Source organism: Pseudophryne corroboree, chromosome 11 (assembly GCF_028390025.1).
Source record: "Pseudophryne corroboree isolate aPseCor3 chromosome 11, aPseCor3.hap2, whole genome shotgun sequence".
NCBI lineage: Eukaryota > Metazoa > Chordata > Amphibia > Anura > Myobatrachidae > Pseudophryne > Pseudophryne corroboree.
The window spans coordinates 167,627,891-167,760,414 of NC_086454.1; the positions used below are offsets into that span (position 1 = coordinate 167,627,891).

The 132,524-nt window shown below is 33.2% G+C and overlaps 31 non-coding genes across 31 annotated transcripts; 29 read left to right on the forward strand and 2 right to left on the reverse strand.

Annotated features, from left to right (window-relative positions):
* Positions 1 to 2,123: 2,123 nt before the first annotated feature.
* Positions 2,124 to 2,197, reverse strand: TRNAV-AAC (transfer RNA valine (anticodon AAC)). The gene has a single exon. It is a non-coding gene; the product is annotated as a tRNA-Val (tRNA).
* A 3,245-nt stretch (positions 2,198 to 5,442) lies between these two features.
* TRNAV-AAC (transfer RNA valine (anticodon AAC)) lies at positions 5,443 to 5,516 on the reverse strand. The gene has a single exon. It is a non-coding gene; the product is annotated as a tRNA-Val (tRNA).
* Positions 5,517 to 33,603: 28,087 nt separating this feature from the next.
* TRNAQ-CUG (transfer RNA glutamine (anticodon CUG)) lies at positions 33,604 to 33,675 on the forward strand. Its single transcript has one exon. It is a non-coding gene; the product is annotated as a tRNA-Gln (tRNA).
* Positions 33,676 to 39,253: 5,578 nt separating this feature from the next.
* Positions 39,254 to 39,325, forward strand: TRNAQ-CUG (transfer RNA glutamine (anticodon CUG)). The gene has a single exon. It is a non-coding gene; the product is annotated as a tRNA-Gln (tRNA).
* A 1,839-nt stretch (positions 39,326 to 41,164) lies between these two features.
* TRNAQ-CUG (transfer RNA glutamine (anticodon CUG)) lies at positions 41,165 to 41,236 on the forward strand. Its single transcript has one exon. It is a non-coding gene; the product is annotated as a tRNA-Gln (tRNA).
* A 1,816-nt stretch (positions 41,237 to 43,052) lies between these two features.
* TRNAQ-CUG (transfer RNA glutamine (anticodon CUG)) lies at positions 43,053 to 43,124 on the forward strand. The gene has a single exon. It is a non-coding gene; the product is annotated as a tRNA-Gln (tRNA).
* A 3,727-nt stretch (positions 43,125 to 46,851) lies between these two features.
* On the forward strand, positions 46,852 to 46,923 carry TRNAQ-CUG (transfer RNA glutamine (anticodon CUG)). The gene has a single exon. It is a non-coding gene; the product is annotated as a tRNA-Gln (tRNA).
* A 1,816-nt stretch (positions 46,924 to 48,739) lies between these two features.
* TRNAQ-CUG (transfer RNA glutamine (anticodon CUG)) lies at positions 48,740 to 48,811 on the forward strand. The gene has a single exon. It is a non-coding gene; the product is annotated as a tRNA-Gln (tRNA).
* Positions 48,812 to 54,412: 5,601 nt separating this feature from the next.
* On the forward strand, positions 54,413 to 54,484 carry TRNAQ-CUG (transfer RNA glutamine (anticodon CUG)). The gene has a single exon. It is a non-coding gene; the product is annotated as a tRNA-Gln (tRNA).
* Positions 54,485 to 56,300: 1,816 nt separating this feature from the next.
* On the forward strand, positions 56,301 to 56,372 carry TRNAQ-CUG (transfer RNA glutamine (anticodon CUG)). Its single transcript has one exon. It is a non-coding gene; the product is annotated as a tRNA-Gln (tRNA).
* A 1,814-nt stretch (positions 56,373 to 58,186) lies between these two features.
* TRNAQ-CUG (transfer RNA glutamine (anticodon CUG)) lies at positions 58,187 to 58,258 on the forward strand. Its single transcript has one exon. It is a non-coding gene; the product is annotated as a tRNA-Gln (tRNA).
* A 1,815-nt stretch (positions 58,259 to 60,073) lies between these two features.
* Positions 60,074 to 60,145, forward strand: TRNAQ-CUG (transfer RNA glutamine (anticodon CUG)). Its single transcript has one exon. It is a non-coding gene; the product is annotated as a tRNA-Gln (tRNA).
* Positions 60,146 to 62,871: 2,726 nt separating this feature from the next.
* TRNAQ-CUG (transfer RNA glutamine (anticodon CUG)) lies at positions 62,872 to 62,943 on the forward strand. Its single transcript has one exon. It is a non-coding gene; the product is annotated as a tRNA-Gln (tRNA).
* Positions 62,944 to 64,757: 1,814 nt separating this feature from the next.
* On the forward strand, positions 64,758 to 64,829 carry TRNAQ-CUG (transfer RNA glutamine (anticodon CUG)). The gene has a single exon. It is a non-coding gene; the product is annotated as a tRNA-Gln (tRNA).
* Positions 64,830 to 66,490: 1,661 nt separating this feature from the next.
* Positions 66,491 to 66,562, forward strand: TRNAQ-CUG (transfer RNA glutamine (anticodon CUG)). Its single transcript has one exon. It is a non-coding gene; the product is annotated as a tRNA-Gln (tRNA).
* Positions 66,563 to 68,383: 1,821 nt separating this feature from the next.
* Positions 68,384 to 68,455, forward strand: TRNAQ-CUG (transfer RNA glutamine (anticodon CUG)). Its single transcript has one exon. It is a non-coding gene; the product is annotated as a tRNA-Gln (tRNA).
* Positions 68,456 to 70,116: 1,661 nt separating this feature from the next.
* On the forward strand, positions 70,117 to 70,188 carry TRNAQ-CUG (transfer RNA glutamine (anticodon CUG)). Its single transcript has one exon. It is a non-coding gene; the product is annotated as a tRNA-Gln (tRNA).
* Positions 70,189 to 72,004: 1,816 nt separating this feature from the next.
* On the forward strand, positions 72,005 to 72,076 carry TRNAQ-CUG (transfer RNA glutamine (anticodon CUG)). The gene has a single exon. It is a non-coding gene; the product is annotated as a tRNA-Gln (tRNA).
* Positions 72,077 to 73,889: 1,813 nt separating this feature from the next.
* Positions 73,890 to 73,961, forward strand: TRNAQ-CUG (transfer RNA glutamine (anticodon CUG)). Its single transcript has one exon. It is a non-coding gene; the product is annotated as a tRNA-Gln (tRNA).
* Positions 73,962 to 75,776: 1,815 nt separating this feature from the next.
* TRNAQ-CUG (transfer RNA glutamine (anticodon CUG)) lies at positions 75,777 to 75,848 on the forward strand. Its single transcript has one exon. It is a non-coding gene; the product is annotated as a tRNA-Gln (tRNA).
* Positions 75,849 to 78,480: 2,632 nt separating this feature from the next.
* TRNAQ-CUG (transfer RNA glutamine (anticodon CUG)) lies at positions 78,481 to 78,552 on the forward strand. Its single transcript has one exon. It is a non-coding gene; the product is annotated as a tRNA-Gln (tRNA).
* An 11,076-nt stretch (positions 78,553 to 89,628) lies between these two features.
* Positions 89,629 to 89,700, forward strand: TRNAQ-CUG (transfer RNA glutamine (anticodon CUG)). The gene has a single exon. It is a non-coding gene; the product is annotated as a tRNA-Gln (tRNA).
* Positions 89,701 to 92,426: 2,726 nt separating this feature from the next.
* Positions 92,427 to 92,498, forward strand: TRNAQ-CUG (transfer RNA glutamine (anticodon CUG)). Its single transcript has one exon. It is a non-coding gene; the product is annotated as a tRNA-Gln (tRNA).
* Positions 92,499 to 94,312: 1,814 nt separating this feature from the next.
* TRNAQ-CUG (transfer RNA glutamine (anticodon CUG)) lies at positions 94,313 to 94,384 on the forward strand. Its single transcript has one exon. It is a non-coding gene; the product is annotated as a tRNA-Gln (tRNA).
* A 1,661-nt stretch (positions 94,385 to 96,045) lies between these two features.
* TRNAQ-CUG (transfer RNA glutamine (anticodon CUG)) lies at positions 96,046 to 96,117 on the forward strand. Its single transcript has one exon. It is a non-coding gene; the product is annotated as a tRNA-Gln (tRNA).
* Positions 96,118 to 97,938: 1,821 nt separating this feature from the next.
* Positions 97,939 to 98,010, forward strand: TRNAQ-CUG (transfer RNA glutamine (anticodon CUG)). Its single transcript has one exon. It is a non-coding gene; the product is annotated as a tRNA-Gln (tRNA).
* A 1,661-nt stretch (positions 98,011 to 99,671) lies between these two features.
* Positions 99,672 to 99,743, forward strand: TRNAQ-CUG (transfer RNA glutamine (anticodon CUG)). The gene has a single exon. It is a non-coding gene; the product is annotated as a tRNA-Gln (tRNA).
* Positions 99,744 to 101,559: 1,816 nt separating this feature from the next.
* TRNAQ-CUG (transfer RNA glutamine (anticodon CUG)) lies at positions 101,560 to 101,631 on the forward strand. Its single transcript has one exon. It is a non-coding gene; the product is annotated as a tRNA-Gln (tRNA).
* Positions 101,632 to 103,444: 1,813 nt separating this feature from the next.
* On the forward strand, positions 103,445 to 103,516 carry TRNAQ-CUG (transfer RNA glutamine (anticodon CUG)). Its single transcript has one exon. It is a non-coding gene; the product is annotated as a tRNA-Gln (tRNA).
* A 1,815-nt stretch (positions 103,517 to 105,331) lies between these two features.
* On the forward strand, positions 105,332 to 105,403 carry TRNAQ-CUG (transfer RNA glutamine (anticodon CUG)). The gene has a single exon. It is a non-coding gene; the product is annotated as a tRNA-Gln (tRNA).
* Positions 105,404 to 108,035: 2,632 nt separating this feature from the next.
* TRNAQ-CUG (transfer RNA glutamine (anticodon CUG)) lies at positions 108,036 to 108,107 on the forward strand. The gene has a single exon. It is a non-coding gene; the product is annotated as a tRNA-Gln (tRNA).
* Positions 108,108 to 132,524: the final 24,417 nt, after the last annotated feature.

The window sequence follows — 132,524 nt, forward strand, 5'->3', positions numbered from 1 at the left end:
CATCTTCAGTGGTGTCCTTTGTTTAAACTCATTTTTAAACTTATCAAATCAGAAGAATGTAAAATATTTGGAAATAAGAAAAGATGCAATAAGAATGCAGAGATCCATTACTTGTGCTCTGGTCTTTAGAAATTCTCCATTTTTTTTACTTCAGTGTGCACTAATGAGAGGGGAGTACATATCTTCTTCTTCATCTAGTAACACCTAGTGCCCTCTATGTTTGAGCAGCAATATAATAACTGATTAATTTGCCCTTGCATATCTTAGTTATGCCATATTGCTTGATTTGAGACAAAAGTCACTGAGCGATGTAGAGAAAAATCTTCATCAGTCAAAGGATGACACTCCCACTGGCTTCTGATATGTATTTGAAGAGATTTTGTGATATATGTGTCTATGATGTTTTCAAGTATTCATGCACTCCACCGATGAGCTTATTCCATTCTTGTCCATCAAGAAAAGCAAATGGCCCATACGGCCGTAACCTTGGCGTTATTAGCACCACGCTCTAACCAACTGAGCTAACCGGCCACAGATGTTACTGCAAGCAAACACAAAACTGGCAAATGTACCTCAAAGCACAGATCATATTTTGTTTTTATAGCATTTCTTTTTTCAAAAAAAAGCTTAAGACAGAGAGTCACTTGAAGCATGGGTATCATAAAAATGCTCCAGTTTCTTTCCACATTACAAAATAAAAATAAATATTAGATAGGATAATAACAAAGATTAAGGCATCTAGTAATAGTATAAAAATAGACAATTTAGACAAGGAGTATATGCAAATCTAAGCAAAATCAATCTGAAAAATCTAATACACAATTTTTAATTGTAAATTTACAGATTGTTGAAAAAGATATTCCCAGGATGTAATCCATTATGTATTAAATGTAGTATGTTTTACCAAGTTATGTATGAATAACTTTTAACACAAAAAAATATATATTGGGGAAGTAGCTTAATGTGCCCATTGGAAATAAAGAATGCTAGCCCATTTTGGAATGCAAAGCTTAAGAAAATACAAACTTCAATCCATAGGAAAGCACTTTTTATTCAGTCTACACTCTGTAATCATACTATAGCTTAATTTACAAATTGTGATGTCATTATCAGACTTAACTCACAAGAGACTTTCATCCTTGGTCTATAAAAAAAGGCAGTCATCTCTTATAAAGCTTGAAACAATTGTAAGTGGCTGATATGCAAATATGGAAATACAGAAAAACTGTCAATTCAATGCTAGGATAACATAAGGGGTGATGTTCCAACTGAAATTGGTCCTAGGCATTTAGGTTTCTAGTATCTATCTTCTCCTTTAAAAAATAGGTTACTTTTTATATACTATCATTGGTTTTGGACAAATTTTCTACATAATACCTATTGCATCCCTGAGCTTATTAGAAACTTGAAATAATATATATAAAGTATTGAATTTCTTTTCTTTGCATTTAAAAGATGAGCGCACTTCAGTAGATGCCATTGCTCAGGTGAGGGATCCATGGTGTAATTGTTAGCACCCTGGACTTTGAATCTAGTAATCTGAGTTCATATTTCGTGGAGCTAACATTGTTTATTTTCCTTTTGTTTAAAGCTCCATTTTCATTCAATGTATGAGTATTGCAAATCTTCATTTAAAATTCATATAAATTCCATCATCTTCAGTGGTGTCCTTTGTTTAAACTCCTTTTTAAACTGATCAAATCAGAAGTATGTCAAATATTTGGAAATAAGAAAAGATGCTATAAGAATGCAGAGATCCATTACTTGTGCTCTGGTCTTTAGAAATTCTTCATTTTTTTTTACTTCAGTGTGCACTAATGAGAGGGGAGCACATATCTTCTTCTTCTTCTTCTAGTAACACCTAGTGCCCTCTATGTTTGAGCAGCAATATAATAACTGATTAATTTGCCCTTGCATATCTCAGTTATGCCATATTGCTTGATTTGAGACAAAAGTCACTGAGCCATGTAGATAAAAATCTTCATCAGCCAAAGGAAGACACTTCCACTGGTTTCTCATATGTATTTGAAGAGAATGTGTGATATATGTGTCTATGATGTTTTAAAGTATTCATGCACTCCACCGATGAGCTTATTCCATTCTTGTCCATCAAGAAAAGCAAATGGCCCATACGGGGATCGAACCCGTGACCTTGGCGTTGTTAGCACCACGCTCTAACTAACTGAGCTTACCAGCCACAGATATTACTGCAAGCAAATACAAAACTGGCAAATGTACCTCAAAGCACAGACCATATTTTGTTTTTATAGCATTTCATTTTTCAAAAAAAAGCTTAAGCCATAGAGTCACTTGAAGCATGGGTATCATAAAAATGCTCCAGTTTCTTTCCACATTACAAAATAAAAATAAATATTAGATAGGATAATAACAAAGATTAAGGCATCTAGTAATAGTATAAAAATAGACAATTTAGACAAGGAGTATATGCAAATCTAAGCAAAATCAATCTGAAAATTCTAATACACAATTTTTAATTGTAAATTTACAGATCGTTGAAAAAGATAATCCCAGGATGTAATCCATTATGTATTAAATTTAGTATGTTTTACCAAGTTGTGTATGAATAACTTTTAACACAAAAAAATATATACTGAGGAAGTAGCTTAATGTGCCCATTGGAAATAAAGAATGCTAGCCCATTTTGGAATGCAAAGCTTAAAAAAATACAAACTTCAATCCATAGGAAAGCACTTTTTATTCAGTCTACACTCTGTAATCATACTATAGCTTAATTTACAAATTGTGATGTCATTATCAGACTTAACTCACAAGAGACTTTCATCCTTGGTCTATAAAAAAGGCAGTCCTCTCTTATAAAGCTTGAAACAATTGTATGTGGCTGATATGCAAATATGGAAATACAGAAAAACTGTCAATTCAATGCTAGGATAACATAAGGGGTGATGCTCCAACTGAAATTTGTCCTAGGCAATTAGGTTTCTAGTATCGATCTTCTCCTTTAAAAAATAGGTTACTTTTTATATATTATCATTGGTTTTGGACAAATATTCTACATAATACCTATTGCATCCCTGAGCTTATTAGAAACTTGAAATAATATATATAAAGTATTGAATTTCTTTTCTTTGCATATAAAAGATGAGCGCACTTCAGTAGATGCCATTGCTCAGGTGAGGGTTCCATGGTGTAATTGTTAGCACCCTGGACTTTGAATCTAGTAATCTGAGTTCATATCTCGTGGGAGCTAACATTGTTTATTTTCTTTTGTTCAAAGCTCCATTTTCATTCAATGTATGAGTATTGCAAATCTTTATTTAAAATTCATATAAATTCCATCATCTTCAGTGGTGTCCTTTGTTTAAACTCATTTTTAAACTTATCAAATCAGAAGTATGTAAAATATTTGGAAATAAGAAAAGATGCAATAAGAATGCAGAGATCCATTACTTGTGCTCTGGTCTTTAGAAATTCTCCATTTTTTTTTACTTCAGTGTGCACTAATGAGAGGGGAGTACATATCTTCTTCTTCATCTAGTAACACCTAGTGCCCTCTATGTTTGAGCAGCAATATAATAACTGATTAATTTGCCCTTGCATATCTTAGTTATGCCATATTGCTTGATTTGAGACAAAAGTCACTGAGCGATGTAGAGAAAAATCTTCATCAGTCAAAGGATGACACTCCCACTGGCTTCTGATATGTATTTGAAGAGATTTTGTGATATATGTGTCTATGATGTTTTCAAGTATTCATGCACTCCACCGATGAGCTTATTCCATTCTTGTCCATCAAGAAAAGCAAATGGCCCATACGGCCGTAACCTTGGCGTTATTAGCACCACGCTCTAACCAACTGAGCTAACCGGCCACAGATGTTACTGCAAGCAAACACAAAACTGGCAAATGTACCTCAAAGCACAGATCATATTTTGTTTTTATAGCATTTCTTTTTTCAAAAAAAAGCTTAAGACAGAGAGTCACTTGAAGCATGGGTATCATAAAAATGCTCCAGTTTCTTTCCACATTACAAAATAAAAATAAATATTAGATAGGATAATAACAAAGATTAAGGCATCTAGTAATAGTATAAAAATAGACAATTTAGACAAGGAGTATATGCAAATCTAAGCAAAATCAATCTGAAAAATCTAATACACAATTTTTAATTGTAAATTTACAGATTGTTGAAAAAGATAATCCCAGGATGTAATCCATTATGTATTAAATGTAGTATGTTTTACCAAGTTATGTATGAATAACTTTTAACACAAAAAAATATATATTGGGGAAGTAGCTTAATGTGCCCATTGGAAATAAAGAATGCTAGCCCATTTTGGAATGCAAAGCTTAAGAAAATACAAACTTCAATCCATAGGAAAGCACTTTTTATTCAGTCTACACTCTGTAATCATACTATAGCTTAATTTACAAATTGTGATGTCATTATCAGACTTAACTCACAAGAGACTTTCATCCTTGGTCTATAAAAAAAGGCAGTCATCTCTTATAAAGCTTGAAACAATTGTAAGTGGCTGATATGCAAATATGGAAATACAGAAAAACTGTCAATTCAATGCTAGGATAACATAAGGGGTGATGTTCCAACTGAAATTGGTCCTAGGCATTTAGGTTTCTAGTATCTATCTTCTCCTTTAAAAAATAGGTTACTTTTTATATACTATCATTGGTTTTGGACAAATTTTCTACATAATACCTATTGCATCCCTGAGCTTATTAGAAACTTGAAATAATATATATAAAGTATTGAATTTCTTTTCTTTGCATTTAAAAGATGAGCGCACTTCAGTAGATGCCATTGCTCAGGTGAGGGATCCATGGTGTAATTGTTAGCACCCTGGACTTTGAATCTAGTAATCTGAGTTCATATTTCGTGGAGCTAACATTGTTTATTTTCCTTTTGTTTAAAGCTCCATTTTCATTCAATGTATGAGTATTGCAAATCTTCATTTAAAATTCATATAAATTCCATCATCTTCAGTGGTGTCCTTTGTTTAAACTCCTTTTTAAACTGATCAAATCAGAAGTATGTCAAATATTTGGAAATAAGAAAAGATGCTATAAGAATGCAGAGATCCATTACTTGTGCTCTGGTCTTTAGAAATTCTTCATTTTTTTTTACTTCAGTGTGCACTAATGAGAGGGGAGCACATATCTTCTTCTTCTTCTTCTAGTAACACCTAGTGCCCTCTATGTTTGAGCAGCAATATAATAACTGATTAATTTGCCCTTGCATATCTCAGTTATGCCATATTGCTTGATTTGAGACAAAAGTCACTGAGCCATGTAGATAAAAATCTTCATCAGCCAAAGGAAGACACTTCCACTGGTTTCTCATATGTATTTGAAGAGAATGTGTGATATATGTGTCTATGATGTTTTAAAGTATTCATGCACTCCACCGATGAGCTTATTCCATTCTTGTCCATCAAGAAAAGCAAATGGCCCATACGGGGATCGAACCCGTGACCTTGGCATTGTTAGCACCACGCTCTAACTAACTGAGCTTACCAGCCACAGATATTACTGCAAGCAAATACAAAACTGGCAAATGTACCTCAAAGCACAGACCATATTTTGTTTTTATAGCATTTCATTTTTCAAAAAAAAGCTTAAGCCATAGAGTCACTTGAAGCATGGGTATCATAAAAATGCTCCAGTTTCTTTCCACATTACAAAATAAAAATAAATATTAGATAGGATAATAACAAAGATTAAGGCATCTAGTAATAGTATAAAAATAGACAATTTAGACAAGGAGTATATGCAAATCTAAGCAAAATCAATCTGAAAATTCTAATACACAATTTTTAATTGTAAATTTACAGATCGTTGAAAAAGATAATCCCAGGATGTAATCCATTATGTATTAAATTTAGTATGTTTTACCAAGTTGTGTATGAATAACTTTTAACACAAAAAAATATATACTGAGGAAGTAGCTTAATGTGCCCATTGGAAATAAAGAATGCTAGCCCATTTTGGAATGCAAAGCTTAAAAAAATACAAACTTCAATCCATAGGAAAGCACTTTTTATTCAGTCTACACTCTGTAATCATACTATAGCTTAATTTACAAATTGTGATGTCATTATCAGACTTAACTCACAAAAGACTTTCATCCTTGGTCTATAAAAAAGGCAGTCCTCTCTTATAAAGCTTGAAACAATTGTATGTGGCTGATATGCAAATATGGAAATACAGAAAAACTGTCAATTCAATGCTAGGATAACATAAGGGGTGATGCTCCAACTGAAATTGGTCCTAGGCAATTAGGTTTCTAGTATCGATCTTCTCCTTTAAAAAATAGGTTACTTTTTATATATTATCATTGGTTTTGGACAAATATTCTACATAATACCTATTGCATCCCTGAGCTTATTAGAAACTTGAAATAATATATATAAAGTATTGAATTTCTTTTCTTTGCATATAAAAGATGAGCGCACTTCAGTAGATGCCATTGCTCAGGTGAGGGTTCCATGGTGTAATTGTTAGCACCCTGGACTTTGAATCTAGTAATCTGAGTTCATATCTCGTGGGAGCTAACATTGTTTATTTTCTTTTGTTCAAAGCTCCATTTTCATTCAATGTATGAGTATTGCAAATCTTTATTTAAAATTCATATAAATTCCATCATCTTCAGTGGTGTCCTTTGTTTAAACTCATTTTTAAACTTATCAAATCAGAAGTATGTCAAATATTTGGAAATAAGAAAAGATGCAATAAGAATGCAGAGATCCATTACTTGTGCTCTGGTCTTTAGAAATTCTCCATTTTTTTTTACTTCAGTGTGCACTAATGAGAGGGGAGTACATATCTTCTTCTTCATCTAGTAACACCTAGTGCCCTCTATGTTTGAGCAGCAATATAATAACTGATTAATTTGCCCTTGCATATCTTAGTTATGCCATATTGCTTGATTTGAGACAAAAGTCACTGAGCGATGTAGAGAAAAATCTTCATCAGTCAAAGGATGACACTCCCACTGGCTTCTGATATGTATTTGAAGAGATTTTGTGATATATGTGTCTATGATGTTTTCAAGTATTCATGCACTCCACCGATGAGCTTATTCCATTCTTGTCCATCAAGAAAAGCAAATGGCCCATACGGCCGTAACCTTGGCGTTATTAGCACCACGCTCTAACCAACTGAGCTAACCGGCCACAGATGTTACTGCAAGCAAACACAAAACTGGCAAATGTACCTCAAAGCACAGATCATATTTTGTTTTTATAGCATTTCATTTTTCAAAAAAAAGCTTAAGCCATAGAGTCACTTGAAGCATGGGTATCATAAAAATGCTCCAGTTTCTTTCCACATTACAAAATAAAATTAAATATTAGATAGGATAATAACAAAGATTAAGGCATCTAGTAATAGTATAAAAATAGACAATTTAGACAAGGAGTATATGCAAATCTAAGCAAAATCTATCTGAAAAATCTAATACACAATTTTTTACTGTAAATTTACAGATTGTTGAAAAAGATAATCCCAGGATGTAATCCATTGTTACGCACACCAGTGCTAACAGGAGTATACCGGTGTATGAACAGAGAGGGAAGCGAAGCAAACGAACTCACAGACAGTATAACATAACATACACAGGAGGTGATGGAATAACTAATAAACACAAAGTGAACGGAGAAGCCCAAAGGCTCAGGAATTGGGTGTCTCCCTAGTGTCAGGAATGCTCAGATGGAATAGAGCGGACAATGAAGCGATGTGTAGTGATTTAACATGTGGAGCACCTGAAATGATGTTGCTAAGAGCAACAGAAAAAACCCCAAAGGGTTACCAACGGGTGTGGGAATAAACTCCTTGGTCAGAGATAGAAATATAGACACAAGGAGAGTATCCACAATCCTAACCCCCACTTGCAGGGCACAGGTTCAGTTTACTGCCACTAAACTGACACCTGGACGCCATGCACAGTGAGGGAGGATTAAGCAAGCAGGTCTGAGAGTACAGCCGCAAACCTGCTGGGTTCACAGAATAGCAAAAGAACCCCAGCAGGTCAAACAACTGACTCAAGTCTTACTGCTAGGTCCGGATTGGCAGAATGAAGTACCGAATCCCAAGGCCTATTCGCAGTAAGCAACAAGTAAATACAAAGTCACACAGTACTAGCTAACTCTCTGGAACTGACAAACAAAGATTCAGCAGCATTTGCCTAGCCTGAGAGGATGGTTTATATAGCAGGTGCTGTACACGCCCCACTCAGACCTCACAGGCTGTGAGCACAAAACCAGCGCCGGATTCCCTGCCGTGCACAGAGCCTGTAACCACTACACAGTAAAAACTCGGACCGGAGTATCTGCTGCGCTCAGGTTACTTTGCTAACACTTGCCTCCCGGTTGCCATGGCGACGTGGCAGCACAGAGCAGGAGATCCTAACAGTACCCCCCTCTGACGAGGGGTCAAAGAACCCCTATCACCGGGTTTATCGGGGAACTGCGAGAAGAAAGAGCGTATCAGTCTGGGGGCATGAAGATCACAACTGCGCACCCACGACCGCTCCTCCGGGCCATACCCCTTCCAGTGCACCAAAAATGACAGCCGACCCGAACCATCTTGGAGTCAAGAACCCTTTCAACCACAAACTCCCTCTGACCCCGTATCAGAAGAGGAGAAGGTCTTCCACTGGAAGAAGGATTACTAACCGCCAGTTTTAAAAGGGAACAATGAAATGTTTTATTAATACCCAATGAACGGGGCAGATCTAACTGAAATGCCACCGGATTGATAACCCTGGTGATCTTATAAGGGCCGATGAACCGGGGGCCTAACTTATGAGATGGCTGTCTCAACTTCAAATTCTTGGTGGACAACCAGACGAAGTCTCCTAATTTGAAGCTGCAGGGTCTTCTCCGCTTATCAAAAACCCTTTTGGTCACTAATGACACAGACACAAGGGCTTTCTTCACTTTCCTCCAAATACCCCTAAGGACCGAAACAACAGAGGAACCACCAGGCGTGGAATCCAGGGGGTCAAAAGAATTGGCCTTAGGATGATGCCCATACACACAAAGGAAGGGAGAGATCCCTGTAGCAGAGTGAGCCGCGTTGTTATAGGCAAACTCCGCCATGGACAGATGAGCAACCCAGTCAGTATGACACTTGGAGACATAACACCTGAGGAACTGCTCCAAGGACTGGTTCACCCTCTCAGTCTGCCCATTAGACTGTGGATGGTAGCCTGACGACAAGCTCACAGAAATCTGGAGATCAGAACAAAATGCCCTCCAGAATTTGGCCACAAACTGGGATCCACGGTCAGAGACCACATCAAGTGGCAACCCGTGGAGGCGCACAACATGCTGCATAAATAACTCAGACAGGCGTCTGGCCGATGGCAACCCAACCAGTGGAACGAAATGCGCCATCTTCGAAAACCTGTCAACGACAACCCAAATGGCTGTCATCCCCGAGGATTTGGGCAAGTCCACCACAAAATCCATGGAAATGTGGGTCCATGGCTTAGACGGAATAGAGAGTGGATGTAATGGGCCGACAGGAACCCCTCTAGGAGTTTTATATCGGGCACAAACGTCACATGCCCGAACCCACTGATCCACATCCCTAGCCACCGAGGGCCACCACACCGCCCTAGACAGCAACTCCCGAGTTCTGGCAATACCCGGATGCCCTGCCGACCTCTTGGCATGGAATTCCAGGAACACTCGCTGTCTTAACCTAGGAGGCACAAACAAGAGACCTACCGGAAGGTCTGGAGGAGCCAGCTCCTGTGCTCTAAGGACTAATGACAAGAGGTCCTGGGTAATGCCCACTTTAATACATGATGGGGACACAATGGGCAATGGCTCCTCGGTGGTCTCTTGAACTGGAGCAAAACTCCGCGAGAGCGCATCAGCCTTGATGTTTTTTGACCCAGGGCGATATGTTATCAAAAAATTAAAGCGAGCAAAAACAAAGCCCATCGTGCCTGCCTGGCATTGAGCCACTTCGCTGACTCTAAATATGCCAGATTCTTATGGTCGGTGAGAATTGAGACCACAAACTTAGCCCCCTCAAGCCAGTGTCTCCACTCCCCGAGTGCATCCTTTATAGCCAACAATTCCCGGTTACCCACATCATAATTCATCTCGGCAGATGAAAATTTACGGGAAAAGTAAGCACAGGGATGAAGGCGATTATCAGACACCCCCATCTGAGAGAGCACTGCCCCAATACCTATCTCAGAGGCATCCACTTCTACCACAAAAGGACGCTCTGGATCTGGGTGTCGCAGCACCTTGGCCGAGACAAATGCCCTTTTGAGACGGGCAAAGGCCGCTTTGGCCTCACAAGACCAGTGAGCAACATCCGCCCCTTTCTTAGTGAGTGCCACCAAGGGGGCCACTATAGACGAAAATCCAGCGATAAACCGTCTATAAAAATTCGCAAAGCCCAGAAAACGCTGAAGCGCCTTTAAACTAGTGGGCTGCACCCAATCCAGGACTGCCTGTACCTTAGAACCCTCCATTTGGAAACCTTCAGAGTAGATAATATACCCTAGAAATGCGATTTGCTGGACTTCAAACTCGCACTTCTCCAGCTTCGCCCCAAGCTGGTGGTCTCTGAGTTTCTGGAGGACTAAGCGTACATGCTTCCGATGTTCCTCCAGGGAATGAGAGAAGATTAGGATGTCATCTAGATAAACAACTAAGAATCTATCCAAATATTCCCTGAGCACATCGTTCATAAATTCCTGGAAGACTGCCGGGGCATTAGAGAGCTCAAAAGGCATCACCAAATATTCATAATGCCCTGAGTGGGTATTAAAGGCAGTCTTCCATTTATCCCCCTCTCTTATTCGGATTAGATTGTAAGCACCGCGTAGGTCAATCTTAGAAAAAATGGTGGCAGTACGAAGCTGGTCAAACAAAACCGAAATGAGAGGCAGTGGGTACGAGTTTTTAATCATGATACGGTTCAATTCCCTGAAGTCGATGCAGGGTCGCAACGAACCGTCCTTTTTACCCACGAAAAAGAACCCCGACCCAACTGGGGACTGTGAGGGTCTGATAAATCCCTTAGCCAAGTTCTCCTGAATGTACTCTGCCAGAGCCTGAGTCTCAGGACGTGACAGGGAGTACAACCTGCTCTTGGGAAGCTTAGCATCCGGCAACAAATCAATGGCACAGTCATAGGGGCGATGGGGAGGTAGTACCTCCGCAACTTTTTTGGAGAACACATCCGCAAAATCTGCATAACATCCTGGCAATCCTGGCAAACTTAGCTGCGAGAGCCTGACTGGAAGGCTCAAGCAACTCCTGAAACAATCACTACCCCAACTAAGAATCTCCCCAGAGACCCAGTCAAATTGAGGGTTATGGGCCCTTAACCAGGGTAACCCCAAAACCAATGGGGCAAAAGAACAGACAGTCACATAAAAAGACAATTTTTCAGAGTGTGTGGCTCCAATAAACAAAGGAATTTGGCTGGTGCAGGAGGTAATTTTACCCTGGGACAATGGTTCCCCGTTTAACCCACAGATCTCAATCTCTGATGCCAAAGGTACTGAGGGAACAGAGTGTTCCAGGGTGAATTGACGGTCCATGAAAACCCCATCCGCCCCACTGTCAACAAAGGCCTCAGTCTTGACAGTTTGACCGAGGATCTCCAAAGTCACCGGAATGAGAAAAGTCTTTTTGGGAAATTCTGACTTCTGGCCTGACAGGATATTTCCCATCACCCTCAGGCCCTGAAGTTTTCCGGTATTTCTGGGCATGATACTACAACATGACCTTTATTCCCACAGTACAAACACAAACCCTGCTGTCTCCTCCACGTCTTCTCACGCGAGGAGAGGCGGGTAGCCTCAATCTGCATAGGCTCCTCGGAATATTCCTCAGAGTCTGAGGTTCCCTTGGGAAAAAAGGAAACTGCGGTCTCCCTTTCAAGCCTACGCTCTCTCAGCCATCTATCCACCCGGATGGATAACTGCATGAGCTGATCTAAGCTATCAGGCGAGGGATATTGTACCAGTTGGTCCTTTATCTGGTCAGAAAGGCCCCTTCGGTACTGGTTTCTCAGGGCTGGGTCATTCCACTGGGTATCATGAGCCAACCTCCGAAACTCCGTACTATAAACCTCAGCTGGCCGTCGCCCTTGCTTAAGAACCGTAATCTGAGCCTCGGCTGAAGCCATCTTGTCAGGGTCATCATACAAAATGCCCAGTGCCGTAAAAAAAGCATCAACACTTTTAAGCGACGGACAGTCAGGCTGTAACCCATATGCCCATACCTGTGGGTCTCCTTGTAGCAAGGAAATCACCATGCCCACCCGCTGAATCTCCGACCCAGAAGACTGGGGCCTAAGCCTGAAATATAGCTTACAGCTCTCCTTGAAACAAAAGAACTGCGAGCGATCTCCAGAAAAACGATCCGGGAGATTTACTTTCGGCTCCTTAACCCCTGAACTTGCCGCTGCTGCTGCGGGAGCTCCGCTAGTGGCCTGCGGGGTGTTCATTTTAATGGACATCTCATTAAATTGTCGAGTCAGGACCTGCACCTGATCGACCACCTGTTGCAAAGTATTTTGAGGGGTATGCTCCATATTCCCACAAAATTTCAACAGGAGTAGGGCTGCTTAATATGTTACACACACCAGTGCTAACAGGAGTGTACCGGTGTATGAACAGAGAGGGAAGCGAAGCAAACGAACTCACAGACAGTATAACATAACATACACAGGAGGTGATGGAATAACTAATAAACACAAAGTGAACGGAGAAGCCCAAAGGCTCAGGAATTGGGTGTCTCCCTAGTGTCAGGAATGCTCAAATGGAATAGAGCGGACAATGAAGTGATGTGTAGTGATTTAACATGTGGAGCACCTGAAATGATGTTGCTAAGAGCAACAGAAAAAACCTCAAAGGGTTACCAACGGGTGTGGGAATAAACTCCTTGGTCAGAGATAGAAATATAGACACAAGGAGAGTATCCACAATCCTAACCCCCACTTGCAGGGCACAGGTTCAGCTTACTGCCACTAAACTGACACCTGGACGCCCTGCACAGTGAGGGAGGATTAAGCAAGCAGGTCTGAGAGTACAGCCGCAAACCTGCTGGGTTCACAGAATAGCAAAAGAACCCCAGCAGGTCAAACAACTGACTCCAGTCTTACTGCTAGGTCCGGATTGGCAGAATGAAGTACCGAATCCCAAGGCCTATTCGCAGTAAGCAACAAGTAAATACAAAGTCACACAGTACTAGCTAACTCTCTGGAACTGACTAACAAATAAAGATTCAGCAGCATTTGCCTAGCCTGAGAGGATAGTTTATATAGCAGGTGCTGTCCACGCCCCACTCAGACCTCACAGACTGTGAGCACAAAACCAGTGCCGGATTCCCTGCCGTGCACAGAGCCTGTAACCACTACACAGTAAAAACCCGGACCGGAGTATCAACTGCGCTCAGGTTACCTCGCTAACACTTGCCTCCCGGTTGCCATGGCGACGTGGCAGCACAGAGCAGGAGATCCTAACATCCATTATGTATTAAATTTAGTATGTTTTACCAAGTTGTGTATGAATAACTTTTAACACAAAAAAATATAAATATTGGGGAAGTAGCTTAATGTGCCCATTGGAAATAAAGAATGCTAGCCCATTTTGGAATGCAAAGCTTAAGAAAATACAAACTTCAATCCATAGGAAAGCACTTTTTATTCAGTCTACACTCTGTAATCATACTATAGCTTAATTTACAAATTGTGATGTCATTATCAGACTTAACTCACAAGAGACTTTCATCCTTGGTCTATAAAAAAGGCAGTCCTCTGTTATAAAGCTTGAAACAATTGTAAGTGGCTGATATGCAAATATGGAAATACAGAAAAACTGTCAATTCAATGCTAGGATAACATAAGGGGTGATGCTCCAACTGAAATTGGTCCTAGGCATTTAGGTTTCTAGTATCTATCTTCTCCTTTAAAAAATAGGTTACTTTTTATATATTATCATTGGTTTTGGACAAATATTCTACATAATACCTATTGCATCCCTGAGCTTATTATAAACTTGAAATAATATATATAAAGTATTGAATTTCTTTTCTTTGCATTTAAAAGATGAGCGCACTTCAGTAGATGCCATTGCTCAGGTGAGGGTTCCATGGTGTAATTGTTAGCACCCTGGACTTTGAATCTAATAATCTGAGTTCATATCTCGTGGGAGCTAACATTGTTTATTTTCCTTTTGTTCAAAGCTCCATTTTCATTCAATGTATGAGTATTGCAAATCTTCATTTAAAATTCATATAAATTCCATCATCTTCAGTGGTGTCCTTTTATTTAAACTTATTTTTAAACTTATCAAATCTGAAGTATGTCAAATATTTGGAAATAAGAAAAGATGCAATAAGAATGCAGAGATCCATAACTTGTGCTCTGGTCTTTAGAAATTCTCAATTTTTTTTACTTCAGTGTGCACTAATGAGAAGGGAGCACATATCTTCTTCTAGTAACACCTAGTGCCCTCTATGTTTGAGCAGCAATATAATAACTGATTAATTTGCCCTTGCATATCTTAGTTATGCCATATTGCTTGATTTGAGACAAAAGTCACTGAGCCATGTAGACAAAAATCTTCATTAGCCAAAGGATGACACTCCCACTGGTTTCTTATATGTATTTGAAGAGATTTTGTGATATATGTGTCTATGATGTTTTCAAGTTTTCATGCACTCCACCGATGAGCACCACGCTCTAACCAACTGAGCTAACCAGCCACAGATGTTACTGCAAGCAAACACAAAACTGGCAAATGTACCTCAAAGCACAGATCATATTTTGTTTTTATAGCATTTCATTTTTCAAAAAAAAGCTTAAGACATAGAGTCACTTGAAGCATGGGTATCATAAAAATGCTCCAGTTACTTTCCACATTACAAAATAAAAATAAATATTAGATAGGATAATAACAAAGATTAAGGCATCTAGTAATAGTATAAAAATAGACAATTTAGACAAGGAGTATATGCAAATCTAAGCAAAATCAATCTGAAAAATCTAATACACAATTTTTAATTGTAAATTTACAGATTGTTGAAAAAGATAATCCCAGGATGTAATCCATTATGTATTAAATTTATTATGTTTTACCAAGTTGTGTATGAATAACTCTTAACACAAAAAATATATATATTGGGGAAGTAGCTTAATGTGCCCATTGGAAATAAAGAATGCTAGCCCATTTTGGAATGCAAAGTTTAAGAAAATACAAACTTCAATCCATAGGAAAGCACTTTTTATTCAGTCTACACTCTGTAATCATACTATAGCTTAATTTACAAATTGTGATGTCATTATCAGCCTTAACTCACAAGAGACTTTCATCCTTGGTCTATAAAAAAGGCAGTCCTCTCTTATAAAGCTTGAAACAATTCTAAGTGGCTGATATGCAAATATGGAAATACAGAAAAACTGTCAATTCATTGCTAGGATAACATAAGGGGTGATGTTCCAACTGAAATTTGGCCTAGGCATTTAGGTTTCTAGTATCTATCTTCTCCTTTAAAAAATAGGTTACTTTTTATATATTATCATTGGTTTTGGACAAATATTCTACATAATACCTATTGCATCCCTGATCTTATTAGAAACTTGAAATAATATAAAGTATTGAATTTCTTTTCTTTGCATTTAAAAGATGAGCGCACTTCAGTAGATGCCAGTGCTCAGGTGAGGGTTCCATGGTGTAATTGTTAGCACCCTGGACTTTGAATCTAGTTATCTGAGTTCATATCTAGTGGGAGCTAACATTGTTTATTTTCCTTTTGTTCAAAGCTCCATTTTCATTCAATGTATGAGTATTGCAAATCTTCATTTAAAATTCATATAAATTCCATCATCTTCAGTGGTGTCCTTTGTTTAAACTCATTTTTAAACTTATCAAATCAGAAGTATGTCAAATATTTGGAAATAAGAAAAGATGCAATAAGAATGCAGAGATCCATTACTTGTGCTCTGGTCTTTAGAAATTCTCCATTTTTTTTACTTCAGTGTGCACTAATGAGAAGGGAGCACATATCTTCTTCTTCTTCTTCTTCTAGTAACACCTAGTGCCCTTTATGTTTGAGCAGCAATATAATTACTGATTAATTTGCCCTTGCATACAGATGTGTCCACTATTACCTTTCTGAAAACAGAGCTATGGTAGTAAATTTGGCATGACATATATTCCTTGTGCTTTTGTGCCGTCATATTGTGCCGTGACAATTCGTGACAATTGATAGTTTCACCACTGGGTGGCCAGTGCATCACGTAACATAGCTTTGCACTAACATTGCTGTTAAATAGACACTGTAAACAGTAAGGCCAGCTTTAAAGTCTAATTGCTAATTGTGTAGGTGTGAAAATCTCAGTGTGAGAGGCCTTTGAAGTAGACTCCTTGGGGGTTACAGATTTTATCCTAGCTTGGGGATGTTACTATGAGTGACGTGCGGTGGGCACGTCCCTGCTTACTATACAGTATGTTGCTCAAAGCACAGAGCTGAATGAAATCTAAAGTGAAATTAAATAATAAGTTAATAAAAACCTTAGTGCTATAGAGTAAAAGAACATATTATAAGATTTTGCAATGATAAAATATTTCCAAATAAAGGGCCTCATTACGAGTTGATCAGACGAAGATGCTTTTTTCAGCCCGTGAGACAAACTAACCTCCGCCTATGGGGGTTGTTTTTTTTCCCATACCAAGGCTTTGATCACTTGTGCAGGCCTGTTATGGTAAAAAATGTTGTGCAGTTTCTAAGTAGTTCTGGACTTAGGGGGTCATTATGACCCAATCGCAGCGTGTTGTCGTTCGGACAGCTGCAATCGGGTCCCTACTGCACATGTGCGACAGCCGCTATGCACACGCACGGCCATCGACGGGAAACGACGCTGGAACAGAAAAAAGCGATCGCTGCAATGATCGCACGACGATTGACAGGCAGAGGGGGTACCTGGGCATCAACTCACCGCTTGCAGCAGTTTTCGGGGGGGGGGGGTAAGAAAACGCGGGTGTAGTGAGAGAAATGCAGGCGTGTCCAGGACGGGTGTTTGACGTCAGAGCCAGGACCGAACAGGCTGAAAACGTTGCAGCAGGTAAGTAAGTCACCAGCACCCCTGCACTGAGGACACAGCCGGCACTGCCCACACTGCCGGCACCCCTGCACTGGGGATGCTGCCAGCACTCCTGCGCTGAGGACACCTCCTGCACTGCCGACACTGCCGGCACTTTTGCACCGAGGACACTTCCGGCACTCCCACACTGCCTGCACCCCTGACTGCTGACACTTCTGGCACCCCTGCGCTGGGGATACTGCCAGCACTCCTGCACTGAAGACACCTCTCGCACCAAGGACACTTCTGGCACTCCCACACTGCCGACACCCTTGAACTCCTGCACTAAGGACACCTCCAGTACTCCCGCACTGCCGACACTGCCGCTACCCCTGCACTGAGGACACCGCCGGCACTTCCCGCACTGCCGACACTCCTGCACTGGGTATACTGCCAGCATTCCTGCACTGAGGACACCTCCTGCACTGCCGACACTGCCGGCACCCCTGCACAGAGGACACTTCCGGCACTCCCACACTGCTGGCACCCCTGAACTCCTGCAATGAGGACACCGCCCTCACTGCCAGCACTCCTGCAATGAGGACACCTTTTGCACTGCCGACACCCCTGCCGGCACACCTATTGCTAGCACTCATGGACTGAGGACACCTCCCGCACTGCCGGCACTTCTACACCGAGGACACTTCCGGCAACCCCACACTGCCGGCACCCCTGAATTCCTGCAATGAGGACACCTCCCGCACTGTCGACACTGCCGGCACACCTGCACTGGGGATACTGCCAGCACTCCTAGACTGAGGACACCTCCCGCACTGCTGGCACCCCTGCACCGAGGACACTTCCGACACTCCCACACTGCCGACACTGCCAGCACCCCTGAACTCCTGCACTGGGGACACCTCCCACACTGCCAACACTGCTGGAACCCCTGCACCGAGGACACTTCTGGCACTCCCAAACTGCCGACACCCCTGAACTCTTACACTAAGGACACCTCCAGTACTCCCGCACTGCCGACACTGCCGACACCCCTGCACTGAGGACACCACCGGCACTGCCTGCACTGCTGACACTCCTGCACTGGGGATACTGTCAGAATTCCTGCACTAAGGACACCTCCCGCACTGTCGACACTGCCGGCACACCTGCACTGGGGATACTGCCAGCACTCCTAGACTGAGGACACCTCCCGCACTGCTGGCACCCCTGCACCGAGGACACTTCAGACACTCCCACACTGCCGACACTGCCAGCACCCTTGAACTCTTGCACTGAGGACACCTCCCACACTGCCAACACTGCTGGAACCCCTGCACCAAGGACACTTCTGGCACTCCCAAACTGCCGACACCCCTGAACTCCTGCACTAAGGACACCTCCAGTACTCCCGCACTGCCGACACTGCCGACACCCCTGCACTGAGGACACCACCGGCACTGCCTACACTGCTGACACTCCTGCACTGGGGATACTGCCAGAATTCCTGCACTAAGGACACCTCCTGCACTGCCGACACTGCCGGCACCCCTGCACTGAGGACACTTCCGGCACTCCCACAGTGCCGGCACCCCTGAACTCCTGCAATGAGGACACCGCCCTCACTGCTGGCACTCCTGCAATGAGGACACCTTTTGCACTGCCGACACCCCTGCCCTGCCGGCACACCTATTGCTAGCACTCATGGACTGAGGACACCTCCCACACTGCTGGCACTTCTACACCGAGGACACTTCCGGCAACCCCACACTGCCGGCACCCCTGAACTCCTGCAATGAGGACACCTCCCGCACTGTTGACACTGCCGACACCCCCGTTCTGCCGGCACACCTATTGCCAGCACTCCTACACTGAGGACACCTCCCACACTGCCGACACCGCTACCCTGCCGGCACACCTATTGTTAGCTCTCATGGACTGAGGACATCTCCCGTACTGCCGACACTGATGGGACCCCAGCACCGAGGACACTTCCGGTACACCCACATTGCCGACACTGCCAGCACCCCTGAACTCCTGCACTGAGGATACCTCCCACACTGATGGCATCCCTGCACCGAGGACTACATTGTTTGACCAGTAATGAGTGAAGCTGAAGCAATTATATTTTTAAATACATACCATATTTTTTTATTGCAAGGAACAAGAAATGTATAAAAAAAACTTTTAATATTGTAGCTGCATACACTAAAGTTAGAAGCTGAGAAAACTTGTGACAATAACTCGGCATTCAAATCGTATTTTTTATATATAGTGTACAGTACATGAAATATACAGTACAATAGCTGCTGGAAATACAGTATCTAGCAATGACTGTTGCAGGATATACAGTATCTAACAATGGACAGTATTAGGTTAGGCAGAGGCTGTGGTTCAATACATGGCTTTGGGCTGAAATTAGCAGAGTTCCACGTTGGACATCATTATCCCAGGGCTGTACTCTGCGCATCCTTAGCAATGAATTCAAAGTACTCTTAATCTTTGTAATATCACTGTTTATTAGTTGGAATTTCTCCCCACATCGCTTCAGGATATCCTCCTTCAGATTTACCGGTAGCGCCCTTTTTATCTTGTTACCATCAAAGTTCACATTATTAACCCAAGCCAGGTACAGTTGGTGTGGAACATGCTCCTGGAATATGGCTTGGGCATATCGATGAAGATGTCCCTTGCTCAGGGTGAACAGCAATAAATCTGTTTCAGGTGAGATGTTTCTGAGTGGTATGTTTTCCACAGGTCTTCCTGATATCGCTGAAAAATCACTTTGTGTAAGTTGCTCAGGTGTGCTGAACCTGTGTGGCACTCCTGTATCACTATCCCCAGTCCTTCTTACTGTTGGTTGCTGTACTGGTGTTATCGGTGCAGTGGCATCGTTAGTGAAAAGTAAGTCATCTTCCATGCAGACATTGTCAAAATCATTTAAGAATTGTTTGGGATTTTGAGATTCTGTCTCTTTCATTGTAGTACTTTGCTTAGTAATAGCATTCTTCCACTCAACAGCAGCCTCTCGAACAGACTCATGGACAGTGTCCTGAACAACATTTCTAACAGTTTCCACCAAAGCAACACTCATAATGTCCACTTCAGCCCTGAGCTGTGTCCTCATCTCGGCTCTCAATTCTTTTACCTCACCCATCAGCTGACTCACCAACTCAGCACAGGTGCTTGTACAGACACCATCACTGACTCCCATGTACTCAAGTTTCCTACGGGGTCCAAGCGGGGATCTGCTACATGGTAACACTGGTGTGACTGTACGGTTCTCTGGTAAAACGTTGTCTTGCTCCATTATACCAATATCATCCATTAATGGCATAAAATTAGGTGTAGCTGGGTCCATCTGGAAGTTCACTGCTTGCTCCACATCGATGTTGGCTTCCCAGTTTCGAGAAAGAACTGCACACTTTGCCTTTGCAGTTTTTTCCTTGCATTTGGTACATTTTCTTTCCCCACTTTCTGTGGTTTAGTGGTCTTCGGTACCATACTGGCAAGCTTCTTGGAAACACGTCTATTTGGAGATTTGTTATAGAAAGAATTCTTCTTCATTCTGCTGGTCTTTGTTCACAGAAAGCGTAGTACTGTGAAGTCCAATAGGTAACAGACCACTATTTAAACTGTGAACTAATTTGTATACAATCCTGTCTCAAGTTCCCGAAGGTTGTCCTTGAAATGATTGGACAGCTTTATGAGACATCCCACATTCAAACCTGTATGTACTGGTCTGCTCTTATGACCTCCTCCACTTTTCTGCAGTACATAAAATTATACCTACTGTAAACAGTATGTTTGTACACACTACAAGATGACACGCACAATTTCAAAGAGTGTGAGCCAAATCATTGCTAATATGAAGAAGGAGAATAAGAAAATAAGTGAGATAAAACAGTGGCTGCAATACAGTGGTATTGAGGTCAGTTTACCCACGGTTCGTTATCATGCCTTTGAGAGGACTTTACTAAGAATCAACACACCTACAAAATGCACATGGTACGTATAGTCATTTTCAATATCTGTTGTTTCAATTGTTTACTTTACAGTTTCAAAATATATCACTATATTTAATATTATGAAGCCAGGAAATCACATTCTAGTTAAATGACTGCACTTTAATGTAGACATACAGTACATATTAGTGCTTAAAAATATGGTACCAAATAGTATTTCATACACTGATGCAGTATAATGTAATTAAATTACTGACAGTGATTGTGTGACTTTCATCCACTGTTTGCCTCAAAACACAGAAAGAAGGAACAAGAAATTTGGAGACAGTGCATGTGCTACTTTATGAGAATGAGACTGTACAAAAGTCTCAATACAACATCAATTAGCATTAACAAAAGGCAGGGGGGAGGGCAAATGGAGACCTAATTAGTTGTCTGTCTGGGGACAGTGCACTGGGCCTCATGTATGAAGCTTAAAAAGTGATAAAATGCAGAGTGATAAAGTACCAGCCAATCAGCTCCTTACTACCCTGTCACAGACTGTGTTTGAAATATGACAGTTAGGAGCTGATTGGTTGGTGGTTTATCACTCTCCACTTTATCACTTTTTAAGGCTTAGTACATCTTACCAATTGTCTCCAAATTCATTTCTCATTCCCCCTTTGTGTTGAGGCAAACAATAGATGAAAGCAGGGTCTCTTTAAGAGAGCAGGAGGCGCGTGTGATCGCTGACATCACTGGGCTGAAAATTGCTCAGTGCATACACACTGAGTGATTTCCCCCCTGCCCAGCGATGTCAGCGGGGGTGAATGGCTTTCCATAGCAGGACGCTATGGAAAGCCGTCCACCCCACCATTCATTTGCTGGTAATACCAGCAGATGAACGGCTGCCGCCGGCGATGAAATGGAAACACACATCGGCGCTCACCGTTCATCGCCGGGGCATACACACTGGGCGGTTTTGAGCTGAAAGCAGCTCAAAACACCAAAAGGGAGCTGCTTTCAGCTCAAAATCGCTGGAGGAGAGAGCACCGATACACAGAGCTGGATTAAAGGGGGGGGGGAGTACGTACCCCGGGCCCCCCTTTCCAAAGGGCCCCCTGCCACACCACAGATCGGATCTCTCTTCCGATCCAATCTGCGGTGCTGGGCTCCCGGCTCACGTCCTCACTGCATAGGCGGCCGCACAGGTAGGACAGCTGAGCTGAGCGACAGCTCAGCTGTCCAATAATATATGAATGAAGCAGCCAGTCCCTGCAGCCTGCGTGCCCATCCAATGACTGGCTACTTCATTCATACATTATTGGACAGCTGAGCCGTCGCTAAGCTCAGCTGTCCTGTCTGTGTGGCCACTGCTGCAGTGGGGACGGTAGTGCAGGGCAGGTCAGGAGGTCCGCCGTGTGCTGCTTGGGGAGCACATTAAGCTGCTGCATATATATATATATATATATATATATATTAAGCTGCCTTCTTTTTATTAGGGGCTCCACAGTATTAAGAGCCACAGGCCCCCCATGGTCTTAATCCGGCTCTGCCGATACACATACAGTACGATACACCCTTGTCATTTGTTTTTATTTAAACTCTTTGACAATACTGTATTCTTGCTGAATTGGCATAGATATACTATAGATAGTACTTTACATTTTGATTATAATCTCTAATTTTTCATCGACTGTACTTTAGGAGAGTCAAGAAAATAGTAGATGAGCTGACTGCTGATAATGATGAGCTTACTGCCATAGAACTCCGTCGTATTCTGCAAGCTGAGTATGGCCTTGACATCTCCTGTAGTAGCATAAAAAGAATGCGGAGGCAACTTGGTTGAACTTATGCCGGTGCTAGGTACTGTACAGTAAATTGAAATTTCAATTACAATTATAATACAATTTCTATACAGTTTGTATACAGTGCGGTAAACTAATTACATCTCTGAAATCAGCATCTGATTTTTCTTTAACATTATCTTAGTTTGGACGCTCAATTATCCTATTTCCACTGTAAAATGTATCCCATTTTACATTCCTTTCACAGGATGACTCACATGATTAGAGATGTTAACAAGGAAAAGAGAGTTCAACAGGCTCGTCAATGGATTGCTATTGGAGAAAATTTTGACAATGTCATATTTACAGATGAAACTTCTGTAGCACTTGAGAGGTTTGCAAGGAGGTCCTTCCGCAAACGTGGCCATTTATCATTTAAGCCATCTCCAAAGTACCCATTAAAAGTACATGTGTGGGGTGGTATCTCCCGCAGAGGCCCAGGACCAATTTTAATTTTTGAAGGTACATATAAAGTACAGTAGTAATGTACATTACTATGTTGTTTTTCAATATTTTCTATTTAGAACTACTGTCCAGTGACTACTGTAAGTCTATGGACTATGAGAAAAGGATTTACTGGTAGGTATATAAAATCCTGTTTTTTTTATTGTTCTACGTCAGGTATCATGGATAAAACATTCTTCCAGTCCATGATCATTAATGATACTTTAGTGCCGTATGTAAGAAAGTATTGGTCATCTGGACATCGAATGTTCCAGGACAATGATCCAAAACATAGTGCTTCGGCCAAATTCATAGAGGAAAAAGGCATCATTTGGCAACGCACACCACCAGAGTAAGTACAGTTATGCCCTGTAGACTGATGCTTCCTGTAAAGCATGAAATGCCAAATATTCCATTTTTAAATTCTCTCCCTTTATTTACTTTTCACAGATCACCGGACATGAATCCTATCGAGCTAGTGTGGTCTCAAATGAAAAGTTATATTCGTTCTCAATGTAAGCCAAGGACAAAAGAGCAACTGATTGATGGCATCAATACATTTTGGAAAAACGTACTTACATTGGAGACCTGTAATAATTATGTAGACCATTTATTTTCTGTGCTGCCAGTGATTATAGAAAGAAATGGACAAGCCAGCTGCATGTAATTGGAATGGATCATATTGTCGACAAAAAGAAGGTCAACAGTCATTAGGTCGACCAATATTGGTCGACATGCCATATGTCGACACATCAAAAAAGACAGTACGCAAACGAATAATGCATAGAATTTGCATAAAGGGCCCTTTACCTATCGTACTCATCCTTTCTGCAAATGCTTGAAATATCAAAATTAGACTACCTGCTTAAATTAATTAATTTGTTATATTTTATCTGTAACATGTACTTCACCCTAGTATTACATTTGTTATGCAATCTTGAAAATTGTTTTAAAAAAAAAAGTAGTCACCTCTGCAACACTGTATACTGTAATTGTGTATGGATTGTACAAAGCATCCAAGCGATTGCATTCACTTTTGTCTAACTTACAGTATATTTATACTATTTAGTTGGAATTATTTTATCATTGCAAAGTCTTATAATATGTTCCGTTACCTTGTAGCACTATTAGGTTTTAATTAACTTATTCTTTAATGTCACTTTAGACTTCATTCACCTCTGTGCTCTGAGTAACAAATAACTCCAATTTTTGCATTAATAAACTGAGGCTCTGAATTGCTAAAAGTTCACTGTTTATTTCAAATTCCAGGACAGCAGCCCTTCCCCCACCCAGAATACATGTTACTGTGCTGTATCTCTATTCCCCAAGGAATCTACTTCAAAGGCCTCTCACACTGAGATTTTCACACCTACACAATTAAGAACTGGACTCTAAAGCTGGCAATACTGTACATCAGAATGACCTGAATACGATCACACACACATAGCGATTTGGGCTGCTTTTCTAATTGATTTGCTGAGTCACTTAGAAATACAGCACAAATCGCTATGTGTGTATGGACTATAGCGATAGTGATGTGCATCCCTGCATGCTTGAAAGATCTAGTCATCACCCATGTTTTCTCTATTGCAAACACGGGCAGTGACAGATCGCTCAGCACACATCGCTGGTGCAGCTCTGTGTGCTGAGTGATCTTGCTGAGCCCGTGTGATCACCGATATCGCTGGGCAAAAAACCACTCAGCGCATACATACTGAGTGATTTTCCGCCTGCCCAGCGATGTCAGCGGGAGTGAATGGTTTTGCATAGCAGGACGCTTCCTGCTGAGGTGTCCTCAGTGCAGGAGTGCTGGCAGTATCCCCAGTGTAGGAGTGTCGGCAGTGCGGGAGGTGTCCTCCTTGCAGGAGTTCAGGGGTGCTGGCAGTGCGGGCAGTGTCAACGGTGTCCTTAGTGCCAGGGTGCCGGCAGTGCGGGAGTACTGGAGGTGTCTTTAGTGCAGGAGTTCAGGGGTGTCGGCAGCATGGGAGTGCCAGAAATGTCCTCGGTGCTGGGGTGCCATCAGTGTTGGCAGTGAGGGAGGTGTCCTCAGAGCAGGAGTTCAGGGGTGCCGGCAGTGTCGGCAGTGCAGGAGGTGTTCCTAATGTAGGAGTTCAAGGGTGCTGGCAGTGCCGGCGGTGTCCACAGTGCTGGGGTGCCGGCAGTGTTGGCAGTTCGTGAGTACTGGAGGTGTCCTTAGTGAAGGAGTTCAGGGGTGTTGGCAGTGTGGGAGTGCCAGAAGTGTCCTCGGTGCAGGGGTGCCAGCAGTGTTGACAGTGTGGGAGGTGTCCTCAGTGCAAGAGTTCAGGGGTGCCGGCAGTGTCGGCAGTGCAGGAGGTGTCCTCCTTGCAGGAGTTCAGGGGTGCTGCCAGTGCAGGCAGTGCAGGCAGTGCCGGCGGTGTCCTCAGTGCAGGGGTGCCGGCAGTGTTGACAGTGCGGGAGTTCTGGAAGTGTCGTTAGTGCAGTAGTTCAGGGGTCCTGGCAGTGTCGGCAGTGCGGGAGTACTGGAGGTGTCTTTAGTGCAGGAGTTCAGAGGTTTCGGCAGTTTTGGAGTGCCAGATGTGTCCTTGGTGCAGGGGTGCCAGCAGTGTTGGCAGTGTAGGAGGTGTCCTCAGTGCAGGAGTTCAGGGGTGCCGGCAGTGTCGGCAGGGCAGGAGGTGTCCTCCTTGCAGGAGTTCAAGGGTGCTGGCAGTGCTGGCGGTGTCCTCAGTGCAGGGGTGCCGGCAGTGTCAGCAGTGCGGGAGTACTGGAGGTGTCCTTAGTGCAGGAGTTCAGGGGTGTCAGCAGTGTGGGAGTGCCAGAAGTGTCCTCGGTGCTGGAGTTCAGGGGTGCCGGCAGTGTAGGCAGTGCAGGAGGTGTCCTCCTTGCAGGAGTTCAGGGGTGCTGGCAGTGCTGGAGGTGTCCTCAGTGCAGGGGTGCCAGCAGTGTCGGCAGTGCGGGAGTACTGGAGGTGTCCTTGGTGCAGGAGTTCAGGGGTGTTGGCAGTGTGGGAGTGCCAGAAGTGTCCTCGGTGCAGGGGTGCCAGCAGTGTTGACAGTGTGGGAGGTGTCCTCAGTGCAAGAGTTCAGGGGTGCCGGCAGTGTCGGCAGTGCAGGAGGTGTCCTCCTTTTCAGGAGTTCAGGTATGATGGCAGTCCCGGCAGTGTCGGCAGTGCAGGAGGTGTCCTCCTTGCAGGAGTTCAGGGGTGTTGGAAGTGTGGGCAGTGCCGGCGGTGTCCTCAGTGCAGGGGTGCCAGCAGTGTTGACAGTGTGGGAGTACTGGAGGTGTCCTTAGTGCAGGAGTTCAGGGGTCCTGTTAGTGTCGGCAGTGAGGGAGTACTGGAGGTGTCCTTAAGCTGGCCATACATCAGGACGATATCTTTCCAACCAGCCAACTAGTTGGCTGGTTGGAAAGATAATGTGGCAGTGTGTTGGAGCAAACGATTATCAGCCGTTTGCTCCCACACGCTGAAAAACGGACAGAAACGGTCTGTCCAACTAGTTGGGAAAATCAAACCTGTTTGATTTTCCCAACTAATCGTTCAGGTGTAGGGGAAACTTTCCCCCCAACTGAATGATAAGTAGGCGGACACTGCCTGCTAGTGTCCGCCTACTGCGCCGGCAGCATGAAAAGCTCCCCCCCCCCGTTACCTGTGACAGCGGGCTGTGCAGTGCGGGGCCTGGAAAGGGGGCAGAGCTACGGCGGCACGAGGGGGCGGAGCTACATGGGATAGAGGGGCGGAGCTACACGGGACCAGACAGCTTTGCAGTGATGGCCAGCCATACTTGGTAAGTGGAGAGTGAGAGAGAAGTGTGTGTGTGTGTGTGTGTGTGTGCGCGCATGGTGGGGGGTGTCTTTGTATATATGTGTGAATTGTGTGTGTGAGGTATGTCTGTGTGTGCGTGCTTTATGGACGCCACTGCTGGGGGGGGGGCATTACATGCAAGGACGCTACTACTATAGGGGGGGCATTACGTATAAGGACGCTACTATTGCTGGGGGAGGGCATTACATATAACGACACTACTGCTGGGGGGGCATTATGTATAAGGATGCTACTATTACTGGGGGGGCATTACCTATAACAATGCTGCTACTACTTGGGGGGGCATTATGTATAAGAACGCTACTACTACAGGGGGGCATTACATATAACGATGCTACTACTACTGGGGGGGCATTATGTATAAGGAGGCTACTAATACTGGGGGGGCATTACATATAAGGACGCTACTACTGGGGGGCATTATGTATAAGGACGGTGCTACTACTACTGGGAGGGCATTACATGTAAGGATGCTACTTCTACTGGGGGGGGCATTATGTATAAGGACGCTGGATCAGGTGAGTATAATTATCTATTATTTATTTTCAGGTACCCGTGGATTCTACTTGGAGAAGAGGACCGACTGCTTCGTGTCAACATATGTAAGTATGTGTGTGTCGACATGTGTGAAATAAAGTTTTACTGTCACGGTGTGTGTCTCCTGTTTTTATTTGGGTATTTTTTTTCCATTAGAACTACAGGTACCAGCGGGCACGTTTTTCTCCCGCATGCTGGTACTTGTGGTTCTCCAAGTACCAGCTTGCGGGGGAGGCTTGCTGGGACTTGTAGTACTACTGGAAAAAACAATATTCTTTCAATTTTCTCAAGGCTATCAGCCCCCCATCTGCAGCCTTTGGATGGGGGGGACAGCCTCGGGCTTCACCCCTGGCCCTTGGGTGGCTGGGGGTTGGACCCCTTGATTGAAGGGGTCCCCACTCCCCCAGGGTACCCCGGCCAGGGGTGACTAGTTGGATATTTAATGCCACGGCCGCAGGGCACTGTATAAAAGTGACCCCCGGCTGTGGCATTATCTGTCCAGCTAGTGGAGCCCGATGCTGGTGTAAAAAATACGGGGGACCCCTACTCTTTTTGTCCCCCGTATTTTTTGCACCAGCACCAGGCGCAGAGCCCGGTGCTGGTTTTAAAAATACGGGGGATCCCCTGTCCGTTTTCCCCCCGGATTTTTAGAACCAGGACCGGCTCGAAGAGCCCGAGGCTGGTTATGCTTTGGAGGGGGGACCCCACGCAATTTTTTGGGGTTTTTTTCCCATTCCATTAAAAAAAAATATATATATATATAATAATAATCTTTTTAAAAATATATAAATAATACTTGTGCCTCCAAAAAAGAGGGCACCAGGCAAGCTGTACATTTTACTACATTGGGAGTGCCGAATATCTACATCATATATATTATATATATATATATATATATATATTTGCCTTGGCAGCCCAACCATGCTGGTATCCATAGTTCAGTATAAAAATAAGTAAATCTAATAAATGTATGGTGGTGAAAGAAAAGCCCAGTTTCACTGAAAAAAAGACAATTCTGCATGTTTTGAAATTAAAAAACAAAACAAAACTGAAGAACTGTAGGCAGGCACTGTCCGCCTTCTTCGGTGACATCACAAGTTGGACAGAAGTTGGAAGGTTGGTTGGTCTGATGAAAAGTTGGTTAGATGTGTGGAGCACTGGTAAAAAGTTGGTGAGATGTGTGGGGCACTGTTTTAGTTGAACAGACAAGTTGGATGGTTGGAAGTTTGGAGTGTTGGAGAAAAGTTGGTCTGATGTATGGCTAGCATTAGTGCAGGAGTTCAGAGGTGTCGGCTGTGTGGGAGTGCAGCAGGTGTCCTCCTTGCAGAAGTTCAGGGGTGCCGGCAGTGTCAGCAGTGCAGGAGGTGTCCTCCTTGCAGGAGTTCAGGGGTGCTGTCAGTGTCGGCAGTGCGGGAGTACTGGAGGTGTCCTTAGTGCAGGAGTTCAGAGGTGTCGGCAGTGTGGGAGTGCCAGATGTGTCCTCGGTGAAGGGATGCCAGCAGTGTTGGCAGTGTGAGAGGTGTCCTCAGTGCAGGAGTTCAGGGGTGCTGGCAGTGTCAGCAGTGCGGTAGTACTGGAGGTGTCCTTAGTGCAGGAGTTCAGAGGTGTCGGCAGTGTTGGAGTGCCAGACGTGTCCTCGGTGCAGGGATGCCAGCAGTGTTGGCAGTGTGGGAGGTGTCCTCAGTGCAGGAGTTTAGGGGCGCCGGCAGTGCGGGCAGTGTCCTCAGTGCAGGGGTGCTGGCAGTGTGGGCAGTTCAGGAGTACTGGAGGTGTCCTTAGTGCAGGAGTTCAGGAGTGTCGGCAGTGTGGGAGTGCCAGAAGTGTCCTCGGTGAAGGAGTTCAGGGGTGTCGGCATTGTCGGCAGTGTGGGAGGTGTCCTCCTTGCAGTAGTTATGGGGTGCTGGCAGTGCGGGAGTGCCTGAAGTGTCCACGGTACCATCAACCAAGTGCAAGGAGGACATCTCCCGCACTACTGACACTCCTGCACTGGGGATACTGCCAGCCCTCCTGCACTGTTTACACCACCTACACCTCTGCACCGAGGACACTACTGGCACTCCCACATGTATTGGAGATATATTAATACTTCACAATTAGCTGCCGCTGCTGATATTCCCGTGTGCCTGATGGATAAATTGCCCTGCACATATGGATGTCCATGTTGCTGCCCACAGTGCTGTTGGTGGCTAGAGGTGGGAGGAGAAGCCACTGACATCCTTGATTCTGCTGACAGGAAGTCTGACCCGGTCACATGCTCGTTGCCAGGGGTTACATGCTCGTTGCCAGGGGTTACATATGCTTTTTGCCATAGGGGTTATATGCTTAGAGCCAGGGGGTTACATGCTCATTCTGGGTAGCGCTGGGTAATGGTCTAGTAATACCCCTGGCATCTGTCTCCTATAAGGGCCGTCTTCCATGCTGTCTGCATGGAATCTGCAGCTTCCAGTAGTAGGTAGAGCCTAAGCATCTGTTGTGCCGGTACTGCGCCCCCCCAGGACTCAGCTATCCAGGCTGCAGCCTTATGGCTGATCAGGCCCTGGGTCTCATGTTTCTTCACCCACTTGTATGGCAGGCAGAGCACCCACTGACTTATGGAGCACAGCCCAAGCACAGGACTGATTTGTGGCAGACAGGCACTGCACCCACTTGTATGGCAGACAGAGCACCCAGTGACTTATTACGGCAACACAGCCTCAGCGCTGGACCGATTTGTGGCAGAGAGACGCAGCACCCACTTGTATGGTAGACACTGTCGATCTTCAGACCGGATCCCAGTGAAATATATGTGGTATTGAAATACCAAAAATTCTCTCTACTCGCACCTTAACCACCAAACAATTGCAAAAAATGACAAGTATCAATAGTGCCTTTTAGTTAGTATCATAATTTCTATATTGAATCTCTGTGTGGAGTTTGTATGAACTCTTCATCAGCACATTATCAATCACAAGGGAAAAGATTTTTTTAAACATATAGGCAACATTGAGCCAGGTACATGTTGGAAGTTAGTATGAGAGATGTATTGGAAAAATATTAATACTTCACAATTAGCTGCTGCAGCTGATATTCCCGTGTGCATGATGGATAAATTGCCCTGCACATATGGCTCATGGGGGTCATTCTGACCCGATCGCTGCTGCTGACCAGCCGCTGTGGGCCGTGTAGTAATGAGTAGCTCCCGGCCAGCACGCTAAAGCTGCGCTGGCCGGGAGCTACTTCTGAAGTACAAAAGCATTGCCGCTGTGCAATACTTTTGCACTTCTGCAGGGGGGGGGCGTAACTGACCTGCAGGGCGGACTGGCCCTGTGCTGGGCATCCCCTGCATGTCTCTGTTCCTGATCGTAGCCCTGCAAAATTTTGCAGGGCTACGATCAACTCGGAATGACCCCCCCATAGCTGCAATTTTGTTAGCAGATAGGCAAAACCATGGGGGTCATGCAGGCCTGATTGCACGCTAGGTTGTTTTGCTGAGCTGCGATCAGGACATAACTGCGCATGTGTGTGCCCCGCAATACGCAGGCGCATCGCACAGGTACAAAGTGGATCGTTGCTGAGCAATGGATTTAATGAAGAATCCATTCGCACAGACAATCGCAAGGAGATTGACTGGAAGAAAACATTTGTGGATGTCAACTGACCGTTTTCTGGGAGTGTTTGGAAAAACGCAGGTGTGTCTATGCGTTTGCAGGGTGGGTGTCTGATGTAAATTCGGGGCAAACACTTTAGCCTGTTCGTGTCCGGAATTGACGTCAGACACCTGCCCTGCAAACGCTTGGACACGCCTGCGTTTTTCCAAACACTCCCAGAAAGCGTTCAGTTGCCACCCACAAATGCCCTCTTCCTGTCAATCTCCTTGCGATCTGCTGTGCGAATCGATTCTTCGTTAAATCCATTGCTCAGCAATGATCCGCTTTGTACCCGTACGACGCACATGCGCATTGAGGTGCATACGCATGTGCAGTTTCGACCTGATCGCAATGCTGCAAAACAACCTAGCGTGCGATCATTTCGGAATGACCCCCATGGTTTTGCCCATTTGCAAATAAAATGCTGCTAGAATCAGGTCTGAACTACTCCCTCTAGAATCTCTTTATCAGACTTTCTGCTTGCTCAGTTTCTGAAAATGCCACCTGCTGTCTGAAAAGTGGTACTGCACTATATTTCAGATGAGATACACATGGCTTGCCGTGTATATCTTAAGAGGAAAGCTTATCTCGTGCCATGAACGGCAGGCCATGATACTTTTTTCAGAAAGGTAATAGTGGACACATCTGTAGTTATAGAAATGTATGTAATTATATGAATTTTACTATATAACCAAAATAAGCATTGATGTAAATATATGTACAAAAATTGCAATAAAATGTGTCTTCTAAGAATCTAACATTTTAGAAAAAAATATTTAGCTCTCCCTCATGAATTAAGTTTCTTGGTGTATTGGTAACCACTCTGATCTTTGAATCCAGTGATCTGTATTTAAATCTTGGTAGGTCCTATTGGTTTTTTGTAAGTACCGTTCAGTTTATATTTCTCTGAGAGTACATTCTAATAAAAACTGTTTAAATGCTTCCTCATGAATGAGGTTTCCTGGTGTATTTGTAACCATTTTGGACTCTGAATCCATGATTTGTATTTACATCTTGGTAGGTCCTATTGTTTTTTTGTAAGTATTATGCAGTTCATATCTCTGAGAAAGAAAATATCTATAAATTGCATAAATTAAGAATCATACACACTGAGAGACAGGTTTATCGGTAATATAATTCCAATAAAATGTAACCTCTAAGAATCTTACACTGTGAAAACATTTTTTACATGCCACCATATGAATGAGCTTTCATGGTGTACTGTTAACAATTCTGGACTCTGAAACTAATAATCTGTATATACAAATTGGTAGGTCCTAATGGTTTTATTTGTAAATACAATGTAGTACATATCTCTCTGAATGAATATTTCTGTATCTTGTAGAAATAAAGATCTTACACTATGAGAGAAAGTTTTATATGTGTTATTAGAAGGGAGATTCCATGGTGCTATGGTTAGCACTCTGTACTCTGAATCCAGTAAATTGAGTTCAAATCTCGGTGGGACCAGGTGCATTTTAGTACCTTCAGTTTAAGTCCTTGATTGACAAAAACTTTTCTTTTTTATACATATAATACATTTTTTTTAAATCACTGATTATTGTAAAAATGTACTAAAATCTAAAAAAAAGGTAGTTATAGAAATGTTTGTAATTATATGAATTTTACTGTGTAATCCAAATAAGCATTGATGTTAATATATGTACAATAACTTCAATAAAATGTGTCTTCTAAGAATCTAACATTTTAGAAAAAAATGTTTAGATGTACTCTAATGAATGTGGTTTCTTGGTGTATTGGTAACCACTCAACTCTGATCTTTGAATACAGTGATCTGTATTTAAATCTTGGTAGGTCCTATTGGTTTTTTGTAAGTACCATTCAGTTCATATCTCTCTGAGAGTACATTCTTATAAAAATATTTAGATGCTCCCTAATGGATGAGGTTTCATGGTATATTGGTAAACATTTTGGACTCTGAATCCATGATTTAGATTTACATCTTGGTAGGTTCTATTGGTTTTGTTGTAAGTACAATACAGTTAATATCTCTGAGAAAGAAAATATCTATAAATTGCATAAATTAAGAATCTTACACACTGAGAGACAGGTTTATCTGTCATTTAATTCCAATAAAATGTATCCACTAAGAATCTTATACTCTGACAAAAAATGTACATGCTACCATATGAATGAGGTTTCATTGTGTACTGTTAACAATTCTGGACTCTGAAACCTATAATCTGTATAAAAATTTGGTAGGTCCTAATGGCTTTTTTTTTGTAAATACAATGTAATACTTATCTCTCTGATTATTATTCCTATAACTTGTAGAAAATAAGATCTCACACTCTAAGAGAAAGTTGTATAGGTTGTGTTAGAAGAGAGGTTCCATGGTGTAATGGTTAGCACTCTGGACTCTGAATCCAGCGATCCGAGTTCAAATCTCGGTGGGAGCTGATGTGTTTTAGTACCTTCAGTTTAAGTTCTTGATTGACAGAAAGTCTTCTTTTTCATACATATAATAATTTTTTTAAATCACTGATTTTTGTAAATATGTACGAAAAGCTAAAAAAGGTAGTTATAGAAATGTATGTAATTATATGAATTTTACTATATAACCCAAATAAGCGTTGACGTAAATATATGTACAATAATTGCAATAAAATGTGTCTTCTAAGAATCTAACATTTTAGAAAAAAATGTTTAGTTCTCCCTCATGAATGAAGTTTCTTGGTGTATTGGTAACCACTCTGATCTTTGAATCCAGTGATCTGTATTTAAATCTTGGTAGGTCCTATAGTTTTTTTGTAAGTACCGTTCAGTTTATATTTCTCTGAGAGTACATTCTAATAAAAACTGTTTAAATGCTTCCTCATGAATGAGGTTTCCTTGTGTATTTGTAACCATTTTGGACTCTGAATCCATGATTTGTATTTACATCTTGGTAGGTCCTATTGTTTTTTTGTAAGTATTATGCAGTTCATATCTCTGAGAAAGAAAATATCTATAAATTGCATAAATTAAGAATCACACACTGAGAGACAGGTTTATCTGTAATATAATTCCAATAAAATGTAACCTCTAAGAATCTTACACTGTGAGAATTTTTTTTACATGCCACCATATGAATGAGCTTTCATGGTGTACTGTTAACAATTCTGGACTCTGAAACCAATAATCTGTATATACAAATTGGTAGGTCCTAATGATTTTATTTGTAAATACAATGTAGTACATATCTCTCTGAATGAATATTTCTGTATCTTGTAGAAATTAAGATCTTACACTCTGAGAGAAAGTTTTATATGTATTATTAGAAGGGAGATTCCATGGTGTTATGGTTAGCACTCTGTACTCTGAATCCAGTAAATTGAGTTCAAATCTCAGTGGGACCAGATGCATTTTAGTACCTCCAGTTTAAGTCCTTGATTGACAAAAACATTTCTTTTTTATACATATAATACATTTTTTTAAATCACTGATTATTGTAAAAATGTACTAAAATCTAAAAAAGGTAGTTATAGAAATGTTTGTAATTATATGAATTTACTGTGTAATCCAAATAAGCATTGATGTTAATATATGTACAATAAGTTCAATAAAATGTGTCTTCTAAGAATCTAACATTTTAGAAAAAAATGTTTAGATGTTCCCTAATGAATGTGGTTTCTTGGTGTATTGGTAACCACTCCACTCTGATCTTTGAATACAGTGATCTGTATTTAAATCTTGGTAGGTCCTATTGGTTTTTTGTAAGTACCATTCAGTTCATATCTCTCTGAGAGTACATTCTTATAAAAATATTTAGATGCTCCCTAATGGATGAGGTTTCATGGTGTATTGGTAAACATTTTGGACTCTGAATCCATGATCTATATTTACATCTTGGTAGGTTCTATTGGTTTTGTTGTAAGTACAATACAGTTAATATCTCTGAGAAAGAAAATATCTATAAATTGCATAAATTAAGATTCTTACACACTGAGAGACAGGTTTATCTGTCATTTAATTCCAATAAAATGTATCCACTAAGAATCTTATACTGTGACAAAAAATGTACATGCTACCATATGAATGAGGTTTCATTGTGTACTGTTAACAATTCTGGACTCTGAAACCTATAATCTGTATAAAAATTTGGTAGGTCCTATTGGCTTTTTTGTAAATACAATGTAATATTTATCTCTCTGATTATTATTCCTGTAACTTGTAGAAAATAAGATCTCACACTCTAAGAGAAAGTTGTATATGTGGTGTTAGAAGAGAGGTTCCATGGTGTAATGGTTAGCACTCTGGACTTTGAATCTAGTGATCCGAGTTCCAATCTCAGTGGGACCTGATGTGTTTTAGTACCTTCAGTTTAAGTTCTTGATTGACAGAAAGTCTTCTTTTTCATACATATAATAATTGTTTTAAATCACTGATTTTTGTAAATATGTACAAAAAGGTAGTTATAGAAATGTATGTAATTAAATGAATTTTACTATATAACCCAAATAAGCGTTGATGTAAATATATGTACAATAATTGCAATAAAATGTGTCTTCTAAGAATCTAACATTTTAGAAAAAAATGTTTAGCTCTCCTTCATGAATGAAGTTTCTTGGTGTATTGGTAACCACTCTGATCTTTGAATCCAGTGATCTGTATTTAAATCTTGGTAGGTCCTATTGGTTTTTTGTAAGTACCGTTCAGTTTATATTTCTCTGAGAGTACATTCTAATAAAAACTGTTTAAATGCTTCCTCATGAATGAGGTTTCCTTGTGTATTTGTAACCATTTTGGACTCTGAATCCATGATTTGTATTTACATCTTGGTAGGTCCTATTGTTTTTTTGTAAGTATTATGCAGTTCATATCTCTGAGAAAGAAAATATCTATAAATTGCATAAATTAAGAATCACACACTGAGAGACAGGTTTATCTGTAATATAATTCCAATAAAATGTAACCTCTAAGAATCTTACACTGTGAGAAAATTTTTTACATGCCACCATATAAATGAGCGTTCATGGTGTACTGTTAACAATTCTGGACTCTGAAACTAATAATCTGTATATACAAATTGGTAGGTCCTAATGGTTTTATTTGTAAATACAATGTAGTACATATTTCTCTGAATGAATATTTCTGTATCTTGTAGAAATAAAGATCTTACACTCTGAGAGAAAGTTTTATATGTGTTATTAGAAGGGAGATTCCATGGTGTTATGGTTTGCACTCTGTACTCTGAATCCAGTAAATTGAGTTCAAATCTTGGTGGGACCAGGTGCATTTTAGTACCTTCAGTTTAAGTCCTTGATTGACAAAAACTTTTCTTTTTTATAAATATAATATTTTTTTTTAAATCACTGATTATTGTAAAAATGTACTAAAATCTAAAAAAAAGGTAGTTATAGAAATGTTTGTAATTATATGAATTTTACTGTGTAATCCAAATAAGCATTGATGTTAATATATGTACAATAACTTCAATAAAATGTGTCTTCTAAGAATCTAACATTTAAAAAAAAAATGTTTAGATGTTCCCTAATGAATGTGGTTTCTTGGTGTATTGGTAACCACTCCACTCTGATCTTTGAATACAGTGATCTGTATTTAAATCTTGGTAGGTCCTATTGGTTTTTTGTAAGTACCATTCAGTTCATATCTCTCTGAGAGTACATTCTTATAAAAATATTTAGATGCTCCCTAATGGATGAGGTTTCATGGTGTATTGGTAAACATTTTGGACTCTGAACCCATGATCTATATTTACATCTTGGAAGGTTCTATTGGTTTTGTTGTAAGTACAATACAGTTAATATCTCTGAGAAAGAAAATATCTATAAATTGCATAAATTAAGAATCTTACACACTGAGAGACAGGTTTATCTGTCATTTAATTCCAATAAAATGTATCCACTAAGAATCTTATACTCTGACAAAAAATGTACATGCTACCATATGAATGAGGTTTCATTGTGTACTGTTAACAATTCTGGACTCTGAAACCTATAATCTGTATAAAAATTTGGTAGGTCCTAATGGCTCTTTTTTGTAAATACAATGTAATACTTATCTCTCTGATTATTATTCCTGTAACTTGTAGAAAATAAGATCTCACACTCTAAGAGAAAGTTGTATATGTGGTGTTAGAAGAGAGGTACCATGGTGTAATGGTTAGCACTCTGGACTCAGAATCCAGCGATCCGAATTCAAATCTCGGTGGGACCTGATGTGTTTTAGTACCTTCAGTTTAAGTTCTTGATAGACAGAAAGTCTTCTTTTTCATACATATAATCATTTTTTTAAATCACTGATTTTTGTAAATATGTACGAAAAGCTAAAAAAGGTAGTTATAGAAATGTATGTAATTATATGAATTTTACTATATAACCCAAATAAGCGTTGATGTAAATATATGTACAATAATTGCAATAAAATGTGTCTTCTAAGAATCTAACATTTTAGAAAAAAATGTTTAGCGCTCCCTCGTGAATGAGGTTTCTTGGTGTATTGGTAACCACTCTGATCTTTGAATCCAGTGATCTGTATTTAAATCTTGGTAGGTCCTATTGGTTTTTTGTAAGTACCGTTAAGTGTATATTTATCTGAGAGTACATTCTAATAAAAACTGTTTAAATGCTTCCTTTATGAATGAGGTTTCCTGGTGTATTTGTAACCATTTTGGACTCTGAATCCATGATTTGTATTTACATCTTGGTAGGTCCTATTGTTTTTTTGAAAGTATTATGCAGTTCATATCTCTGAGAAAGAAAATATCTATAAATTGCATAAATGAAGAATCATACACACTGAGAGACAGGTTTATCTGTAATATAATTCCAATAAAATGTAACCTCTAAGAATCTTACACTGTGAGAAATTTTTTTACATGCCACCATATGAACGAGCTTTCATGGTGTACTGTTAAAAATTCTGGACTCTGAAACCAATAATCTGTATATACAAATTGGTAGGTCCTAATGGTTTTATTTGTAAATACAATGTAGTACATATCTCTCTGAATGAATATTTCTGTATCTTGTAGAAATTAAGATCTTACACTCTGAGAGAAAGTTTTATATGTGTTATTAGAAGGGAGATTCCATGGTGTTATGGTTAGCACTCTGTACTCTGAATCCAGTAAATTGAGTAAAAATCTCGGTGGGACCAGGTGCATTTTAGTACCTTCAGATTAAGTCATTGATTGACAAAAACTTTTCTTTTTTATACATAAAATAATTTTTTTTTAAATCACTGATTATTGTAAAAATGTACTAAAATCTAAATAAAAGGTAGTAATAGAAATGTTTGTAATTATATAAATTTTACTGTGTAATCCAAATAAGCATTGATGTTAATATATGTACAATAACTTCAATAAAATGTGTCTTCTAAGAATCTAACATTTTAGAAAAAAATGTTTAGATGTTCCCTAATGAATGTGGTTTCTTGGTGTATTGGTAACCACTCCACTCTGATCTTTGAATACAGTGATCTATATTTAAATCTTGGTAGGTTCTATTGGTTTTTTGTAAGTACCATTCAGTTCATATCTCTCTGAGAGTACATTATTATAAAAATATTTAGATGCTCCCTATTGGATGAGGTTTCATGGTGTATTGGTAAACATTTTGGACTCTGAATCCATGATCTATATTTACATCTTGGTAGGTTATATTGGTTTTGTTGTAAGTACAATACAGTTAATATCTCTGAGAAAGAAAATATCTATAAATTGCATAAATTAAGAATCTTACACACTGAGAGACAGGTTTATCTGTCATTTAATTCCAATAAAATGTATCCACTAAGAATCTTATACTCTGACAAAAAATGTACATGCTACCATATGAATGAGGTTTCATTGTGTACTGTTAATAATTCTGGACTCTGAAACCTATAATATGTATAAAAATTTGGTAGGTCCTAATGGCTTTTTTTTTGTAAATACAATGTAATACTTATCTCTGATTATTATTCATGTAACTTGTAGAAATTAAGATCTCACACTCTAAGAGAAAGTTGTATATGTGGTTTTAGAAGAGAGGTTCCATGGTGTAATGGTTAGCACTGTGGACTCTGAATCCAGCGATCTGAGTTCAAATCTCGGTGGGACCTGGTGTGTTTTAGTACCTTCAGTTTAAGTTCTTGATTGACAGAAAGTCTTCTTTTTCATACATATAATCATTTTTTTAAATCACTGATTTTTGTAAATATGTACGAAAAGCTAAAAAAGGTAGTTATAGAAATGTATGTAATTATATGAATTTTACTATATAACCCAATTAAGCGTTGATGTAAATATATGTACAATAATTGCAATAAAATGTGTCTTCTAAGAATCTAACATTTTAGAAAAAAAATGTTTAGCTCTCCCTCGTGAATGAGGTTTCTTGGTGTATTGGTAACCACTCTGATCTTTGAATCCAGTGATCTGTATTTAAATCTTGGTAGGTCCTATTGGTTTTTTGTAAGTACCGTTCAGTTTATATTTCTCTGAGAGTACATTCTAATAAAAACTGTTTAAATGCTTCCTCATGAATGAGGTTTCCTGGTGTATTTGTAACCATTTTGGACTCTGAATCCATGATTTGTATTTACATCTTGGTAGGTCCTATTGTTTTTTTGTAAGTATAATGCAGTTCATATCTCTGAGAAAGAAAATATCTATAAATTGCATAAATTAAGATTCATACACACTGAGAGACAGGTTTATCTGTAATATAATTCCAATAAAATGTAACCTCTAAGAATCTTACAATGTGAGAATTTTTTTTTACATGCCACCATATGAACGAGCTTTCATGGTGTACTGTTAACAATTCTTGACTCTGAAACCAATAATCTGTATATACAAATTGGTAGGTCCTAATAGTTTTATTTGTAAATACAATGTAGTGCATATCTCTCTGAATGAATATTTCTGTATCTTGTAGAAATTAAGATCTTACACTCTGAGAGAAAGTTTTATATGTGTTATTAGAAGGGAGATTCCATGTTGTTATGGTTAGCACTTTTTACTCTGAATCCAGTAAATTGAGTTCAAATCTCGGTGGGACCAGGTGCATTTTAGTACCTTCAGTTTAAGTCCTTGATTGACAAAAACTTTTCTTTTTTATTCATAAAATACATTTTTTAAATCACTGATTATTGTAAATACGTACTAAAATCTAAAAAAAGGTAGTTATAGAAATGTTTGTAATTATATGAATTTTACTGTGTAATCCAAATAAGCATTGATGTTAATATATGTACAATAACTTCAATAAAATGTGTCTTCTAAGAATCTAACATTTTAGAAAAAAATGTTTAGATGTTCCCTAATGAATGTGGTTTCTTGGTGTATTGGTTACCACTCCACTCTGATCTTTGAATACAGTGATCTGTATTTAAATCTTGGTAGGTCCTATTGGTTTTTTGTAAGTACCATTCAGTTCATATCTCTCTGAGAGTACATTCTTATAAAAATATTTAGATGCTCCCTAATGGATGAGGTTTTATGGTGTTTTGGTAAACATTTTGGACTCTGAATCCATGATCTATATTTACATCTTGGTAGGTTATATTGGTTTTGTTGTAAGTACAATACAGTTAATATCTCTGAGAAAGAGAATATCTATAAATTGCATAAATTAATAATTTTACACACTGAGAGACAGATTTATCTGTCATTTAATTCCAATAAAATGTATCCACTAAGAATCTTATACTCTGACAAAAAATGTACATGCTACCATATGAATGAGGTTTCATTGTGTACTGTTAACAATTCTGGACTCTGAAACCTATAATCTGTATAAAAATTTGATAGGTTCTAATGGCTTTTTTTTGTAAATACAATGTAATACTTATCTCTCTGATTATTATTCCTGTAACTTGTAGAAAATAAGATCTCACACTCTAAGAGAAAGTTGTATATGTGGTGTTAGAAGAGAGGTTCCGTGGTGTTAGAAGAGAGGTTCCATGGTGTAATGGTTAGCACTCTGGACTCTGAATCCAGTGATCCGAGTTCAAATCTCGGTGGGACCTGATTTGTTTTAGTACCTTCAGTTTAAGTTCTTGATTGACAGAAAGTCTTCTTTTTCATACATATAATAATTTTTTTAAATCACTGATTTTTGTAAATATGTACTAAAAGCTAAAAAAAGGTAGTTATAGAAATGTATGTAATTATATGAATTTTACTATATAACCCAAATAAGCGTTGATGTAAATATATGTACAATAATTGCAATAAAATGTGTCTTCTAAGAATCTAACATTTTAGAAAAAAATGTTTAGCTCTCCCTCATGAATGAAGTTTCTTGGTGTATTGGTAACCACTCTGATCTTTGAATCCAGTGATCTGTATTTAAACCTTGGTAGGTCCTATTGGTTTTTTGTAAGTACCGTTCAGTTTATATTTCTCTGAGAGTACATTCTAATAAAAACTGTTTAAATGCTTCCTCATGAATGAGGTTTCCTGGTGTATTTGTAACCATTTTGGACTCTGAATCCATGATTTGTATTTACATATTGGTAGGTCCTATTGTTTTTTTGTAAGTATTATGCAGTTCATATCTCTGAGAAAGAAAATATCTATAAATTGCATAAATTAAGAATCACACACTGAGAGACAGGTTTATCTGTAATATAATTCCAATAAAATGTGACCTCTAAGAATCTTACACTGTGAGAATTTTTTTTACATGCCACCATATGAATGAGCTTTCATGGTGTACTGTTAACAATTCTGGACTCTGAAACTAATAATCTGTATATACAAATTGGTAGGTCCTAATGGTTTTATTTGTAAATACAATGTAGTACATATCTCTCTGAATGAATATTTCTGTATCTTCTAGAAATTAAGATCTTACACTCTGAGAGAAAGTTTTAAATGTGTTATTAGAACAGAGATTCCATGGTGTTATGGTTAGCACTCTGTACTCTGAATCCAGTAAATTGAGTTCAAATCTCGGTGGGACCAGGTGCATTTTAGTACCTTCAGTTTAAGTCCTTGATTGACAAAAACTTTTCTTTTTTATACATATAATACATTTTTTTTAAATCACTGATTATTATAAAAATGTACTAAAATCTAAAAAAAGGTAGTTATAGAAATGTTTGTAATTATATGAATTTTACTGTGTAATCCAAATAAGCATTGATGCTAATATATGTTCAATAACTTCAATAAAATGTGTCTTCTAAGAATCTAACATTTTAGAAAAAAATGTTTAGATGTTCCCTAATGAATGTGGTTTCTTGGTGTATTGGTAACCACTCCACTCTGATCTTTGAATACAGTGATCTGTATTTAAATCTTGGTAGGTCCTATTGGTTTTTTGTAAGTATCATTCAGTTCATATCTCTCTGAGAGTACATTCTTATAAAAATATTTAGATGCTCCCTAATGGATGAGGTTTCATGGTATATTGGTAAACATTTTGGACTCTGAATCCATGATCTATATTTACATCTTGGTAGGTTATATTGGTTTTGTTGTAAATACAATACAGTTAATATCTCTGAGAAAGAAAATATCTATAAATTGCATAAATTAAGAATCTTACACACTGAGAGACAGATTTATCTGTCATTTAATTCCAATAAAATGTATCCACTAAGAATCTTATACTCTGACAAAAAATGTACATACTACCATATGAATGAGGTTTCATTGTGTACTGTTAACAATTCTGGACTCTGAAACCTTTAATCTGTATAAAAATTTGATAGGTCCTAATGGCTTTTTTTTGTAAATACAATGTAATACTTATCTCTCTGATTATTATTCCTGTAACTTGTAGAAAATAAGATCTCACACTCTAAGAGAAAGTTGTATATGTGATGTTAGAAGAGAGGTTCCATGGTGTAATGGTTAGCACTCTGGACTCTGAATCCAGCGATCTGAGTTCAAATCTCGGTGGGACCTGATTTGTTTTAGTACCTTCAGTTTAAGTTCTTGATTGACAGAAAGTCTTATTTTTCATACATGTAATCATTTTTTTTAAATCACTGATTTTTGTAAATATGTACGAAAAGCTAAAAAAAAAGGTAGTTATAGAAATGTATGTAATTATATGAATTTTACTATATAACCCAAATAAGCGTTGATGTAAATATATGTACAATAATTGCAATAAAATGTGTCTTCTAAGAATCTAACATTTTAGAAAAAAATGTTTAGCTCTCCCTTGTGAATGAGGTTTCTTGGTGTATTGGTAACCACTCTGATCTTTGAATCCAGTGATCTGTATTTAAATCTTGGTAGATCCTATTGGTTTTTTGTAAGTACCGTTCAGTTTATATTTCTCTGAGAGTACATTCTAATAAAAACTGTTTAAATGCTTCCTCATGAATGAGGTTTCCTGGTGTATTTGTAACCATTTTGGACTCTGAATCCATGATTTGTATTTACATCTTGGTAGGTCCTATTGTTTTTTTGTAAGTATTATGCAGTTCATATCTCTGAGAAAGAAAATATCTATAAATTGCATAAATGAAGAATCATACACACTGAGAGACAGGTTTATCTGTAATATAATTCCAATAAAATGTATCCTCTAAGAATCTTACACTGTGAGAAATTTTTTTACATGCCACCATATGAACAAGCTTTCATGGTGTACTGTTAACAATTCTGGACTCTGAAACCAATAATCTGTATATACAAATTGGTAGGTCCTAATGGTTTTATTTGTAAATACAATGTAGTACATATCTCTCTGAATGAATATTTCTGTATCTTGTAGAAATTAAGATCTTACACTCTGAGAGAAAGTTTTATATGTGTTATTAGAAGGGAGATTCCATGGTGTTATGGTTAGCACTCTGTACTCTGAATCCAGTATATTGAGTTCAAATCTCAGTGGGACCAGGTGCATTTTAGTACCTCCAGTTTAAGTCCTTGATTGACAAAAACATTTCTTTTTTATACATATAATACATTTTTTTAAATCACTGATTATTGTAAAAATGTACTAAAATCTAAAAAAGGTAGTTATAGAAATGTTTGTAATTATATGAATTTACTGTGTAATCAAAATAAGCATTGATGTTAATATATGTACAATAACTTCAATAAAATGTGTCTTCTAAGAATCTAACATTTTAGAAAAAAATGTTTAGATGTTCCCTAATGAATGTGGTTTCTTGGTGTATTGGTAACCACTCCACTCTGATCTTTGAATACAGTGATCTGTATTTAAATCTTGGTAGGTCCTATTGGTTTTTTGTAAGTACCATTCAGTTCATATCTCTCTGAGAGTACATTCTTATAAAAATATTTAGATGCTCCCTAATGGATGAGGTTTCATGGTGTATTGGTAAACATTTTGGACTCTGAATCCATGATCTATATTTACATCTTGGTAGGTTCTATTGGTTTTGTTGTAAGTACAATACAGTTAATATCTCTGAGAAAGAAAATATCTATAAATTGCATAAATTAAGAATCTTACACACTGAGAGACAGGTTTATCTGTCATTTAATTCCAATAAAATGTATCCACTAAGAATCTTATACTGTGACAAAAAAATGTACATGCTACCATATGAATGAGGTTTCATTGTGTACTGTTAACAATTCTGGACTCTGAAACCTATAATCTGTATAAAAATTTGGTAGGTCCTATTGGCTTTTTTGTAAATACAATGTAATATTTATCTCTCTGATTATTATTCCTGTAACTTGTAGAAAATAAGATCTCACACTCTAAGAGAAAGTTGTATATGTGGTTTTAGAAGAGAGGTTCCATGGTGTAATGGTTAGCACTGTGGACTCTGAATCCAGCGATCCGAGTTCAAATCTCGGTTGGACCTGGTGTGTTTTAGTACCTTCAGTTTAAGATCTTGATTGACAGAAAGTCTTCTTTTTCATACATATAATCATTTTTTTAAATCACTGATTTTTGTAAATATGTACGAAAAGCTAAAAAAGGTAGTTATAGAAATGTATGTAATTATATGAATTTTACTATATAACCCAATTAAGCGTTGATGTAAATATATGTACAATAATTGCAATAAAATGTGTCTTCTAAGAATCTAACATTTTAGAAAAAAATGTTTAGCTCTCCCTCGTGAATGAGGTTTCTTGGTGTATTGGTAACCACTCTGATCTTTGAATCCAGTGATCTGTATTTAAATCTTGGTAGGTCCTATTGGTTTTTTGTAAGTACCGTTCAGTTTATATTTCTCTGAGAGTACATTCTAATAAAAACTGTTTAAATGCTTCCTCATGAATGAGGTTTCCTGGTGTATTTGTAACCATTTTGGACTCTGAATCCATGATTTGTATTTACATCTTGGTAGGTCCTATTGTTTTTTTGTAAGTATAATGCAGTTCATATCTCTGAGAAAGAAAATATCTATAAATTGCATAAATTAAGATTCATACACACTGAGAGACAGGTTTATCTGTAATATAATTCCAATAAAATGTAACCTCTAAGAATCTTACAATGTGAGAAATTTTTTTTACATGCCACCATATGAACGAGCTTTCATGGTGTACTGTTAACAATTCTGGACTCTGAAACCAATAATCTGTATATACAAATTGGTAGGTCCTAATAGTTTTATTTGTAAATACAATGTAGTGCATATCTCTCTGAATGAATATTTCTGTATCTTGTAGAAATTAAGATCTTACACTCTGAGAGAAAGTTTTATATGTGTTATTAGAAGGGAGATTCCATGTTGTTATGGTTAGCACTCTTTACTCTGAATCCAGTAAATTGAGTTCAAATCTCGGTGGGACCAGGTGCATTTTAGTACCTTCAGTTTAAGTCCTTGATTGACAAAAACTTTTCTTTTTTATTCATATAATACATTTTTTAAATCACTGATTATTGTAAATACGTACTAAAATCTAAAAAAAGGTAGTTATAGAAATGTTTGTAATTATATGAATTTTACTGTGTAATCCAAATAAGCATTGATGTTAATATATGTACAATAACTTCAATAAAATGTGTCTTCTAAGAATCTAACATTTTAGAAAAAAATGTTTAGATGTTCCCTAATGAATGTGGTTTCTTGGTGTATTGGTTACCACTCCACTCTGATCTTTGAATACAGTGATCTGTATTTAAATCTTGGTAGGTCCTATTGGTTTTTTGTAAGTACCATTCAGTTCATATCTCTCTGAGAGTACATTCTTATAAAAATATTTAGATGCTCCCTAATGGATGAGGTTTTATGGTGTTTTGGTAAACATTTTGGACTCTGAATCCATGATCTATATTTACATCTTGGTAGGTTATATTGGTTTTGTTGTAAGTACAATACAGTTAATATCTCTGAGAAAGAGAATATCTATAAATTGCATAAATTAAGAATTTTACACACTGAGAGACAGATTTATCTGTCATTTAATTCCAATAAAATGTATCCACTAAGAATCTTATACTCTGACAAAAAATGTACATGCTACCATATGAATGAGGTTTCATTGTGTACTGTTAACAATTCTGGACTCTGAAACCTATAATCTGTATAAAAATTTGATAGGTCCTAATGGCTTTTTTTTGTAAATACAATGTAATACTTATCTCTCTGATTATTATTCCTGTAACTTGTAGAAAATAAGATCTCACACTCTAAGAGAAAGTTGTATATGTGGTGTTAGAAGAGAGGTTCCGTGGTGTTAGAAGAGAGGTTCCATGGTGTAATGGTTAGCACTCTGGACTCTGAATCCAGTGATCTGAGTTCAAATCTCGGTGGGACCTGATTTGTTTTAGTACCTTCAGTTTAAGTTCTTGATTGACAGAAAGTCTTCTTTTTCATACATATAATAATTTTTTTAAATCACTGATTTTTGTAAATATGTACTAAAAGCTAAAAAAAGGTAGTTATAGAAATGTATGTAATTATATGAATTTTACTATATAACCCAAATAAGCGTTGATGTAAATATATGTACAATAATTGCAATAAAATGTGTCTTCTAAGAATCTAACATTTTAGAAAAAAATGTTTAGCTCTCCCTCATGAATGAAGTTTCTTGGTGTATTGGTAACCACTCTGATCTTTGAATCCAGTGATCTGTATTTAAACCTTGGTAGGTCCTATTGGTTTTTTGTAAGTACCGTTCAGTTTATATTTCTCTGAGAGTACATTCTAATAAAAACTGTTTAAATGCTTCCTCATGAATGAGGTTTCCTGGTGTATTTGTAACCATTTTGGACTCTGAATCCATGATTTGTATTTACATCTTGGTAGGTCCTATTGTTTTTTTGTAAGTATTATGCAGTTCATATCTCTGAGAAAGAAAATATCTATAAATTGCATAAATTAAGAATCACACACTGAGAGACAGGTTTATCTGTAATATAATTCCAATAAAATGTGACCTCTAAGAATCTTACACTGTGAGAATTTTTTTTACATGCCACCATATGAATGAGCTTTCATGGTGTACTGTTAACAATTCTGGACTCTGAAACTAATAATCTGTATATACAAATTGGTAGGTCCTAATGGTTTTATTTGTAAATACAATGTAGTACATATCTCTCTGAATGAATATTTCTGTATCTTGTAGAAATTAAGATCTTACACTCTGAGAGAAAGTTTTAAATGTGTTATTAGAAGGGAGATTCCATGGTGTTATGGTTAGCACTCTGTACTCTGAATCCAGTAAATTGAGTTCAAATCTCGGTGGGACCAGGTGCATTTTAGTACCTTCAGTTTAAGTCCTTGATTGACAAAAACTTTTCTTTTTTATACATATAATACATTTTTTTTAAATCACTGATTATTATAAAAATGTACTAAAATCTAAAAAAAGGTAGTTATAGAAATGTTTGTAATTATATGAATTTTACTGTGTAATCCAAATAAGCATTGATGCTAATATATGTTCAATAACTTCAATAAAATGTGTCTTCTAAGAATCTAACATTTTAGAAAAAAATGTTTAGATGTTCCCTAATGAATGTGGTTTCTTGGTGTATTGGTAACCACTCCACTCTGATCTTTGAATACAGTGATCTGTATTTAAATCTTGGTAGGTCCTATTGGTTTTTTGTAAGTACCATTCAGTTCATATCTCTCTGAGAGTACATTCTTATAAAAATATTTAGATGCTCCCTAATGGATGAGGTTTCATGGTATATTGGTAAACATTTTGGACTCTGAATCCATGATCTATATTTACATCTTGGTAGGTTATATTGGTTTTGTTGTAAGTACAATACAGTTAATATCTCTGAGAAAGAAAATATCTATAAATTGCATAAATTAAGAATCTTACACACTGAGAGACAGATTTATCTGTCATTTAATTCCAATAAAATGTATCCACTAAGAATCTTATACTCTGACAAAAAATGTACATGCTACCATATGAATGAGGTTTCATTGTGTACTGTTAACAATTCTGGACTCTGAAACCTTTAATCTGTATAAAAATTTGATAGGTCCTAATGGCTTTTTTTTGTAAATACAATGTAATACTTATCTCTCTGATTATTATTCCTGTAACTTGTAGAAAATAAGATCTCACACTCTAAGAGAAAGTTGTATATGTGATGTTAGAAGAGAGGTTCCATGGTGTAATGGTTAGCACTCTGGACTCTGAATCCAGCGATCTGAGTTCAAATCTCGGTGGGACCTGATTTGTTTTAGTACCTTCAGTTTAAGTTCTTGATTGACAGAAAGTCTTATTTTTCATACATGTAATCATTTTTTTTAAATCACTGATTTTTGTAAATATGTACGAAAAGCTAAAAAATGTAGTTATAGAAATGTATGTAATTATATGAATTTTACTATATAACACATATAACACAAATAAGCGTTGATGTAAATATATGTACAATAATTGCAATAAAATGTGTCTTCTAAGAATCTAACATTTTAGAAAAAAATGTTTAGCTCTCCCTCTTGAATGAGGTTTCTTGGTGTATTGGTAACCACTCTGATCTTTGAATCCAGTGATCTGTATTTAAATCTTGGTAGGTCCTATTGGTTTTTTGTAAGTACCGTTCAGTTTATATTTCTCTGAGAGTACATTCTAATAAAAACTGTTTAAATGCTTCCTCATGAATGAGGTTTCCTGGTGTATTTGTAACCATTTTGGACTCTGAATCCATGATTTGTATTTACATCTTGGTAGGTCCTATTGTTTTTTTGTAAGTATTATGCAGTTCATATCTCTGAGAAAGAAAATATCTATAAATTGCATAAATTAAGAATCATACACACTGAGAGACAGGTTTATCTGTAATATAATTCCAATAAAATGTAACCTCTAAGAATCTTACACTGTGAGAAAAATTTTTACATGCCACCATATGAACAAGCTTTCATGGTGTACTGTTAACAATTCTGGACTCTGAAACCAATAATCTGTATATACAAATTGGTAGGTCCTAATGGTTTTATTTGTAAACACAATGTAGTACATATCTCTCTGAATGAATATTTCTGTATCTTGTAGAAATTAAGATCTTACACTCTGAGAGAAAGTTTTATATGTGTTATTAGAAGGGAGATTCCATGGTGTTATGGTTAGCACTCTGTACTCTGAATCCAGTAAATTGAGTTCAAATCTCAGTGGGACCAGGTGCATTTTAGTACCACCAGTTTAAGTCCTTGATTGACAAAAACATTTCTTTTTTATACATATAATACATTTTTTTAAATCACTGATTATTGTAAAAATGTACTAAAATCTAAAAAAGGTAGTTATAGAAATGTTTGTAATTATATGAATTTACTGTGTAATCCAAATAAGCATTGATGTTAATATATGTACAATAACTTCAATAAAATGTGTCTTCTAAGAATCTAACATTTTAGAAAAAAATGTTTAGATGTTCCCTAATGAATGTGGTTTCTTGGTGTATTGGTAACCACTCCACTCTGATCTTTGAATACAGTGATCTGCATTTAAATCTTGGTAGGTCCTATTGGTTTTTTGTAAGTACCATTCAGTTCATATCTCTCTGAGAGTACATTCTTATAAAAATATTTAGATGCTCCCTAATGGATGAGGTTTCATGGTGTATTGGTAAACATTTTGGACTCTGAATCCATGATCTATATTTACATCTTGGAAGGTTCTATTGGTTTTGTTGTAAGTACAATACAGTTAATATCTCTGAGAAAGAAAATATCTATAAATTGCATAAATTAAGAATCTTACACACTGAGAGACAGGTTTATCTGTCATTTAATTCCAATAAAATGTATCCACTAAGAATCTTATACTCTGACAAAAAAATGTACATGCTACCATATGAATGAGGTTTCATTGTGTACTGTTAACAATTCTGGACTCTGAAACCTATAATCTGTATAAAAATTTGGTAGGTCCTTTTGGCTTTTTTTGTAAATACAATGTAATATTTATCTCTCTGATTATTATTCCTGTAACTTGTAGAAAATAAGATCTCACACTCTAAGAGAAAGTTGTATATGTGGTGTTAGAAGAGAGGTTCCATGGTGTAATGGTTAACACTCTGGACTTTGAATCTAGTGATCCGAGTTCCAATCTCAGTGGGACCTGATGTGTTTTAGTGCCTTCAGTTTAAGTTCTTGATTGACAGAAAGTCTTCTTTTTCATACATATAATAATTGTTTTAAATCACCGATTTTTGTAAATATGTACAAAAAGGTAGTTATAGAAATGTATGTAATTAAATGAATTTTACTATATAACCCAAATAAGCGTTGATGTAAATATATGTACAATAATTGCAATAAAATGTGTCTTCTAAGAATCTAACATTTTAGAAAAAAATGTTTAGCTCTCCTTCATGAATGAAGTTTCTTGGTGTATTTGTAACCACTCTGATCTTTGAATCCAGTGATCTGTATTTAAATCTTGGTAGGTCCTATTGGTTTTTTGTAAGTACCGTTCAGTTTATATTTCTCTGAGAGTACATTCTAATAAAAACTGTTTAAATGCTTCCTCATGAATGAGGTTTCCTGGTGTATTTGTAACCATTTTGGACTCTGAATCCATGATTTGTATTTACATCTTGGTAGGTCCTATTGTTTTTTTGTAAGTATTATGCAGTTCATATCTCTGAGAAAGAAAATATCTATAAATTGCATAAATTAAGAATCTCACACTGAGAGACAGGTTTATCTGTAATATAATTCCAATAAAATGTGACCTCTAAGCATCTTACACTGTGAGAAATTTTTTTACATGCCACCATATGAATGAGCTTTCATGGTGTACTGTTAACAATTCTGGACTCTGAAACTAATAATCTGTATATACAAATTGGTAGGTCCTAATGGTTTTATTTGTAAATACAATGTAGTACATATCTCTCTGAATGAATATTTCTGTATCTTGTAGAAATTAAGATCTTACACTCTGAGAGAAAGTTTTAAATGTGTTATTAGAAGGGAGATTCCATGGTGTTATGGTTAGCACTCTGTACTCTGAATCCAGTAAATTGAGTTCAAATCTCGGTGGGACCAGGTGCATTTTAGTACCTTCAGTTTAAGTCCTTGATTGACAAAAACTTTTCTTTTTTATACATATAATACATTTTTTTTAAGTCACTGATTATTATAAAAATGTACTAAAATCTAAAAAAAAGGTAGTTATAGAAATGTTTGTAATTATATGAATTTTACTGTGTAATCCAAATAAGCATTGATGTTAATATATGTTCAATAACTTCAATAAAATGTGTCTTCTAAGAATCTAACATTTTAGAAAAAAATGTTTAGATGTTCCCTAATGAATGTGGTTTCTTGGTGTATTGGTAACCACTCCACTCTGATCTTTGAATACAGTGATCTGTATTTAAATCTTGGTAGGTCCTATTGGTTTTTTGTAAGTACCATTCAGTTCATATCTTTCTGAGAGTACATTCTTATAAAAATATTTAGATGCTCCCTAATGGATGAGGTTTCATGGTATATTGGTAAACATTTTGGACTCTGAATCCATGATCTATATTTACATATTGGTAGGTTATATTGGTTTTGTTGTAAGTACAATACAGTTAATATCTCTGAGAAAGAAAATATCTATAAATTGCATAAATTAAGAATCTTACACACTGAGAGACAGATTTATCTGTCATTTAATTCCAATAAAATGTATCCACTAAGAATCTTATACTCTGACAAAAAATGTACATGCTACCATATGAATGAGGTTTCATTGTGTACTGTTAACAATTCTGGACTCTGAAACCTTTAATCTGTATAAAAATTTGATAGGTCCTAATGGCTTTTTTTTGTAAATACAATGTAATACTTATCTCTCTGATTATTATTCCTGTAACTTGTAGAAAATAAGATCTCACACTCTAAGAGAAAGTTGTATATGTGATGTTAGAAGAGAGGTTCCATGGTGTAATGGTTAGCACTCTGGACTCTAAATCCAGCGATCCGAGTTCAAATCTCGGTGGGACCTGATTTGTTTTAGTACCTTCAGTTTAAGTTCTTGATTGACAGAAAGTCTTATTTTTCATACATGTAATCATTTTTTTTAAATCACTGATTTTTGTAAATATGTACGAAAAGCTAAAAAATGTAGTTATAGAAATGTATGTAATTATATGAATTTTACTATATAACACATATAACACAAATAAGCGTTGATGTAAATATATGTACAATAATTGCAATAAAATGTGTCTTCTAAGAATCTAACATTTTAGAAAAAAATGTTTAGCTCTCCCTCTTGAATGAGGTTTCTTGGTGTATTGGTAACCACTCTGATCTTTGAATCCAGTGATCTGTATTTAAATCTTGGTAGGTCCTATTGGTTTTTTGTAAGTACCGTTCAGTTTATATTTCTCTGAGAGTACATTCTAATAAAAACTGTTTAAATGCTTCCTCATGAATGAGGTTTCCTGGTGTATTTGTAACCATTTTGGACTCTGAATCCATGATTTGTATTTACATCTTGGTAGGTCCTATTGTTTTTTTGTAAGTATTATGCAGTTCATATCTCTGAGAAAGAAAATATCTATAAATTGCATAAATTAAGAATCATACACACTGAGAGACAGGTTTATCTGTAATATAATTCCAATAAAATGTAACCTCTAAGAATCTTACACTGTGAGAAAATTTTTTACATGCCACCATATGAACAAGCTTTCATGGTGTACTGTTAACAATTCTGGACTCTGAAACCAATAATCTGTATATACAAATTGGTAGGTCCTAATGGTTTTATTTGTAAATACAATGTAGTACATATCTCTCTGAATGAATATTTCTGTATCTTGTAGAAATTAAGATCTTACACTCTGAGAGAAAGTTTTATATGTGTTATTAGAAGGGAGATTCCATGGTGTTAAGGTTAGCACTCTGTACTCTGAATCCAGTAAATTGAGTAAAAATCTCGGTGGGACCAGGTGCATTTTAGTACCTTCAGTTTAAGTCCTTGATTGACAAAAACTTTTCTTTTTTTATACATATAATACATTTTTTTAAATCACTGATTATTGTAAAAATGTACTAAAATAAATAAAAAGGTAGTTATAGAAATGTTTGTAATTATATGAATTTTACTGTGTAATCCAAATAAGCATTGATGTTAATATATGTACAATAACTTCAATAAAATGTGTCTTCTAAGAATCTAACATTTTAGAAAAAAATGTTTAGATGTTCCCTAATGAATGTGGTTTCTTGGTGTATTGGTAACCACTCCACTCTGATCTTTGAATACAGTGGTCTGTATTTAAATCTTGGTAGGTCCTATTGGTTTTTTGTAAGTATTATTCAGTTCATATCTCTCTGAGAGTACATTCTTATAAAAATATTTAGATGCTCCCTAATGGATGAGGTTTCATGGTGTATTGGTAAACATTTTGGACTCTGAATCCATGATCTATATTTACATCTTGGTAGGTTATATTGGTTTTGTTGTAAGTACAATACAGTTAATATCTCTGAGAAAGAAAATATCTATAAATTGCATAAATTAAGAATCTTACACACTGAGAGACAGATTTATCTGTCATTTAATTCCAATAAAATGTATCCACTAAGAATCTTATACTCTGACCAAAAATGTACATGCTACCATTTGAATGAGGTTTCATTGTGTACTGTTAACAATTCTGGACTCTGAAACCTATAATCTGTATAAAAATTTGGTAGGTCCTAATGGCTTTTTTTGTAAATACAATGCAATATTTATCTCTCTGATTATTATTCCTGTAACTTGTAGAAAATAAGATCTCACATTCTAAGAGAAAGTTGTATATGTGGTGTTAGAAGAGAGGTTCCATGGTGTAATGGTTAGCACTCTGGACTCTGAATCAAGCGATCCGAGTTCAAATCTCGGTGGGACCTGATTTGTTTTAGTACCTTCAGTTTAAGTTCTTGATTGATAGAAAGTCTTCTTTTTCATACATATAATAATTTTTTTAAATCACTGATTTTTGTAAATATGTACTAAAAGCTAAAAAAAGGTAGTTATAGAAATGTATGTAATTATATGAATTTTACTATTTAACCCAAATAAGCGTTGATGTAAATATATGTACAATAATTGCAATAAAATGTGTCTTCTAAGAATCTAACATTTTAGAAAAAAATGTTTAGCTCTCCCTCATGAATGAAGTTTCTTGGTGTATTGGTAACCACTCTGATCTTTGAATCCAGTGATCTGTATTTAAATCTTGGTAGGTCCTATTGGTTTTTTGTAAGTACCGTTCAGTTTATATTTCTCTAAGAGTACATTCTAATAAAAACTGTTTAAATGCTTCCTCATGAATGAGGTTTCCTGGTGTATTTGTAACCATTTTGGACTCTGAATCCATGATTTGTATTTACATCTTGGTAGGTCCTATTGTTTTTTTGTAAGTATTATGCAGTTCATATCTCTGAGAAAGAAAATATCTATAAATTGCATAAATTAAGAATCACACACTGACAGACAAGTTTATCTGTAATATAATTCCAATAAAATGTGACCTCTAAGAATCTTACACTGTGAGAAAATGTTTTACATGCCACCATATGAATGAGCTTTCATGGTGTACTGTTAACAATTCTGGACTCTGAAACTATTAATCTGTATATACAAATTGGTAGGTCCTAATGGTTTTATTTGTAAATACAATGTAGTACATATCTCTCTGAATGAATATTTCTGTATCTTGTAGAATTTAAGATCTTACACTTGAGAGAAAGTTTTATATGTGTTATTAGAAGGGAGAATCCATGGTGTTATGGTTAGCACTCTGTACTCTGAATCCAGTAAATTGAGTTCAAATCTCGGTGGGACCCGGTGCATTTTAGTACCTTCAGTTTAAGTCCTTGATTGACAAAAACTTTTCTTTTTTATACATATAATACATTTTTTTAAAATCACTGATTATTGTAAAAGTGTACTAAAATCTAAAAAAAAGGTAGTTATAGAAATGTTTGTAATTATATGAATTTTACTGTGTAATCCAAATAAGCATTGATGTTAATATATGTACAATAACTTCAATAAAATGTGTCTTCTAAGAATCTAACATTTTAGAAAAAAATGTTTAGATGTTCCCTAATGAATGTGGTTTCTTGGTGTATTGGTAACCACTCCACTCTGATCTTTGAATACAGTGATCTGTATTTAAATCTTGGTAGGTCCTATTGGCTTTTTGTAAGTACCATTCAGTTCATATCTCTCTGAGAGTACACTCTTATAAAAAATTTAAGATGCTCAGTAATGGATGAGGTTTCATGGTGTATTGGTAAACATTTTGGACTCTGAATCCATGATCTATATTTACATCATGGTAGGTTATATTGGTTTTGTTGTAAGTACAATACAGTTAATATCTCTGAGAAAGAAAATATCTATAAATTGCATAAATTAAGAATCTTACACACTGAGAGACAGGTTTATCTGTCATTTAATTCCAATAAAATGTATCCACTAAGAATCTTATACTCTGACAAAAAATGTACATGCTACCATATGAATGAGGTTTCATTGTGTACTGTTAACAATTCTGGACTCTGAAACCTATAATCTGTATAAAAATTTGGTAGGTCCTAATGGCTTTTTTTTGTAAATACAATGTAATACTTATCTCTCTGATTATTATTCCTGTAACTTGTAGAAAATAAGATCTCACACTCTAAGAGAAAGTTGTATATGTTGTGTTAGAAGAGAGGTTCCATGGTGTAATGGTTAGCACTCTGGACTCTGAATCCAGCGATCCGAGTTCAAATCTCGGTGGGAGCTGATGTGTTTTAGTACCTTCAGTTTAAGTTCTTGATTGACAGAAAGTCTTCTTTTTCATACATATAATAATTTTTTTAAATCACTGATTTTTGTAAATATGTACGAAAAGCTAAAAAAGGTAGTTATAGAAATGTATGTAATTATATGAATTTTACTATATAACCCAAATAAGCGTTGATGTAAATATATGTACAATAATTGCAATAAAATGTGTCTTCTAAGAATCTAACATTTTAGAAAAAAATGTTTAGCTCTCCTTCATGAATGAAGTTTCTTGGTGTATTTGTAACCACTCTGATCTTTGAATCCAGTGATCTGTATTTAAATCTTGGTAGGTCCTATTGGTTTTTTGTAAGTACCGTTCAGTTTATATTTCTCTGAGAGTACATTCTAATAAAAACTGTTTAAATGCTTCCTCATGAATGAGGTTTCCTGGTGTATTTGTAACCATTTTGGACTCTGAATCCATGATTTGTATTTACATCTTGGTAGGTCCTATTGTTTTTTTGTAAGTATTATGCAGTTCATATCTCTGAGAAAGAAAATATCTATAAATTGCATAAATTAAGAATCACACACTGAGAGACAGGTTTATCTGTAATATAATTCCAATAAAATGTAACCTCTAAGAATCTTACACTGTGAGAAATTTTTTTACATGCCACCATATGAATGAGCTTTCATGGTGTACTGTTAACAATTCTGGACTCTGAAACCAATAATCTGTATATACAAATTGGTAGGTCCTAATGGTTTTATTTGTAAATACAATGTAGTACATATCTCTCTGAATGAATATTTCTGTATCTTGTAGAAATAAAGATCTTACACTCTGAGAGAAAGTTTTATATGTGTTATTAGAAGGGAGATTCCATGGTGTTATGGTTTGCACTCTGTACTCTGAATCCAGTAAATTGAGTTCAAATCTTGGTGGGACCAGGTGCATTTTAGTACCTTCAGTTTAAGTCCTTGATTGACAAAAACTTTTCTTTTTTATAAATATAATATTTTTTTTAAATCACTGATTATTGTAAAAATGTACTAAAATCTAAAAAAAAGGTAGTTATAGAAATGTTTGTAATTATATGAATTTTACTGTGTAATCCAAATAAGCATTGATGTTAATATATGTACAATAACTTCAATAAAATGTGTCTTCTAAGAATCTAACATTTAAAAAAAAAAATGTTTAGATGTTCCCTAATGAATGTGGTTTCTTGGTGTATTGGTAACCACTCCACTCTGATCTTTGAATACAGTGATCTGTATTTAAATCTTGGTAGGTCCTATTGGTTTTTTGTAAGTACCATTCAGTTCATATCTCTCTGAGAGTACATTCTTATAAAAATATTTAGATGCTCCCTAATGGATGAGGTTTCATGGTGTATTGGTAAACATTTTGGACTCTGAATCCATGATCTATATTTACATCTTGGAAGGTTCTATTGGTTTTGTTGTAAGTACAATACAGTTAATATCTCTGAGAAAGAAAATATCTATAAATTGCATAAATTAAGAATCTTACACACTGAGAGACAGGTTTATCTGTCATTTAATTCCAATAAAATGTATCCACTAAGAATCTTATACTCTGACCAAAAATGTACATGCTACCATATGAATGAGGTTTCATTGTGTACTGTTAACAATTCTTGACTCTGAAACCTATAATCTGTATAAAAATTTGGTAGGTCCTAATGGCTTTTTTTGTAAATACAATGTAATACTTATCTCTCTGATTATTATTCCTGTAACTTGTAGAAAATAAGATCTCACACTCTAAGAGAAAGTTGTATATGTTGTGTTAGAAGAGAGGTTCCATGGTGTAATGGTTAGCACTCTGGACTCTGAATCCAGTGATCCGAGTTCAAATCTCGGTGGGAGCTGATGTGTTTTAGTACCTTCAGTTTAAGTTCTTGATTGACAGAAAGTCTTCTTTTTCATACATATAATAATTTTTTTAAATCACTGATTTTTGTAAATATGTACGAAAAGCTAAAAAAGGTAGTTATAGAAATGTATGTAATTATATGAATTTTACTATATAACCCAAATAAGCGTTGATGTAAATATATGTACAATAATTGCAATAAAATGTGTCTTCTAAGAATCTAACATTTTAGAAAAAAATGTTTAGTTCTCCCTTATGAATGAAGTTTCTTGGTGTATTGGTAACCACTCTGATCTTTGAATCCAGTGATCTGTATTTAAATCTTGGTAGGTCCTATTGGTTTTTTGTAAGTACCGTTCAGTTTATATTTCTCTGAGAGTACATTCTAATAAAAACTGTTTAAATGCTTCCTCATGAATGAGGTTTCCTGGTGTATTTGTAACCATTTTGGACTTTGAATCCATGATTTGTATTTACATCTTGGTAGGTCCTATTGTTTTTTTGTAAGTATTATGCAGTTCATATCTCTGAGAAAGAAAATATCTATAAATTGCATAAATTAAGAATCACACACTGATAGACAGGTTTATCTGTAATATAATTCCAATAAAATGTAACCTCTAAGAATCTTACACTGTGAGAAATGTTTTTACATGCCACCATATGAATGAGCTTTCATGGTGTACTGTTAACAATTCTGGACTCTGAAACCAATAATCTGTATATACAAATTGGTAGGTCCTAATGGTTTTATTTGTAAATACAATGTAGTACATATCTCTCTGAATGAATATTTCTGTATCTTGTAGAAATTAAGATCTTACACTCTGAGAGAAAGTTTTATATGTGTTATTAGAAGGGAGATTCCATGGTGTTATGGTTAGCACTCTGTACTCTGAATCCAGTAAATTGAGTTCAAATCTCAGTGGGACCAGGTGCATTTTAGTACCTTCAGTTTAAGTCTTTGATTGACAAAAACGTTTCTTTTTTATACATATAATACATTTTTTAAATCACTGATTATTGTAAAAATGTACTAAAATCTAAAAAAAGGTAGTTATAGAAATGTTTGTAATTATATGAATTTTACTGTGTAATCCAAATAAGCACTGATGTTAATATATGTACAATAACTTCAATAAAATGCGTCTTCTAAGAATCTAACATTTTTTAGAAAAAAATGTTTAGATGTTCCCTAATGATTGTGGTTTCTTGGTGTATTGGTAACCACTCAACTCTGATCTTTGAATACAGTGGTCTGTATTTAAATCTTGGTAGGTCCTATTGGTTTTTTGAAAATACCATTCAGTTCATATCTCTCTGAGAGTACATTCTTATAAAAATATTTAGATGCTCCCTAATGGATGAGGTTTCATGGTGTATTGGTAAACATGTTGGACTCTGAATCCATGATCTATATTTACATCTTGGTAGGTTATATTGGTTTTGTTGTAAGTACAATACAGTTAATATCTCTGAGAAAGAAAATATCTATAAATTGCATAAATTAAGAATCTTACACACTGAGAGACAGATTTATCTGTCATTTAATTCCAATAAAATGTATCCACTAAGAATCTTATACTCTGACAAAAAATGTACATGCTACCATATGAATGAGGTTTCATTGTGTACTGTTAACAATTCTGGACTATGAAACCTATAATCTGAATAAAAATTTGATAGGTCCTAATGGCTTTTTTTTGTAAATACAATGTAATACTTATATCTCTGATTATTATTCCTGTAAATTGTAGAAAATAAGATCTCACACTCTAAGAGAAAGTTGTATATGTGGTGTTAGAAGAGAGGTTCCATGGTGTAATGGTTAGCACTCTGGACTCTGAATCCAGCAATCCGAGTTCAAATCTCGGTGGGACCTGATTTGTTTTAGTACCTTCAGTTTAAGTTCTTGATTGGCAGAAAGTCTTCTTTTTCATACATATAATCATTTTTTTTAATCAATGATTTTTGTAAATATGTACGAAAAGCTAAAAAAGGTAGTTATAGAAATGTATGTAATTATATGAATTTTACTATATAACCCAAATAAGCGTTGATGTAAATATATGTACAATAATTGCAATAAAATGTGTCTTCTAAGAATCTAACATTTTAGAAAAAAATGTTTAGATGTTCCCTAATGAATGAGGTTTCCTGGTGTATTTGTAACCATTTTGGACTCTGAATCCACGATTTGTATTTACATCTTGGTAGGTCTTATTGTTTTTTTGTAAGTATTATGCAGTTCATATCTCTGAGAAAGAAAATATCTATAAATTGCATAAATTAAGAATCATACACACTGAGAGACAGGTTTATCTGTAATATAATTCCAATAAAATGTAACCTAAAAGAATCTTACACTGTGAGAAAAAATTTTTACATGCCACCATATGAACGAGCTTTCATGGTGTACTGTTAACAATTCTGGACTCTGAAACCAATAATCTGTATATACAAATTGGTAGGTCCTAATGGTTTTATTTGTAAATACAATGTAGTACATATCTCTCTGAATGAATATTTCTGTATCTTGTAGAAATTAAGATCTTACACTCTGAGAGAAAGTTTTATATGTGTTATTAGAAGGGAGATTCCATGGTGTTATGGTTAGCACTCTGTACTCTGAATCCAGTAAATTGAGTTCAAATCTCAGTGGGACCAGGTACATTTTAGTACCTTCAGTTTAAGTCTTTGATTGACAAAAACGTTTCTTTTTTATACATATAATACATTTTTTAAATCACTGATTATTGTAAAAATGTACTAAAATCTAAAAAAAGGTAGTTATAGAAATGTTTGTAATTATATGAATTTTACTGTGTAATCCAAATAAGCACTGATGTTAATATATGTACAATAACTTCAATAAAATGCGTCTTCTAAGAATCTAACATTTTTTAGAAAAAAATGTTTAGATGTTCCCTAATGATTGTGGTTTCTTGGTGTATTGGTAACCAGGATGTGGCAAAACTTGGTTTACCCTGCACCAGACTAATTGTATTAAATGACTGAATCTCAAAAAACCAACTAAACAGAAAAAATATATATTAAGCCCAAATGGGCAACTATTCTGACGTTGGAGGTGCTCCCAGGAATAGTGTACCAGATACAAAATGATTTGGTGGGTGTGGAAGAGCCCACATCTTACCAAACAGAAGAAATTCCTATATTTGGAGCACTCTTTTGATGATTAGATATGTGAAAAAGATGAAAACTGTCTATAATTAAAACTTAGCTTTTATTTATCCAATACTTAACTAAAATGAAATAACAGGGGTATACTAGACGTATCAATTGATTATTCCCCTTTTAAACAGTGGTAAAAATATGAATAAATCAAGAAGAGCAAATGTTATCATCTTGAAATTATTTATATATTTTGCTCAAAAATGGGTGATAAGAGAAATGATAGTAATCTATCAAACTTATCCAATAAGCAGCAGTAATCACAGAAATTAATGACAAAAAATGATAGTAATCTATCAAAAATATCCTGTGAGCAGCAGAGATGATATTGGCGATATAAAGTCTATGCAATCAGAAAGTTTATAGATAAATTAGAATTTATCTATAAACTTTCTGATTGCATAGACTTTATATCACCAATATCATCTCTGCTGCTCACAGGATATTTTTGATAGATTACTATCATTTTTTGTCATTAATTTCTGTGATTACTGCTGCTTATTGGATAAGTTTGATAGATTACTATCATTTCTCTTATCACCCATTTTTGAGCAAAATATATAAATAATTTCAAGATGATAACATTTGCTCTTCTTGATTTATTCATATTTTTACCACTGTTTAAAAGGGGAATAATCAATTGATACGTCTAGTATACCCCTGTTATTTCATTTTAGTTAAGTATTGGATAAATAAAAGCTAAGTTTTAATTATAGACAGTTTTCATCTTTTTCACATATCTAATCATCAAAAGAGTGCTCCAAATATAGGAATTTCTTCTGTTTGGTAAGATGTGGGCACTTCCACACCCACCAAATCATTTTGTATTGGTAACCACTCAACTCTGATCTTTGAATACAGTGGTCTGTATTTAAATCTTGGTAGGTCCTATTGGTTTTTTGAAAATACCATTCAGTTCATATCTCTCTGAGAGTACATTCTTATAAAAATATTTAGATGCTCCCTAATGGATGAGGTTTCATGGTGTATTGGTAAACATGTTGGACTCTGAATCCATGATCTATATTTACATCTTGGTAGGTTATATTGGTTTTGTTGTAAGTACAATACAGTTAATATCTCTGAGAAAGAAAATATCTATAAATTGCATAAATTAAGAATCTTACACACTGAGAGACAGATTTATCTGTCATTTAATTCCTATAAAATGTATCCACTAAGAATCTTATACTCTGACCAAAAATGTACATGCTACCATATGAATGAGGTTTCATTGTGTACTGTTAACAATTCTTGACTCTGAAACCTATAATCTGTATAAAAATTTGGTAGGTCCTAATGGCTTTTTTTGTAAATACAATGTAATACTTATCTCTCTGATTATTATTCCTGTAACTTGTAGAAAATAAGATCTCACACTCTAAGAGAAAGTTGTATATGTTGTGTTAGAAGAGAGGTTCCATGGTGTAATGGTTAGCACTCTGGACTCTGAATCCAGCGATCCGAGTTCAAATCTCGGTGGGAGCTGATGTGTTTTAGTACCTTCAGTTTAAGTTCTTGATTGACAGAAAGTCTTCTTTTTCATACATATAATAATTTTTTTAAATCACTGATTTTTGTAAATATGTACGAAAAGCTAAAAAAGGTAGTTATAGAAATGTATGTAATTATATGAATTTTACTATATAACCCAAATAAGCGTTGATGTAAATATATGTACAATAATTGCAATAAAATGTGTCTTCTAAGAATCTAACATTTTAGAAAAAAATGTTTAGTTCTCCCTCATGAATGAAGTTTCTTGGTGTATTGGTAACCACTCTGATCTTTGAATCCAGTGATCTGTATTTAAATCTTGGTAGGTTCTATTGGTTTTATGTAAGTACCGTTCAGTTTATATTTCTCTGAGAGTACATTCTAATAAAAACTGTTTAAATGCTTCCTCATGAATGAGGTTTCCTGGTGTATTTGTAACCATTTTGGACTTTGAATCCATGATTTGTATTTACATCTTGGTAGGTCCTATTGTTTTTTTGTAAGTATTATGCAGTTCATATCTCTGAGAAAGAAAATATCTATAAATTGCATAAATTAAGAATCACACACTGAGAGACAGGTTTATCTGTAATATAATTCCAATAAAATGTAACCTCTAAGAATCTTACACTGTGAGAAATTTTTTTACATGCCACCATATGAATGAGCTTTCATGGTGTACTGTTAACAATTCTGGACTCTGAAACCAATAATCTGTATATACAAATTGGTAGGTCCTAATGGTTTTATTTGTAAATACAATGTAGTACATATCTCTCTGAATGAATATTTCTGTATCTTGTAGAAATTAAGATCTTACACTTGAGAGAAAGTTTTATATGTGTTATTAGAAGGGAGATTCCATGGTGTTATGGTTAGCACTCTGTACTCTGAATCCAGTAAATTGAGTTCAAATCTCAGTGGGACCAGGTGCATTTTAGTACCTTCAGTTTAAGTCTTTGATTGACAAAAACGTTTCTTTTTTATACATATAATAAATTTTTTAAATCACTGATTATTGTAAAAATGTACTAAAATCTAAAAAAAGGTAGTTATAGAAATGTTTGTAATTATATGAATTTTACTGTGTAATCCAAATAAGCACTGATGTTAATATATGTACAATAACTTCAATAAAATGCGTCTTCTAAGAATCTAACATTTTTTAGAAAAAAATGTTTAGATGTTCCCTAATGATTGTGGTTTCTTGATGTATTGGTAACCACTCAACTCTGATCTTTGAATACAGTGGTCTGTATTTAAATCTTGGTAGGTCCTATTGGTTTTTTGAAAATACCATTCAGTTCATATCTCTCTGAGAGTACATTCTTATAAAAATATTTAGATGCTCCCTAATGGATGAGGTTTCATGGTGTATTGGTAAACATGTTGGACTCTGAATCCATGATCTATATTTACATCTTGGTAGGTTATATTGGTTTTGTTGTAAGTAGAATACAGTTAATATCTCTGAGAAAGAAAATATCTATAAATTGCATAAATTAAGAATCTTACACACTGAGAGACAGATTTATCTGTCATTTAATTCCAATAAAATGTATCCACTAAGAATCTTATACTCTGACAAAAAATGTACATGCTACCATATGAATGAGGTTTCATTGTGTACTGTTAACAATTCTGGACTATGAAACCTATAATCTGTATAAAAATTTGATAGGTCCTAATGGCTTTTTTTTGTAAATACAATGTAATACTTATATCTCTGATTATTATTCCTGTAAATTGTAGAAAATAAGATCTCACACTCTAAGAGAAAGTTGTATATGTGGTGTTAGAAGAGAGGTTCCATGGTGTAATGGTTAGCACTCTGGACTCTGAATCCAGCAATCCGAGTTCAAATCTCGGTGGGACCTGATTTGTTTTAGTACCTTCAGTTTAAGTTCTTGATTGGCAGAAAGTCTTCTTTTTCATACATATAATCATTTTTTTTAATCACTGATTTTTGTAAATATGCACGAAAAGCTAAAAAAGGTAGTTATAGAAATGTATGTAATTATATGAATTTTACTATATAACCCAAATAAGCGTTGATGTAAATATATGTACAATAATTGCAATAAAATGTGTCTTCTAAGAATCTAACATTTTAGAAAAAAATGTTAAGATGTTCCCTAATGAATGAGGTTTCCTGGTGTATTTGTAACCATTTTGGACTCTGAATCCACGATTTGTATTTACATCTTGGTAGGTCTTATTGTTTTTTTGTAAGTATTATGCAGTTCATATCTCTGAGAAAGAAAATATCTATAAATTGCATAAATTAAGAATCATACACACTGAGAGACAGGTTTATCTGTAATATAATTCCAATAAAATGTAACCTAAAAGAATCTTACACTGTGAGAAAATTTTTTTACATGCCACCATATGAACGAGCTTTCATGGTGTACTGTTAACAATTCTGGACTATGAAACCAATAATCTGTATATACAAATTTGGTAGGTCCTAATGGTTTTATTTGTAAATACAATGTAGTACATATCTCTCTGATTGAATATTTCTGTATCTTGTAGAAATTAAGATCTTACACTCTGAGAGAAAGTTTTATATGTGTTATTTGAAGGGAGATTCCATGGTGTTATGGTTAGCACTCTGTACTATGAATCCAGTAAATTGAGTAAAAATCTCGGTGGGACCACGTGCATTTTAGTACCTTCAGTTTAAGTCCTTGATTGACAAAAACTTTTCTTTTTTATACATATAATAATTTTTTTTTAAATTACTAATTATTGTAAAAATGTACTAAAATCTAAAAAAAGGTAGTTATAGAAATGTTTGATATTATATGAATTTTACTGTGTAATCCAAATAAGCATTGATGTTAATATATGTATAATAACTTCAATAAAATGTGTCTTCTAAGAATCTAACATTTTAGAAAAAAATGTTTAGATGTTCCCTAATGAATGTGGTTTCTTGGTGTATTGGTAACCACTCCACTCTGATCTTTGAATACAGTGATCTGTATTTAAATCTTGGTAGGTCCTATTGGTTTTTTGTAAGTACCATTCAGTTCATATCTCTCTGAGAGTACATTCTTATAAAAATATTTAGATGCTCCCTAATGGATGAGGTTTCATGGTGTATTGGTAAACATTTTGGACTCTGAATCCATGATCTATATTTACATCTTGGTAGGTTATATTGGTTTTGTTGTAAGTACAATACAGTTAATATCTCTGAGAAAGAAAATATCTATAAATTGCATAAATTAAGAATCTTACACACTGAGAGATAGGTTTATCTGTCATTTAATTCCAATAAAATGTATCCACTAAGAATCTTATACTCTGACAAAAAATGTACATGCTACCATATGAATGAGGTTTCATTGTGTACTGTTAACAATTCTGGACTCTAAAACCTATAATATGTATAAAAATTTGGTAGGTCCTAATGGCTTTTTTTGTAAATACAATGCAATATTTATCTCTCTGATTATTATTCCCGTAACTTGTAGAAAATAAGATCTCACATTCTAAGAGAAAGTTGTATATGTGGTGTTAGAAGAGAGGTTCCATGGTGTAATGGTTAGCACTCTGGACTCTGAATCAAGCGATCCGAGTTCAAATCTCGGTGGGACCTGATTTGTTTTAGTACCTTCAGTTTAAGTTCTTGATTGATAGAAAGTCTTCTTTTTCATACATATAATAATTTTTTTAAATCACTGATTTTTGTAAATATGTACTAAAAGCTAAAAAAAGGTAGTTATAGAAATGTATGTAATTATATGAATTTTACTATTTAACCCAAATAAGCGTTGATGTAAATATATGTACAATAATTGCAATAAAATGTGTCTTCTAAGAATCTAACATTTTAGAAAAAAATGTTTAGCTCTCCCTCATGAATGAAGTTTCTTGGTGTATTGGTAACCACTCCACTCTGATCTTTGAATCCAGTGATCTGTATTTAAATCTTGGTAGGTCCTATTGGTTTTTTGTAAGTACCGTTCAGTTTATATTTCTCTAAGAGTACATTCTAATAAAAACTGTTTAAATGCTTCCTCATGAATGAGGTTTCCTGGTGTATTTGTAACCATTTTGGACTCTGAATCCATGATTTGTATTTACATCTTGGTAGGTCCTATTGTTTTTTTGTAAGTATTATGCAGTTCATATCTCTGAGAAAGAAAATATCTATAAATTGCATAAATTAAGAATCACACACTGACAGACAAGTTTATCTGTAATATAATTCCAATAAAATGTGACCTCTAAGAATCTTACACTGTGAGAAAATGTTTTACATGCCACCATATGAATGAGCTTTCATGGTGTACTGTTAACAATTCTGGACTCTGAAACTATTAATCTGTATATACAAATTGGTAGGTCCTAATGGTTTTATTTGTAAATACAATGTAGTACATATCTCTCTGAATGAATATTTCTGTATCTTGTAGAAATTAAGATCTTACACTTGAGAGAAAGTTTTATATGTGTTATTAGAAGGGAGTATCCATGGTGTTATGGTTAGCACTCTGTACTCTGAATCCAGTAAATTGAGTTCAAATCTCGGTGGGACCCGGTGCATTTTAGTACCTTCAGTTTAAGTCCTTGATTGACAAAAACTTTTCTTTTTTATACATATAATACATTTTTTTTAAATCACTGATTATTGTAAAAGTGTACTAAAATCTAAAAAAAAGGTAGTTATAGAAATGTTTGTAATTATATGAATTTTACTGTGTAATCCAAATAAGCATTGATGTTAATATATGTACAATAACTTCAATAAAATGTGTCTTCTAAGAATCTAACATTTTAGAAAAAAATGTTTAGATGTTCCCTAATGAATGTGGTTTCTTGGTGTATTGGTAACCACTCCACTCTGATCTTTGAATACAGTGATCTGTATTTAAATCTTGGTAGGTCCTATTGGTTTTTTGTAAGTACCATTCAGTTCATATCTCTCTGAGAGTACATTCTTATAAAAATTTTAAGATGCTCAGTAATGGATGAGGTTTCATGGTGTATTGGTAAACATTTTGGACTCTGAATCCATGATCTATATTTACATCATGGTAGGTTATATTGGTTTTGTTGTAAGTACAATACAGTTAATATCTCTGAGAAAGAAAATATCTATAAATTGCATAAATTAAGAATCTTACACACTGAGAGACAGGTTTATCTGTCATTTAATTCCAATAAAATGTATCCACTAAGAATCTTATACTCTGACAAAAAATGTACATGCTACCATATGAATGAGGTTTCATTGTGTACTGTTAACAATTCTGGACTCTGAAACCTATAATCTGTATAAAAATTTGGTAGGTCCTAATGGCTTTTTTTTGTAAATACAATGTAATACTTATCTCTCTGATTATTATTCCTGTAACTTGTAGAAAATAAGATCTCACACTCTAAGAGAAAGTTGTATATGTTGTGTTAGAAGAGAGGTTCCATGGTGTAATGGTTAGCACTCTGGACTCTGAATCCAGCGATCCGAGTTCAAATCTCGGTGGGAGCTGATGTGTTTTAGTACCTTCAGTTTAAGTTCTTGATTGACAGAAAGTCTTCTTTTTCATACATATAATAATTTTTTTAAATCACTGATTTTTGTAAATATGTACGAAAAGCTAAAAAAGGTAGTTATAGAAATGTATGTAATTATATGAATTTTACTATATAACCCAAATAAGCGTTGATGTAAATATATGTACAATAATTGCAATAAAATGTGTCTTCTAAGAATCTAACATTTTAGAAAAAAATGTTAAGATGTTCCCTAATGAATGAGGTTTCCTGGTGTATTTGTAACCATTTTGGACTCTGAATCCACGATTTGTATTTACATCTTGGTAGGTCTTATTGTTTTTTTGTAAGTATTATGCAGTTCATATCTCTGAGAAAGAAAATATCTATAAATTGCATAAATTAAGAATCATACACACTGAGAGACAGGTTTATCTGTAATATAATTCCAATAAAATGTAACCTAAAAGAATCTTACACTGTGAGAAAAATTTTTTACATGCCACCATATGAACGAGCTTTCATGGTGTACTGTTAACAATTCTGGACTATGAAACCAATAATCTGTATATACAAATTTGGTAGGTCCTAATGGTTTTATTTGTAAATACAATGTAGTACATATCTCTCTGATTGAATATTTCTGTATCTTGTAGAAATTAAGATCTTACACTCTGAGAGAAAGTTTTATATGTGTTATTTGAAGGGAGATTCCATGGTGTTATGGTTAGCACTCTGTACTATGAATCCAGTAAATTGAGTAAAAATCTCGGTGGGACCAGGTGCATTTTAGTACCTTCAGTTTAAGTCCTTGATTGACAAAAACTTTTCTTTTTTATACATATAATAATTTTTTTTTAAATTACTAATTATTGTAAAAATGTACTAAAATCTAAAAAAAGGTAGTTATAGAAATGTTTGATATTATATGAATTTTACTGTGTAATCCAAATAAGCATTGATGTTAATATATGTATAATAACTTCAATAAAATGTGTCTTCTAAGAATCTAACATTTTAGAAAAAAATGTTTAGATGTTCCCTAATGAATGTGGTTTCTTGGTGTATTGGTAACCACTCCACTCTGATCTTTGAATACAGTGATCTGTATTTAAATCTTGGTAGGTCCTATTGGTTTTTTGTAAGTACCATTCAGTTCATATCTCTCTGAGAGTACATTCTTATAAAAATATTTAGATGCTCCCTAATGGATGAGGTTTCATGGTGTATTGGTAAACATTTTGGACTCTGAATCCATGATCTATATTTACATCTTGGTAGGTTATATTGGTTTTGTTGTAAGTACAATACAGTTAATATCTCTGAGAAAGAAAATATCTATAAATTGCATAAATTAAGAATCTTACACACTGAGAGATAGGTTTATCTGTCATTTAATTCCAATAAAATGTATCCACTAAGAATCTTATACTCTGACAAAAAATGTACATGCTACCATATGAATGAGGTTTCATTGTGTACTGTTAACAATTCTGGACTCTAAAACCTATAATATGTATAAAAATTTGGTAGGTCCTAATGGCTTTTTTTGTAAATACAATGCAATATTTATCTCTCTGATTATTATTCCCGTAACTTGTAGAAAATAAGATCTCACATTCTAAGAGAAAGTTGTATATGTGGTGTTAGAAGAGAGGTTCCATGGTGTAATGGTTAGCACTCTGGACTCTGAATCAAGCGATCCGAGTTCAAATCTCGGTGGGACCTGATTTGTTTTAGTACCTTCAGTTTAAGTTCTTGATTGATAGAAAGTCTTCTTTTTCATACATATAATAATTTTTTTAAATCACTGATTTTTGTAAATATGTACTAAAAGCTAAAAAAAGGTAGTTATAGAAATGTATGTAATTATATGAATTTTACTATTTAACCCAAATAAGCGTTGATGTAAATATATGTACAATAATTGCAATAAAATGTGTCTTCTAAGAATCTAACATTTTAGAAAAAAATGTTTAGCTCTCCCTCATGAATGAAGTTTCTTGGTGTATTGGTAACCACTCTGATCTTTGAATCCAGTGATCTGTATTTAAATCTTGGTAGGTCCTATTGGTTTTTTGTAAGTACCGTTCAGTTTATATTTCTCTAAGAGTACATTCTAATAAAAACTGTTTAAATGCTTCCTCATGAATGAGGTTTCCTGGTGTATTTGTAACCATTTTGGACTCTGAATCCATGATTTGTATTTACATCTTGGTAGGTCCTATTGTTTTTTTGTAAGTATTATGCAGTTCATATCTCTGAGAAAGAAAATATCTATAAATTGCATAAATTAAGAATCACACACTGACAGACAAGTTTATCTGTAATATAATTCCAATAAAATGTGACCTCTAAGAATCTTACACTGTGAGAAAATGTTTTACATGCCACCATATGAATGAGCTTTCATGGTGTACTGTTAACAATTCTGGACTCTGAAACTATTAATCTGTATATACAAATTGGTAGGTCCTAATGGTTTTATTTGTAAATACAATGTAGTACATATCTCTCTGAATGAATATTTCTGTATCTTGTAGAAATTAAGATCTTACACTTGAGAGAATGTTTTATATGTGTTATTAGAAGGGAGTATCCATGGTGTTATGGTTAGCACTCTGTACTCTGAATCCAGTAAATTGAGTTCAAATCTCGGTGGGACCCGGTGCATTTTAGTACCTTCAGTTTAAGTCCTTGATTGACAAAAACTTTTCTTTTTTATACATATAATACATTTTTTTTAAATCACTGATTATTGTAAAAGTGTACTAAAATCTAAAAAAAAGGTAGTTATTTAAATGTTTGTAATTATATGAATTTTACTGTGTAATCCAAATAAGCATTGATGTTAATATATGTACAATAACTTCAATAAAATGTGTCTTCTAAGAATCTAACATTTTAGAAAAAAATGTTTAGATGTTCCCTAATGAATGTGGTTTCTTGGTGTATTGGTAACCACTCCACTCTGATCTTTGAATACAGTGATCTGTATTTAAATCTTGGTAGGTCCTATTGGTTTTTTGTAAGTACCATTCAGTTCATATCTCTCTGAGAGTACATTCTTATAAAAATTTTAAGATGCTCAGTAATGGATGAGGTTTCATGGTGTATTGGTAAACATTTTGGACTCTGAATCCATGATCTATATTTACATCATGGTAGGTTATATTGGTTTTGTTGTAAGTACAATACAGTTAATATCTCTGAGAAAGAAAATATCTATAAATTGCATAAATTAAGAATCTTACACACTGAGAGACAGGTTTATCTGTCATTTAATTCCAATAAAATGTATCCACTAAGAATCTTATACTCTGACAAAAAATGTACATGCTACCATATGAATGAGGTTTCATTGTGTACTGTTAACAATTCTGGACTCTGAAACCTATAATCTGTATAAAAATTTGGTAGGTCCTAATGGCTTTTTTTTGTAAATACAATGTAATACTTATCTCTCTGATTATTATTCCTGTAACTTGTAGAAAATAAGATCTCACACTCTAAGAGAAAGTTGTATATGTTGTGTTAGAAGAGAGGTTCCATGGTGTAATGGTTAGCACTCTGGACTCTGAATCCAGCGATCCGAGTTCAAATCTCGGTGGGAGCTGATGTGTTTTAGTACCTTCAGTTTAAGTTCTTGATTGACAGAAAGTCTTCTTTTTCATACATATAATAATTTTTTTAAATCACTGATTTTTGTAAATATGTACGAAAAGCTAAAAAAGGTAGTTATAGAAATGTATGTAATTATATGAATTTTACTATATAACCCAAATAAGCGTTGATGTAAATATATGTACAATAATTGCAATAAAATGTGTCTTCTAAGAATCTAACATTTTAGAAAAAAATGTTTAGCTCTCCTTCATGAATGAAGTTTCTTGGTGTATTTGTAACCACTCTGATCTTTGAATCCAGTGATCTGTATTTAAATCTTGGTAGGTCCTATTGGTTTTTTGTAAGTACCGTTCAGTTTATATTTCTCTGAGAGTACATTCTAATAAAAACTGTTTAAATGCTTCCTCATGAATGAGGTTTCCTGGTGTATTTGTAACCATTTTGGACTCTGAATCCATGATTTGTATTTACATCTTGGTAGGTCCTATTGTTTTTTTGTAAGTATTATGCAGTTCATATCTCTGAGAAAGAAAATATCTATAAATTGCATAAATTAAGAATCACACACTGAGAGACAGGTTTATCTGTAATATAATTCCAATAAAATGTAACCTCTAAGAATCTTACACTGTGAGAAATTTTTTTACATGCCACCATATGAATGAGCTTTCATGGTGTACTGTTAACAATTCTGGACTCTGAAACCAATAATCTGTATATACAAATTGGTAGGTCCTAATGGTTTTATTTGTAAATACAATGTAGTACATATCTCTCTGAATGAATATTTCTGTATCTTGTAGAAATAAAGATCTTACACTCTGAGAGAAAGTTTTATATGTGTTATTAGAAGGGAGATTCCATGGTGTTATGGTTTGCACTCTGTACTCTGAATCCAGTAAATTGAGTTCAAATCTTGGTGGGACCAGGTGCATTTTAGTACCTTCAGTTTAAGTCCTTGATTGACAAAAACTTTTCTTTTTTATAAATATAATATTTTTTTTAAATCACTGATTATTGTAAAAATGTACTAAAATCTAAAAAAAAGGTAGTTATAGAAATGTTTGTAATTATATGAATTTTACTGTGTAATCCAAATAAGCATTGATGTTAATATATGTACAATAACTTCAATAAAATGTGTCTTCTAAGAATCTAACATTTAAAAAAAAAATGTTTAGATGTTCCCTAATGAATGTGGTTTCTTGGTGTATTGGTAACCACTCCACTCTGATCTTTGAATACAGTGATCTGTATTTAAATCTTGGTAGGTCCTATTGGTTTTTTGTAAGTACCATTCAGTTCATATCTCTCTGAGAGTACATTCTTATAAAAATATTTAGATGCTCCCTAATGGATGAGGTTTCATGGTGTATTGGTAAACATTTTGGACTCTGAATCCATGATCTATATTTACATCTTGGAAGGTTCTATTGGTTTTGTTGTAAGTACAATACAGTTAATATCTCTGAGAAAGAAAATATCTATAAATTGCATAAATTAAGAATCTTACACACTGAGAGACAGGTTTATCTGTCATTTAATTCCAATAAAATGTATCCACTAAGAATCTTATACTCTGACCAAAAATGTACATGCTACCATATGAATGAGGTTTCATTGTGTACTGTTAACAATTCTTGACTCTGAAACCTATAATCTGTATAAAAATTTGGTAGGTCCTAATGGCTTTTTTTGTAAATACAATGTAATACTTATCTCTCTGATTATTATTCCAGTAACTTGTAGAAAATAAGATCTCACACTCTAAGAGAAAGTTGTATATGTTGTGTTAGAAGAGAGGTTCCATGGTGTAATGGTTAGCACTCTGGACTCTGAATCCAGTGATCCGAGTTCAAATCTCGGTGGGAGCTGATGTGTTTTAGTACCTTCAGTTTAAGTTCTTGATTGACAGAAAGTCTTCTTTTTCATACATATAATAATTTTTTTAAATCACTGATTTTTGTAAATATGTACGAAAAGCTAAAAAAGGTAGTTATAGAAATGTATGTAATTATATGAATTTTACTATATAACCCAAATAAGCGTTGATGTAAATATATGTACAATAATTGCAATAAAATGTGTCTTCTAAGAATCTAACATTTTAGAAAAAAATGTTTAGTTCTCCCTTATGAATGAAGTTTCTTGGTGTATTGGTAACCACTCTGATCTTTGAATCCAGTGATCTGTATTTAAATCTTGGTAGGTCCTATTGGTTTTTTGTAAGTACCGTTCAGTTTATATTTCTCTGAGAGTACATTCTAATAAAAACTGTTTAAATGCTTCCTCATGAATGAGGTTTCCTGGTGTATTTGTAACCATTTTGGACTTTGAATCCATGATTTGTATTTACATCTTGGTAGGTCCTATTGTTTTTTTGTAAGTATTATGCAGTTCATATCTCTGAGAAAGAAAATATCTATAAATTGCATAAATTAAGAATCACACACTGAGAGACAGGTTTATCTGTAATATAATTCCAATAAAATGTAACCTCTAAGAATCTTACACTGTGAGAAATGTTTTTACATGCCACCATATGAATGAGCTTTCATGGTGTACTGTTAACAATTCTGGACTCTGAAACCAATAATCTGTATATACAAATTGGTAGGTCCTAATGGTTTTATTTGTAAATACAATGTAGTACATATCTCTCTGAATGAATATTTCTGTATCTTGTAGAAATTAAGATCTTACACTCTGAGAGAAAGTTTTATATGTGTTATTAGAAGGGAGATTCCATGGTGTTATGGTTAGCACTCTGTACTCTGAATACAGTAAATTGAGTTCAAATCTCAGTGGGACCAGGTGCATTTTAGTACCTTCAGTTTAAGTCTTTGATTGACAAAAACGTTTCTTTTTTATACATATAATACATTTTTTAAATCACTGATTATTGTAAAAATGTACTAAAATCTAAAAAAAGGTAGTTATAGAAATGTTTGTAATTATATGAATTTTACTGTGTAATCCAAATAAGCACTGATGTTAATATATGTACAATAACTTCAATAAAATGCGTCTTCTAAGAATCTAACATTTTTTAGAAAAAAATGTTTAGATGTTCCCTAATGATTGTGGTTTCTTGGTGTATTGGTAACCACTCAACTCTGATCTTTGAATACAGTGGTCTGTATTTAAATCTTGGTAGGTCCTATTGGTTTTTTGAAAATACCATTCAGTTCATATCTCTCTGAGAGTACATTCTTATAAAAATATTTAGATGCTCCCTAATGGATGAGGTTTCATGGTGTATTGGTAAACATGTTGGACTCTGAATCCATGATCTATATTTACATCTTGGTAGGTTATATTGGTTTTGTTGTAAGTACAATACAGTTAATATCTCTGAGAAAGAAAATATCTATAAATTGCATAAATTAAGAATCTTACACACTGAGAGACAGATTTATCTGTCATTTAATTCCAATAAAATGTATCCACTAAGAATCTTATACTCTGACAAAAAATGTACATGCTACCATATGAATGAGGTTTCATTGTGTACTGTTAACAATTCTGGACTATGAAACCTATAATCTGTATAAAAATTTGATAGGTCCTAATGGCTTTTTTTTGTAAATACAATGTAATACTTATATCTCTGATTATTATTCCTGTAAATTGTAGAAAATAAGATCTCACACTCTAAGAGAAAGTTGTATATGTGGTGTTAGAAGAGAGGTTCCATGGTGTAATGGTTAGCACTCTGGACTCTGAATCCAGCAATCTGAGTTCGAATCTCGGTGGGACCTGATTTGTTTTAGTACCTTCAGTTTAAGTTCTTGATTGGCAGAAAGTCTTCTTTTTCATACATATAATCATTTTTTTTAATCACTGATTTTTGTAAATATGTACGAAAAGCTAAAAAAGGTAGTTATAGAAATGTATGTAATTATATGAATTTTACTATATAACCCAAATAAGCGTTGATGTAAATATATGTACAATAATTGCAATAAAATGTGTCTTCTAAGAATCTAACATTTTAGAAAAAAATGTTTAGATGTTCCCTAATGAATGAGGTTTCCTGGTGTATTTGTAACCATTTTGGACTCTGAATCCACGATTTGTATTTACATCTTGGTAGGTCTTATTGTTTTTTTGTAAGTATTATGCAGTTCATATCTCTGAGAAAGAAAATATCTATAAATTGCATAAATTAAGAATCATACACACTGAGAGACAGGTTTATCTGTAATATAATTCCAATAAAATGTAACCTAAAAGAATCTTACACTGTGAGAAAAAATTTTTACATGCCACCATATGAACGAGCTTTCATGGTGTACTGTTAACAATTCTGGACTCTGAAACCAATAATCTGTATATACAAATTTGGTAGGTCCTAATGGTTTTATTTGTAAATACAATGTAGTACATATCTCTCTGAATGAATATTTCTGTATCTTGTAGAAATTAAGATCTTACACTCTGAGAGAAAGTTTTATATGTGTTATTTGAAGGGAGATTCCATGGTGTTATGGTTAGCACTCTGTACTATGAATCCAGTAAATTGAGTAAAAATCTCGGTGGGACCAGGTGCATTTTAGTACCTTCAGTTTAAGTCCTTGATTGACAAAAACTTTTCTTTTTTATACATATAATAATTTTTTTTTAAATTACTAATTATTGTAAAAATGTACTAAAATCTAAAAAAAGGTAGTTATAGAAATGTTTGATATTATATGAATTTTACTGTGTAATCCAAATAAGCATTGATGTTAATATATGTATAATAACTTCAATAAAATGTGTCTTCTAAGAATCTAACATTTTAGAAAAAAATGTTTAGATGTTCCCTAATGAATGTGGTTTCTTGGTGTATTGGTAACCACTCCACTCTGATCTTTGAATACAGTGATCTGTATTTAAATCTTGGTAGGTCCTATTGGTTTTTTGTAAGTACCATTCAGTTCATATCTCTCTGAGAGTACATTCTTATAAAAATATTTAGATGCTCCCTAATGGATGAGGTTTCATGGTGTATTGGTAAACATTTTGGACTCTGAATCCATGATCTATATTTACATCTTGGAAGGTTCTATTGGTTTTGTTGTAAGTACAATACAGTTAATATCTCTGAGAAAGAAAATATCTATAAATTGCATAAATTAAGAATCTTACACACTGAGAGACAGGTTTATCTGTCATTTAATTCCAATAAAATGTAACCTGTAAGAATCTTACACTGTGAGAATTTTTTTTTACATGCCACCATATGAACGAGCTTTCATGGTGTACTGTTAACAAATCTGGACTCTGAAACCAATAATCTGTATATACAAATTGGTAGGTCCTAATGGTTTTATTTGTAAATACAATGTAGTGCATATCTCTCTGAATGAATATTTCTGTATCTTGTAGAAATTAAGATCTTACACTCTAAGAGAAAGTTTTATATGTGTTATTAGAAGTGAGATTCCATGGTGTTATGGTTAGCACTCTGTACTCTGAATCCAGTAAATTGAGTTCAAATCTCGTTGGAACCAGATGCATTTTAGTACCTTCAATTTAAGTCCTTGATTGACAAAAACTTTTCTTTTTTATACATATAATACATTTTTTAAATCACTGATTATTGTAAATATGTACTATAATCTAAAAAAAGGTAGTTATAGAAATGTTTGTAATTATATGAATTTTACTGTGTAATCCAAATAAGCATTGATGTTAATATATGTACAATAACTTCAATAAAATGTGTCTTCTAAGAATCTAACATTTTAGAAAAAAATGTTTAGATGTTCCCTAATGAATGTGGTTTCTTGGTGTATTGGTTACAACTCCACTCTGATCTTTGAATACAGTGATCTGTATTTAAATCTTGGTAGGTCCTATTGGTTTTTTGTAAGTACCATTCAGTTTATATCTCTCTGAGAGTACATTCTTATAAAAATATTTAGATGCTCCCTAATGGATGAGGTTTCATGGTGTTTTGGTAAACATTTTGGACTCTGAATCCATAATCTATATTTACATCTTGGTAGGTTATATTGGTTTTGTTGTAAGTACAATACAGTTAATATCTCTGAGAAAGAGAATATCTATACATTGCATAAATTAAGAATCTTACACACTGAGAGACAGATTTATCTGTCATTTAATTCCAATAAAATGTATCCACTAAGAATCTTATACTCTGACAAAAAATGTACATGCTACCATATGAATGAGGTTTCATTGTGTACTGTTAACAATTCTGGACTCTGAAACCTATAATCTGTATAAAAATGTGATAGGTCCTAATGGCTTTTTTTGTAAATACAATGTAATACTTATCTCTCTGATTATTATTCCTGTAACTTGTAGAAAATAAGATCTCACACTCTAAGAGAAAGTTGTATATGTGGTGTTAGAAGAGAGGTTCTGTGGTGTTAGAAGAGAGGTTCCATGGTGTAATGGTTAGCACTCTGGACTCTGAATCCAGTGATCCGAGTTCAAATCTCGGTGGGACCTGATTTGTTTTAGTACCTTCAGTTTAAGTTCTTGATTGACAGAAAGTCTTCTTTTTCATACATACAATAATTTTTTTAAATCACTGATTTTTGTAAATATGTACTAAAATCTAAAAAAAGGTAGTTATAGAAATGTATGTAATTATATGAATTTTACTATATAACCCAAATAAGCGTTGATGTAAATATATGTACAATAATTGCAATAAAATGTGTCTTATAAGAATCTAACATTTTAGAAAAAAATGTTTAGCTCTCCCTCATGAATGAAGTTTCTTGGTGTATTGGTAACCACTCTGATCTTTGAATCCAGTGATCTGTATTTAAATCTTGGTAGGTCCTATTGGTTTTTTGTAAGTACCGTTCAGTTTATATTTCTCTGAGAGTACATTCTAATAAAAACTGTTTAAATGCTTCCTCATGAATGAGGTTTCCTGGTGTATTTGTAACCATTTTGGACTCTGAATCCATGATTTGTATTTACATCTTGGTAGGTCCTATTGTTTTTTTGTAAGTATTATGCAGTTCATATCTCTGAGAAAGAAAATATCTATAAATTGCATAAATTAAGAATCATACACACTGAGAGACAGGTTTATCTGTAATATAATTCCAATAAAATGTAACCTCTAAGAATCTTACACTGTGAGAAAATGTTTTACATGCCACCATATGAATGAGCTTTCATGGTGTACTGTTAACAATTCTGGACTCTGAAACCAATAATCTGTATATACAAATTGGTAGGTCCTAATGGTTTTATTTGTAAATACAATGTAGTACATATCTCTCTGAATGAATATTTCTGTATCTTGTAGAAATTAAGACCTTACACTCTGAGAGAAAGTTTTATATGTGTTATTAGAAGGGAGATTCCATGGTGTTATGGTTAGCACTCTGTACTCTGAATCCAGTAAATTGAGTTCAAATCTCAGTGGGACCAGGTGCATTTTAGTACCTTCAGTTTAAGTCGTTTATTGACAAAAACTTTTCTTTTTTATACATATAATACATTATTTTAAATCACTGATTATTGTAAAATGTACTAAAATCTAAAAAAAGGTAGTTATAGAAATGTTTGTAATTATATGAATTTTACTGTGTAATCCAAATAAGCATTGATGTTAATATATGTACAATAACTTCAATAAAATGTGTCTTCAAAGAATCTAACATTTTAGAAAAAAATGTTTAGATGTTCCCTAATGAATGTGGTTTCTTGGTGTATTGGTAACCACTCCACTCTGATCTTTGAATAAAGTGATCTGTATTTAAATCTTGGTAGGTCCTATTGGTTTTTTGTAAGTACCATTCAGTTCATATCTCTCTGAGAGTAGATTCTTATAAAAATATTTAGATGCTCCCTAATGGATGAGGTTTCATGGTGTATTGGTAAACATTTTGGACTCTGAATCCATGATCTATATTTACATCTTGGTAGGTTATATTGGTTTTGTTGTAAGTACAATACAGTTAATATCTCTGAGAAAGAAAATATCTATAAATTGCATAAATTAAGAATCTTACACACTGAGAGACAGGTTTATCTGTCATTTAATTCCAATAAAATGTATCCACTAAGAATCTTATACTCTGACCAAAAATGTACATGCTACCATATGAATGAGGTTTCATTGTGTACTGTTAACAATTCTGGACTCTGAAACCTATAATCTGTATAAAAATTTGGTAGGTCCTAATGGCTTTTTTTGTAAATACAATGTAATACTTATCTCTCTGATTATTTTTCCTGTAACTTGTAGAAAATAAGATCTCACACTCTAAGAGAAAGTTGTACATGTGGTGTTAAAAGAGAAGTTCCGTGGTGTAATGGTTAGCACTCCGGACTCTGAATCCAGCATTCCGATTTCAAATCTCAGTGGGACCTGACGTGTTTTAGTACCTTCAGTTTAAGTTCTTGATTGACAGAAAGTCTTCTTTTTCATACATATAATAATTGTTTTAAATCACTGATTTTTGTAAATATGTACAAAAAGCTAAAAAAGGTAGTTATAGAAATGTATGTAATTATATGAATTTTACTATATAAACCAAATAAGCGTTGATGTAAATATATGTACAATAATTGCAATAAAATGTGTCTTCTAAGAATCTAACATTTTAGAAAAAAATGTTTAGCTCTCCCTCGTGAATGAGGTTTTTTGGTGTATTGGTAACCACTCTGATCTTTGAATCCAGTGATCTGTATTTAAATCTTGGTAGGTCCTATTGGTTTTTTGTAAGTACCGTTCAGTTTATATTTCTCTGAGAGTACATTCTAATAAAAACTGTTTAAATGCTTCCTCATGAATGAGGTTTCCTGGTGTATTTGTAACCATTTTGGACTCTGAATCCATGATTTGTATTTACATCTTGGTAGGTCCTATTGTTTTTTTGTAAGTATTATGCAGTTCATATCTCTGAGAAAGAAAATATCTATAAATTGTATAAATTAAGAATCATACACACTGAGAGACAGGTTTATCTGTAATATAATTCCAATAAAATGTAACCTCTAAGAATCTTACACTGTGAGAATTTTTTTTACATGACACCATATGAATGAGCTTTCATGGTATACTGTTAACAATTCTGGACTCTGAAACCAATAATCTGTATATACAAATTGGTAGGTCCTAATGGTTTTATTTGTAAATACAATGTAGTACATATCTCTCTGAATGAATATTTCTGTATCTTGTAGAAATTAAGATCTTACACTCTGAGAGAAAGTTTTATATGTGTTATTAGAAGGGAGATTCCATGGTGTTATGGTTAGCACTCTGTACTCTGAATCCAGTAAATTGAGTTCAAATATTGGTGGGACCAGGTGCATTTTAGTACCTTCAGTTTAAGTCCTTTATTGACAAAAACTTTTCTTTTTTATACATATAAAACATTTTTTTTAAATCACTGATTATTGTAATATGTACTAAAATCTAAAAAAAGGTAGTTATAGAAATGTTTGTAATTATATGAATTTTACTGTGTAATCCAAATAAACATTGATGTTAATATATGTACAATAACTTCAATAAAATGTGTCTTCTAAGAATCTAACATTTTTGAAAAAAATGTTTAGATGTTCCCTTATGAATGTGGTTTCTTGGTGTATTGGTAACCACTCCACTCTGAGCTTTGAATACAGTGATCTGTATTTAAATCTTGGTAGGTCCTATTGGTTTTTTGTAAGTACAATACAGTTCATATCTCTGAGAAAGAAAATATCTATAAATTGCATAACTTAAGAATCTTACACACTGAGAGAGGTTTATCTGTCATTTAATTCCAATAAAATGTATCCACTAAGAATCTTATACTCTGACAAAAAATGTACATGCTACCATATGAATGAGGTTTCATTGTGTACTGTTAACAATTCTGGACTCTGAAACCTATAATCTGTATAAACATTTGGCAGGTCCTAATGGCTTTTTTTGTAAATACAATGTAATACTTATCTCTCTGATTATTATTCCTGTAACTTGTAGAAAATAAGATCTCACACTCTAAGAGAAAGTTGTATATGTGGTGTTAAGAGAGAGGTTCCATGGTGTAATGGTTATCACTCTGGACTCTGAGTCCAACGTTCCAAGTTCAAATCTCAGTGGGACCTGATGTGTTTTAGTACCTTCAGTTTAAGTTCTTGATTGACAGAAAGTCTTCTTTTTTATACATATAATAATTTTTTTAAATCACTGATTTTTGTAAATATGTACAAAAAGCTAAAAAAGGTAGTTATAGAAATGTATGTAATTATATGAATTTTACTATATAACCCAAATAAGCGTTGATGTGTACAATAATTGCAATAAATTGTGTCTTCTAAGAATCTAACATTGAAGAAAAAAAATGTTTAGCTCTCCCTCGTGAATGAGGTTTCTTGGTGTATTGGTAACCACTCTGATCTTTGAATCCAGTGATCTGTATTTAAATCTTGGTAGGTCCTATTGGTTTTTTGTAAGTACCGTTCAGTTTATATTTCTCTGAGAGTACATTCTAATAAAAACTGTTTAAATGCTTCCTCATGAATGAGGTTTCCTGGTGTATTTGTAACCATTTTGGACTCTGAATCCATGATTTGTATTTACATCTTGTTAAGTCCTATTGTTTTTTTGTAAGTATTATGCAGTTCATATATCTGAGAAAGAAAATATCTATAAATTGCATAAATTAAGAATCATACACACTGAGAGACAGGTTTATCTGTAATATAATTCCAATAAAATGTAACCTCTAAGAATCTTACACTGTGAGAAATTTTTTTACATGCCACCATATGAATGAGCTTTCATGGTGTACTGTTAACAATTCTGGACTCTGAAACCAATAATCTGTATATACAAATTGGTAGGTCCAAATGGTTTTATTTGTAAATACAATGTAGTACATATCTCTCTGAATGAATATTTCTGTATCTTGTAGAAATTAAGATCTTACACTCTGAGAGAAAGTTTTATATGTGTTATTAGAAGGGAGATTCCATGGTGTTATGGTTAGCACTCTGTACTCTGAATCCAGTAAATTGAGTTCAAATCTTGGTGGGACCAGGTGCATTTTAGTACCTTCAGTTTAAGTCCTTGATTGACAAAAACTTTTCTTTTTTAAACATATAAAACATTTTTTTTTAAATCACTGATTATTGTAAATATGTACTAAAATCTAAAAAAAGGTAGTTATAGAAATGTTTGTAATTATATGAATTTTACTGTGTAATCCAAATAAACATTGATGTTAATATATGTACAATAACTTCAATAAAATGTGTCTTCTAAGAATCTAACATTTTAGAAAAATATGTTTAGATGTTCCCTAATGAATGTGGTTTCTTGGTGTATTGGTAACCACTCCACTCTGATCTTTGAATACAGTGATCTGTATTTAAATCTTGGTAGGTCCTAATGGTTTTTTGTAAGTACCATTCAGTTCATATCTCTCTGAGAGTAGATTCTTATAAAAATATTTAGATGCTCCCTAATGGATGAGGTTTCATGGTGTATTGGTAACCATTTTGGACTCTGAATCCATGATCTATATTTACATCTTGGTAGGTTATATTGGTTTTGTTGTAAGTACAATACAGTTAATATCTCTGAGAAAGAAAATATCTATAAATTGCATAAATTAAGAATCTTACACATTTAGAGACAGGTTTATCTGTCATTTAATTCCAATAAAATGTATCCACTAAGAATCTTATACTCTGACCAAAAATGTACATGCTACCATATGAATGAGGTTTCATTGTGTACTGTTAACAATTCTTGACTCTGAAACCTATAATCTGTATAAAAATTTGGTAGGTCCTAATGGCTTTTTTTGTAAATACAATGTAATACTTATCTCTCTGATTATTATTCCTGTAACGTGTAGAAAATAAGATCTCACACTCTAAGAGAAGGTTGTATATGTGGTGTTAAAAGAGAGGTTCCATGGTGTAATGGTTAGCACTCCGGACTCTGAATCCAGCGTTCTGAGCTCAAATCTCAGTGGGACCTGATGTGTTTTAGTACCTTCAGTTTAAGTTCTTGATTGACAGAAAGTCTTCTTTTTCATACATATAATAATTGTTTTAAATCACTGATTTTTGTAAATATGTACAAAAGCTAAAAAAGGTAGTTATAGAAATGTATGTAATTATATGAATTTTACTATATAACCCAAATATGCGTTGATGTAAATATATGTACAATAATTGCAATAAAATGTGTCTTCTAAGAATCTAACATTTTAGAAAAAAATGTTTAGCTCTCCCTCGTGAATGAGGTTTCTTGGTGTATTGGTAACCACTCTGATCTTTGAATCCAGTGATCTGTATTTAAATCTTGGTAGGTCCTATTGGTTTTTTGTAAGTACCGTTCAGTTTATATTTCTCTGAGTGTACATTCTAGTAAAAACTGTTTAAATGCTTCCTCATGAATAAGGTTTCCTGGTGTATTTGTAACCATTTTGGACTCTGAATCCATGATTTGTATTTACATCTTGTTAAGTCCTATTGTTTTTTTGTAAGTATTATGCAGTTCATATCTCTGAGAAAGAAAATTTCTATAAATTGCATAAATTAAGAATCATACACACTGAGAGACAGGTCTATCTGTAATATAATTCCAATAAAATGTAACCTCTAAGAATCTTACACTGTGAGATTTTTTTTTACATGCCACCATATGAATGAGCTTTCATGGTGTACTGTTAACAATTCTGGACTCTGAAACCTATAATCTGTATAAAAATTTGGTAGGTCCTAATGGCTTTTTTTGTAAATACAATGTAATACTTATCTCTCTGATTATTATTCCTGTAACGTGTAGAAAATAAGATCTCACACTCTAAGAGAAGGTTGTATATGTGGTGTTAAAAGAGAGGTTCCATGGTGTAATGGTTAGCACTCCGGACTCTGAATCCAGCGTTCTGAGCTCAAATCTCAGTGGGACCTGATGTGTTTTAGTACCTTCAGTTTAAGTTCTTGATTGACAGAAAGTCTTCTTTTTCATACATATAATAATTGTTTTAAATCACTGATTTTTGTAAATATGTACAAAAAGCTAAAAAAGGTAGTTATAGAAATGTATGTAATTATATGAATTTTACTATATAACCCAAATATGCGTTGATGTAAATATATGTACAATAATTGCAATAAAATGTGTCTTCTAAGAATCTAACATTTTAGAAAAAAATGTTTAGCTCTCCCTCGTGAATGAGGTTTCTTGGTGTATTGGTAACCACTCTGATCTTTGAATCCAGTGATCTGTATTTAAATCTTGGTAGGTCCTATTGGTTTTTTGTAAGTACCGTTCAGTTTATATTTCTCTGAGTGTACATTCTAGTAAAAACTGTTTAAATGCTTCCTCATGAATGAGGTTTCCTGGTGTATTTGTAACCATTTTGGACTCTGAATCCATGATTTGTATTTACATCTTGTTAAGTCCTATTGTTTTTTTGTAAGTATTATGCAGTTCATATCTCTGAGAAAGAAAATTTCTATAAATTGCATAAATTAAGAATCATACACAGTGAGAGACAGGTTTATCTGTAATATAATTCCAATAAAATGTAACCTCTAAGAATCTTACACTGTGAGAATTTTTTTTACATGCCACCATATGAATGAGCTTTCATGGTGTACTGTTAACAATTCTGGACTCTGAAACCAATAATCTGTATATACAAATTGGTAGGTCCTAATGGTTTTATTTGTAAATACAATGTAGTACATATCTCTCTAAATGAATATTTCTGTATCTTGTAGAAATTAAGATCTTACACTCTGAGAGAAAGTTTTATATGTGTTATTAGAAGGGAGATTCCATGGTGTTATGGTTAGCACTCTGTACTCTGAATCCAGTAAATTGAGTTCAAATCTTGGTGGGACCAGGTGCATTTTAGTACCTTCAGTTTAAGTCCTTGATTGACAAAAACTTTTCTTTTTTAAACATATAAAACATTTTTTTTAAATCACTGATTATTGTAAATATGTACTAAAATCTAAAAAAAGGTAGTTATAGAAATGTTTGTAATTATATGAATTTTACTGTGTAATCCAAATAAACATTGATGTTAATATATGTACAATAACTTCAATAAAATGTGTCTTCTAAGAATCTAACATTTTAGAAAAATATGTTTAGATGTTCCCTAATGAATGTGGTTTCTTGGTGTATTGGTAACCACTCCACTCTGATCTTTGAATACAGTGATCTGTATTTAAATCTTGGTAGGTCCTAATGGTTTTTTGTAAGTACCATTCAGTTCATATCTCTCTGAGAGTAGATTCTTATAAAAATATTTAGATGCTCCCTAATGGATGAGGTTTCATGGTGTATTGGTAACCATTTTGGACTCTGAATCCATGATCTATATTTACATCTTGGTAGGTTATATTGGTTTTGTTGTAAGTACAATACAGTTAATATCTCTGAGAAAGAAAATATCTATAAATTGCATACATTAAGAATCTTACACACTTAGAGACAGGTTTATCTGTCATTTAATTCCAATAAAATGTATCCACTAAGAATCTTATACTCTGACCAAAAATGTACATGCTACCATATGAATGAGGTTTCATTGTGTACTGTTAACAATTCTTGACTCTGAAACCTATAATCTGTATAAAAATTTGGTAGGTCCTAATGGCTTTTTTTGTAAATACAATGTAATACTTATCTCTCTGATTATTATTCCTGTAACGTGTAGAAAATAAGATCTCACACTCTAAGAGAAGGTTGTATATGTGGTGTTAAAAGAGAGGTTCCATGGTGTAATGGTTAGCACTCCGGACTCTGAATCCAGCGTTCTGAGCTCAAATCTCAGTGGGACCTGATGTGTTTTAGTACCTTCAGTTTAAGTTCTTGATTGACAGAAAGTCTTCTTTTTCATACATATAATAATTGTTTTAAATCACTGATTTTTGTAAATATGTACAAAAGCTAAAAAAGGTAGTTATAGAAATGTATGTAATTATATGAATTTTACTATATAACCCAAATATGCGTTGATGTAAATATATGTACAATAATTGCAATAAAATGTGTCTTCTAAGAATCTAACATTTTAGAAAAAAATGTTTAGCTCTCCCTCGTGAATGAGGTTTCTTGGTGTATTGGTAACCACTCTGATCTTTGAATCCAGTGATCTGTATTTAAATCTTGGTAGGTCCTATTGGTTTTTTGTAAGTACCGTTCAGTTTATATTTCTCTGAGTGTACATTCTAGTAAAAACTGTTTAAATGCTTCCTCATGAATAAGGTTTCCTGGTGTATTTGTAACCATTTTGGACTCTGAATCCATGATTTGTATTTACATCTTGTTAAGTCCTATTGTTTTTTTGTAAGTATTATGCAGTTCATATCTCTGAGAAAGAAAATTTCTATAAATTGCATAAATTAAGAATCATACACACTGAGAGACAGGTCTATCTGTAATATAATTCCAATAAAATGTAACCTCTAAGAATCTTACACTGTGAGATTTTTTTTTACATGCCACCATATGAATGAGCTTTCATGGTGTACTGTTAACAATTCTGGACTCTGAAACCTATAATCTGTATAAAAATTTGGTAGGTCCTAATGGCTTTTTTTGTAAATACAATGTAATACTTATCTCTCTGATTATTATTCCTGTAACGTGTAGAAAATAAGATCTCACACTCTAAGAGAAGGTTGTATATGTGGTGTTAAAAGAGAGGTTCCATGGTGTAATGGTTAGCACTCCGGACTCTGAATCCAGCGTTCTGAGCTCAAATCTCAGTGGGACCTGATGTGTTTTAGTACCTTCAGTTTAAGTTCTTGATTGACAGAAAGTCTTCTTTTTCATACATATAATAATTTTTTTAAATCACTGATTTTTGTAAATATGTACGAAAAGCTAAAAAAGGTAGTTATAGAAATGTATGTAATTATATGAATTTTACTATATAACCCAAATAAGCGTTGATGTAAATATATGTACAATAATTGCAATAAAATGTGTCTTCTAAGAATCTAACATTTTAGAAAAAAATGTTTAGTTCTCCCTTATGAATGAAGTTTCTTGGTGTATTGGTAACCACTCTGATCTTTGAATCCAGTGATCTGTATTTAAATCTTGGTAGGTCCTATTGGTTTTTTGTAAGTACCGTTCAGTTTATATTTCTCTGAGAGTACATTCTAATAAAAACTGTTTAAATGCTTCCTCATGAATGAGGTTTCCTGGTGTATTTGTAACCATTTTGGACTTTGAATCCATGATTTGTATTTACATCTTGGTAGGTCCTATTGTTTTTTTGTAAGTATTATGCAGTTCATATCTCTGAGAAAGAAAATATCTATAAATTGCATAAATTAAGAATCACACACTGATAGACAGGTTTATCTGTAATATAATTCCAATAAAATGTAACCTCTAAGAATCTTACACTGTGAGAAATGTTTTTACATGCCACCATATGAATGAGCTTTCATGGTGTACTGTTAACAATTCTGGACTCTGAAACCAATAATCTGTATATACAAATTGGTAGGTCCTAATGGTTTTATTTGTAAATACAATGTAGTACATATCTCTCTGAATGAATATTTCTGTATCTTGTAGAAATTAAGATCTTACACTCTGAGAGAAAGTTTTATATGTGTTATTAGAAGGGAGATTCCATGGTGTTATGGTTAGCACTCTGTACTCTGAATCCAGTAAATTGAGTTCAAATCTCAGTGGGACCAGGTGCATTTTAGTACCTTCAGTTTAAGTCTTTGATTGACAAAAACGTTTCTTTTTTATACATATAATACATTTTTTAAATCACTGATTATTGTAAAAATGTACTAAAATCTAAAAAAAGGTAGTTATAGAAATGTTTGTAATTATATGAATTTTACTGTGTAATCCAAATAAGCACTGATGTTAATATATGTACAATAACTTCAATAAAATGCGTCTTCTAAGAATCTAACATTTTTTAGAAAAAAATGTTTAGATGTTCCCTAATGATTGTGGTTTCTTGGTGTATTGGTAACCACTCAACTCTGATCTTTGAATACAGTGGTCTGTATTTAAATCTTGGTAGGTCCTATTGGTTTTTTGAAAATACCATTCAGTTCATATCTCTCTGAGAGTACATTCTTATAAAAATATTTAGATGCTCCCTAATGGATGAGGTTTCATGGTGTATTGGTAAACATGTTGGACTCTGAATCCATGATCTATATTTACATCTTGGTAGGTTATATTGGTTTTGTTGTAAGTACAATACAGTTAATATCTCTGAGAAAGAAAATATCTATAAATTGCATAAATTAAGAATCTTACACACTGAGAGACAGATTTATCTGTCATTTAATTCCAATAAAATGTATCCACTAAGAATCTTATACTCTGACAAAAAATGTACATGCTACCATATGAATGAGGTTTCATTGTGTACTGTTAACAATTCTGGACTATGAAACCTATAATCTGAATAAAAATTTGATAGGTCCTAATGGCTTTTTTTTGTAAATACAATGTAATACTTATATCTCTGATTATTATTCCTGTAAATTGTAGAAAATAAGATCTCACACTCTAAGAGAAAGTTGTATATGTGGTGTTAGAAGAGAGGTTCCATGGTGTAATGGTTAGCACTCTGGACTCTGAATCCAGCAATCCGAGTTCAAATCTCGGTGGGACCTGATTTGTTTTAGTACCTTCAGTTTAAGTTCTTGATTGGCAGAAAGTCTTCTTTTTCATACATATAATCATTTTTTTTAATCAATGATTTTTGTAAATATGTACGAAAAGCTAAAAAAGGTAGTTATAGAAATGTATGTAATTATATGAATTTTACTATATAACCCAAATAAGCGTTGATGTAAATATATGTACAATAATTGCAATAAAATGTGTCTTCTAAGAATCTAACATTTTAGAAAAAAATGTTTAGATGTTCCCTAATGAATGAGGTTTCCTGGTGTATTTGTAACCATTTTGGACTCTGAATCCACGATTTGTATTTACATCTTGGTAGGTCTTATTGTTTTTTTGTAAGTATTATGCAGTTCATATCTCTGAGAAAGAAAATATCTATAAATTGCATAAATTAAGAATCATACACACTGAGAGACAGGTTTATCTGTAATATAATTCCAATAAAATGTAACCTAAAAGAATCTTACACTGTGAGAAAAAATTTTTACATGCCACCATATGAACGAGCTTTCATGGTGTACTGTTAACAATTCTGGACTCTGAAACCAATAATCTGTATATACAAATTGGTAGGTCCTAATGGTTTTATTTGTAAATACAATGTAGTACATATCTCTCTGAATGAATATTTCTGTATCTTGTAGAAATTAAGATCTTACACTCTGAGAGAAAGTTTTATATGTGTTATTAGAAGGGAGATTCCATGGTGTTATGGTTAGCACTCTGTACTCTGAATCCAGTAAATTGAGTTCAAATCTCAGTGGGACCAGGTACATTTTAGTACCTTCAGTTTAAGTCTTTGATTGACAAAAACGTTTCTTTTTTATACATATAATACATTTTTTAAATCACTGATTATTGTAAAAATGTACTAAAATCTAAAAAAAGGTAGTTATAGAAATGTTTGTAATTATATGAATTTTACTGTGTAATCCAAATAAGCACTGATGTTAATATATGTACAATAACTTCAATAAAATGCGTCTTCTAAGAATCTAACATTTTTTAGAAAAAAATGTTTAGATGTTCCCTAATGATTGTGGTTTCTTGGTGTATTGGTAACCAGGATGTGGCAAAACTTGGTTTACCCTGCACCAGACTAATTGTATTAAATGACTGAATCTCAAAAAACCAACTAAACAGAAAAAATATATATTAAGCCCAAATGGGCAACTATTCTGACGTTGGAGGTGCTCCCAGGAATAGTGTACCAGATACAAAATGATTTGGTGGGTGTGGAAGAGCCCACATCTTACCAAACAGAAGAAATTCCTATATTTGGAGCACTCTTTTGATGATTAGATATGTGAAAAAGATGAAAACTGTCTATAATTAAAACTTAGCTTTTATTTATCCAATACTTAACTAAAATGAAATAACAGGGGTATACTAGACGTATCAATTGATTATTCCCCTTTTAAACAGTGGTAAAAATATGAATAAATCAAGAAGAGCAAATGTTATCATCTTGAAATTATTTATATATTTTGCTCAAAAATGGGTGATAAGAGAAATGATAGTAATCTATCAAACTTATCCAATAAGCAGCAGTAATCACAGAAATTAATGACAAAAAATGATAGTAATCTATCAAAAATATCCTGTGAGCAGCAGAGATGATATTGGCGATATAAAGTCTATGCAATCAGAAAGTTTATAGATAAATTAGAATTTATCTATAAACTTTCTGATTGCATAGACTTTATATCACCAATATCATCTCTGCTGCTCACAGGATATTTTTGATAGATTACTATCATTTTTTGTCATTAATTTCTGTGATTACTGCTGCTTATTGGATAAGTTTGATAGATTACTATCATTTCTCTTATCACCCATTTTTGAGCAAAATATATAAATAATTTCAAGATGATAACATTTGCTCTTCTTGATTTATTCATATTTTTACCACTGTTTAAAAGGGGAATAATCAATTGATACGTCTAGTATACCCCTGTTATTTCATTTTAGTTAAGTATTGGATAAATAAAAGCTAAGTTTTAATTATAGACAGTTTTCATCTTTTTCACATATCTAATCATCAAAAGAGTGCTCCAAATATAGGAATTTCTTCTGTTTGGTAAGATGTGGGCACTTCCACACCCACCAAATCATTTTGTATTGGTAACCACTCAACTCTGATCTTTGAATACAGTGGTCTGTATTTAAATCTTGGTAGGTCCTATTGGTTTTTTGAAAATACCATTCAGTTCATATCTCTCTGAGAGTACATTCTTATAAAAATATTTAGATGCTCCCTAATGGATGAGGTTTCATGGTGTATTGGTAAACATGTTGGACTCTGAATCCATGATCTATATTTACATCTTGGTAGGTTATATTGGTTTTGTTGTAAGTACAATACAGTTAATATCTCTGAGAAAGAAAATATCTATAAATTGCATAAATTAAGAATCTTACACACTGAGAGACAGATTTATCTGTCATTTAATTCCTATAAAATGTATCCACTAAGAATCTTATACTCTGACCAAAAATGTACATGCTACCATATGAATGAGGTTTCATTGTGTACTGTTAACAATTCTTGACTCTGAAACCTATAATCTGTATAAAAATTTGGTAGGTCCTAATGGCTTTTTTTGTAAATACAATGTAATACTTATCTCTCTGATTATTATTCCTGTAACTTGTAGAAAATAAGATCTCACACTCTAAGAGAAAGTTGTATATGTTGTGTTAGAAGAGAGGTTCCATGGTGTAATGGTTAGCACTCTGGACTCTGAATCCAGCGATCCGAGTTCAAATCTCGGTGGGAGCTGATGTGTTTTAGTACCTTCAGTTTAAGTTCTTGATTGACAGAAAGTCTTCTTTTTCATACATATAATAATTTTTTTAAATCACTGATTTTTGTAAATATGTACGAAAAGCTAAAAAAGGTAGTTATAGAAATGTATGTAATTATATGAATTTTACTATATAACCCAAATAAGCGTTGATGTAAATATATGTACAATAATTGCAATAAAATGTGTCTTCTAAGAATCTAACATTTTAGAAAAAAATGTTTAGTTCTCCCTCATGAATGAAGTTTCTTGGTGTATTGGTAACCACTCTGATCTTTGAATCCAGTGATCTGTATTTAAATCTTGGTAGGTTCTATTGGTTTTATGTAAGTACCGTTCAGTTTATATTTCTCTGAGAGTACATTCTAATAAAAACTGTTTAAATGCTTCCTCATGAATGAGGTTTCCTGGTGTATTTGTAACCATTTTGGACTTTGAATCCATGATTTGTATTTACATCTTGGTAGGTCCTATTGTTTTTTTGTAAGTATTATGCAGTTCATATCTCTGAGAAAGAAAATATCTATAAATTGCATAAATTAAGAATCACACACTGAGAGACAGGTTTATCTGTAATATAATTCCAATAAAATGTAACCTCTAAGAATCTTACACTGTGAGAAATTTTTTTACATGCCACCATATGAATGAGCTTTCATGGTGTACTGTTAACAATTCTGGACTCTGAAACCAATAATCTGTATATACAAATTGGTAGGTCCTAATGGTTTTATTTGTAAATACAATGTAGTACATATCTCTCTGAATGAATATTTCTGTATCTTGTAGAAATTAAGATCTTACACTTGAGAGAAAGTTTTATATGTGTTATTAGAAGGGAGATTCCATGGTGTTATGGTTAGCACTCTGTACTCTGAATCCAGTAAATTGAGTTCAAATCTCAGTGGGACCAGGTGCATTTTAGTACCTTCAGTTTAAGTCTTTGATTGACAAAAACGTTTCTTTTTTATACATATAATAAATTTTTTAAATCACTGATTATTGTAAAAATGTACTAAAATCTAAAAAAAGGTAGTTATAGAAATGTTTGTAATTATATGAATTTTACTGTGTAATCCAAATAAGCACTGATGTTAATATATGTACAATAACTTCAATAAAATGCGTCTTCTAAGAATCTAAAATTTTTTAGAAAAAAATGTTTAGATGTTCCCTAATGATTGTGGTTTCTTGATGTATTGGTAACCACTCAACTCTGATCTTTGAATACAGTGGTCTGTATTTAAATCTTGGTAGGTCCTATTGGTTTTTTGAAAATACCATTCAGTTCATATCTCTCTGAGAGTACATTCTTATAAAAATATTTAGATGCTCCCTAATGGATGAGGTTTCATGGTGTATTGGTAAACATGTTGGACTCTGAATCCATGATCTATATTTACATCTTGGTAGGTTATATTGGTTTTGTTGTAAGTAGAATACAGTTAATATCTCTGAGAAAGAAAATATCTATAAATTGCATAAATTAAGAATCTTACACACTGAGAGACAGATTTATCTGTCATTTAATTCCAATAAAATGTATCCACTAAGAATCTTATACTCTGACAAAAAATGTACATGCTACCATATGAATGAGGTTTCATTGTGTACTGTTAACAATTCTGGACTATGAAACCTATAATCTGTATAAAAATTTGATAGGTCCTAATGGCTTTTTTTTGTAAATACAATGTAATACTTATATCTCTGATTATTATTCCTGTAAATTGTAGAAAATAAGATCTCACACTCTAAGAGAAAGTTGTATATGTGGTGTTAGAAGAGAGGTTCCATGGTGTAATGGTTAGCACTCTGGACTCTGAATCCAGCAATCCGAGTTCAAATCTCGGTGGGACCTGATTTGTTTTAGTACCTTCAGTTTAAGTTCTTGATTGGCAGAAAGTCTTCTTTTTCATACATATAATCATTTTTTTTAATCACTGATTTTTGTAAATATGCACGAAAAGCTAAAAAAGGTAGTTATAGAAATGTATGTAATTATATGAATTTTACTATATAACCCAAATAAGCGTTGATGTAAATATATGTACAATAATTGCAATAAAATGTGTCTTCTAAGAATCTAACATTTTAGAAAAAAATGTTAAGATGTTCCCTAATGAATGAGGTTTCCTGGTGTATTTGTAACCATTTTGGACTCTGAATCCACGATTTGTATTTACATCTTGGTAGGTCTTATTGTTTTTTTGTAAGTATTATGCAGTTCATATCTCTGAGAAAGAAAATATCTATAAATTGCATAAATTAAGAATCATACACACTGAGAGACAGGTTTATCTGTAATATAATTCCAATAAAATGTAACCTAAAAGAATCTTACACTGTGAGAAAAATTTTTTACATGCCACCATATGAACGAGCTTTCATGGTGTACTGTTAACAATTCTGGACTATGAAACCAATAATCTGTATATACAAATTTGGTAGGTCCTAATGGTTTTATTTGTAAATACAATGTAGTACATATCTCTCTGATTGAATATTTCTGTATCTTGTAGAAATTAAGATCTTACACTCTGAGAGAAAGTTTTATATGTGTTATTTGAAGGGAGATTCCATGGTGTTATGGTTAGCACTCTGTACTATGAATCCAGTAAATTGAGTAAAAATCTCGGTGGGACCACGTGCATTTTAGTACCTTCAGTTTAAGTCCTTGATTGACAAAAACTTTTCTTTTTTATACATATAATAATTTTTTTTTAAATTACTAATTATTGTAAAAATGTACTAAAATCTAAAAAAAGGTAGTTATAGAAATGTTTGATATTATATGAATTTTACTGTGTAATCCAAATAAGCATTGATGTTAATATATGTATAATAACTTCAATAAAATGTGTCTTCTAAGAATCTAACATTTTAGAAAAAAATGTTTAGATGTTCCCTAATGAATGTGGTTTCTTGGTGTATTGGTAACCACTCCACTCTGATCTTTGAATACAGTGATCTGTATTTAAATCTTGGTAGGTCCTATTGGTTTTTTGTAAGTACCATTCAGTTCATATCTCTCTGAGAGTACATTCTTATAAAAATATTTAGATGCTCCCTAATGGATGAGGTTTCATGGTGTATTGGTAAACATTTTGGACTCTGAATCCATGATCTATATTTACATCTTGGTAGGTTATATTGGTTTTGTTGTAAGTACAATACAGTTAATATCTCTGAGAAAGAAAATATCTATAAATTGCATAAATTAAGAATCTTACACACTGAGAGATAGGTTTATCTGTCATTTAATTCCAATAAAATGTATCCACTAAGAATCTTATACTCTGACAAAAAATGTACATGCTACCATATGAATGAGGTTTCATTGTGTACTGTTAACAATTCTGGACTCTAAAACCTATAATATGTATAAAAATTTGGTAGGTCCTAATGGCTTTTTTTGTAAATACAATGCAATATTTATCTCTCTGATTATTATTCCCGTAACTTGTAGAAAATAAGATCTCACATTCTAAGAGAAAGTTGTATATGTGGTGTTAGAAGAGAGGTTCCATGGTGTAATGGTTAGCACTCTGGACTCTGAATCAAGCGATCCGAGTTCAAATCTCGGTGGGACCTGATTTGTTTTAGTACCTTCAGTTTAAGTTCTTGATTGATAGAAAGTCTTCTTTTTCATACATATAATAATTTTTTTAAATCACTGATTTTTGTAAATATGTACTAAAAGCTAAAAAAAGGTAGTTATAGAAATGTATGTAATTATATGAATTTTACTATTTAACCCAAATAAGCGTTGATGTAAATATATGTACAATAATTGCAATAAAATGTGTCTTCTAAGAATCTAACATTTTAGAAAAAAATGTTTAGCTCTCCCTCATGAATGAAGTTTCTTGGTGTATTGGTAACCACTCCACTCTGATCTTTGAATCCAGTGATCTGTATTTAAATCTTGGTAGGTCCTATTGGTTTTTTGTAAGTACCGTTCAGTTTATATTTCTCTAAGAGTACATTCTAATAAAAACTGTTTAAATGCTTCCTCATGAATGAGGTTTCCTGGTGTATTTGTAACCATTTTGGACTCTGAATCCATGATTTGTATTTACATCTTGGTAGGTCCTATTGTTTTTTTGTAAGTATTATGCAGTTCATATCTCTGAGAAAGAAAATATCTATAAATTGCATAAATTAAGAATCACACACTGACAGACAAGTTTATCTGTAATATAATTCCAATAAAATGTGACCTCTAAGAATCTTACACTGTGAGAAAATGTTTTACATGCCACCATATGAATGAGCTTTCATGGTGTACTGTTAACAATTCTGGACTCTGAAACTATTAATCTGTATATACAAATTGGTAGGTCCTAATGGTTTTATTTGTAAATACAATGTAGTACATATCTCTCTGAATGAATATTTCTGTATCTTGTAGAAATTAAGATCTTACACTTGAGAGAAAGTTTTATATGTGTTATTAGAAGGGAGTATCCATGGTGTTATGGTTAGCACTCTGTACTCTGAATCCAGTAAATTGAGTTCAAATCTCGGTGGGACCCGGTGCATTTTAGTACCTTCAGTTTAAGTCCTTGATTGACAAAAACTTTTCTTTTTTATACATATAATACATTTTTTTTAAATCACTGATTATTGTAAAAGTGTACTAAAATCTAAAAAAAAGGTAGTTATAGAAATGTTTGTAATTATATGAATTTTACTGTGTAATCCAAATAAGCATTGATGTTAATATATGTACAATAACTTCAATAAAATGTGTCTTCTAAGAATCTAACATTTTAGAAAAAAATGTTTAGATGTTCCCTAATGAATGTGGTTTCTTGGTGTATTGGTAACCACTCCACTCTGATCTTTGAATACAGTGATCTGTATTTAAATCTTGGTAGGTCCTATTGGTTTTTTGTAAGTACCATTCAGTTCATATCTCTCTGAGAGTACATTCTTATAAAAATTTTAAGATGCTCAGTAATGGATGAGGTTTCATGGTGTATTGGTAAACATTTTGGACTCTGAATCCATGATCTATATTTACATCATGGTAGGTTATATTGGTTTTGTTGTAAGTACAATACAGTTAATATCTCTGAGAAAGAAAATATCTATAAATTGCATAAATTAAGAATCTTACACACTGAGAGACAGGTTTATCTGTCATTTAATTCCAATAAAATGTATCCACTAAGAATCTTATACTCTGACAAAAAATGTACATGCTACCATATGAATGAGGTTTCATTGTGTACTGTTAACAATTCTGGACTCTGAAACCTATAATCTGTATAAAAATTTGGTAGGTCCTAATGGCTTTTTTTTGTAAATACAATGTAATACTTATCTCTCTGATTATTATTCCTGTAACTTGTAGAAAATAAGATCTCACACTCTAAGAGAAAGTTGTATATGTTGTGTTAGAAGAGAGGTTCCATGGTGTAATGGTTAGCACTCTGGACTCTGAATCCAGCGATCCGAGTTCAAATCTCGGTGGGAGCTGATGTGTTTTAGTACCTTCAGTTTAAGTTCTTGATTGACAGAAAGTCTTCTTTTTCATACATATAATAATTTTTTTAAATCACTGATTTTTGTAAATATGTACGAAAAGCTAAAAAAGGTAGTTATAGAAATGTATGTAATTATATGAATTTTACTATATAACCCAAATAAGCGTTGATGTAAATATATGTACAATAATTGCAATAAAATGTGTCTTCTAAGAATCTAACATTTTAGAAAAAAATGTTAAGATGTTCCCTAATGAATGAGGTTTCCTGGTGTATTTGTAACCATTTTGGACTCTGAATCCACGATTTGTATTTACATCTTGGTAGGTCTTATTGTTTTTTTGTAAGTATTATGCAGTTCATATCTCTGAGAAAGAAAATATCTATAAATTGCATAAATTAAGAATCATACACACTGAGAGACAGGTTTATCTGTAATATAATTCCAATAAAATGTAACCTAAAAGAATCTTACACTGTGAGAAAAATTTTTTACATGCCACCATATGAACGAGCTTTCATGGTGTACTGTTAACAATTCTGGACTATGAAACCAATAATCTGTATATACAAATTTGGTAGGTCCTAATGGTTTTATTTGTAAATACAATGTAGTACATATCTCTCTGATTGAATATTTCTGTATCTTGTAGAAATTAAGATCTTACACTCTGAGAGAAAGTTTTATATGTGTTATTTGAAGGGAGATTCCATGGTGTTATGGTTAGCACTCTGTACTATGAATCCAGTAAATTGAGTAAAAATCTCGGTGGGACCAGGTGCATTTTAGTACCTTCAGTTTAAGTCCTTGATTGACAAAAACTTTTCTTTTTTATACATATAATAATTTTTTTTTAAATTACTAATTATTGTAAAAATGTACTAAAATCTAAAAAAAGGTAGTTATAGAAATGTTTGATATTATATGAATTTTACTGTGTAATCCAAATAAGCATTGATGTTAATATATGTATAATAACTTCAATAAAATGTGTCTTCTAAGAATCTAACATTTTAGAAAAAAATGTTTAGATGTTCCCTAATGAATGTGGTTTCTTGGTGTATTGGTAACCACTCCACTCTGATCTTTGAATACAGTGATCTGTATTTAAATCTTGGTAGGTCCTATTGGTTTTTTGTAAGTACCATTCAGTTCATATCTCTCTGAGAGTACATTCTTATAAAAATATTTAGATGCTCCCTAATGGATGAGGTTTCATGGTGTATTGGTAAACATTTTGGACTCTGAATCCATGATCTATATTTACATCTTGGTAGGTTATATTGGTTTTGTTGTAAGTACAATACAGTTAATATCTCTGAGAAAGAAAATATCTATAAATTGCATAAATTAAGAATCTTACACACTGAGAGATAGGTTTATCTGTCATTTAATTCCAATAAAATGTATCCACTAAGAATCTTATACTCTGACAAAAAATGTACATGCTACCATATGAATGAGGTTTCATTGTGTACTGTTAACAATTCTGGACTCTAAAACCTATAATATGTATAAAAATTTGGTAGGTCCTAATGGCTTTTTTTGTAAATACAATGCAATATTTATCTCTCTGATTATTATTCCCGTAACTTGTAGAAAATAAGATCTCACATTCTAAGAGAAAGTTGTATATGTGGTGTTAGAAGAGAGGTTCCATGGTGTAATGGTTAGCACTCTGGACTCTGAATCAAGCGATCCGAGTTCAAATCTCGGTGGGACCTGATTTGTTTTAGTACCTTCAGTTTAAGTTCTTGATTGATAGAAAGTCTTCTTTTTCATACATATAATAATTTTTTTAAATCACTGATTTTTGTAAATATGTACTAAAAGCTAAAAAAAGGTAGTTATAGAAATGTATGTAATTATATGAATTTTACTATTTAACCCAAATAAGCGTTGATGTAAATATATGTACAATAATTGCAATAAAATGTGTCTTCTAAGAATCTAACATTTTAGAAAAAAATGTTTAGCTCTCCCTCATGAATGAAGTTTCTTGGTGTATTGGTAACCACTCTGATCTTTGAATCCAGTGATCTGTATTTAAATCTTGGTAGGTCCTATTGGTTTTTTGTAAGTACCGTTCAGTTTATATTTCTCTAAGAGTACATTCTAATAAAAACTGTTTAAATGCTTCCTCATGAATGAGGTTTCCTGGTGTATTTGTAACCATTTTGGACTCTGAATCCATGATTTGTATTTACATCTTGGTAGGTCCTATTGTTTTTTTGTAAGTATTATGCAGTTCATATCTCTGAGAAAGAAAATATCTATAAATTGCATAAATTAAGAATCACACACTGACAGACAAGTTTATCTGTAATATAATTCCAATAAAATGTGACCTCTAAGAATCTTACACTGTGAGAAAATGTTTTACATGCCACCATATGAATGAGCTTTCATGGTGTACTGTTAACAATTCTGGACTCTGAAACTATTAATCTGTATATACAAATTGGTAGGTCCTAATGGTTTTATTTGTAAATACAATGTAGTACATATCTCTCTGAATGAATATTTCTGTATCTTGTAGAAATTAAGATCTTACACTTGAGAGAATGTTTTATATGTGTTATTAGAAGGGAGTATCCATGGTGTTATGGTTAGCACTCTGTACTCTGAATCCAGTAAATTGAGTTCAAATCTCGGTGGGACCCGGTGCATTTTAGTACCTTCAGTTTAAGTCCTTGATTGACAAAAACTTTTCTTTTTTATACATATAATACATTTTTTTTAAATCACTGATTATTGTAAAAGTGTACTAAAATCTAAAAAAAAGGTAGTTATTTAAATGTTTGTAATTATATGAATTTTACTGTGTAATCCAAATAAGCATTGATGTTAATATATGTACAATAACTTCAATAAAATGTGTCTTCTAAGAATCTAACATTTTAGAAAAAAATGTTTAGATGTTCCCTAATGAATGTGGTTTCTTGGTGTATTGGTAACCACTCCACTCTGATCTTTGAATACAGTGATCTGTATTTAAATCTTGGTAGGTCCTATTGGTTTTTTGTAAGTACCATTCAGTTCATATCTCTCTGAGAGTACATTCTTATAAAAATTTTAAGATGCTCAGTAATGGATGAGGTTTCATGGTGTATTGGTAAACATTTTGGACTCTGAATCCATGATCTATATTTACATCATGGTAGGTTATATTGGTTTTGTTGTAAGTACAATACAGTTAATATCTCTGAGAAAGAAAATATCTATAAATTGCATAAATTAAGAATCTTACACACTGAGAGACAGGTTTATCTGTCATTTAATTCCAATAAAATGTATCCACTAAGAATCTTATACTCTGACAAAAAATGTACATGCTACCATATGAATGAGGTTTCATTGTGTACTGTTAACAATTCTGGACTCTGAAACCTATAATCTGTATAAAAATTTGGTAGGTCCTAATGGCTTTTTTTTGTAAATACAATGTAATACTTATCTCTCTGATTATTATTCCTGTAACTTGTAGAAAATAAGATCTCACACTCTAAGAGAAAGTTGTATATGTTGTGTTAGAAGAGAGGTTCCATGGTGTAATGGTTAGCACTCTGGACTCTGAATCCAGCGATCCGAGTTCAAATCTCGGTGGGAGCTGATGTGTTTTAGTACCTTCAGTTTAAGTTCTTGATTGACAGAAAGTCTTCTTTTTCATACATATAATAATTTTTTTAAATCACTGATTTTTGTAAATATGTACGAAAAGCTAAAAAAGGTAGTTATAGAAATGTATGTAATTATATGAATTTTACTATATAACCCAAATAAGCGTTGATGTAAATATATGTACAATAATTGCAATAAAATGTGTCTTCTAAGAATCTAACATTTTAGAAAAAAATGTTTAGCTCTCCTTCATGAATGAAGTTTCTTGGTGTATTTGTAACCACTCTGATCTTTGAATCCAGTGATCTGTATTTAAATCTTGGTAGGTCCTATTGGTTTTTTGTAAGTACCGTTCAGTTTATATTTCTCTGAGAGTACATTCTAATAAAAACTGTTTAAATGCTTCCTCATGAATGAGGTTTCCTGGTGTATTTGTAACCATTTTGGACTCTGAATCCATGATTTGTATTTACATCTTGGTAGGTCCTATTGTTTTTTTGTAAGTATTATGCAGTTCATATCTCTGAGAAAGAAAATATCTATAAATTGCATAAATTAAGAATCACACACTGAGAGACAGGTTTATCTGTAATATAATTCCAATAAAATGTAACCTCTAAGAATCTTACACTGTGAGAAATTTTTTTACATGCCACCATATGAATGAGCTTTCATGGTGTACTGTTAACAATTCTGGACTCTGAAACCAATAATCTGTATATACAAATTGGTAGGTCCTAATGGTTTTATTTGTAAATACAATGTAGTACATATCTCTCTGAATGAATATTTCTGTATCTTGTAGAAATAAAGATCTTACACTCTGAGAGAAAGTTTTATATGTGTTATTAGAAGGGAGATTCCATGGTGTTATGGTTTGCACTCTGTACTCTGAATCCAGTAAATTGAGTTCAAATCTTGGTGGGACCAGGTGCATTTTAGTACCTTCAGTTTAAGTCCTTGATTGACAAAAACTTTTCTTTTTTATAAATATAATATTTTTTTTAAATCACTGATTATTGTAAAAATGTACTAAAATCTAAAAAAAAGGTAGTTATAGAAATGTTTGTAATTATATGAATTTTACTGTGTAATCCAAATAAGCATTGATGTTAATATATGTACAATAACTTCAATAAAATGTGTCTTCTAAGAATCTAACATTTAAAAAAAAAATGTTTAGATGTTCCCTAATGAATGTGGTTTCTTGGTGTATTGGTAACCACTCCACTCTGATCTTTGAATACAGTGATCTGTATTTAAATCTTGGTAGGTCCTATTGGTTTTTTGTAAGTACCATTCAGTTCATATCTCTCTGAGAGTACATTCTTATAAAAATATTTAGATGCTCCCTAATGGATGAGGTTTCATGGTGTATTGGTAAACATTTTGGACTCTGAATCCATGATCTATATTTACATCTTGGAAGGTTCTATTGGTTTTGTTGTAAGTACAATACAGTTAATATCTCTGAGAAAGAAAATATCTATAAATTGCATAAATTAAGAATCTTACACACTGAGAGACAGGTTTATCTGTCATTTAATTCCAATAAAATGTATCCACTAAGAATCTTATACTCTGACCAAAAATGTACATGCTACCATATGAATGAGGTTTCATTGTGTACTGTTAACAATTCTTGACTCTGAAACCTATAATCTGTATAAAAATTTGGTAGGTCCTAATGGCTTTTTTTGTAAATACAATGTAATACTTATCTCTCTGATTATTATTCCAGTAACTTGTAGAAAATAAGATCTCACACTCTAAGAGAAAGTTGTATATGTTGTGTTAGAAGAGAGGTTCCATGGTGTAATGGTTAGCACTCTGGACTCTGAATCCAGTGATCCGAGTTCAAATCTCGGTGGGAGCTGATGTGTTTTAGTACCTTCAGTTTAAGTTCTTGATTGACAGAAAGTCTTCTTTTTCATACATATAATAATTTTTTTAAATCACTGATTTTTGTAAATATGTACGAAAAGCTAAAAAAGGTAGTTATAGAAATGTATGTAATTATATGAATTTTACTATATAACCCAAATAAGCGTTGATGTAAATATATGTACAATAATTGCAATAAAATGTGTCTTCTAAGAATCTAACATTTTAGAAAAAAATGTTTAGTTCTCCCTTATGAATGAAGTTTCTTGGTGTATTGGTAACCACTCTGATCTTTGAATCCAGTGATCTGTATTTAAATCTTGGTAGGTCCTATTGGTTTTTTGTAAGTACCGTTCAGTTTATATTTCTCTGAGAGTACATTCTAATAAAAACTGTTTAAATGCTTCCTCATGAATGAGGTTTCCTGGTGTATTTGTAACCATTTTGGACTTTGAATCCATGATTTGTATTTACATCTTGGTAGGTCCTATTGTTTTTTTGTAAGTATTATGCAGTTCATATCTCTGAGAAAGAAAATATCTATAAATTGCATAAATTAAGAATCACACACTGAGAGACAGGTTTATCTGTAATATAATTCCAATAAAATGTAACCTCTAAGAATCTTACACTGTGAGAAATGTTTTTACATGCCACCATATGAATGAGCTTTCATGGTGTACTGTTAACAATTCTGGACTCTGAAACCAATAATCTGTATATACAAATTGGTAGGTCCTAATGGTTTTATTTGTAAATACAATGTAGTACATATCTCTCTGAATGAATATTTCTGTATCTTGTAGAAATTAAGATCTTACACTCTGAGAGAAAGTTTTATATGTGTTATTAGAAGGGAGATTCCATGGTGTTATGGTTAGCACTCTGTACTCTGAATACAGTAAATTGAGTTCAAATCTCAGTGGGACCAGGTGCATTTTAGTACCTTCAGTTTAAGTCTTTGATTGACAAAAACGTTTCTTTTTTATACATATAATACATTTTTTAAATCACTGATTATTGTAAAAATGTACTAAAATCTAAAAAAAGGTAGTTATAGAAATGTTTGTAATTATATGAATTTTACTGTGTAATCCAAATAAGCACTGATGTTAATATATGTACAATAACTTCAATAAAATGCGTCTTCTAAGAATCTAACATTTTTTAGAAAAAAATGTTTAGATGTTCCCTAATGATTGTGGTTTCTTGGTGTATTGGTAACCACTCAACTCTGATCTTTGAATACAGTGGTCTGTATTTAAATCTTGGTAGGTCCTATTGGTTTTTTGAAAATACCATTCAGTTCATATCTCTCTGAGAGTACATTCTTATAAAAATATTTAGATGCTCCCTAATGGATGAGGTTTCATGGTGTATTGGTAAACATGTTGGACTCTGAATCCATGATCTATATTTACATCTTGGTAGGTTATATTGGTTTTGTTGTAAGTACAATACAGTTAATATCTCTGAGAAAGAAAATATCTATAAATTGCATAAATTAAGAATCTTACACACTGAGAGACAGATTTATCTGTCATTTAATTCCAATAAAATGTATCCACTAAGAATCTTATACTCTGACAAAAAATGTACATGCTACCATATGAATGAGGTTTCATTGTGTACTGTTAACAATTCTGGACTATGAAACCTATAATCTGTATAAAAATTTGATAGGTCCTAATGGCTTTTTTTTGTAAATACAATGTAATACTTATATCTCTGATTATTATTCCTGTAAATTGTAGAAAATAAGATCTCACACTCTAAGAGAAAGTTGTATATGTGGTGTTAGAAGAGAGGTTCCATGGTGTAATGGTTAGCACTCTGGACTCTGAATCCAGCAATCTGAGTTCGAATCTCGGTGGGACCTGATTTGTTTTAGTACCTTCAGTTTAAGTTCTTGATTGGCAGAAAGTCTTCTTTTTCATACATATAATCATTTTTTTTAATCACTGATTTTTGTAAATATGTACGAAAAGCTAAAAAAGGTAGTTATAGAAATGTATGTAATTATATGAATTTTACTATATAACCCAAATAAGCGTTGATGTAAATATATGTACAATAATTGCAATAAAATGTGTCTTCTAAGAATCTAACATTTTAGAAAAAAATGTTTAGATGTTCCCTAATGAATGAGGTTTCCTGGTGTATTTGTAACCATTTTGGACTCTGAATCCACGATTTGTATTTACATCTTGGTAGGTCTTATTGTTTTTTTGTAAGTATTATGCAGTTCATATCTCTGAGAAAGAAAATATCTATAAATTGCATAAATTAAGAATCATACACACTGAGAGACAGGTTTATCTGTAATATAATTCCAATAAAATGTAACCTAAAAGAATCTTACACTGTGAGAAAAAATTTTTACATGCCACCATATGAACGAGCTTTCATGGTGTACTGTTAACAATTCTGGACTCTGAAACCAATAATCTGTATATACAAATTTGGTAGGTCCTAATGGTTTTATTTGTAAATACAATGTAGTACATATCTCTCTGAATGAATATTTCTGTATCTTGTAGAAATTAAGATCTTACACTCTGAGAGAAAGTTTTATATGTGTTATTTGAAGGGAGATTCCATGGTGTTATGGTTAGCACTCTGTACTATGAATCCAGTAAATTGAGTAAAAATCTCGGTGGGACCAGGTGCATTTTAGTACCTTCAGTTTAAGTCCTTGATTGACAAAAACTTTTCTTTTTTATACATATAATAATTTTTTTTTAAATTACTAATTATTGTAAAAATGTACTAAAATCTAAAAAAAGGTAGTTATAGAAATGTTTGATATTATATGAATTTTACTGTGTAATCCAAATAAGCATTGATGTTAATATATGTATAATAACTTCAATAAAATGTGTCTTCTAAGAATCTAACATTTTAGAAAAAAATGTTTAGATGTTCCCTAATGAATGTGGTTTCTTGGTGTATTGGTAACCACTCCACTCTGATCTTTGAATACAGTGATCTGTATTTAAATCTTGGTAGGTCCTATTGGTTTTTTGTAAGTACCATTCAGTTCATATCTCTCTGAGAGTACATTCTTATAAAAATATTTAGATGCTCCCTAATGGATGAGGTTTCATGGTGTATTGGTAAACATTTTGGACTCTGAATCCATGATCTATATTTACATCTTGGAAGGTTCTATTGGTTTTGTTGTAAGTACAATACAGTTAATATCTCTGAGAAAGAAAATATCTATAAATTGCATAAATTAAGAATCTTACACACTGAGAGACAGGTTTATCTGTCATTTAATTCCAATAAAATGTAACCTGTAAGAATCTTACACTGTGAGAATTTTTTTTTACATGCCACCATATGAACGAGCTTTCATGGTGTACTGTTAACAAATCTGGACTCTGAAACCAATAATCTGTATATACAAATTGGTAGGTCCTAATGGTTTTATTTGTAAATACAATGTAGTGCATATCTCTCTGAATGAATATTTCTGTATCTTGTAGAAATTAAGATCTTACACTCTAAGAGAAAGTTTTATATGTGTTATTAGAAGTGAGATTCCATGGTGTTATGGTTAGCACTCTGTACTCTGAATCCAGTAAATTGAGTTCAAATCTCGTTGGAACCAGATGCATTTTAGTACCTTCAATTTAAGTCCTTGATTGACAAAAACTTTTCTTTTTTATACATATAATACATTTTTTAAATCACTGATTATTGTAAATATGTACTATAATCTAAAAAAAGGTAGTTATAGAAATGTTTGTAATTATATGAATTTTACTGTGTAATCCAAATAAGCATTGATGTTAATATATGTACAATAACTTCAATAAAATGTGTCTTCTAAGAATCTAACATTTTAGAAAAAAATGTTTAGATGTTCCCTAATGAATGTGGTTTCTTGGTGTATTGGTTACAACTCCACTCTGATCTTTGAATACAGTGATCTGTATTTAAATCTTGGTAGGTCCTATTGGTTTTTTGTAAGTACCATTCAGTTTATATCTCTCTGAGAGTACATTCTTATAAAAATATTTAGATGCTCCCTAATGGATGAGGTTTCATGGTGTTTTGGTAAACATTTTGGACTCTGAATCCATAATCTATATTTACATCTTGGTAGGTTATATTGGTTTTGTTGTAAGTACAATACAGTTAATATCTCTGAGAAAGAGAATATCTATACATTGCATAAATTAAGAATCTTACACACTGAGAGACAGATTTATCTGTCATTTAATTCCAATAAAATGTATCCACTAAGAATCTTATACTCTGACAAAAAATGTACATGCTACCATATGAATGAGGTTTCATTGTGTACTGTTAACAATTCTGGACTCTGAAACCTATAATCTGTATAAAAATGTGATAGGTCCTAATGGCTTTTTTTGTAAATACAATGTAATACTTATCTCTCTGATTATTATTCCTGTAACTTGTAGAAAATAAGATCTCACACTCTAAGAGAAAGTTGTATATGTGGTGTTAGAAGAGAGGTTCTGTGGTGTTAGAAGAGAGGTTCCATGGTGTAATGGTTAGCACTCTGGACTCTGAATCCAGTGATCCGAGTTCAAATCTCGGTGGGACCTGATTTGTTTTAGTACCTTCAGTTTAAGTTCTTGATTGACAGAAAGTCTTCTTTTTCATACATACAATAATTTTTTTAAATCACTGATTTTTGTAAATATGTACTAAAATCTAAAAAAAGGTAGTTATAGAAATGTATGTAATTATATGAATTTTACTATATAACCCAAATAAGCGTTGATGTAAATATATGTACAATAATTGCAATAAAATGTGTCTTATAAGAATCTAACATTTTAGAAAAAAATGTTTAGCTCTCCCTCATGAATGAAGTTTCTTGGTGTATTGGTAACCACTCTGATCTTTGAATCCAGTGATCTGTATTTAAATCTTGGTAGGTCCTATTGGTTTTTTGTAAGTACCGTTCAGTTTATATTTCTCTGAGAGTACATTCTAATAAAAACTGTTTAAATGCTTCCTCATGAATGAGGTTTCCTGGTGTATTTGTAACCATTTTGGACTCTGAATCCATGATTTGTATTTACATCTTGGTAGGTCCTATTGTTTTTTTGTAAGTATTATGCAGTTCATATCTCTGAGAAAGAAAATATCTATAAATTGCATAAATTAAGAATCATACACACTGAGAGACAGGTTTATCTGTAATATAATTCCAATAAAATGTAACCTCTAAGAATCTTACACTGTGAGAAAATGTTTTACATGCCACCATATGAATGAGCTTTCATGGTGTACTGTTAACAATTCTGGACTCTGAAACCAATAATCTGTATATACAAATTGGTAGGTCCTAATGGTTTTATTTGTAAATACAATGTAGTACATATCTCTCTGAATGAATATTTCTGTATCTTGTAGAAATTAAGACCTTACACTCTGAGAGAAAGTTTTATATGTGTTATTAGAAGGGAGATTCCATGGTGTTATGGTTAGCACTCTGTACTCTGAATCCAGTAAATTGAGTTCAAATCTCAGTGGGACCAGGTGCATTTTAGTACCTTCAGTTTAAGTCGTTTATTGACAAAAACTTTTCTTTTTTATACATATAATACATTATTTTAAATCACTGATTATTGTAAAATGTACTAAAATCTAAAAAAAGGTAGTTATAGAAATGTTTGTAATTATATGAATTTTACTGTGTAATCCAAATAAGCATTGATGTTAATATATGTACAATAACTTCAATAAAATGTGTCTTCAAAGAATCTAACATTTTAGAAAAAAATGTTTAGATGTTCCCTAATGAATGTGGTTTCTTGGTGTATTGGTAACCACTCCACTCTGATCTTTGAATAAAGTGATCTGTATTTAAATCTTGGTAGGTCCTATTGGTTTTTTGTAAGTACCATTCAGTTCATATCTCTCTGAGAGTAGATTCTTATAAAAATATTTAGATGCTCCCTAATGGATGAGGTTTCATGGTGTATTGGTAAACATTTTGGACTCTGAATCCATGATCTATATTTACATCTTGGTAGGTTATATTGGTTTTGTTGTAAGTACAATACAGTTAATATCTCTGAGAAAGAAAATATCTATAAATTGCATAAATTAAGAATCTTACACACTGAGAGACAGGTTTATCTGTCATTTAATTCCAATAAAATGTATCCACTAAGAATCTTATACTCTGACCAAAAATGTACATGCTACCATATGAATGAGGTTTCATTGTGTACTGTTAACAATTCTGGACTCTGAAACCTATAATCTGTATAAAAATTTGGTAGGTCCTAATGGCTTTTTTTGTAAATACAATGTAATACTTATCTCTCTGATTATTTTTCCTGTAACTTGTAGAAAATAAGATCTCACACTCTAAGAGAAAGTTGTACATGTGGTGTTAAAAGAGAAGTTCCGTGGTGTAATGGTTAGCACTCCGGACTCTGAATCCAGCATTCCGATTTCAAATCTCAGTGGGACCTGACGTGTTTTAGTACCTTCAGTTTAAGTTCTTGATTGACAGAAAGTCTTCTTTTTCATACATATAATAATTGTTTTAAATCACTGATTTTTGTAAATATGTACAAAAAGCTAAAAAAGGTAGTTATAGAAATGTATGTAATTATATGAATTTTACTATATAAACCAAATAAGCGTTGATGTAAATATATGTACAATAATTGCAATAAAATGTGTCTTCTAAGAATCTAACATTTTAGAAAAAAATGTTTAGCTCTCCCTCGTGAATGAGGTTTTTTGGTGTATTGGTAACCACTCTGATCTTTGAATCCAGTGATCTGTATTTAAATCTTGGTAGGTCCTATTGGTTTTTTGTAAGTACCGTTCAGTTTATATTTCTCTGAGAGTACATTCTAATAAAAACTGTTTAAATGCTTCCTCATGAATGAGGTTTCCTGGTGTATTTGTAACCATTTTGGACTCTGAATCCATGATTTGTATTTACATCTTGGTAGGTCCTATTGTTTTTTTGTAAGTATTATGCAGTTCATATCTCTGAGAAAGAAAATATCTATAAATTGTATAAATTAAGAATCATACACACTGAGAGACAGGTTTATCTGTAATATAATTCCAATAAAATGTAACCTCTAAGAATCTTACACTGTGAGAATTTTTTTTACATGACACCATATGAATGAGCTTTCATGGTATACTGTTAACAATTCTGGACTCTGAAACCAATAATCTGTATATACAAATTGGTAGGTCCTAATGGTTTTATTTGTAAATACAATGTAGTACATATCTCTCTGAATGAATATTTCTGTATCTTGTAGAAATTAAGATCTTACACTCTGAGAGAAAGTTTTATATGTGTTATTAGAAGGGAGATTCCATGGTGTTATGGTTAGCACTCTGTACTCTGAATCCAGTAAATTGAGTTCAAATATTGGTGGGACCAGGTGCATTTTAGTACCTTCAGTTTAAGTCCTTTATTGACAAAAACTTTTCTTTTTTATACATATAAAACATTTTTTTTAAATCACTGATTATTGTAATATGTACTAAAATCTAAAAAAAGGTAGTTATAGAAATGTTTGTAATTATATGAATTTTACTGTGTAATCCAAATAAACATTGATGTTAATATATGTACAATAACTTCAATAAAATGTGTCTTCTAAGAATCTAACATTTTTGAAAAAAATGTTTAGATGTTCCCTTATGAATGTGGTTTCTTGGTGTATTGGTAACCACTCCACTCTGAGCTTTGAATACAGTGATCTGTATTTAAATCTTGGTAGGTCCTATTGGTTTTTTGTAAGTACAATACAGTTCATATCTCTGAGAAAGAAAATATCTATAAATTGCATAACTTAAGAATCTTACACACTGAGAGAGGTTTATCTGTCATTTAATTCCAATAAAATGTATCCACTAAGAATCTTATACTCTGACAAAAAATGTACATGCTACCATATGAATGAGGTTTCATTGTGTACTGTTAACAATTCTGGACTCTGAAACCTATAATCTGTATAAACATTTGGCAGGTCCTAATGGCTTTTTTTGTAAATACAATGTAATACTTATCTCTCTGATTATTATTCCTGTAACTTGTAGAAAATAAGATCTCACACTCTAAGAGAAAGTTGTATATGTGGTGTTAAGAGAGAGGTTCCATGGTGTAATGGTTATCACTCTGGACTCTGAGTCCAACGTTCCAAGTTCAAATCTCAGTGGGACCTGATGTGTTTTAGTACCTTCAGTTTAAGTTCTTGATTGACAGAAAGTCTTCTTTTTTATACATATAATAATTTTTTTAAATCACTGATTTTTGTAAATATGTACAAAAAGCTAAAAAAGGTAGTTATAGAAATGTATGTAATTATATGAATTTTACTATATAACCCAAATAAGCGTTGATGTGTACAATAATTGCAATAAATTGTGTCTTCTAAGAATCTAACATTGAAGAAAAAAAATGTTTAGCTCTCCCTCGTGAATGAGGTTTCTTGGTGTATTGGTAACCACTCTGATCTTTGAATCCAGTGATCTGTATTTAAATCTTGGTAGGTCCTATTGGTTTTTTGTAAGTACCGTTCAGTTTATATTTCTCTGAGAGTACATTCTAATAAAAACTGTTTAAATGCTTCCTCATGAATGAGGTTTCCTGGTGTATTTGTAACCATTTTGGACTCTGAATCCATGATTTGTATTTACATCTTGTTAAGTCCTATTGTTTTTTTGTAAGTATTATGCAGTTCATATATCTGAGAAAGAAAATATCTATAAATTGCATAAATTAAGAATCATACACACTGAGAGACAGGTTTATCTGTAATATAATTCCAATAAAATGTAACCTCTAAGAATCTTACACTGTGAGAAATTTTTTTACATGCCACCATATGAATGAGCTTTCATGGTGTACTGTTAACAATTCTGGACTCTGAAACCAATAATCTGTATATACAAATTGGTAGGTCCAAATGGTTTTATTTGTAAATACAATGTAGTACATATCTCTCTGAATGAATATTTCTGTATCTTGTAGAAATTAAGATCTTACACTCTGAGAGAAAGTTTTATATGTGTTATTAGAAGGGAGATTCCATGGTGTTATGGTTAGCACTCTGTACTCTGAATCCAGTAAATTGAGTTCAAATCTTGGTGGGACCAGGTGCATTTTAGTACCTTCAGTTTAAGTCCTTGATTGACAAAAACTTTTCTTTTTTAAACATATAAAACATTTTTTTTTAAATCACTGATTATTGTAAATATGTACTAAAATCTAAAAAAAGGTAGTTATAGAAATGTTTGTAATTATATGAATTTTACTGTGTAATCCAAATAAACATTGATGTTAATATATGTACAATAACTTCAATAAAATGTGTCTTCTAAGAATCTAACATTTTAGAAAAATATGTTTAGATGTTCCCTAATGAATGTGGTTTCTTGGTGTATTGGTAACCACTCCACTCTGATCTTTGAATACAGTGATCTGTATTTAAATCTTGGTAGGTCCTAATGGTTTTTTGTAAGTACCATTCAGTTCATATCTCTCTGAGAGTAGATTCTTATAAAAATATTTAGATGCTCCCTAATGGATGAGGTTTCATGGTGTATTGGTAACCATTTTGGACTCTGAATCCATGATCTATATTTACATCTTGGTAGGTTATATTGGTTTTGTTGTAAGTACAATACAGTTAATATCTCTGAGAAAGAAAATATCTATAAATTGCATAAATTAAGAATCTTACACATTTAGAGACAGGTTTATCTGTCATTTAATTCCAATAAAATGTATCCACTAAGAATCTTATACTCTGACCAAAAATGTACATGCTACCATATGAATGAGGTTTCATTGTGTACTGTTAACAATTCTTGACTCTGAAACCTATAATCTGTATAAAAATTTGGTAGGTCCTAATGGCTTTTTTTGTAAATACAATGTAATACTTATCTCTCTGATTATTATTCCTGTAACGTGTAGAAAATAAGATCTCACACTCTAAGAGAAGGTTGTATATGTGGTGTTAAAAGAGAGGTTCCATGGTGTAATGGTTAGCACTCCGGACTCTGAATCCAGCGTTCTGAGCTCAAATCTCAGTGGGACCTGATGTGTTTTAGTACCTTCAGTTTAAGTTCTTGATTGACAGAAAGTCTTCTTTTTCATACATATAATAATTGTTTTAAATCACTGATTTTTGTAAATATGTACAAAAGCTAAAAAAGGTAGTTATAGAAATGTATGTAATTATATGAATTTTACTATATAACCCAAATATGCGTTGATGTAAATATATGTACAATAATTGCAATAAAATGTGTCTTCTAAGAATCTAACATTTTAGAAAAAAATGTTTAGCTCTCCCTCGTGAATGAGGTTTCTTGGTGTATTGGTAACCACTCTGATCTTTGAATCCAGTGATCTGTATTTAAATCTTGGTAGGTCCTATTGGTTTTTTGTAAGTACCGTTCAGTTTATATTTCTCTGAGTGTACATTCTAGTAAAAACTGTTTAAATGCTTCCTCATGAATAAGGTTTCCTGGTGTATTTGTAACCATTTTGGACTCTGAATCCATGATTTGTATTTACATCTTGTTAAGTCCTATTGTTTTTTTGTAAGTATTATGCAGTTCACATCTCTGAGAAAGAAAATTTCTATAAATTGCATAAATTAAGAATCATACACACTGAGAGACAGGTCTATCTGTAATATAATTCCAATAAAATGTAACCTCTAAGAATCTTACACTGTGAGATTTTTTTTTACATGCCACCATATGAATGAGCTTTCATGGTGTACTGTTAACAATTCTGGACTCTGAAACCTATAATCTGTATAAAAATTTGGTAGGTCCTAATGGCTTTTTTTGTAAATACAATGTAATACTTATCTCTCTGATTATTATTCCTGTAACGTGTAGAAAATAAGATCTCACACTCTAAGAGAAGGTTGTATATGTGGTGTTAAAAGAGAGGTTCCATGGTGTAATGGTTAGCACTCCGGACTCTGAATCCAGCGTTCTGAGCTCAAATCTCAGTGGGACCTGATGTGTTTTAGTACCTTCAGTTTAAGTTCTTGATTGACAGAAAGTCTTCTTTTTCATACATATAATAATTGTTTTAAATCACTGATTTTTGTAAATATGTACAAAAAGCTAAAAAAGGTAGTTATAGAAATGTATGTAATTATATGAATTTTACTATATAACCCAAATATGCGTTGATGTAAATATATGTACAATAATTGCAATAAAATGTGTCTTCTAAGAATCTAACATTTTAGAAAAAAATGTTTAGCTCTCCCTCGTGAATGAGGTTTCTTGGTGTATTGGTAACCACTCTGATCTTTGAATCCAGTGATCTGTATTTAAATCTTGGTAGGTCCTATTGGTTTTTTGTAAGTACCGTTCAGTTTATATTTCTCTGAGTGTACATTCTAGTAAAAACTGTTTAAATGCTTCCTCATGAATGAGGTTTCCTGGTGTATTTGTAACCATTTTGGACTCTGAATCCATGATTTGTATTTACATCTTGTTAAGTCCTATTGTTTTTTTGTAAGTATTATGCAGTTCATATCTCTGAGAAAGAAAATTTCTATAAATTGCATAAATTAAGAATCATACACAGTGAGAGACAGGTTTATCTGTAATATAATTCCAATAAAATGTAACCTCTAAGAATCTTACACTGTGAGAATTTTTTTTACATGCCACCATATGAATGAGCTTTCATGGTGTACTGTTAACAATTCTGGACTCTGAAACCAATAATCTGTATATACAAATTGGTAGGTCCTAATGGTTTTATTTGTAAATACAATGTAGTACATATCTCTCTAAATGAATATTTCTGTATCTTGTAGAAATTAAGATCTTACACTCTGAGAGAAAGTTTTATATGTGTTATTAGAAGGGAGATTCCATGGTGTTATGGTTAGCACTCTGTACTCTGAATCCAGTAAATTGAGTTCAAATCTTGGTGGGACCAGGTGCATTTTAGTACCTTCAGTTTAAGTCCTTGATTGACAAAAACTTTTCTTTTTTAAACATATAAAACATTTTTTTTAAATCACTGATTATTGTAAATATGTACTAAAATCTAAAAAAAGGTAGTTATAGAAATGTTTGTAATTATATGAATTTTACTGTGTAATCCAAATAAACATTGATGTTAATATATGTACAATAACTTCAATAAAATGTGTCTTCTAAGAATCTAACATTTTAGAAAAATATGTTTAGATGTTCCCTAATGAATGTGGTTTCTTGGTGTATTGGTAACCACTCCACTCTGATCTTTGAATACAGTGATCTGTATTTAAATCTTGGTAGGTCCTAATGGTTTTTTGTAAGTACCATTCAGTTCATATCTCTCTGAGAGTAGATTCTTATAAAAATATTTAGATGCTCCCTAATGGATGAGGTTTCATGGTGTATTGGTAACCATTTTGGACTCTGAATCCATGATCTATATTTACATCTTGGTAGGTTATATTGGTTTTGTTGTAAGTACAATACAGTTAATATCTCTGAGAAAGAAAATATCTATAAATTGCATACATTAAGAATCTTACACACTTAGAGACAGGTTTATCTGTCATTTAATTCCAATAAAATGTATCCACTAAGAATCTTATACTCTGACCAAAAATGTACATGCTACCATATGAATGAGGTTTCATTGTGTACTGTTAACAATTCTTGACTCTGAAACCTATAATCTGTATAAAAATTTGGTAGGTCCTAATGGCTTTTTTTGTAAATACAATGTAATACTTATCTCTCTGATTATTATTCCTGTAACGTGTAGAAAATAAGATCTCACACTCTAAGAGAAGGTTGTATATGTGGTGTTAAAAGAGAGGTTCCATGGTGTAATGGTTAGCACTCCGGACTCTGAATCCAGCGTTCTGAGCTCAAATCTCAGTGGGACCTGATGTGTTTTAGTACCTTCAGTTTAAGTTCTTGATTGACAGAAAGTCTTCTTTTTCATACATATAATAATTGTTTTAAATCACTGATTTTTGTAAATATGTACAAAAGCTAAAAAAGGTAGTTATAGAAATGTATGTAATTATATGAATTTTACTATATAACCCAAATATGCGTTGATGTAAATATATGTACAATAATTGCAATAAAATGTGTCTTCTAAGAATCTAACATTTTAGAAAAAAATGTTTAGCTCTCCCTCGTGAATGAGGTTTCTTGGTGTATTGGTAACCACTCTGATCTTTGAATCCAGTGATCTGTATTTAAATCTTGGTAGGTCCTATTGGTTTTTTGTAAGTACCGTTCAGTTTATATTTCTCTGAGTGTACATTCTAGTAAAAACTGTTTAAATGCTTCCTCGTGAATGAGGTTTCCTGGTGTATTTGTAACCATTTTGGACTCTGAATCCATGATTTGTATTTACATCTTGTTAAGTCCTATTGTTTTTTTGTAAGTATTATGCAGTTCATATATCTGAGAAAGAAAATATCTATAAATTGCATAAATTAAGAATCATACACACTGAGAGACAGGTTTATCTGTAATATAATTCCAATAAAATGTAACCTCTAAGAATCTTACACTGTGAGAAATTTTTTTACATGCCACCATATGAATGAGCTTTCATGGTGTACTGTTAACAATTCTGGACTCTGAAACCAATAATCTGTATATACAAATTGGTAGGTCCTAATGGTTTTATTTGTAAATACAATGTAGTACATATCTCTCTAAATTAATATTTCTGTATCTTGTAGAAATTAAGATCTTACACTCTGAGAGAAAGTTTTATATGTGTTATTAGAAGGGAGATTCCATGGTGTTATGGTTAGCACTCTGTACTCTGAATCCAGTAAATTGAGTTCAAATCTTGGTGGGACCAGGTGCATTTTAGTACCTTCAGTTTAAGTCCTTGATTGACAAAAACTTTTCTTTTTTAAACATATAAAACATTTTTTTTTAAATCACTGATTATTGTAAATATGTACTAAAATCTAAAAAAAGGTAGTTATAGAAATGTTTGTAATTATATGAATTTTACTGTGTAATCCAAATAAACATTGATGTTAATATATGTACAATAACTTCAATAAAATGTGTCTTCTAAGAATCTAACATTTTAGAAAAATATGTTTAGATGTTCCCTAATGAATGTGGTTTCTTGGTGTATTGGTAACCACTCCACTCTGATCTTTGAATACAGTGATCTGTATTTAAATCTTGGTAGGTCCTAATGGTTTTTTGTAAGTACCATTCAGTTCATATCTCTCTGAGAGTACATTCTTATAAAAATATTTAGATGCTCCCTAATGGATGAGGTTTCATGGTGTATTGGTAAACATTTTGGACTCTGAATCCATGATCTATATTTACATCTTGGTAGGTTATATTGGTTTTGTTGTAAGTACAATACAGTTAATATCTCTGAGAAAGAAAATATCTATAAATTGCATAAATTAAGAATCTTACACATTTAGAGACAGGTTTATCTGTCATTTAATTCCAATAAAATGTATCCACTAAGAATCTTATACTCTGACCAAAAATGTACATGCTACCATATGAATGAGGTTTCATTGTGTACTGTTAACAATTCTTGACTCTGAAACCTATAATCTGTATAAAAATTTGGTAGGTCCTAATGGCTTTTTTTGTAAATACAATGTAATACTTATCTCTCTGATTATTATTCCTGTAACGTGTAGAAAATAAGATCTCACACTCTAAGAGAAGGTTGTATATGTGGTGTTAAAAGAGAGGTTCCATGGTGTAATGGTTAGCACTCCGGACTCTGAATCCAGCGTTCTGAGCTCAAATCTCAGTGGGACCTGATGTGTTTTAGTACCTTCAGTTTAAGTTCTTGATTGACAGAAAGTCTTCTTTTTCATACATATAATAATTGTTTTAAATCACTGATTTTTGTAAATATGTACAAAAAGCTAAAAAAGGTAGTTATAGAAATGTATGTAATTATATGAATTTTACTATATAACCCAAATATGCGTTGATGTAAATATATGTACAATAATTGCAATAAAATGTGTCTTCTAAGAATCTAACATTTTAGAAAAAAATGTTTAGCTCTCCCTCGTGAATGAGGTTTCTTGGTGTATTGGTAACCACTCTGATCTTTGAATCCAGTGATCTGTATTTAAATCTTGGTAGGTCCTATTGGTTTTTTGTAAGTACCGTTCAGTTTATATTTCTCTGAGTGTACATTCTAGTAAAAACTGTTTAAATGCTTACTCATGAATGAGGTTTCCTGGTGTATTTGTAACCTTTTTGGACTCTGAATCCATGATTTGTATTTACATCTTGTTAAGTCCTATTGTTTTTTTGTAAGTATTATGCAGTTCATATCTCTGAGAAAGAAAATTTCTATAAATTGCATAAATTAAGAATCATACACACTGAGAGACAGGTCTATCTGTAATATAATTCCAATAAAATGTAACCTCTAAGAATCTTACACTGTGAGATTTTTTTTTACATGCCACCATATGAATGAGCTTTCATGGTGTACTGTTAACAATTCTGGACTCTGAAACCAATAATCTGTATATACAAATTGGTAGGTCCTAATGGTTTTATTTGTAAATACAATGTAGTACATATCTCTCTAAATGAATATTTCTGTATCTTGTAGAAATTAATATCTTACACTCTGAGAGAAAGTTTTATATGTGTTATTAGAAGGGAGATTCCATGGTGTTATGGTTAGCACTCTGTACTCTGAATCCAGTAAATTGAGTTCAAATCTTGGTGGGACCAGGTGCATTTTAGTACCTTCAGTTTAAGTCCTTGATTGACAAAAACTTTTCTATTTTAAACATATAAAACATTTTTTTTAAAATCACTGATTATTGTAAATATGTACTAAAATCTAAAAAAAGGTAGTTATAGAAATGTTTGTAATTATATGAATTTTACTGTGTAATCCAAATAAACATTGATGTTAATATATGTACAATAACTTCAATAAAATGTGTCTTCTAAGAATCTAACATTTTAGAAAAATATGTTTAGATGTTCCCTAATGAATGTGGTTTCTTGGTGTATTGGTAACCACTCCACTCTGATCTTTGAATACAGTGATCTGTATTTAAATCTTGGTAGGTCCTAATGGTTTTTTGTAAGTACCATTCAGTTCATATCTCTCTGAGAGTAGATTCTTATAAAAATATTTAGATGCTCCCTAATGGATGAGGTTTCATGGTGTATTGGTAAACATTTTGGACTCTGAATCCATGATCTATATTTACATCTTGGTAGGTTATATTGGTTTTGTTGTAAGTACAATACAGTTAATATCTCTGAGAAAGAAAATATCTATAAATTGCATAAATTAAGAATCTTACACATTTAGAGACAGGTTTATCTGTCATTTAATTCCAATAAAATGTATCCACTAAGAATCTTATACTCTGACCAAAAATGTACATGCTACCATATGAATGAGGTTTCATTGTGTACTGTTAACAATTCTTGACTCTGAAACCTATAATCTGTATAAAAATTTGGTAGGTCCTAATGGCTTTTTTTGTAAATACAATGTAATACTTATCTCTCTGATTATTATTCCTGTAACGTGTAGAAAATAAGATCTCACACTCTAAGAGAAGGTTGTATATGTGGTGTTAAAAGAGAGGTTCCATGGTGTAATGGTTAGCACTCCGGACTCTGAATCCAGCGTTCTGAGCTCAAATCTCAGTGGGACCTGATGTGTTTTAGTACCTTCAGTTTAAGTTCTTGATTGACAGAAAGTCTTCTTTTTCATACATATAATAATTGTTTTAAATCACTGATTTTTGTAAATATGTACAAAAAGCTAAAAAAGGTAGTTATAGAAATGTATGTAATTATATGAATTTTACTATATAACCCAAATATGCGTTGATGTAAATATATGTACAATAATTGCAATAAAATGTGTCTTCTAAGAATCTAACATTTTAGAAAAAAATGTTTAGCTCTCCCTCGTGAATGAGGTTTCTTGGTGTATTGGTAACCACTCTGATCTTTGAATCCAGTGATCTGTATTTAAATCTTGGTAGGTCCTATTGGTTTTTTGTAAGTACCGTTCAGTTTATATTTCTCTGAGTGTACATTCTAGTAAAAACTGTTTAAATGCTTCCTCATGAATGAGGTTTCCTGGTGTATTTGTAACCATTTTGGACTCTGAATCCATGATTTGTATTTACATCTTAAGTCCTATTGTTTTTTTGTAAGTATTATGCAGTTCATATCTCTGAGAAAGAAAATTTCTATAAATTGCATAAATTAAGAATCATACACACTGAGAGACAGGTTTATCTGTAATATAATTCCAATAAAATGTAACCTCTAAGAATCTTACACTGTGAGAAATTTTTTTACATGCCACCATATGAATGAGCTTTCATGGTGTACTGTTAACAATTCTGGACTCTGAAACCAATAATCTGTATATACAAATTGGTAGGTCCTAATGGTTTTATTTGTAAATACAATGTAGTACATATCTCTCTAAATGAATATTTCTGTATCTTGTAGAAATTAAGATCTTACACTCTGAGAGAAAGTTTTATATCTGTTATTAGAAGGGAGATTCCATGGTGTTATGGTTAGCACTCTGTACTCTGAATCCAGTAAATTGAGTTCAAATCTTGGTGGGACCAGGTGCATTTTAGTACCTTCAGTTTAAGTCCTTGATTGACAAAAACTTTTCTTTTTTAAACATATAAAACATTTTTTTTAAATCACTGATTATTGTAAATATGTACTAAAATCTAAAAAAAGGTAGTTATAGAAATTTTTGTAATTATATGAATTTTACTGTGTAATCCAAATAAACATTGATGTTAATATATGTACAATAACTTCAATAAAATGTGTCTTCTAAGAATCTAACATTTTAGAAAAATATGTTTAGATGTTCCCTAATGAATGTGGTTTCTTGGTGTATTGGTAACCACTCCACTCTGATCTTTGAATACAGTGATCTGTATTTAAATCTTGGTAGGTCCTAATGGTTTTTTGTAAGTACCATTCAGTTCATATCTCTCTGAGAGTAGATTCTTATAAAAATATTTAGATGCTCCCTAATGGATGAGGTTTCATGGTGTATTGGTAACCATTTTGGACTCTGAATCCATGATCTATATTTACATCTTGGTAGGTTATATTGGTTTTGTTGTAAGTACAATACAGTTAATATCTCTGAGAAAGAAAATATCTATAAATTGCATAAATTAAGAATCTTACACACTTAGAGACAGGTTTATCTGTCATTTAATTCCAATAAAATGTATCCACTAAGAATCTTATACTCTGACCAAAAATGTACATGCTACCATATGAATGAGGTTTCATTGTGTACTGTTAACAATTCTTGACTCTGAAACCTATAATCTGTATAAAAATTTGGTAGGTCCTAATGGCTTTTTTTGTAAATACAATGTAATACTTATCTCTCTGATTATTATTCCTGTAACGTGTAGAAAATAAGATCTCACACTCTAAGAGAAGGTTGTATATGTGGTGTTAAAAGAGAGGTTCCATGGTGTAATGGTTAGCACTCCGGACTCTGAATCCAGCGTTCTGAGCTCAAATCTCAGTGGGACCTGATGTGTTTTAGTACCTTCAGTTTAAGTTCTTGATTGACAGAAAGTCTTCTTTTTCATACATATAATAATTGTTTTAAATCACTGATTTTTGTAAATATGTACAAAAAGCTAAAAAAGGTAGTTATAGAAATGTATGTAATTATATGAATTTTACTATATAACCCAAATATGCGTTGATGTAAATATATGTACAATAATTGCAATAAAATGTGTCTTCTAAGAATCTAACATTTTAGAAAAAAATGTTTAGCTCTCCCTCGTGAATGAGGTTTCTTGGTGTATTGGTAACCACTCTGATCTTTGCATCCAGTGATCTGTATTTAAATCTTGGTAGGTCCTATTGGTTTTTTGTAAGTACCGTTCAGTTTATATTTCTCTGAGTGTACATTCTAGTAAAAACTGTTTAAATGCTTCCTCATGAATGAGGTTTCCTGGTGTATTTGTAACCATTTTGGACTCTGAATCCATGATTTGTATTTACATCTTGGTAGGTCCTATTGTTTTTTTGTAAGTATTATGCAGTTCATATCTCTGAGAAAGAAAATATCTATAAATTGCATAAATTAAGAATCATACACACTGAGAGACAGGTTTATCTGTAATATAATTCCAATAAAATGTAACCTCTAAGAATCTTACACTGTGAGAATTTTTTTTACATGACACCATATGAATGAGCTTTCATGGTATACTGTTAACAATTCTGGACTCTGAAACCAATAATCTGTATATACAAATTGGTAGGTCCTAATGGTTTTATTTGTAAATACAATGTAGTACATATCTCTCTGAATGAATATTTCTGTATCTTGTAGAAATTAAGATCTTACACTCTTAGAGAAAGTTTTATATGTGTTATTAGAAGGGAGATTCCATGGTGTTATGGTTAGCACTCTGTACTCTGAATCCAGTAAATTGAGTTCAAATCTTGGTGGGACCAGGTGCATTTTAGTACCTTCAGTTTAAGTCCTTGATTGACAAAAACTTTTCTTTTTTATACATATAAAACATTTTTTTTAAATCACTGATTATTGTAATATGTACTAAAATCTTAAAAAGGTAGTTATAGAAATGTTTGTAATTATATGAATTTTACTGTGTAATCCAAATAAGCATTGATGTTAATATATGTACAATAACTTCAATAAAATGTGTCTTCTAAGAATCTAACATTTTAGAAAAAAATGTTTAGATGTTCCCTTATGAATGTGGTTTCTTGGTGTATTGGTAACCACTCCACTCTGAGCTTTGAATACAGTGATCTGTATTTAAATCTTGGTAGGTCCTATTGGTTTTTTGTAAGTACAATACAGTTCATATCTCTGAGAAAGAAAATATCTATAAATTGCATAACTTAAGAATCTTACACACTGAGAGAGGTTTATCTGTCATTTAATTCCAATAAAATGTATCCACTAAGAATCTTATACTCTGACAAAAAATGTACATGCTACCATATGAATGAGGTTTCATTGTGTACTGTTAACAATTCTGGACTCTGAAACCTATAATCTGTATAAAAATTTGGTAGGTCCTAATGGCTTTTTTTGTAAATACAATGTAATACTTATCTCTCTGATTATTATTCCTGTAACTTGTAGAAAATAAGATCTCACACTCTATGAGAAAGTTGTATATGTGGTGTTAAGAGAGAGGTTCCATGGTGTAATGGTTATCACTCTGGACTCTGAATCCAACGTTCCAAGTTCAAATCTCAGTGGGACCTGATGTGTTTTAGTACCTTCAGTTTAAGTTCTTGATTGACAGAAAGTCTTCTTTTTCATACATATAATAATTTTTTTAAATCACTGATTTTTGTAAATATGTACAAAAAGCTAAAAAAGGTAGTTATAGAAATGTATGTAATTATATGAATTTTACTATATAACCCAAATAAGCGTTGATGTGTACAATAATTGCAATAAAATGTGTCTTCTAAGAATCTAACATTGAAGAAAAAAAATGTTTAGCTCTCCCTCGTGAATGAGGTTTCTTGGTGTATTGGTAACAACTCTGATCTTTGAATCCAGTGATCTGTATTTAAATCTTGGTAGGTCCTATTGGTTTTTTGTAAGTACCGTTCAGTTTATATTTCTCTGAGAGTACATTCTAATAAAAACTGTTTAAATGCTTCCTCATGAATGAGGTTTCCTGGTGTATTTGTAACCATTTTGGACTCTGAATCCATGATTTGTATTTACATCTTGGTAGGTCTTATTGTTTTTTTGTAAGTATTATGCAGTTCATATCTCTGAGAAAGAAAATATCTATAAATTGCATAAATTAAGAATCATACACACTGAGAGACAGTTTTATCTGTAATATAATTCCAATAAAATGTAACCTCTAAGAATCTTACACTGTGAGAACATTTTTTTTACATGCCACCATATGAATGAGCTTTCATGGTGTACTGTTAATAATTCTGGACTCTGAAACCAATAATCTGTATATACAAATTGGTGGGTCCTAATGGTTTTATTTGTAAATACAATGTAGTACATATCTCTCTGAATGAATATTTCTGTATCTTGTAGAAATTAAGATCTTACACTCTGAGAGAAAGTTTTATATGTGTTATTAGAAGGGAGATTCCATGGTGTTATGGTTAGCACTCTGTACTCTGAATCCAGTAAATTGAGTTCAAATCTTGGTGGGACCAGGTGCATTTTAGTACCTTCAGTTTAAGTCCTTGATTGACAAAAACTTTTCTTTTTTAAACATATAAAACATTTTTTTTTAAATCACTGATTATTGTAAATATGTACTAAAATCTAAAAAAGGTAGTTATAGAAATGTTTGTAATTATATGATTTTTACTGTGTAATCCAAATAAACATTGATGTTAATATATGTACAATAACTTCAATAAAATGTGTCTTCTAAGAATCTAACATTTTAGAAAAATATGTTTAGATGTTCCCTAATGAATGTGGTTTCTTGGTGTATTGGTAACCACTCCACTCTGATCTTTGAATACAGTGATCTGTATTTAAATCTTGGTAGGTCCTAATGGTTTTTTGTAAGTACCATTCAGTTCATATCTCTCTGAGAGTAGATTCTTATAAAAATATTTAGATGCTCCCTAATGGATGAGGTTTCATGGTGTATTGGTAAACATTTTGGACTCTGAATCCATGATCTATATTTACATCTTGGTAGGTTATATTGGTTTTGTTGTAAGTACAATACAGTTAATATCTCTGAGAAAGAAAATATCTATAAATTGCATAAATTAAGAATCTTACACACTGAGAGATAGGTTTATCTGTCATTTAATTCCAATAAAATGTATCCACTAAGAATCTTATACTCTGACCAAAAATGTACATGCTACCATATGAATGAGGTTTCATTGTGTACTGTTAACAATTCTTGACTCTGAAACCTATAATCTGTATAAAAATTTGGTAGGTCCTAATGGCTTTTTTTGTAAATACAATGTAATACTTATCTCTCTGATTATTATTCCTGTAACGTGTAGAAAATAAGATCTCACACTCTAAGCGAAGGTTGTATATGTGGTGTTAAAAGAGAGGTTCCATGGTGTAATGGTTAGCACTCCGGACTCTGAATCCAGCGTTCTGAGCTCAAATCTCAGTGGGACCTGATGTGTTTTAGTACCTTCAGTTTAAGTTCTTGATTGACAGAAAGTCTTCTTTTTCATACATATAATAATTGTTTTAAATCACTGATTTTTGTAAATATGTACAAAAAGCTGAAAAAGGTAGTTATAGAAATGTATGTAATTATATGAATTTTACTATATAACCCAAATATGCGTTGATGTAAATATATGTACAATAATTGCAATAAAATGTGTCTTCTAAGAATCTAACATTTTAGAAAAAAATGTTTAGCTCTCCCTCGTGAATGAGGTTTCTTGGTGTATTGGTAACCACTCTGATCTTTGAATCCAGTGATCTGTATTTAAATCTTGGTAGGTCCTATTGGTTTTTTGTAAGTACCGTTCAGTTTATATTTCTCTGAGTGTACATTCTAGTAAAAACTGTTTAAATGCTTCCTCATGAATGAGGTTTCCTGGTGTATTTGTAACCATTTTGGACTCTGAATCCATGATTTGTATTTACATCTTGTTAAGTCCTATTGTTTTTTTGTAAGTATTATGCAGTTCATATCTCTGAGAAAGAAAATTTCTATAAATTGCATAAATTAAGAATCATACACACTGAGAGACAGGTTTATCTGTAATATAATTCCAATAAAATGTAACCTCTAAGAATCTTACACTGTGAGAATTTTTTTTACATGCCACCATATGAATGAGCTTTCATGGTGTACTGTTAACAATTCTGGACTCTGAAACCAATAATCTGTATATACAAATTGGTAGGTCCTAATGGTTTTATTTGTAAATACAATGTAGTACATATCTCTCTAAATGAATATTTCTGTATCTTGTAGAAATTAAGATCTTACACTCTGAGAGAAAGTTTTATATGTGTTATTAGAAGGGAGATTCCATGGTGTTATGGTTAGCACTCTGTACTCTGAATCCAGTAAATTGAGTTCAAATCTTGGTGGGACCAGGTGCATTTTAGTACCTTCAGTTTAAGTCCTTGATTGACAAAAACTTTTCTTTTTTAAACATATAAAACATTTTTTTTAAATCACTGATTATTGTAAATATGTACTAAAATCTAAAAAAAGGTAGTTATAGAAATGTTTGTAATTATATGAATTTTACTGTGTAATCCAAATAAACATTGATGTTAATATATGTACAATAACTTCAATAAAATGTGTCTTCTAAGAATCTAACATTTTAGAAAAATATGTTTAGATGTTCCCTAATGAATGTGGTTTCTTGGTGTATTGGTAACCACTCCACTCTGATCTTTGAATACAGTGATCTGTATTTAAATCTTGGTAGGTCCTAATGGTTTTTTGTAAGTACCATTCAGTTCATATCTCTCTGAGAGTAGATTCTTATAAAAATATGTAGATGCTCCCTAATGGATGAGGTTTCATGGTGTATTGGTAACAATTTTGGACTCTGAATCCATGATCTATATTTACATCTTGGTAGGTTATATTGGTTTTGTTGTAAGTACAATACAGTTAATATCTCTGAGAAAGAAAATATCTATAAATTGCATAAATTAAGAATCTTACACACTTAGAGACAGGTTTATCTGTCATTTAATTCCAATAAAATGTATCCACTAAGAATCTTATACTCTGACCAAAAATGTACATGCTACCATATGAATGAGGTTTCATTGTGTACTGTTAACAATTCTTGACTCTGAAACCTATAATCTGTATAAAAATTTGGTAGGTCCTAATGGCTTTTTTTGTAAATACAATATAATACTTATCTCTCTGATTATTATTCCTGTAACGTGTAGAAAATAAGATCTCACACTCTAAGAGAAGGTTGTATATGTGGTGTTAAAAGAGAGGTTCCATGGTGTAATGGTTAGCACTCCGGACTCTGAATCCAGCGTTCTGAGCTCAAATCTCAGTGGGACCTGATGTGTTTTAGTACCTTCAGTTTAAGTTCTTGATTGACAGAAAGTCTTCTTTTTCATACATATAATAATTGTTTTAAATCACTGATTTTTGTAAATATGTACAAAAAGCTAAAAAAGGTAGTTATAGAAATGTATGTAATTATATGAATTTTACTATATAACCCAAATATGCGTTGATGTAAATATATGTACAATAATTGCAATAAAATGTGTCTTCTAAGAATCTAACATTTTAGAAAAAATGTTTAGCTCTCCCTCGTGAATGAGGTTTCTTGGTGTATTGGTAACCACTCTGATCTTTGAATCCAGTGATCTGTATTTAAATCTTGGTAGGTCCTATTGGTTTTTTGTAAGTACCGTTCAGTTTATATTTCTCTGAGTGTACATTCTAGTAAAAACTGTTTAAATGCTTCCTCATGAATGAGGTTTCCTGGTGTATTTGTAACCATTTTGGACTCTGAATCCATGATTTGTATTTACATCTTGTTAAGTCCTATTGTTTTTTTGTAAGTATTATGCAGTTCATATCTCTGAGAAAGAAAATTTCTATAAATTGCATAAATTAAGAATCATACACACTGAGAGACAGGTTTATCTGTAATATAATTCCAATAAAATGTAACCTCTAAGAATCTTACACTGTGAGAAATTTTTTTACATGCCACCATATGAATGAGCTTTCATGGTGTACTGTTAACAATTCTGGACTCTGAAACCAATAATCTGTATATACAAATTGGTAGGTCCTAATGGTTTTATTTGTAAATACAATGTAGTACATATCTCTCTAAATGAATATTTCTGTATCTTGTAGAAATTAAGATCTTACACTCTGAGAGAAAGTTTTATATGTGTTATTAGAAGGGAGATTCCATGGTGTTATGGTTAGCACTCTGTACTCTGAATCCAGTAAATTGAGTTCAAATCTTGGTGGGACCAGGTGCATTTTAGTACCTTCAGTTTAAGTCCTTGATTGACAAAAAGTTTTCTTTTTTAAACATATAAAACATTTTTTTTTAAATCACTGATTATTGTAAATATGTACTAAAATCTAAAAAAAGGTAGTTATAGAAATGTTTGTAATTATATGAATTTTACTGTGTAATCCAAATAAACATTGATGTTAATATATGTACAATAACTTCAATAAAATGTGTCTTCTAAGAATCTAACATTTTAGAAAAATATGTTTAGATGTTCCCTAATGAATGTGGTTTCTTGGTGTATTGGTAACCACTCCACTCTGATCTTTGAATACAGTGATCTGTATTTAAATCTTGGTAGGTCCTAATGGTTTTTTGTAAGTACCATTCAGTTCATATCTCTCTGAGAGTAGATTCTTATAAAAATATTTAGATGCTCCCTAATGGATGAGGTTTCATGGTGTATTGGTAACCATTTTGGACTCTGAATCCATGATCTATATTTACATCTTGGTAGGTTATATTGGTTTTGTTGTAAGTACAATACAGTTAATATCTCTGAGAAAGAAAATATCTATAAATTGCATAAATTAAGAATCTTACACACTGAGAGACAGGTTTATCTGTCATTTAATTCCAATAAAATGTATCCACTAAGAATCTTATACTCTGACCAAAAATGTACATGCTACCATATGAATGAGGTTTCATTGTGTACTGTTAACAATTCTTGACTCTGAAACCTATAATCTGTATAAAAATTTGGTAGGTCCTAATGGCTTTTTTTGTAAATACAATGTAATACTTATCTCTCTGATTATTTTTCCTGTAACTTGTAGAAAATAAGATCTCACACTCTAAGAGAAAGTTGTATATGTGGTGTTAAAAGAGAAGTTCCGTGGTGTAATGGTTAGCACTCCGGACTCTGAATCCAGCGTTCCGATTTCAAATCTCAGTGGGACCTGATGTGTTTTAGTACCTTCAGTTTAAGTTCTTGATTGACAGAAAGTCTTCTTTTTCATACATATAATAATTGTTTTAAATCACTGATTTTTGTAAATATGTACAAAAAGCTAAAAAAGGTAGTTATAGAAATGTATGTAATTATATGAATTTTACTATATAACCCAAATATGCGTTGATGTAAATATATGTACAATAATTGCAATAAAATGTGTCTTCTAAGAATCTAACATTTTAGAAAAAAATGTTTAGCTCTCCCTCGTGAATGAGGTTTCTTGGTGTATTGGTAACCACTCTGATCTTTGAATCCAGTGATCTGTATTTAAATCTTGGTAGGTCCTATTGGTTTTTTGTAAGTACCGTTCAGTTTATATTTCTCTGAGTGTACATTCTAGTAAAAACTGTTTAAATGCTTCCTCATGAATGAAGTTTCCTTGTGTATTTGTAACCATTTTGGACTCTGAATCCATTATTTGTATTTACATCTTGGTAGGTCCTATTGTTTTTTTGTAAGTATTATGCAGTTCATATCTCTGAGAAAGAAAATATCTATAAATTGCATAAATTAAGAATCATACACACTGAGAGACAGGTTTATCTGTAATATAATTCCAATAAAATGTAACCTCTAAGAATCTTACACTGTGAGAATTTTTTTTACATGACACCATATGAATGAGCTTTCATGGTATACTGTTAACAATTCTGGACTCTGAAACCAATAATCTGTATATACAAATTGGTAGGTCCTAATGGTTTTATTTGTAAATACAATGTAGTACATATCTCTCTGAATGAATATTTCTGTATCTTGTAGAAATTAAGATCTTACACTCTTAGAGAAAGTTTTATATGTGTTATTAGAAGGGAGATTCCATGGTGTTATGGTTAGCACTCTGTACTCTGAATCCAGTAAATTGAGTTCAAATCTTGGTGGGACCAGGTGCATTTTAGTACCTTCAGTTTAAGTCCTTGATTGACAAAAACTTTTCTTTTTTATACATATAAAACATTTTTTTTAAATCACTGATTATTGTAATATGTACTAAAATCTTAAAAAGGTAGTTATAGAAATGTTTGTAATTATATGAATTTTACTGTGTAATCCAAATAAGCATTGATGTTAATATATGTACAATAACTTCAATAAAATGTGTCTTCTAAGAATCTAACATTTTAGAAAAAAATGTTTAGATGTTCCCTTATGAATGTGGTTTCTTGGTGTATTGGTAACCACTCCACTCTGAGCTTTGAATACAGTGATCTGTATTTAAATCTTGGTAGGTCCTATTGGTTTTTTGTAAGTACAATACAGTTCATATCTCTGAGAAAGAAAATATCTATAAATTGCATAACTTAAGAATCTTACACACTGAGAGAGGTTTATCTGTCATTTAATTCCAATAAAATGTATCCACTTAGAATCTTATACTCTGACAAAAAATGTACATGCTACCATATGAATGAGGTTTCATTGTGTACTGTTAACAATTCTGGACTCTGAAACCTATAATCTGTATAAAAATTTGGTAGGTCCTAATGGCTTTTTTTGTAAATACAATGTAATACTTATCTCTCTGATTATTTTTCCTGTAACTTGTAGAAAATAAGATCTCACACTCTAAGAGAAAGTTGTATATGTGGTGTTAAAAGAGAAGTTCCGTGGTGTAATGGTTATCACTCTGGACTCTGAATCCAGCGTTCCGATTTCAAATCTCAGTGGGACCTGATGTGTTTTAGTACCTTCAGTTTAAGTTCTTGATTGACAGAAAGTCTTCTTTTTCATACATATAATAATTTTTTTAAATCACTGATTTTTGTAAATATGTACAAAAAGCTAAAAAAGGTAGTTATAGAAATGTATGTAATTATATGAATTTTACTATATAACCCAAATAAGCGTTGATGTGTACAATAATTGCAATAAAATGTGTCTTCTAAGAATCTAACATTGAAGAAAAAAAATGTTTAGCTCTCCCTCGTGAATGAGGTTTCTTGGTGTATTGGTAACAACTCTGATCTTTGAATCCAGTGATCTGTATTTAAATCTTGGTAGGTCCTATTGGTTTTTTGTAAGTACCGTTCAGTTTATATTTCTCTGAGAGTACATTCTAATAAAAACTGTTTAAATGCTTCCTCATGAATGAGGTTTCCTGGTGTATTTGTAACCATTTTGGACTCTGAATCCATGATTTGTATTTACATCTTGGTAGGTCTTATTGTTTTTTTGTAAGTATTATGCAGTTCATATCTCTGAGAAAGAAAATATCTATAAATTGCATAAATTAAGAATCATACACACTGAGAGACAGTTTTATCTGTAATATAATTCCAATAAAATGTAACCTCTAAGAATCTTACACTGTGAGAACATTTTTTTTACATGCCACCATATGAATGAGCTTTCATGGTGTACTGTTAATAATTCTGGACTCTGAAACCAATAATCTGTATATACAAATTGGTAGGTCCTAATGGTTTTATTTGTAAATACAATGTAGTACATATCTCTCTGAATGAATATTTCTGTATCTTGTAGAAATTAAGATCTTACACTCTGAGAGAAAGTTTTATATGTGTTATTAGAAGGGAGATTCCATGGTGTTATGGTTAGCACTCTGTACTCTGAATCCAGTAAATTGAGTTCAAATCTTGGTGGGACCAGGTGCATTTTAGTACCTTCAGTTTAAGTCCTTGATTGACAAAAACTTTTCTTTTTTAAACATATAAAACATTTTTTTTTAAATCACTGATTATTGTAAATATGTACTAAAATCTAAAAAAGGTAGTTATAGAAATGTTTGTAATTATATGATTTTTACTGTGTAATCCAAATAAACATTGATGTTAATATATGTACAATAACTTCAATAAAATGTGTCTTCTAAGAATCTAACATTTTAGAAAAATATGTTTAGATGTTCCCTAATGAATGTGGTTTCTTGGTGTATTGGTAACCACTCCACTCTGATCTTTGAATACAGTGATCTGTATTTAAATCTTGGTAGGTCCTAATGGGTTTTTGTAAGTACCATTCAGTTCATATC